Genomic DNA, 140,119 nt, shown 5'->3' with positions numbered 1-140,119 from the left:
ATCTGTTAAAAGTCAGGTAAGACATTTTCAAAAACTACATTGTTGTGGCAGATGTGAATGTACCACAAATAGTGAAAGGGAGGTGGTATTAAATTGTCAAAGTACAAAGCGTGGAGCTAATTCTTAAAATAGCAAGAAGGCTATAACGTTTATTTGAACAAAAAGCTTTCTGATTGTTTAAGACAGGCAGTGACGCCATTTGTGGCCTTGCTGTTTGTATAGCACAAAATGCTTTCTCTGATTGCTGTCACAGATCAATAATTATAGGTCATGAATTCACTTAAAAATAAAAAAAAACTTCAGCTGATGAGGAGGTCAGGACTAAATTATCTGCAAGCTTTTTTTGTTTAATGGCATTTTATTTCAACAGCTTATTTCTGAATAGTAATCTTTTTCTGGTCTATTTGGCTTTCCGCTGCCAAAATTGTGAAGGATTACAGAGATCAGGAATAAAATGATGAAAACATGTCGTGTTTCTTAAACTACTCTTGAAGAAGAAAAAAGGTTCAAGAATTCATACCCAAAGCTATTCTTGTCTTAATTTTAAATAACAAAGGAGCTCTTGGGCACCACAAATGCACATTTGACAAAGGAGCTCATCTGGGCTAGACTGTATTTCATTTATGCTGATTTAGTGGAGTTACTTCTGAATTTACATCAATTGAGATCAGAAACAGGCTCTTGAAATTTACTTGACTGTCAAGAGGGAAGATCTAGTGGTACTATTTTAGTTCCCTATACAATGTAGAAGGGATATTACCAAGAGCTACATCCCTACATTGGGACATTCCTCTTAGCCCACAGTAAGGCCTTGTCTACACTACAGAGTTTTGTGGACAAAAGTTATGTCGACACTCAAAAAGCGCTGTAATAAAAATCGGTATTGCATGTTCACACTCGCTCTGTCGGCAGAGCGCATCCACGGTTGGGCCACTATCATTGACTGTGAGCAATGCACTGCGGGTACCTATCCCACAGTGCAGCTTGACACCTTCTGCCGCTAGGTGTTGTGGGAAGGTGGAGCGGATCGCAGCGCATCTTGGGACCAGGCTCAGTGACCCACGATGCATTGTTTTCCGTCCCAGCATTCCATGGGCTTCTGTTTTTCTTTCACAGCATTTTTCAATGGCCCTTGTTTGCTGTGCATGCCGGTATCTGAAGGGATGGATCCCACAGTGTTCTCCTATGCTCTGAGAACTATCATTAACACATCGCGAATGGCAGTGCAGTTAATCACAAAGTTCCTAAATGAACAAGACTCCCAGCTGCCTGACATGGTGTGTGATATGGATAGGAGCAACTTTAGATTGCTTTTGGCATTCACGGAACAGCTGCACACGGTGGACCGTCGCGTTTGGGCTCAGGAAACAAGCACTGAATGGTGGGATTGCATTGTCATGCAGGTCTGGGATGACTAGGAGTGGCTACAGAACTTTCAGATGCAGAAAGCCGCCTTCCTGGAACAGTGTGCGGAGCTCACCCCAGCACTCTGGCTCAAGGACACCGGAATGAGAGCTGCTCTATCAGTAGAGAAGTGCGTGGCAATTGCAGTGTGGAAGCTTGCGACTCCAGACTGCTACTGGTCAATTGCAAATCATTTTCGAGTTGGGAAATTGACCATTGGGGCTGCATTAGTACAAGTGTGGACGGCAATTAATCACATCCTGCGACGAAGGACCGTGACTGGGAAATGTGCGTGAAATAGTGGATGGTTTTGCAGAATTGGGTTTCCCGAACTGTGAAGGGGTGATGGATGGCACACATATTCCGATTTTGGCACCAGAACACCTTGCAACTGAGTACACCAATAGGAAGGGGTACTTCTCCATTTATGTTGCAGGCGTTTATGGATCACTGTTGGTGTTTCACTGACATCAACGTGGAGTGGTCCGGGAAGGTGCATGATGCATGTATCTTCAGGAACACCGGCCTGTATAGAAAGCTGCAAGCTGGGACTTTTTTTCCAGACCAGAAGATTACAGTGGGGGGGGATGTTGAAATGCCCATAGTGATCCTGGGAGACCCGGCATGACCCTTACAACCATGGTTCATGAAACCTTACACGGGACACCTGGACAGCAATAAGGAGCGGTTCAACATCCATGGAATGTGCCTTTGGCAGATCAAAGGGGCACTGGTGATGCCTTTATGGCAGGTTAGATCTCAATGAGGGTAATATGCCCATGGCCATAGCCGCGTGTTGTACGTTGCATAGTCTTTGTGAAGCTAAGGGTGAAAGGTTTGCTCAGGGGTGGAGTGCTGAGGCAGAGCACCTGGCTGCTGATTTTAAGCAGCCAGATACCAGGACTATCAGAGGAGCCCAGAGGGGAGGCAATTTGAATCAGGGAGGCTTTGAGGCAACACTTTGCAAATGAGAACCAGGAATGTGATTGGTGCTGCAATGTTATATCACATGTAGTTTTCCTAGGAAGTAATGGTGACATTTGGGGCCTTAAATTCCAGTTAGTAAATGATCAAACTGCCTGCGTGTGTCTTGGTTGTGCCTGCTCTCTCAGCGTGTAGGACACAAAGCAAGGTTAGTTATCGTTCAAAAACTTGGCTTTTATTTCAGAAAAAACAACACACACACACACACACACACACACACACACACATGCTTGGTGGGAAAGGAGGTACCAGGGAAGAGCAGACTTTCTCAGCTGTGTGTCGGTCCAGCTATCATTTTGAACATTGTGTGAGGGGGGTGGAGTGAACGGGAAACCGAGAACTTCTGGAAAGCGGAAAGGACGGTGTATTTGGAGTTGGGGGGCCATGGAAAAGAGTTCTGAATGGGCTTCAGGGGAGGGCGAGCACCTATCCACTCCGTCTGCAGCATTATTAAGGACTTCAGCATCTGTGTTTGCTCCTCCATGACTTTAATTATCCAGAAAGTAGCATCCTTAATGAACTCCTGATTTTCTTTTCTGTCCTGCCTTTCAGCTTCTCTCCACTCCCTGCGTTCCCTTTTCTCTGTTTTGGAGAACTCCAGTACCTCCTGGAACATGTCTTCTTTGCTTGGGTGCTTTTTTATCTGGCAGAGACACTCTGCTGGAGTGTGGGGGGTGTCCCTCAAGATCACATCTGCAGAAGCACAAGAAACAATGCTCAGAAGCATGATTGTTAAGTTCACGCATAGCATTGAAACATTTCAGTAAAATACACCTCTGGTAACATAACATCACTTTCTCACTGACCCTTGGCAAGCGTACATCTTGGTGAACACCCAAAGCATAGTGAGTATTGGCTTGGGGTGGGAAGGCACTCTACATGGGGAAAAGAGCATGCTGCAAGGGTTGCAGTACAGCTGACTAGGGAAAAAATTCTAAAATTCTCCCACACTTTTCCACAGCTGTGGGTCATTGCAGCAGATAGCTCACTGCTGAGGGCAAGCAGGGAAGCAAGGGCACATCTACTACACACTTGTGCATTCTGCCCTGGTCCCTATGCTGCTCGCCTATCTGCTGCTTTGGTCCCTGCACAAATGATTGCCTAATGGCGTGGGAAAGTTTCCTACAATGGTGGGAGGAGCAAAGCAGCTCTGCCAAGGAACCTTTGGCGGAGAATTGCCGAGTACCTCCAGGAACATTTCCTAGAGATCTCTCTGGAGGATTCCTGGGCGAACTTAGCGTGCATCAACACCTTGTTCCGCCATACTGATTAGCTGCACAGAGAAATGTCTGGCACACAGAAACACAGCCAGCCCTATACATTTCTATACCCTGAACCCACCTCCACACTACACAAGCCACAGCCACTTACCAGGCATCCCCTCTACTGCTTCTTGCTCACTGGAGAGCAACTGCTGAGACTGGCTAGACATCGCTGTAGTAGTGAACAGTTCCTGGCTGCCTGTCCCACTGGGTGACCCAGCTGTGTGCTCCGCATCGTCGTCTAACTCCACCTCTTCATCAATTACTTCGTCCTCCGGGGTAGGTCCTCTTTCTGCTGCTTCCAGGACCGCCAAAGTATCCACGGGGCTCTTGGCAGTGGAAGTGGGGTCGCCGCTAAGGATAGTGTCCAGCTCCTTACAGAACCGGCAGGTCTTGGCTGCAGCACCAGAGTGACGGTTTGCCTCCCTTGCCTTATGGTACGTCTTCTTCAGCTCCTTTATCTTTGCACTGCAGTGTGTCCCGATCATAGCCCTTTCGCACAAGCCTCGAGAAATCTGCCTGTAGATATCAAAATTCCTATGGCTCAAGCGCAGCTGGACTGCACAGCTTCCTCTCCCCAGTACTAAGCAGATCCAGCAGCTCTGCACTGGTTCAAGTCGGAGAGCATTTGCTGAAAGCCGCCATGATCACCTGGTAAGATGCGATGAGACCTCTCCACGCTGAGCAAACAGGAAATGGAATTTCTAAAATTTCCAGGGCTTTAAAAGGGGAGGGGTTGATGGTTGTTTACCTGGTTACAGGGCAGTAGAATTCAAACTGCTGACAAGAGCGGTCAGGATGGGCATTGTGGGACAACTCTGGGAGGCCAATTAAAGCAATAAAATCAAGTGCGGTGTCTACACTGGTACTTTGTCAACCAAAGTTTTGCTCAAAATGCCTTATGTCTCTCGTGGGGGTGGTTTTATTTTGTCACCAAAAGTCACATCGTAGTCTGTACGCATCCATCCTTTTGTCGGCAAAAGCTGCCTTTTGTGACAAAACTCTGTATTATAGACAAGGCTTGAGAGGCAATGCATAGCTGTGGTGGAGCAATCCAGGAAAGGAATTTTGACTCTTTCAGCTGTCAGCTCTATCAACTACCTTTAGACTTTCTTACAACTTTGCCATGCTCTGCTATTCAACATAAACCTCTTAAATCACAGTGAACATGCCAGAGCTACCCTTTTTGAAATCTGTGCTCTTTGTGCAAACCAGCACCACCTGAAATAGGCCAATTTCAGGACTAAAAGTGTGTGCATTATAAGGTACAACTGTTGGTCCAATAAGAGTGTATGTCATACTGTGTTTTAGAATCAGATCCCCAGTAATTATAGAGTAAATCTAGATGGTGTATTTAGCTCCTAATGTTTGTACATTGCTTTGAAAACATTAACTAACTAATCCTAACAAATATTGTCCCCATTTTGCTGCTGAGGAAACTGAGGCATAAAGAGATTAAATGATTTGCCCCAGGACACAGAAAATTCATTTTCATAATTGGGTTAGAATTCAGGATTAGAGCTGAGCAAATAATTGAGTTTTTGGTTCAGAGGTTGAACTGAAAAAAAAAATTTTTTTGGGTCAAACCAAAACCGTCACTTTTCAGTTTCCACACACACACTATTTAAGAAAAATAATTTTGAACAAAACAATTTATTTGATTTGAAATATATTTGTTTCTTTTATGGTTTTGGGTGGGTTTTTTTTACCCCGTTAAATTTTTTTTGGTAAACATATCTAGCTACATTTCAAAATGAAATATTGCTTTGAAATGAAAAGTCAAATAGTCTTTTTGACATTTTCTAAAAAAAAACAGTTTTGACTGCATAAAAACTCTCCACTGGCCTCTCCTGAACCCTGAGCATCACCTGGGATGTGAGACTTTGATTTCTGTCATCATCATCTCCATGTGTCCCCTTATCTTTCCCCACTTATCACTTCTCTTTTTTCTCCTTTTGCCTTCTGTCTAATCATACTCTGGTCTTGCCAGCCAAGACTATATGTTTTGCAATGCTGCTGTAAGTCTGTGACCAGAAAGATAGCACAAAGCAATGCCCTAAACAGCCTGATGCTGGTACAAGTCTGACCGGCCTTGGCATGGCTGATAAGACTGTGTGCTGCGCCTGCATTTCTCCAGCGGGGAGGCTGCAAGTAAGGGCTTGTCTACACCACAAAATTGAGTCAACCTAAGTTAGGTCAACCTACAGCCACTGTTCATGTCCACACGACACTCTTTCTGCTGGTAGTGCGTGTCCACATCAGGAGTGCTTGCACCGACTTAAGTAGGGCGGGGATGGGGGCAGTGCTGACAGCACGAGCTGTCAGCCGCACACAGGGCTCACAGCTGAGACCCACCCCCACCCTGCGGCTGACAGCCGGAACTGTCAGCTGTGCGGGGGGGAGGCTCACATCTGGAGCCCCCCCACCCTGAGCTGTCAGCCCCACACAGGGCTCAAATCTGGAGCCCCTGTCCCAAGCTGTCAGCCACACACAGGGCTCACAGCGGAGCCCACCCCCACCCTGAGCAGTCAGCCACACACAGCTCACAGCTGGAGCCCCTTGCCCTGAGCTGTCAGCCCTGCCATGTGCGGGGGCTGATAGCCAACAGGCAGTGTGAGTAACACAGTGTCTACACAGACACTGCATCGCCCTAACTACATCGATTTAATTGCTACGCCTCTTGCGAAGGTGGAGTTATTACACTTACAGAGTAAGTAAGTACACTTACAGAGTTAGGCCAATGTAAGCTGCCTTATATCGACCAACTCTGCAGTTTAGACCAAGTCAACACCAGAGACAGAAGCTGCATTTTCTCTCTTTGCTGTTCTTTTTGTCTTCACTTTTGTGTGTGTGTTGTTCTGTCTTTAAGGAAAGCGGGCTCAGACTTTAACAACAGCTCCAGCACAGCTCAGCTAACTCTTTCTCTTCTGCCCCCACCGCAAAAGGAGAATTATTACCATCTTTAATACCATCTAAACGCCTGTCAAAGGGGCTTTTAGCTTCTAAAAACCCTGTACAGCTAAAGGCAAGAGATATTGTTAAAATGGAAGCCTTAGTCAATACTTTACATTTCAAATGTTTTAACTGGTTTTCCTTCTCTTTCTGTATCTTTAATAAAAGCTTAAAAGGATTTTTAAAGGTGTTTGCTATTGTACTAAGCAGGCTGAGTCTCTGCACTTGGAACCCCAAATCTTGTTTAAAACCGTTAGTGTTGTGCAGTGACAAGGTCATGTTAATGCCTTTGATTCTCTGGGCCCATTTAGTCCATTCAGATTAATACAACACAACTGTAAAGAAGACTGTGCTCAGCAGTTGTCATCAGCTGGGGTGCCTGAGCTGACTGTCCCTAGATTTGCATGTCTGGAACTGTGGGCAGGGTCTGTTCAATGGTGGGCCCTAGACTCCAGCACTCACTTTCTCCAGTAGGCTGAAAGGACCTGAGTTTCTTGGCCTTTCTAGCAGCATGACACACCATATGTAAAATACAACACATGAGCAAAACCCCTATCCTGGATTCCACTCACCTCATTTGCCCCATTATTGGAGTTGATGAGCCATGGTGAAACAGAGCAAAGGACTGAGCCACTCACACAATCTTGCCAGACAGCTTCTGCAATTTTAGCTTTGCCCAAGCTGTAAATACAGAATATTGCTCATTGACACAGACACTAGCTACTAAAGTCAATAAGAAATCCAGGTTCTTCTTGGAAATAAACAAAATTTAACACCTGCAGTCAGTGGTTCACACTTACTCAGGCAAACAGCCTTGTTGAGGCAAGTAGAACTACTTGTGTGAATAAGGATTACACATTGGAGTACGTGTTGCAGGAGTTGGGCCTTCTTTACACCATATCATTGAGGTTTCACAGTCAAAGATTTCTTCCAAAATGTCTCAAAAATAAAACAAAATAAAGGAATTATCAGTTTTTTTATTTTTTTGGCCTGTGCCACTTCGGTAAGTTTTCTAGACTGATAGATTATTTTCTGAGATCCCCCCCACCCCCTTTGGGCAGCTGTGAGGCCAGTGACATCCCATGTCACCTTCCAGAAGCCATAATATGATCCTAGTTGCTTAGAATGAACATCTTTCTAAAATAGGCTTTCAGGAGATGCACATTATTCTAATCAGATGCTGCTGTGGTCTTTCAGCACCAAGGACAGGGATCATTGGCAAGCTTTATTGAGTATGACTTAAATGCATTAGATTAGAAAGCACTCAATTTAGCAGGTTGCTTTTCCTGATTTGGTTGGCTACTCCACTCATCTCTCCCTTCCTCTCCTTGTATTATGATGGAGATGCCATTACATTGGAATGCAGAAAGACTACACGTCAGCTCATTCAGAGATCTAAAGGGGTGAGTTATCCATGATTATATATTACAGTAATGAGCAGAGTTCCATATCTATTTTATCATAAATCTGAAATTAAATGCAAGAGAAGCTGGGAGTAATTTAGGGCCTAATATTCAGAAGGTCAGCCTCTCATTTTGCACGTACACTTTGCATCTGGAATTGAATTGCAGGTACAAATCAGAGCAATGAAGCCTCTAACTAGTTGCAAGAGTAAATCACATAGTTCGAGGTGCAAATATTGACATATGTGCCCACATTTCATTTTGCAAATGCAAATTTTGCAGGCAAAAATTACACTTGCAAAAAGAGAGGCCAGAGGTCAGCCCTTTAGAAATTTTAACCCGTGATTTTTGCTATTGTAACATGTAGTAGACTTACTTTTCCATTTAAGGAAGAATTTTATATAGGAAAACCCTTGAAATATATCACACTTAAACATAAATCCTTTATATAACATAGAGTGCCTTTCATTCTGAATGTTAAGAATGCCATAACTCTGACGCTACACCTTTTGAGTTCTATACGAGATTACCTGTTGACCTCAAGGAAAGCAAGATTGGGAACCACTGGCCTGCAGCTATCTCTCAAGTGAAAAGCAACAACCAAGCCACAGGATGCTGCAGGGAGGAAAAGTGTTGGTCAAGGACATGGCGGGAGCCCCTATTGTTGAGATCACACATTGTGCAGACAGGCCCTTGTTAAGGTCACATACAGAAGGCTCATACACAATACCCACATTATCTATTTCTTCACAAGGAACTTCTGAGTTAATCCAATCACGATGAAAAGCTATGGTTACAAGGATGTGAATGACACCATTATAGGGCTAGCTGTCTCTTTGTCCCCTCTTAGGAACATAAGAATAGCCATAATGAACCTTCCGACAGTGGCCACTGCCAGATGGTTCAGAGGGAAATAAGAGAACAGGGCAATTGTCAAGTGATCCATCCCCTATTGTCCACTCCCAGATTCTTGCAGTCAGAGTTTTAGGACACCCAGAGTATGGGGTTGCGTCCATGACCATCTTGGTTAATAGCCAGTGATGGACCTATCCTCCATGAACTTATCTAACTCTTTTTTGAACCCTGTTATACTCTTGGCCTTCACAACATCCCCTGGCAATCAGTTCCACAGGTCAACTGCACTGTGTGAAGAAGTACTTCCTTATGTTTGCTTTTAACCCTGCTGCCTATTAATTTCATTGCGTGACCTCTGGTTCATGTGTTTTGTGAAAGGGTAAATGACACTTCCTCATTCACTTTCTGCACACCATTTATAATTGACTGCTATCATATTCTGCCTTATTTGTTTCTTTTCCAAGGTGAACCCAGTCTTTTTAATCTCTCCTCATACTGAAGCTGTTCCATACCCCTAATCATTTTTTTGCCTTTCTCTGTACTTTTTCCAATTCTAATATATCTTTTCTGAGAGCAGGCAACCAGAACTGCATGCAATGTTGATGGACCAGGGCCCCACTCTATGACAAGGGACAACAGATGCTTTTAGACAGACTGGCGGTGTCTGTCTCTCTGTCAGACTGTTCTCTGCAAACAGCTCCCTGGTGACGGCTTCTCCCCACTCTCTCTAGAGAGTAGCTTTTTCACTGATTAGTATCCTTTTGAGCATCTGGCTCACAGCCTTGGTAAAATAAGTCCTGTAACTTAGGCTGGAGCCTGGAAGTATCATCCTCCCAGTTAATAGCTCAGGATCTATGTGACCCTCTCCCCTTGCCATGTTTACCAGGAGGTTGCTTATCTGGAATTGTTGTGTTGCCTTCCTACTAGTTTCCTAACAGTCCTGCTAATAACTAAATCAACATGTGTATGCAGTAACGCATACACATTCCAATAACGCAATATAACCATACAGTAACTAGCCCAATAACCAGGTCACATACAGTATTGATACAATACAGATCAGCCACCTGAGGCTTAGGCCACTAACATATCCCTTCCAAGATCACCATATGATGACGATACACATATCTTTGATTAAAATCAGGGGTTGTCCCTTTCCTCCCTGCCCTGACAATGACCTTAATGCTAACTTTCTGACATCAAAATCACTTACATGGTAACAGATTGTAATTCCACAAACATGGGTTTATGACTTCACTGTTGGATCAGGGTGGAGAAATTGTACATGAAAATGTTTTTATTCAAGCACAGCTATCTGAAGTAATAGGAAGGGGAAGAGAGACAATTAATACTCAAGTTAATTGCTTTTGCTTAACTTTCCCCAAGTTTATTCCAGCGTGAAATTCCTTGTTTAAGGTCTCTTGGAGTGATCAATGTATGCCTTTCTAAAGAGCAATTTTCATGGAGGTTACACAGGACAGAAATATACCATGACTCATTTATGTGATTGCTTTTATCCAAAGTGCAGCCATTAGGCTTCTGATGAAGAACAGTCTTTTAAAAATTGTGCTTAATAATACTGACACCGAACTTTTCATCTGCACAGCATGTTACAAACAATAATGAATCCTGTGAAATAGCCAAGTTAATATTATTATCCTCTTTTTTCAGGTGAGTACAGAAGCAACGAGGTTGCATATACAGCTGGTCAGAAAATGATTTGTTTATTTTTTTAATTTGAAGAAAATTTTGACTTTTAATTATAAAAAATGAAAACATTTTGGGTTTTAGATGAAAATTTTCAGTTTTTCAAAAACTGAAAATGTTTGAGGGGAGCAGACCCTTCCTGGGCTTTTTTGTTCAGATGAAAACCCCAATCTTCTGTTACAAAATTGTCAGAAAATTTCCAGTCATCACTAGTTCTGTGCCTTGCAGAAGGCTGCAGAAAGAGTAATTGCCTTTACATCAGCGAAATGTGCCCTATCTTGAAAATATCTTAAAATAATGTTGAAAACTGTTACAGGTAACAGCTGATATAAATACATACATGTTCCTGGCTCCATGTTTTCTGCTCAGCCCTTTGTACTTTTCCAAATCTACAGATCCAATATTTGAGGGCTTTGCTGAATCAGGACCCAAAGCAAACCAGTCTAAGCACCACAGAGAACTCAGCTAGGGAAATGTAACATAATGTAATGAGGATTTAAATTAATCCATTTCATCTGTGTTACCTAAGAGAATGATATGATTTGGCTAAAATGAAATCCTATGAGATTTAGTAAAAACCAAAACTCTAACAGGAAAACAGCATGAACATCACTGTGTTTCAATGATATGTGTTTAATCAGCTTTTGATTCTGCATACATTGAAAAGTAGGGGCCTATCAGGACCCCACAATTTTAATCGACAGGCTACAGCTGACAAGGAAAATATTTTCTTTGTGATCCATGTCTGCAGTGTTATTTCCTAATATGCTAGAAATTCGCTGGTGAAATTCAGCTGCAAGCAACCAAGCCTGAAGCAATGCTGCAAATGGCACTAGAGGTTACTTACAATACTGTACACCTTTTGGAATAATATAGTCTAGCTTAAAGGGCAGATGCCAAACAATATCCTTGCTATGGGTTTCCCTGCTGCCCCAGCAGCTTGGCTACATTATAGCATCTCTCCCTTTCCCGTCAGAATGGAACTTTAATTTTAAATTTCACATTATGTTGGAAAACAAACAAAAACAAGTGACTAAAGTAATCAGGGGTGGGGAAAATAAAACGACAGACAGTCACTGTCTCGACTTTCACACATCGGAGGTGTCCACTTGTTTTCGTGTGTGTTACAGTCTCAGTGTGGCCAGACCTACCTTGGTGTATTATACTCATTGCAGTTGAGGCATGAAGGCTGGCTTCCAATTTTCACATTAACCCTTTGAAATCCCAAATGGAAAAACATAAAAAAGAAAAAGTCAAGTAATAACAGATGTAAAATGTAAGCATTATGTCTGGGCTCTGGCCTGCCAAGTACACAAACAAAATATACCTAAACCTGTATCATTTCTCTGAATAAACAGTAACAATGTGGGAGAATGCTGAGCATGAAATTAACACATTAAAGTTTGACAGCGCTTATGAATACTAGCAAGAATGACCTATGCCGAAAGCAGATCCCCATAGCAACACCACACCTGAGTACTTCATCACCTCGCCGGCAAAACTCTGAGTGATTGAATGTCTTTCTGAAAGATATGCTCCAGCTCAGCAACGAATTTGGGGCCTGATGCAAGAATTACTGGGTGAAATTGCATGGCCCTTCCCGCCTCCCTCCTCCCCCTGAAGCTCAGACTAGATGATTATTCGGTCCCTTCTGGCCTTAAACTCTACTAATCTATTAATCCAATACAGGGGTGTCGGGGTGGCTGGTGCAGGAGGCTTTATGTCAACAGAGAGTTCTCCTGTCCAGGGGGAATTCTCCACGGGCCTTCTCCAGTGGTGCAAAGTACCATTAGCAGACCAGAGAACCTGGCCCTTATTGACTTCAGTAGAAATTACATTGGTATAAGGGCTGCAGGACTGGGGCCGTGTGGGAAGATCTTCTGGGCATTGTGCTCAAGGAATATCTAGAAATCTGTCTCTTTTCAAGCTGACTCTTATAAGATTTCCATTGTTTTCATTACTGTAAACTATTGTAATGCAGTTTTTTGACCAATGCATTATCAATTAAAAAAGTAGTATAGTGAGCTAGAGGGAGGTCTGGTCTGACAGAGGACTAGCAGACTAGAACTTTGGAACTGAAATTCCACACAGTGACACTGGCTCCCTCTTTGGCCTTGGGTCAGTGAAACCTCTCTGCCTCAGTTTCCCCCAGTATAACATGGGGGTAATAATATGATAGCAAATCATTCAGCTTTTCATTACACTGTATGGCCTGGACACTGAGACCTTCACAGCAGCTGTAGGGATAGAACTCAGATCGTTCTATTCTAAAACCATACCCCTTTATCAGTCGAGTTAAAGGAGAGCTTGACAGCATAGGACCTCTGTCCAATAGAGAGAAGTGATATGTACACACAGAGAGCTGGTTCATTACAATACTTGCCTACCTCACAGGGATGTTGCGAGAATTCATTAGTTAATGTCTGTAAAGCACTTTGAAAAACTCCAGGTAAGTTTTATCATTATAGTTCAACTCCTTACTTTTTAAAAGCTATGAAAATCTCCCTTGCTTGTGTCAGCATGCCAGAGATTTAATAGAAAAGGCATAGATCATTTAATAGCAAGCTAGAAACCTTCTGAATGCGTGTACGGGTATTTGTGTGCCCATGCATGCATGCGTGTGTAATATCTTAGTCAAAGCAGTCAGTTACTAGCCCACAATTTTTGTTTCTCTTTCAGAAAAATCACCCTCCAGCCTCTAGTGCATTGTTCTAAGTGCCTCTAGTGCATCCTATTAATAAACACCTGGCAAACACAAGACACTAGTGACAAAGTTATTCAGACTGAATATGGAATGAGAATAATCATTACTTTGCAAGCTGACTTTCTCATTAAAATTTCATTAATGCCTTTTTCTGACTCTGTGAAATCTGGTATTTTTAAAAGCATCTCACTCTATTATATTTCCATTAACGTTACCCATCATATTAATAGCTTTGAAATATGCACTAGTGTGTCTGTGCTCTTAATGAGAAAAAAAATCCAGAAACACAGCTATGCTGTGCAAAATAAATAATCATTATTATGCTTTGTATTCTTCCCAGGAACGTACTGTAAAGACATCAGCAGGGTTCCGGCCTGTTTTCAAAGTTCTCACTTGTTTAGAAACAAAATGGCACTAAGATATTATTACTGAGCACAATCAGTATCTGGCTGACAAAAAAATGTGTTAAGTGGATGCAGTCAAGTGGCCACTTCTTTCTCTATTCTTTGTTTTCTTTTCTCTTCTTCTCTCAGTTCCACTGGGAGCTGCCCCATTGCAGTACCCTTTCATCAGCTGGTAGGACAGGCATTCATGCAAATGACTCTCTTTGGAACTTGCTTGGTAGACCTGTCGGAAGAGGTTTCTACAAGGGCAATGCAGCAAAGACCCTCTGCCCCTAGACATTGAGTACATCAACTCTGTGACATGCAATCCTCTGCTTGATGAGCAGGCTCCCTCCCAAATCCCAGTTTACTCCTCTGAAACTCAGTCTCTCTCTTCATAATAACGGCCCCTTCCTCTGGCACCGCAGAGCGAATGAAACAGTTTGAAATGTTAAACAGGGGGAATGTACCCTCAGTACACGTCTGAAAGGGTATGATCCAACTCCTGTTAAAGTCAATGGGAAAACTCTTTTTTTTGTTTGTTTTTTGTTAATTTAATTATTTAATTACATTGTTGGTTGCCTAAAGAAACCTAACAGACAGGCCTGATTCTGATCTCAGTCCAGTGCAAACCAGGAGTAATTTCATTAGGGGTTAATGGAGTTACCACTAGTGGAAAACCACTGTAAGACTCCACTCAAGCAAAGAATTTAAGCATGTACTGAACTTTAAGCATGGCAGTACTCACTCTGAAATCAATGGGGCTTCTCGCATGCTTAAGTGTCTTGCTACATCAGGGCTGGAACAGCATCAGAATCAGGCCCAACGCATTTAGCTCATGAAAGAAGCAATTCCACTTTAAAGATGCTCCCAGTTATCAAAGATTGGTGGGAGGGTGGAGAAATGTTGCAAAATGCAGGGAGTTATTGTGCCAAAGTCCATTTGCACCAACACAGATGTAAATCTGGAGCTAATCTAGTGTGGTCAGTGGAATTACATGGAGACTTACATTGGTATAAATGAAAGCAGGATTTCACCCACTGCCTTAACATAATGAAAAATATAGTGACCCTGAGGACTTGAAATAGCCTCATTCATCCATCCTTTCAGGATGTGTATGTGCATCCAGTAAACTAATACAGTAATCCAGGAACACAAAGGAAGCCTGCTCTATTATTCAAATTATTATGCGATCAGTAATGTTTACTTTCCTATACCTTTCTAAATAGTGTGAGGGAAAAAGCAATATCCATGCGTTCTGTCTCCTGGGAGGAGACGGAAATTTAACATGTAACCTAAGAGGAAGACAGAGTTATCTATGCTGAGACCCCATCTAATCTTCACTTTGCACAGAGGGATTAGGGTTAGAGTTATGGATTTGCAGTTTTAATCAGAGGAGCCAAAGGAAATTTCATCATCTATTTTGGATTATTCTGGCCACTCCATGTACCCCTATCCCTCAGAATAATGATGAGCATTTGATTGAATCCCATCTCACTGATACCTCCAGGCTTTTATGACTTTATGAAAATTTGCAGTAATTTCAGCTGCTGTCTCTCAGCTCAGAACATAATAAAGTTTCCCCTCACAATTTTCCAGAAGATTTGGGGATTTAATTAAGGAACATTTTCTGTGGACCATTGGGATGACTGTTCCAGTCTAATCTGCCTCAAATAATAAAGATTGAACTCCTGGTTCAATTCCTGTTCTGAGTGACCAGCAAACGGCATGGAATGGTCTTGTCCTAGACACTACAGTATCAAAGAAATTTCAGTCCATCTGGTCCAAGGATGAAAGTCTTGTTGGGATTTCCTCTGAGACCTCTTTTCATTCAGCTTTCCAAGAACTCAGTTCGACTCCAGCCTTTGTCACTTAGGTATCTTTATTTGGCATATGGCAGTGTTACGCCGAGTTGATCAGACTCAAATGCAGTGGAGATGGCTGCAGGGTACATCATGGCTCCAAAGTTACACAGAAGCCCTCTCCCTTTATATACATTAAACATCTCATTGCTTTTACTGTACATTTGTAACCCCTTGGGGTTTAGAGAGCATGGCCCCTTTAAATCTTTTTCCTAAGCGGGAAGGGGGAGAGTGAGAGAAAGGAGGGAAACTCCAGGTGGGGTGCTGGAGCTGGAGTGAGAGAGGAGGGCTGCAGCAAGCAGGCCCTCCCAAAGTGAAGCAGCAGAGAACTGCCTGAAGCCTGGGAAGGACAGGGTGGCCAATTGGGGACACGCCAGGACCGGAGCCAGGAGGAGCACTGTGCCGGGGGAATTGCCCGAGAAGGACAGGCCGGAGCTGGACCCAATATCACTGCTGCCCAGAGCTGCATGGGGTTGTGAGTACTGGGGCTTGTGACTCTGCACTGGGAATAAGGAGGGAGGCTGCTAGCTAGTTAAGTGGGGAGGTGGTCGCTCTCTGTGGTTTTGCAGAGAGCGGCGGAAGAGGGCACCGGATGGGTTTATTGGAGAAAGTTTACTGGTGGTGAAGATGACGAGGAGCACCCAAGACTCAGCACTAGACTGGAACTTTGCTCAGGCCTTCTGAACTCTGTGTGCAGACACATTGCTCAGTGTCTGCCCTTTCAGAGTGTGCTACCACTGGGCCTGCAGGGCCTTGGTTTGGATGCAGCCCTGTTCTACTGCTCCCCCTATATTTCCCCTTGTTGTTTTTCTTCTCTCATCCCTTTGTAAATAAACATTTCCCTTTCTTATATCCATTGTACTTTTCCGGTGTGTGTGTGTGTGTGTGTGTTCACTCTGGGTATTTGGAACAGGTGGAAGGGATTTTTCCTGCTGTATTCCTGCACGCCCCTTCTCTTGGCCAGAGCTGCCTGCAGGAGCAGACTCCATCTTGGCCACAAGGGCGCTAAAGTTACGCATTGCATCACACATTTTTGGATTGGTTTGGTTACTTTGCAGGAACCAGTCCCTGTGCAGCGTGCCCTGTCCATTGTTCGACTTCCTCTTTACCTCAGCTCTACATTCCTAACATATTTTGTTCCTTGTTATCTAGTTCATAGTAAATAGTTCCCTGCGTGTTCTGCCTCTTGTCTTAGTTGGCTCAGACATTCTGTCTTCTTAGCCTACTGACCTATTTACTTATCTTATTTAGCACAAACATTCTGTTCTCAACCCTGATGATTCATTTACATCCCTAATTCTATCTTCCCAAAAATGAGGCCTCCCTCCATGCGTTAATTACTCATGTCGGGACAAGCCTCAGCTCCAAGCCTGAACAAGTTTCCGCTGAAACCAGATGTCCTCATGTAACAGCAGAAGCCAATTTCTAGCTATAAAACCCCCATAAGACTGGAGCATCATAAAATATGTGCTGCTTCAATCCTGCCTCACTCTGATTAAAGAGGAAAAGGGGGTAGATCAGAAGGTAGAAATGTATTTCTAGTAATTTCTCTTGCCCCTTTATTTTGCTTCATAACAGAGTACTCCCAGTCACCTCAGTGAGAATTGTGCATGCTCACCACTTGGCAGGATTAAACCCCAAAAGGTGGACTTGCCATTCATTTCTTAGGTCCTAATCCTGCAATTTACAATGTGTGGTCAGCCCCCATGTCGATGAGGCTCTGTGCACGTGCAGGCTGTACCCAAATGTTGTACCTTTGAGAATCAGGGACTCTGATTATAAGCTGTTTGGAACATCATCATCATCAACCATGCATGGTCTACTGGGGACTGTTGCACCAGCAAGAGTGACCATGGTTAATGGTGTTGCCACAGGCATTGTGCAGTTAAGGTCCCAGATCTGGCTCAATCCCCCAACTCCACAAATCTCTGGGGTGACCTTGTGGGAGGTAGGGGTCAAGGCTTGCACCCCTTCACGCATTGATGGAGGGTTTGAGAGCACAATGTGCTGGCGTGTCTTGTCCATCCTGGCAACATGGCTGAAGAGCCTGCAATGCTGATTTTGAATACAGTGAGCAACTGAAAGAAAGCCACATCTCTGTAAGACTGTGACATATCTTACAAAGTCAAACCACTTTGTGCTCAGGATTTGGTGCTGACAGCACATATGGAATGACTCTAGCTGCTCCAAGCCTGCCTATCAGAGAGTCCAGGTTTCTGATCCTTATCGCAATGCAGGTGGTATGGAGGTTTGATAGAGCCTGAACTTTGTCTCAGCACAAAGACATTTTTGCATCCCTTAGCAAGACATGGACTTCATGCAGGAGGTGGTGAGACCTGTTCATTGAAGAGTGTCCGGTTTGCTGTGGCCACTTGAACTGTGTTTGCAGCCTAGGTAGATGAACTTGTCACTGCTCTTCACGGTACATGACCCCACCTGCAGTGAGAGTTCTGGTGGCCCAGCTCTGAGGTTCTGGACCTTGGACTTCTGCCATGAGACATTCAACCCCAGTGTCTTGGAGACCTTGGAGAGGGGGGCTGGATTTCTCTGACTTCTCCGCAAACAGGGCATCATCATCAGTGTAGTCTTGTTTGGTAAACACTTGTTCACCAACCTTGATTCCAATGTGTGGAGCGACAAATCCTAACATCCAGTTAATAGCTTGACAGAATAGTGCCAGGGCAAGAACGCATCCCTGATACACACCTGAGGTTATGTAGAAATGCATTGAAAGCTGTGACCTAACCTGAAGGGACTGTGTTTTCCTATGTGTTTGTACTGCACCTAACGCTGTGGGGCATTTAGCCCGAGGATAGCCCCTGGGAGCTACTGTAGTATATGCATTGTTGCCCCTTTGCCGAGCAGTAGCAGATTTTGGAACCAGGCAGGTTCCTATTAGGATGGATTGACATGATTTGTTCTTGACAAATCCATGTTGACTGTTACTTATCACCTTATTATCTTCTAGGTTAATGCCAACTGATTGCTTGATTATTTGCTCCATTATTTTTCCAGGGACTGAAGTTAAGCTGTCTGGTCTGCAATTCCCCGGGTTGTCCTTATTTCCCTTTTTCTAGATTAGCCCTACATTTGCCATTTTCCAGTCCTCTGGAATCTCTCCTATCTTCCATGACTTTTCAAAGATAATCGCTAATGGCTCAGATATCTCCTCAGTCAGTTCCTTGAGTGTTCTAGGATGCATTTCATCAGGCGACTTGATGTGCAATCCATTAGCACCTTTTGCCTAAACAATAATAAGTAATGAGATTGCAAAATGAAAAAGGGCTAAAGCCATACAGAGAAGCAAACTCTCAGCCCCTTGGATCCTGACCAGCAGCCCAGATTTCAGTCCCTCCACACTCCATACACAGAATGGACATAGGAGACTAAATTAGTCTTTCACCCCTGGTGGGCCTGCTAGTCTGTCAGTGCAATCCCTAGTTTCCATGGAAAAAATTATTGTGCCAGATCTCTGGAAGGCGAAGGTAGGGGTGGGCACAGCATCCACATTTAGGGATTTCAAGTGAAGAGGGAATAAAGACCTCCGGATTTGGTTGTTTATATTGATTGTACACATTGAATACTGCATAACCCCAGCCAGTGGATGTTAGGGACCAGATTCATTGGCTGCTTTGCAGCACTAGAGCAATTCACAGCAGCCTGAGAGCAGTGGGTGTCTGTGGGCCCTAAAATGTTAGCATTATACTTTCTCAAAGAAAACAGAATTCACTAGACAGCCTTGCAACTGTGCAATCGCTTTTGCTTAATCTCACTCATGTTTGTGATGTGGATGAAAGGCGATAACTCACCTTTTTCCAATTTCTCTGCCATTGTTTGGTATAGGACTGAATCACATTCAGTTAAAGCTGTTTTTATAATAAATCTTGAATCAAATTCAGTTTAAATTCAGTCTCTTTGCCTGTAATTTAGTTTTCATTGATGCAGTAAGTTGGTAGAATGGATGTATTCTGAAGGCCTTTACAGTATTTGTTAATGAGAACAAGGAAATGCCACTGGAGGAGCATTTCCACCATTGTATTTTAAAGCCAGAGACATTTTAATTTCTTACTACTTTTCATTAGCCTGACAGCTTCAGAAGTCAGAGACCAAACGGACAGACACAGGGATTTATCATTCCTTTTAAAAGAAACCCACTCATTTCCTTCTGAATACATTTTATTTTTGTCTGTAGCTACGGAAAAAACCACTTCTTCCCTCTTTTACAGATGTCTGAAGCCTCCCCTATTACCTTGTCACTACCAGAAAATAGGATTTCTCACCTACAGATGGCGAGGAGGGTGGAGGGTGGCCGTGAACATTAGGTTGAAATTACTTGTCAAGTTTGATCAATTTGTAGAAAGACAAAATCCCTTTTGAAAAGGCACGGTTGATTTTTGAAGATTAGCAGTGTTGTCCTTCCAGCTCCATTGTTTGGCTAAATTATACAAGGATGCAGTTTATTACATAAATGAAAAATGCATTTGCATGTAGATGGTACATAAATTATTTCATTCTGCTCAGGACAGCTCAATAAACACTTTCCCCCTCCACACATCCACTCCAATCTGGACTTATGAGATATTTGGGTTTTTTTTTCTCTTTTCCCTTTTATTGCTTTGTATGTATTATTATTTGACAAGGCACTAGGGAAGGACTACATGAATCTATTAAAGATAACAAAGCTCCATTATGACCTGAAACTCAGGAAAGGAGGCAAATCAATCTTTCGTAATATGGAATAGTTGGTCTCCAGTTCTTAGGGCAACAAAAAACAAAACAAAAAAAGTTGATCTCAAAGTGAACACAAATCTGATTCCTGCTACTGTTTTAGTGCTTTCTTTTTACAAGTTAGTCATGGCATGATCTGATGAATTAATTACCATTTTTGTGGCTCTGTTTATGGGAGCATTAGGAGACAATACCTGATTCATTACATCCTTGAGCAGTATTTCCAGGACACAAGTATGTGTGTGAGAACTGATTTGTTGTATACTTTAAGGTCCATAGCTAGAGGCTGCTAATAGGTAGGTTAGCTGGCTTAAAGGAGAAACGCTATTTTTTCATATATGCCAAAATGTAGCCTTTTTGTTTAGAGCGGAGAGAAAAATCTTGATTGCAGACACTGACATCTATAATTTATAGCTAAGGTTGAGCCAGTCCTATTCCAGTAGAACCCACCCATTTCATCATTGTCACTGGAAAGGCCCCATCCTGTACCACTGAAGCCAATGGGAGTTTTGCCACTGACTTCTATGTAAATGGGATCCGGAGCAAACTTCTCTCCTGGCTGAAATATGCCTTACAAGACCTCAGCCAAGAAGACCATTTTTATTTTAATTTATTTTTTACATAGCTGTTAAAACAGTGGGCCAGAACCTGATCCCAGTTGCACAAGCCCCTAATTTTAGTAATCGTAGCTTGCAAATATCAGCCCGTAACATCTCAGGGCTTGTCTACACTGAAAACTTACATCGGCCTACCTACATCTCTCACAGTTGTGAAAAAACCCACATCCTTGACACACATAGCTATACTGACCTAACCCCCAGTATAGACAGTGCTAGGTCAAAGGGTGGATTACCCTAAAGAAACGGGAGACCCCCCATAATGTACACATAGCCTCAGTATCCACAACTGTAAAACAGAGATAACAAAACCTACCTCACAGGTTTGTGGGGATAAGTTGGGTGGGAAAACTCATCCCATTCATTCTGAATGAGAAATGGCTGTCCAGAGCTCTAGTCTTTGGCAGTGTCGAAATCTCACCCTTAGTATTTATAATGTGCTATCCCAGTATCATTAGCAAACAAACTAGGCCCAGATTCTACTAATCTCATTAAAGTAGTAATAATAAAAAACCTTCCTGTTTGTAGATACTTTCCTCCCTCCATTAACTTTTTTTTTTCCTAAAAAACCCTATCAAGTTGCTGGACACGTTAAACAGTAGAAAAAATAAAATGAAACAACCTTTTAAACCATCACATTTTTTTAAAAAAGATGGTTCTAAAAGTGGTCCACACAGCGCCTTTGTAGCTACTTTCATTAGCTTCCCTGGTTATTTTTAGCCCATGGTCTCACCGTGCATGCGGAGAGACTGTATTATAGTAAGTGCATGCTGCCTTTTAGTCCCCTGGCAGCGTTTCAATCCACAAAGTACATTTTTAGTACTGCCTCAGCGTTCTATGGCACTACATTTTCATTTGCAAACTGACAATTGCTCCACAGCCATCTGTGTATTAATTAGAGGGGGAAGTGGGGGAAAACCAGCCAACCAACCAACAAAAATCAATTCATTCCTCCCACTTGCCATTACTTGATCAATCCTGCAAGGTGCAACCTTGCTGGACTGGGCCTAAGGTTATGCTAGAAAACCTAAAGCAAGGGCCTTCATGTGAAATCCTCCACCCAATGTTTCATGGGAGGGTTACACTAACTCCCACCAATGCTGCACAGGGAGTTCACATGGTAACTCCTCCATCAATGTCAGCTGTTACAGGCATGAATCCCCTTGTTCACTGAGAGGTTAGTCCCCTTAGCATGAAACTCACGTGTAGACACAAGGAGATAGCAACTTCATGGTTGATATGTTGGGGTTCAAGTTTTATGCTCTGTTTTTCCTAGAGATTTGCATCCCTATCAGAGAAGTGAGGTTCATCACATTTCTTTACACACCCTACTTTAGCCTCCATTCCAGTTATGATGCTCCCATTCATCTACCAGGACAGCTCATGAGTTTAACTCTTAACTCCCTGCTTTATGGAACAGCGACCAAAAGGTTCATGGCATCCACTAATGCAACCGACAACCACCCTCTATCATGCTGTATCTTAGATAGTATGGGCAGAAACTGCCTAGTGTGTATGTACACCACTGCCCTCTGTTGGACAGAAGCAGACCTGCTCAACTGTGCATCATATACCTTGTACTATTAATCATAGAAATCACAGAAATGTAGGGCTGGAAGGTACCTCAAGAGGTCACCAACTCCAGCCCCCTGCACTGGGGCAGGGCCAAATAAACCTAGACCATCCCTAACAGGTGTTTGTCTGACCTGTTCTTAAAAACTTCCAGTGATGGGGGTTCCATAACTAACAGAGCATCTGAAGTGATAGAAGACTGTGCTATATAAGTGGGAGGTTCTCAGTTCCCTCCCTGTTATCACTCTGAAGTCTGGGTAGCCATGCTGTGTAGCATAGTGACACCTATGAAGTTCTTGGCAGCCACTAATTAGTTACAATATAGAGAGGGTTTTTGTCTTTCAGGGTTTATTAATGTTATGGGGGGGAGGTGTTTTTAGCAATTTTTGACTTTTATGTAGATGTCGAAAAATCATTTTTTTCCCAGGGCTGTCACTTTGTATATACTGTAATGAATTATATCTATAATATATATATATATATATATATATATATTACTCATTACAGTATATACTACATTACAGTACATTACATACTCATTACAGTATATACTTATGTACTGTAATGTAGTATATACTGTAATGAGTAATCTCTTTTTAACATTCCCTAGTGCCTATTAATGTGGTACTGCTTGAACCAGCACTCTGTTAAAGCGCACTAGGGAACCTTTAGTGCATGCCAGCAGGAGCTACATGGACCAATTATTTTACAACACGTTAGTGAGCTTCAGAAATCTCACTCACATAGTCTGCATTACTGCTCCATGTGGACAAGCCCTGAGATATAAGTAACCTTTTCTGGTGTTTTGCTGATGTTTATTGGGTAAACAACCAAAATGTTTATTGGTTACAACAAAAATCGGAAGCCCTGCATATAGAGGTCTGGCCTATGAAGTCTAAGGATTCTAACCGGCCACAGCCCAAGTCAGCTAATACTCTGTAATAGCTTTGTGTCATTTGGTTTTGTTTAATTATGGAATAATTGAACCAACAGACAATTGCTATTTGTCTACCAAAGAAGATATAAGTGCAAAGCAAACATTATGGTTGTGCATGTGTTTATTTTTGATTAAAACCTGTATGTAAATATATATATGTACAAATTAGATCTGGCCATCAAATGCTCAGCATGTTGCCTCAGTAACCCTCAGTATCTTAAAGATTGGCACCTGTTTTATTGTGTTCTATGGCAATCAATAAATTCCATCCTCAGTTACTCACATGAGTGTGTGCACTTCATGTACATGTTCAAGGAGAGAATTTGGCCCTTCATGCTCTTTTAGTGCCATTTTCATGAGTATGTGTATGAGTGAATTAAAGGTGTCTCGAGTCCAGAACAAATACATTTTCTTTCTTTGTTGTATGTAAAACAGAGCATCTCCAAGATAGGTTCTATTAGGATTAAGTAGTGATGACCTGGTAATTCATGTGGTGGATGGGACTATAGCATGGATCCTGCATTAAAGAGTGAGCCGATGCTGTGCCACTAAATCATGAATATTCACTCTGCACATCCGGTCAGTTTTGATCATTCAGGGCTACTCAAGGCAATTTTCTATCAGGCATCATGAAAGCAGGAAACAGGTTCTGGGAATAAGAAAGTAAAGAAAAAGATTGAGGTTAAAGTGAATTGACAGGCAATAGGATTAGAACTCCTGATCTTGCAAATAACTAACAGTAGCCTGGAATTAAAGAATTAAACCAAGAAGGTTTTCTTGACGACTGGTCTGATTGCTCCAGAAGGTCTGTTCCGGGGGCACTCTCCTGTCAGTCCCGGGGAGACAGAACGAACACCAAGGAAGCCGTGGTGACCAGCCCCCTTTTCTTTCCTCATAATCAAATGTAGAAAAGCTCCGTAATATTACAAAATTGTATTGCCTTGCTCTTGGTTTCCACACACGGAGCCATAATTAGCCTCTGGCTACCAAAGGGCCCAAGCTGCAAAACTGAGGTCCCTATCTGGAATTTGAAATCCCCTCCACCAAAAGTGGGGAATGTAGCGTTGGATCAGAAGCTTTGGTTCAGCCTGAGAGAGAGCGCGACAGGGATCAGGCAAAGTTCGGGGGTGTGTGGACCTGGGGTTTGGTTGTATCTATTGTGGTGGTGATGGTGACCTTTTTCTCTTAGATCCAATTGTGATCGTAAATGAGGGGAAGGTTAAAGGTGGGGGACAATGAACCATAAGTCAAGCTCTGCAGCCAGTGAGTGCACTGTTGCAATTGTTCTTTCTGTCATAGTATTTCATTCCCACCATCTCATGATGCAATGCCCTGGTCATAAAAATAACCCTCCAATGCAAGCTGGTGTTACAAGGAAAGAGTACCAAATAGGGTTTAATGCCATTTTTCATGGCAGATATTATGAAATGTTTTACAGATACAGATAGAAAGGCTTATTACTGCTCTTACATGTAATACATCAGCATAAGGATTTCTAGAAAATTATATACACCAGTTCAGATTAAGCAATTCTCTCTCTGAAATATCATAGCATCCTAAAAAAAAGTGTGTTTCACAATACAATACATTAGGATAATACAAAATATTTTAAGATGATTGTAGAAAATTGAACAAATAAAAGCATATTCCAGACATTGCTTGAGAGAAAACAGTACGTAAGAACATAAGAACGGCCATACTGGGTCAGACCAAAGGTCCATCTAGCCCAGTATCCTGTCTTCCGACAGTGGCCAATGCCAGGTGTCCCAGAGGGAATGAACAGAACAGGCAATCATCAAGTGATCCATCCCCTGTCGCCCATTCCCAGCTTCTGGCAAACAGAGGCTAGGGACACCATCCCTGCCCATCCTAGCTAATAGCCATTGATGGACCTATCCTCCATGAATTTATTGAGTTCTATTTTGAACCCTGTTATAGTTTTGGCCTTCACAACATCCTCTAGCAAGTAGTTCCACAGGTTGACTGTGTGTTGTGTGAAAAAAGACTTCCTTTTGTTTGTTTTAAACCTGCTACCTATTAGGACTCATGTAGATACAATAAAAAGAAAAGGAGGACTTGTGGCACCTTAGAGACTAACAAATTTATTTGAGCATAAGCTTTTGTGAGCTACAGCTCACTTCATCGGATGCATGCAGTGGAAAATACAGTGGGGTGGTTTTATATACACAGAGAACATGAAACAATGGGTGTTACCGTACACACTGTAAAAAGAGTGATCAGGTAAGGTGAGCTATTACCAGCAGGAGAGGGAAAAAAAAAACCTTTTGTAGTGATAATCTAGGTGGGCCATTTCCAACAGTTGACAAGAACATGTGAGGAACAGTAGGGCCGGGGGGAAATAAACATGGGAAAATAGTTTCACTTTGTGTAATGACACATCCACTCCCAGTCTTTATTCAAGCTTAATGTAATGGTGTCCAGTTTGCAAATTAATTCCAGTTCAGCAGTCTCTCGTTGGAGTCTGTTTCTGAAGTTTTTTTGTTGAAGAATTGCCACTTTTAGGTCTGTAGTCGAGTGACCAGAGAGATTGAAGTGTTCTCCGACTGGTTTTTGAATGTTATAATTCTTGACGTCTGATTTGTGTCCATTTATTCTTTTATGTAGAGACTGTCTGGTTTGGCCAATGTACATGGCAGAGGGGCATTGCTGGCACATGCTGGCATATATCACATTGGTATATGTGCAGGTGAACGAGCCTCTGATAGTGTGGCTGATGTGATTAGGCCCTATGATGGTGTCCCCTGAATAGATATGTGGACGCAGTTGGCAACGGGCTTTGTTGCAAGGATAGGTTCCTCGGTTAGTGTTTTTGTTGTGTGGTGTGTGGTTGCTGGTGAGTATTTGCTTCAGGTTGGGGGGCTGTCTGTAAGCAAGGACTGGCCTGTTTCCCAAGATCTGTGAGAGTGATGGGTTGTCCTTCAGGATAGGTTGTAGATCCTTGATAAGCATGTGCGTAAGTCTGTATCTATTCAGCAAAGTGCTTAAGCACCTGCTTAAATCCCATTAAAATGCCACTGAAATCAATAGTTATTAAGCATATCTTAAGGTGCTTAAGTGCTTTGCTGTATAAGGGCTTTTGTCAACATGCCCGTTGATAGGCAGCGTAAAGGATTAAGGTCCTTAACTGATTATTTTCCTATGCCATAGCAATAAAGGCATCACTTGAGTTAAGTTTAGAAGCAAGAGCTACAAGGCTAATGTCATGGTGGGCATCTGCTATAGATCACCAGACCAGGAGGATGTGGTAGATGAGGCTTTCTTTGGATAACTAACAAAAGTTTCCAGATCACAGTCCCTGGTTCTCATAGGGGACTTCAATCATGCTGACATCTGCTGGGAGAGCAATACAACAGTGCACAGACAATCCAGGAAGTTTTTGGACAGTATTGGGGACAACTTCCTGGTGCAAGTGGTGGAGGAACCAACTAGGGGCCATGTTCTTCTTGACCTGCTGCTCACAACCAGGGAAGAATTGGTAGGGGAAGTAATTTCATAATTTCAGTAGAAGTGGGTGGCAACCTGGGCAGCAGTGACCATGAGATGGTCGAGTTCAGGATCCTGACAAAAGGAAGAAAGAAGAACAGCATAATACGTACCCTGGACTTTAGAAAAGCAGACTTTGACTCCCTCAGGGAACTGATGGGCAGGATCCCCTCAGAGGCTAATAAGAGGGGTAAAGGAGTCCAGGAAAGCTGGCTGTATTTTAAAGAAGCCTTATTGAGGGCGCAGGAACAAACCATCCTGATGTGCAGAAAGAATAACAAATATGGCAAGCAACCAGCTTGGCTTAACAGAGAAATCTTCGGTGAGCTTAAAGACAAAAAGGAAACTTACAGGAAATGGAAACTTGGACAGATGACTAGGGAGGCATATAAAAATATTGCTCAAGCATGCAGGGGTGTAATCAGGAAGGCCAAAGCACAATTGGAGTTGCGGCTAGCAAAGGGTGTGAAGGGTAACAAGAAGGGTTTCTACTGGTATGTTAGCAACAAAAAGAAGGTCAGGGAAAGTGTGGGACCCTTACTGAATGGGGGAGGCAGCCTAGTGACCAATGATGTGCAAAAAGCTGAAACACTCAATGCTTTTTTTGTCTCGGTCTTCACAGCAAGGTCAGCTCCCAGACTGCTGCACTGGGCAGAACAGTATGGGGAGGAGCTGAGCAGCCCTCAGTGGTGAAAGAACAGGTTAAGGACTATTTAAAAAGCTGGACATGCACATGGGTCCAGATCTAATGCATCCGAGGGTGCTGAGGGAATTGGCTGATGTGACTGCAGAGCCATTGGCCATTATCTTTGAAAACTCGTGGCGATCGGGGGAAGTCCAAGATGATTGGAAAAAGGCAAATATAATGCCCATCTTTAAAAAAGGGAAGAAGAAGAATATGGGGAACTACAGTCTGGTCAGCCTCACCTCAGTCCCCGGAAAAATCATGGAGCAGGTCCTCAAGGAATCCATTTTGAAGCACTTGAAGGAGAGGAAGATGATCAGGAACAGTTAACATGGGTTCACCAAGGACAAGTCATTCCTGACCAACCTGATTTCCTTCTATGATGAGATAACTGACTCTGTGGATATGGGGAAAGCGGTGGATGTGATATACATTGACTTTAGCAAAGCTTTTGATATGGTCGCCCACAGTATTCTTGCCAAAAAGTTAAAAAAGTATGGATTGGATGAATGGACCACAAGGTGGATGGAAAGTAGGCTACATCGTCTGGCTCAATGGGTAGTGATCAACAGTTCTATGTCTAGCTGGCAGCTGGTATTAAGCGGAATACCCGGGGTCAATCCTGGAGCTGGTTTTGTTCAACATCTTCATTAATGATCTGGATGATGGGACGGATTGCACCCTCAGCAAGTTCACGGATGACATTAAGCTGGAGGGAGAGGCAGATATGCTGGAGGGTAGGTATAGGGTCCACAGTGACCTAGACAAATTGGAGGATTGGGCCAAAAGATATCTGATGAGTTTCAACAAGGACAAGTGCAGAATCCTGCACTTAGGAAGGAAGAATCCCATGCACTGCTACATGCTGGGGACCGACTGGCTAAGTGGAAGTTCTTCAGAAAAGGACCTGGGGATTACAGTGGACGAGAAGCTGGATATGAGTCGACAGTGTGCCCTTGTTGCCAAGAAGGCTAACGGCATATTGGGCTGCATTAGTAGGAGTATTACCAGCAGATCGAGGGAAGTGATTATTCCCCTCTATTTGACACTGGTGAGGCCACATCTGGAGTATTGCATCCAGTTTTGGGCCCCCCACTACAGAAAGGATATGGACACATTGGAGAGAGTCCAGCAGAAGACAACAAAAATGATTAGGGGGCTGGGGCACATGACTTATGAGGAGAGGCTGAAGGAACTGGGCTTATTTAGTCTGCAGAAGAGAAGAGTGAGGGCGGATTTGATACCAGCCTTCAACTACCTGAAGGAGGTTCCAAAGAGGATGGCGTTAGGCTGTTGTCAGTGGTGGCAGATGACAGAACAAGGAGCAATGGTCTCAAGTTGCAGTGGGGGAGGTCTAGGTTGGATATTAGGAAAAAGTATTTCACCAGAAGGGTGGTGAAGCACTGGAATAGGTTACCTAGGAAGGTGGTGGAACCTCCATCCTTAGAGGTTTTTAAGGCCTGGCTTGACAAATCCCTGGCTGGGATGATTTAGTTGGGGTTGGTCCAGCTTTGAGCAGGGGGTTGGACTAGATGACCTCCTGAGATCTCTTCCAACCCTAATCGTCTATGATTTTATGATTCTTGGAAAGGAAAAAAAATGTGGAGTGCAGAACATATCTTCATTATGTTTAGCAATGGATAAATTCAAAAGATCTGGAGGTCAAATGAAGCATTTGAATTATTATCTGAACCATAAGCAAATTGCAGAATCCTTTGTTCCTGTTCTACAAACTATTCCCTTTCGATCCATTACTGCCAATGCCCTTTGGAGATCCAGGCCCAAACACCCTTTGTTACTGTTATTAATACTCTTTTCTTTCTACTTTGAAGAATTAGGAGAAGATCCTAGCATACCTCACGGCCACTTTGCAGATTTTCAGATTGCCACATGCTTTCAAATTCCCTGCACTAGTGTTTCCAGTGGGAAATGAGATTATGTTAAATATATATTAGCACTCAATGTAGACAAGGGTTGTTTCTAAAGCGGAGCCTAGGGTTAACCATGACCAGCTGATTATAAATTCATCAGTCCTTGTCTACAGCAGGTGGTAACATGTGTTTAATATCATGTTAGTTACCATGTGTTACAACACAATGTCATTTCCCATGGTAGACAAAAGCCCTTTGAGGCTTCCTCATTACTGGAGACTCATTGCGCACTCACCTTGACATGAAAAGGGCTTTGGCAGCTGAGAGGACACCAGACTGTCCATTTTTTAGAGCAATTGAATCAAGTGGGTTTCAGCCACTGGGAGAAGAAAGGAGGCTGGGAGTGCTTGTCAGGGAGGACCAGTCGGGTGCTTTTCATAGAGAAATTAGAAAAGTTTGGGTTGGCAACTGGGAGAGACTTGGGCTGGGGGCCAGAGTTGCTTGTCATGAAACAATGAGGAGATTGTTGACACCTGGTAAGGGGTTGTACTAGGGCATCCTGGTATTTTAAGGATGAGATCCAAAGAGGGTCTTGACAGCTGGGGAGTGGGCCAGGGATTGGATGCTAAGGAGTGGACATAGGAGTCAAGGAGTGGTCACAGAGAGGCGCTAAAGAGGGAACACCTATGCTCAGATTTGAACATGAGCCAGATGTTGAGGGAATGGGGAACATTTGGTGCTGGTTCTTCAATAGACTTAATCCATCTGTGATTATAATATAGAAAAGGAAACCTGTTCTGAGCTAGGATTGGGGACCTAATAATCAGAAGGTACTTAAAATAAAACTGCTCTGGGATAGGTTAGAACGGCTGAAGCACCAGGACACTTTTCAGATCCCAACCTGCCACAATAAAAATAGAAACAAAATTGATGCCTCAGTGAAGGACTAATAACACAGTCCTAACTATATCAACACACAGTAGGGCAACAAGTAATAGACATGTTAGCGGCAATGAAAATGATCACATGCTTCGTTCACCACTATGAATTCTGTGTTTTCTGAGAGGAGTTTTGGACAAATGTTTGTGCAGTTGAGTAGTTATCTACAGGCCAACTGTGATGTAAATGGAAGCATACAAGATGTTTTTAGGAAGCATTCCTGCTTCAGAACAATTAAATATCAGAGCTGGCTCAGGCTGTGACTCTCTCATCAGACACTATCATGCTGTATCATTTAAAGTGAAAGGTGACATTGTAAAAATGACTCCGTGGGGTTCCATGTTTATTGACGTTCTTCATTAGTCAATTTGCTCAGTTGACGAGTAGTAAAAAGATGATTTGCCAACTGCCAGCCCTGCAAACTCAAACTGGGATCTGAAAGTCAGGCTGTGTCTGTTCCTGTTTGTGCATTATCACCAGTAATGAAGAATTTGCTTGAAGATGTTGCCTTTCCTGATCCCCACTATAGGAGTCTATCGTCCTTCTGTGTGACCATAGAACACATTGAAAGTTGTAAATAGATAATGGTGTGTGTGCACGCATCTCCTTGGGATACCACATTCTGGAAATGAGGGCGTAAGGAGCCTCTTGCATCTCAATATCTTCATTTCCTCTCTTTCTGCTAGCCTGTGCAGCCACACAACCAAATCTCTCCCTGCATCAGTTAATGTTAGGTGAGTTGGTTTTTTAGCCTTTTCTGCTAAAATATGTTGCCTTTTGCAATGTGTTGTATAGTCCTTAATGTCATTATTAAGGTGTACAGTGTTTGTGTTTTTAGAGTTTATTATTTTATTTATTTTGGAGGATGTGGAGAAGAAAACAGGGTTTATGTAGTTTTAGTTTCATAGATTTCAAGGCAAGACGGGACCATTATGTTTATCTCATCTGACTTTGTGCATAACATAGGCCACAGAATTTCACCAAGCGATTCAAGCACCAAGCCCATAACATGGTTGAGAAAGAGCATAAATTTAAGAGGTTTAATAAGTGTTCCTCTTATCCCACTCTAATGTGCATTTCAGACTAACATCCCCAGTGCTTAAAGTGCTTGGTTAAAGGGCACTTACTCATCAATGGTTGTGCTTTTATATCCAGGACCAAAGAAAGGAGCCTGAGACTCACACCCATTAATAAAGAAGAGGTTTGGAGAATCCAAGATGCAAATGGAGCATTCCCCTGGCATATATCCAGGATTCAAGTTACTTAGAACCAGTGCTTAAATTTTTCTATGAATATGTCTTCACTGCATCAAGTTATACATGCTCAAGTTAATTCTTTCGAGTTAGCCTAGTTCAATCGAGATTGGCACACCCGAGCTGCTATGTTCACACTGGCGCTGCACTCACTTGTGAGTTGCACTATGACATTTGGGGGCACATTCCAGGATTTTTTGCACTGCAGTAAGATGAGCCACTCAATGAATTCTTCCTCAGTGAATTGTGAGATAATTTGTCTGTCCCTTCTGGACATACAGCGGGAATGGTGAGAAGGCACTGGCTGACTAGTGGCACTAGTCTGCATCCACACTCCAGAGTGGTCACATTAGTTGACGAATTGTGCTAACTAAATTGAGTTAAAAGGACCATCACACACAATTTAAGGATTTTTATGTATGAACAGGACTCAAGATAGGGGTAACACAAAAGTTATAACTCAAGTTAACTTGGAAGTGAAGAGAAGCCCTTTGTCTGTAAACAAGTAATTTGATCTGTCAGGGAAGGAAGGAAGGATCATGGAGGCATGGGTTCAATGGCTCCTAAGTCTGAGGTTCTGAGTTTTTCAGATCATTCTCCTTTGAGGTAAGCTCTAGAGTAGAGGTCCCCAAACTGTTCTCTATGGAGTCTGGATCACTCATGGTGAGCTGGGTGCTTACTGGTGATGCTTGCAGAACTGGTCACATGGTGCTGGCTCCCTCGAGTATGTCTACTCCACAATTAGACACCTGCGGTGGCCCCGAGCCCACTGACTTGTGCTTACTGGGCTCAGGCTAGGTGCTGTTCAATAGTGGTGTAGACTTAGATCCCAGCCCAAGCTCAAATGTCTATAACGCAGTTAAACAGCCCCTTAGCTGGAGCCCTACCAGCTCAAGTCCACTGGCATGGGCCACCATGGGTGTCTAATTACAGTGTAGACATACCTCTCCTTGCCTCCATCTGAGAGACACAGAACAAGAAGGAGGGGAAGATGACATGCAATACAAAAGTGAGCACTGAGATCAACTGTTTGTACTTACTACACTAAAGACAGTTAATGCATAAATGGTCAGTGTGTGTTATGCATCTTCCTCTGCATCCAACTAACAGAGGAAATGAGTCTGCCTGATACAATCCCTTTATTAAGACATGGTTCCCAGTATTGTGAATGAATTGGAGAAGACCTGCTCTAGAGGGTTAGAATGTTCCTCACATCTATTTAAATGTTCCATTGAAAAGAAAAAGAATTGGCAATATGGGAATGATGATGGCTCCGCTAAGTGTCTTGCTCAAGGAAGAATTTTTCATCTGCCCCTGCCCCAAAAGGACCAGATTCACAAATACACTCCAGCCCTTTTGTGCCCCATGAGCCAGATTGCAGCTGTACATGGCCTGCTGAAAATTTCCTCTGTGGAAAGGGAGCTAAGAATTCCCCCTGTGGAGGGCAAAGTTGGCAGAAACAGCTCATGTGCCAGCCATCCTGCATGCATAGGGAGTGAGTTGGGAAGAGCATGTGAGGGATGCCTCAGCTGGCATAAGTTAGAGCAGCTATGGCTGCTCTAATTTACTCCATAGCTTCCCATTCTGTGTGGAGTGGAGCTTGGATGTAGGGTATAATCTGTCCAAATATGTCCAGAAAACTTTGGCATATTTGGGAGGAAGACATATTGCTCAGTGGCTTTTACTACGAGTATGGAAAACTAACAACTTGTTCTGAGACACAATAGTTCTTTATGGACCGAGGATTCTTCTTGGCTTAGGTATAAAAAGTCAGGAAAAAAAGAGGTCAGCGTTCCCGAGGCGGAACATAGCAAGATCCTTCTTAAGGGCTTCCCATGATATACTGGACCTGGCTCCTTGGCTACAGCTGTCACCAGTTACATGTACTTTTGGCTATGAAATTCTGGTCTTCTGGACAAGGTGTACGTGAAAAACATTGAGGAGACTGAGCATTTCCACTCAAACACTAAGTGACCCATAGAAGAGTTACAGGCAGCCAGATGAACAGTTTGGTCTCTGGGGCAGAGTCAGACTTCACTTAGGAAAGGACAGTCTTCTTTCTGGTATCAAAGGAGCCAGTCCCATCATCCTTTTTCATCTTTAGAAGGATCAGTCTGGGAATTCAGATCTGTCAATTACTATCTAATTGTACAGCAGCACAATGGGGCCCCAATGGGGTTGACTTCTAGATGACAAACCAATATTCCTGTTGTTAAATAATAATAATTTAAAGATGGTCAGAAATCTACATAATCTTCCTCAGCCCTGAGGACATCATCCTGTACTCTAGATCCAGGAGAGAAGCAACTTTGAGGATTTGCCAAACTATGTTGGATCAGGCTCGTCAGCAGCCTCAATTCTTGTTATCCCTTTTGGAGACTATTTAGCCTAATTTTTATTGGCCTGACTAAATATCTCTGGGGACAAATAGGTTCTAGTGATGACTGAATAGTTGGTACATCCTCAAGTTTGAGGACATTCCAAAGCTTAACCCCCATTCCATGTTTTTAAGGACATTTGTCTGAAGATACTATGGTAGAAAGCATTTATTTCGAGGTATGATCTATAGAATTTATGCCAGAGCCATAATTAGGCCATTTTAAAAAGTCCATGAAGTCTTAGTCCAATGAAAAAAGGAGGTCTGTGTCCAATTTTAAGTTTTCATAAGATGAACAAGTATTTTAGAAAAAATACAGTGTGTCTGGCTTGTCAGGGGAACATCAGTGCTTCCCTATATATTCAGAATAGGTCTGAGACCCTCAATCTTCAGGATTTCTCTTCCACATCTCAAAAAGGCAAAGTCATGGGCAATAATTTGGGTTCAGAGCTGAGCAATGATCACTACCAGTGCAAGGTAGTGCACTACCTTTTGGGATGGCTGCAGCATTCAAAGTATACTTTATTATTATTAATTATTATTAATTATTGTTGTTATTTTATTTACTTGTATTGCACTAGTATCCAGAGACCTCATTCGTGGCTCAGGGCCCCATTAAGTTAAGTGCTGTACAAATAATTGGCAAGGGTGGCAGCCCACCTTCATCATCAGAGCCCACAAGCACAACCATATCTAGGCAACTGGCTCACATGAAGGGTGGCTAATGCTCTAGAACTCTTGAGTCTGTGGGGAATGGTGAATAACGATGGTAGTTTTGAGACCCTGCTGGAGACCTCATGGTCCTACCATGCCAGAAAAGAGCAGTAAAGAAGTCCTTCAGGCTGCCTGGAGTGGCTGCGGGGGGAAGCAGCCAATCAGAGAGGCTGAAGGGAGATATATACAAGGAGCTGCAGAGCTAGAGACAGTCAGTTTCTGCCTGGAGCTGAAGGAGCATGAATGGTGTTCCTGGCTGGCTGAGGGAGCTACAGGACCACGGACAGAGCAGGTGCTGGCAGGGACCACGGGAGCAAGAAGGAGCTCTTGGCTGGCTGCTGGGACTGAATACAAGACTTCAGCCCTACGGTAAGGATGAAGCATTTGTGAAGGTGCTAGAGCTACGGGGAAGTGACAAAGGGAACTGAAGCAGCGTAGTGAAGAGTTAAAGGGGACACAGCAGCATGCGGCTGCTATTCACAGAGTCCCTGGGCTGGGACCCAGAGTAGTGGATGGACCTGAGTCGTCCCGCCCCATTAGCCACAGGGGCAGTGGCCTGAATGTTGAAATGTTATGCACCCTGGAAGGGGAACTGAACTGCTTAGTGGCTGAGCTGGGATGAGACAGGCTCAGAGAGAGAGGAAGGGAGGGAGCCCTGGGGGGCACAACCCCTCACCAGGGTTGGGACTGTATAAAGACTGCAGACTGAGACTTTACCTTTGAACTATTTATCCTGGAAGGGGTTTTGTTTTGTTAAAAGCACACAGCCTGTGTGTGTGACTTGGCCGGAGGGCTGAGTCACTGAAACTGCCTGAGAAACCACCGACAGGGGTCACCACAGACTGAGAGAGGTGCAGATGCACACCTGGGCAGCGGGTGATTGCGAGAGGTGGATTTTACCCCTTTACAGTCAGCCGTTCCAGACACCTCATTCTGAAGGGAATGACCCTTTGACCCCATCTCCCCCCCATTCCATGCATGGTGAAAGCCACAGTTGCTTTACATTTCAGGTGGATCTCTTTTGGATTAGCTGGGGGTTCTTGAGAAGACCAGGGTACTTAGACTTCACATAAAGCTCTTAGGGTACTTTGAGCTGGAGGTGTAAATTCCAGCTAGCTAATCGAGCTAGCATGCTAAAAATAGAGTATAGCCACAGCAGCATGAATGGCAGGAGACTCTAGCCTCTCCAAGTACGTACCCATCTCAGACTCTAGAGTTTGCATGGGTAGGTATCCTCGAGCTGGAATTTACACCTCCATCTTGAAATGTAGTCATACCCCTAGTAGTAAGAGCAATAGGGATTGGTCAGCCAGTGCAGTGCAAGTGTATTATTTGAACAGAAATCAGTGTCTCCTGCCATACCAAGAAGCATGGGAATGGTGCATAACGATGGTGGTTTTGAGACCACAGGCAAAATTCTTGACTGGGTTAGTCTTGCATTTTCATTTGAATCAATTTCTTTGTCAGTATATTTTTCCCCTGAAAGCCTTTGTATTTACCAAGCTGCATTACATGGATGTTAAAGGAGCTGTTCATTATTCCCTTGATAGGAAAAAGCAGTTTTGGAAGTCCACAAGGTTTTTTTGATAAAATAAATAAATATCTAAAAGCCAGGATATCCGAGTTCTGGGGCTATCTAAATGGATTAAATTATGTATTCAGATAAGCTATATTTTAGGAGGAATTCAGTACCTGAAGGACTTAAAGCTCATTCTTGGAGAGGGATAGCAGCTACTGCAACTTGTATTTCATATGTGTCTATTGCTAAGATTTGTAAGGCTGCTGTCTGGAGCCTTAAAACTTTCACATAGCACTATTCTCTCAGTATTGAGTCCTTGTTGGATGCCCAGTTGGAGAGAACAGTGAGTGGCAGGACTCAGCCCTCTTCCTGAAGATTGTCACTGTTTGTGCTAGTCTCTTAGGCCTGGTCTACACTACCATGGTAAATCGATCTAATTTTCGCAACTTCAGTTACATGAATAACATAATTGAAGTTGACGTAGTTAGATCCACTTACCGCAGTGGCTACACTGTGCTGTGTCGATGGGAGAGCGTCTCCTGTTGACTTCCCTTATGCTTCTCAGGGACATGGAGTACACAAATTGATGGGAGAGTGCTCTCCCATCGATTTAGTGTGTCTTCACCAGACCCACTAAATCAACACTCGCTTCATCGATTGCAGCAGTGTCGATCTACCAGTAAGTGTAGACATGCCCTTACACTGAGGTTCTGGAGAGACAATGCCATAAAGGAGAAAGAAAAGTACTTATCAGTAACTTTGTACTCTTAATGTATAACCTTTGCAAAGACCGAAAGGGTGGACTAATGGTTAGCATGCTAACCTGGGACTTGGGAGACATGAGTTTAATTTCCTGCTCTGCCACAGACTTCCTGTGTGACCTTAGGCAAATACTTCCCTACCTCACAGGGGTATTGTGAGGCTACATATATTAAAGATAGTGAGGCATTTCATATGGTAATGGACACCACATAAAAACCTTAGATAGGAATCCACTGACCATTCCTGTGCCTCAGAGAGTTAAAAGAAATGTTTGGAGTAGAGAGGAAGGGCGAGACAGGGGCAGGGCTTTCATACCCTCAGTGCAATAATATTGAATCCAAAGGATATCCATGCAGAATCTCAGTATTTGTGCCAAGACTACTCCTCTTAATACTCATATCATTAAAGGGACCCTGATAGCACATATTAAAATGCAGTCTTACTCCGAAAAGTATTTATATAAAAATTACATGTCCTTACACCAAAGATCTGCTCCCTAAAGTTTCACTACATTCAAAGCGTTCAATGACTTGCATTGCAAGGTGCTGTTGTAGTAACTGAACCTAAAAATTTACCCTACTTGTAAGCTCTCAAGCAGGACAAGTCAGTGAAAGTTATAAAATGATACAATAATCTCTAACAATAAAAGTTGATGGGAAAATCTGCAAAAGGGAGACAGACTGAATTAGTTCATATTCTCTCCTGGTTTTGTTGGTTTGTTTATTGCTCTGTGTGTGTTTATATTGGAGGGAATGTAATGTTATGAAGTAATGTTCCAACACGAAGAAAACTACCCTCCATCTTGCCACTCAGAGCAGGCTTCCCCATTATTCTGAAAGCAAGATGAGTGGCTGATGAGATCTAATTGACTTATAAAGAGTCATACATATATATATATATGGTGTGGGTTTAATTCTGGATGGGGGGGGGCTAAAAGGACTAGTGTTCTCTTACTGAAGACCCTAAGGTAGAATTCTGTTGGTTAGAGCAGGGAAAGGAAGTCAGATTTTCTAATCTGACTGTGGGCAATTCACATGGCCCAGCCTTACAGGAGTGTTATGAAAATTTACTAGCCTAGGTCCAAAATCTACTCATGTACCCTTCGAATCATAGAATATCAGGGTTGGAAGGGACCTCAGGAGATCATCTAGTCCAACCCCCTGCTCAAAGCAGGACCAATCCCCAATTTTTGCCCCCGATCCCTAAATGGCCCCCTCACTATGAAGGCTGATGATAATGGGGAAAAAACTAATGTTGTTTTTCTCATTTGTCAGAAAAATATTCTCACCCTAGGCAACTGGGGAAATATAATTTTATAAGGCTGATTTAGCTCAGCCTCAATAGTTATCTACCTTGCAGATATGTAAGGCTTAATTCATCAGTGCTTCCAAAGGGCTTTGAGATCCTTGGCTGGAATGTATGCTAGGAGCACTGAGTGTTCTAGTAGAACATTAGTTCCAGGAGCGAAAAATCCAGGTTCTCATTTGTTAAACCAAGGCCTGCTTGCCTTTCGGCCATGACAGGAGAGGTATAAAAACCTACAGTAAGGCCATTTCAAGGATGCATGCAAACCAAATTTCACTGATTCTATTTGCCAACATTTTCTGAATTCTGTAGCATTGTTTCCCCACTGAAATAGTCCACTTCACCTTCATTTTATGGCAGCAAAGAGTTGGCCATGCATTTTGAACAATGAATCAATTATAATGCCTTCTATATCAGGAGATACTATACAAATCTGAAAACGTTTGCGTTTCACATTGGGGTGCTTAGAGGGGTTGCTGAGCTATCCCTGCAAGAGCAGCAGAATATTTTCTATTTCGCAGGATACTCCAAAAGAAGCCACATGAAGGGAGCCACTTAGCTTGACCATGATTCATTTGGGGAGCAGCTATACCTCTAGTGTCCTGCGTTCTGTCATCTCCAGAGTAGAAAATTATTTCACTATCAGTTTCATATGCTTTTACCTTAGCATACAAAGGCCTGGGCTGGTTTAAGCTAGTGGAGCTGTATTTTTTTTTAAGTTCAGTAAAAGAACATTTGCCTGAGGAGCTAAGAGACTCCGGTTTAAGTCCACAATATGCCAGTGATTTATTTATTACTGCTATGTAAGAAAATGTGCAGCAGTTTCCAGTTCTGAATATTTAACTGTGCATAGGAAAAATTAGCTGCTCTGAAATCCCTTTCATTTTAGTGCATTAATATAACCAGCACATTCCAACCTGAATTAGAGCACTTAGAGCAAAGAACTACGCTACAGCTTACACTGTAGCACTGTGATCCCATTATTGAGACTGACACTTCCTTTTTAGAAGTCATACTTCACTTCTGTCCACTTATGAATGGCAGGCCCGAGCCTGTTGAGGAAATCTTGGCTTCTCTTTGATTTTCAGTGCCACCAGCTGGGATGAAATGCTAGGTAAAGAGTCAGTGAATGTCTGGAGCTCAGTATTATCTTCCTGGTATTCACCTCAGAATCAGGAAAATATTAAAGGCAGGGTTCCACCACCGATTTTTACTGATGAGTAGAGTGGAGCCTGAGCCACAGTGTTCAGATCCAGACTTTTCCATTGGTAGAGGGGCACTTGGACCTGGAGATTGTTTTTACTAGGAAACAAGGTGTGTTCTTAACTTGAGTTAGCTGACACAGGGTAACTAACATGAGTAAACAGCTAGTGATGACAAGGCAGTTTGTAGTTTTCATGTGACAGTAGGTCAAAGTAAGGTTCTCCCACTCAACCTGCTAATACATGTGAAAATTACAAACTACCATATATACTCGATCATAAGCCAGTTCGTCTATAAGCCGATCCCCCCCCCAAGATTGATAAGTAAAAATGGAAAATTGCTATGACCCATTCATAAGCCAACCCTATAATTCAGGGGTCGACAAACTTTGGCTCCCGGGCCATCAGGATAAGCCGCTGGTGGGCTGAGACTGTTTGTTTACCTTGAGGGTCCGCAGGCACGGAGGTAAACCTAAGTAAACAAAGTGTCCCAGCGTGCCAGCTGCTTACCCTGATGGGCCGGGACAGCAACTGGTGGGGAAATTTTGGCGGGGGAGAAGCTGGGGGTCAGGGGAATAACCTAGGTGCCCATCCCCCCATGTGACCCCACCCATAGCCCAGGACCCCCACACTCTCCCCATCCCATCCCTTCCCACCTTAGCTGGGGAGAGCCAGGGGAGGATGTCTCTGGCTAGGCGGTGCAGCTGCAGCCTGCTCCAGTGGGCCAGACAGAGCAGCATGGCCGCAGCGTGGTCCAGCGGGCCGGGCGGCGCGGCCACAGCCTGCCAGCCCTGGAGCTGCAGCTGCTTCGGAGGCTGGGGGGAGAGGAGCGTGGCTAGAAGTGGAGAGACTCTGGCCCCACCTCTTCCCTTCAGGCTCTGCTGGCTGTGCTGCCTCTCTTTGCCCCCTCTGTTGGGGGGAGAGGCTGTGTCCCACCTCTCCCTCTATACCCGTTCATAAGCCGACCCCCTTCTCTGGTGCTTCCCTTTTTTACTAAAAAAATTCAGCTTATGAACGAGTATATACGGTACCTTGTCTTAACTAACATGAGGTAAAATCTTAGTGAACTCAGGCTAAGAACACACCTTTTTTCCAAGTGAAGATGCACCTTTAGTTTATCCTTCTATAAACAGTGGTCAGACACAAAGTTCAACTCCACATCTGGATCTGAACTTGCCTTAAATTTGGGGATATTCTGATCCAGGGTATTGGAGCTGATTCAATACCAGAAATCGGTCAGAATCAAAAGCTATCACAGAACAATAGCTCGTATGAAAAACCGACAAATTTTCATGACACTACTCTCACTAGGTGTCCTGTGAACACTTTTGAGCAGGGGGATGAATAGAAAAAGAGGGGGAAATGTAAAGTTGGAGGAAAAAAGAGTCATATTGCAGGTAGATATTCCAGCTGTCACTTTAAAATCTGTATTAATGAGTGAAAGCTAAGAGGCTGAGGGCCAGGAATACAACAGCACAATCAAGCTGCAACACTTATCCTGGAAACCTTTGCGGGCTTTAGATTTCTTTTCTGAAAAATGCCCTTTGAATATTTGAGAAAATAAATGTTAAACAATGAAAACCCTCATGATAGATTATGGATACCTTGATTTTAGAGACAGATTGGTTTTCCTCTAGCAAGCCAGTCCCTCTCAAGAGCGATACGAGAATGTAACTTAATTTGGTTCAAAATGATGTCAGCTGGGTGGTGGTATCTGTTTTAAAGCGTTAGGATTTCCAGGTCCTAGATCAGTGAGGAGTGAATACTCTTTAGAGGTAGCGGGTTTTTCTTCAGTGGACGGAGTAATCTAAGGGATGAATGGATCATCTGTGCCTGTTCTATATAATGAGAGGCCAAAGCGTGTCCTCTAGGGTATGTCTAGAAATAGCAGTGTGGAGCTGCCCTAGTACAAGCCCACCCAACCCACTGGGTCTGTACTCAGGTGGCTAACACACATCACCACCTTTGCCACAATGTCCACACTACTATTTTTAGTGTGCTAGCTTGAGCGATCATAGCGTGTGTCTGTTTATCCAGGCTGGGGGGCAAGCTCCCAACTGCAGTGTCGACATGCCTTAGACTATGGGCTTTTGGGGGAAAGGACTACCATTTATTATATGTTTGTATACTGCCTAGCACAATGTGGCCCAACTTGTTTGTGGGCTTTAGTCTCCACCTCATTATCCGTGTTAAATGATAATGGCTGTTATTGTTGTTAATAAACAGTAACTGTGGGATAAATATGATCTGCCATTTGATATTGGGTCTGTGATTTCCCCTTGCCTTTAAATAGTGATAGTGGCTCCCAGAGGTGGTGGGTCATATGATGCAATGTTCTATGCAGACCGTCTGCTGAGGTCTGATGGAGTATTGCCATCTTCTTGCATAGTGCCTTAAAGCTTTGGACAGCTGCAACTTGCTCCATTTTATGCAAACTAATTGCAGTCCCCCCAGTTCCTACGGAGTTGCTAATGAGTGACACCCACAAATGGGCCAAGCAGGAGCCTCTGTCCCATAGGAAATATTTCACCTTACTACCAGGAACAGAGAGCTTCATTCGTACTTGGTTTTTAGGCAGACACTGAAGGAAAAGTATCTGTATAGTGTATCCAAACCAAGGATTCTACAAGTCACCCTGCTGGTTCTTTCCATGCTGGCAGTCTCTGCTCAAGAGATTCAGTGGCTATTTTGATGGAGACAACAACTTGATGATCACCGTTGAAATGTGTCGTAAAATTGTATTAACAAAACAGCGAATACATTACACAAAGGCCTTAATCACTGGATGTTTACATAATGCCCACTGTGGACAAGTACGAAAGACCACAAAAGACCTGAGACCCCCCAAAAAGTCCATGAGTTCTGGCTTTTTCAAGCTGCTGAAGCACAGTGTCTTCTTCTTTACATTTCTGCTTCAGCAGCGTGAACTTTGCTCGCAGTTATTGCAATTCCTATAGCCAGGCTTCCATTATCACAGAAGAGCTGGGCCAGTGAGGTGTTAAGGACAAGGCAATCGCCGTCTGATATGACAGAGTCCACGCACTCCAGTACCGATCTCGGGGTAGCTTCCCACTTCAGGCGCCTCTGATTCCTGTTGAGCTCAAGCCTGTAGGTGAAGTTATCGGCTTGTGTGGGGGTGCCAATCAGCATCATGGTAGCAAAGAACTGGGGGTGGCCTTCGTATTTCTCCTGCTTCCTGAGCACAAGCAAAAAATGGTGGCCCAGGCAAGAATGCATTATTATCCAATCTGTTGGTGCAGGGAGGTGCATGTCTGTGGCCAGGAAAACAATCTCTGCCCCATGAAGGATGTTGATCCGGTGCGTCTGTCTCAGATGTGATACCACCACTTCTACATGGCCTTCCCATTGACAAGAAAACAGAGGGCACATGCAAGGAATCAGTTGCGGGTCGTGCACTGTCTCGAGGGGATGGTGGGAATGAAGGCTACCTTGCTCCGTGGAGGTCTGACCGACTGCATGCCTGTTTGATACATACTGCAAGAAGAAGAGAAAAAAACAAGATGAAAGCTGAGGATACCATACCGGGCACTGACTTGGAACATACTTACAGGTCCTGGTCCTGAGAGGTGCTGAGCACCTGCAAATCCTATTGAGATCAATGGAAGCTGAAGAAACTCAGCACCTTTGAGATCAGACAGACCCACTATGAGCAAGATGTGGACTTGTACAGACAGCAAAAAGTGCCAATAGCTGTCTCGTTCTGCAGGGGAAAAGATAAACCAGCAGGACTGCAATAAATCGTCTTAAATGAAAGTGATGTATGTGTTTTAAAAAGCAATTGCATTAGTTCAAGGGAAACAAATCTGTATTTTGTAAAAAACAAGGAGAGCATGGGGCATTTTATGCACTTATGGCTCTTAGAGCTCCTAACAGGGAAATGCAATATTTATAGCTTTATTACCCTTTAAGGAGACACTCTGGCAAACTTGTTTTTATCTGAAATAACATGTTGTATAGCACATCATTTGTGAACCAAAATCAATTTTTATTATGTAGGATGGCTTCAGTATTTTTCTTTATGAATAAAAATACTTTGTGCCTAAATCTTGCTTTTTTAATCCATGTATATTAAAAGGTGGACACATGACAAATTAAGGCAGTGGCACAATAGCCCATGCACAGAGACACCAGCTCTTGGAGTCCTGTAATTGTGTCAACATTTCAGCTTGCATTACAATAAAATACAAATTTCTATCCTCATGGTTGTGAAGAAACACTCAGTTTATGTTTTTGAGTTTAATTGATGCAGTGACCTCTGCCTCAGTCTGTGGGCATCCTGAAACAATAGCTCTGAGTGATGGGAACTGTCTCATACATCTCAATGGGGAGCTAACTCCAAGATCCACTGCTCTGAGGGGCCCTGCCAACACCTCCTCAGCACAGGATTTTGTGAGTGACAGAGGGAGAAGAATGCAGGGGATATTCAACCCTTCAAAGGTCACTCGACACTAGTGGCAGTTTACTACTAGAAACCCAAGTCTCTTTCCCCCATTTTCAGCCATGGGAGGTGCTCATGCACCAGCAAAAGCAATGAGAGACAATGAGCATGCTGCTGCAGAACAAGCCATGTGCTGAAATGAATGTGTTGATATAATGTTTTGACACTTTGTCCAGCAATCCTGTTCATTTTAACACATTTCACCTGAAGTAGGAAACAACAGTGTGTATCAGAACATCTATAACCTGTCCCTCTCCTGATTATGTCTCTAGTAGAACTGGGAATTTATCAGGCCATTTGGCGTTCGCTTGTGAATGTCAAGTTGCTGAGGCCTAACTATCCCACCCTGTCCCACGTTCTGGACTGAAGTCTCCTTCCATTATTATTTCCACAGCACTTGGACTTTGTCACCCCAGACATCCTGGGGGGTATCCACTCGTAAATTGCCCCACTATGTAAATGGTCAATATTCACTCGAAAGGCATGATTGTAGAGTCCAGGCTTTTCAGGCAGTTGAATTTTGATATGTAACCTCTAAAGCTACAGTGGCTAGAGGGCAATGTTAAATGTGCTGCTGCATAATAGGTGGTTCTCACTGAGACCCTGTACATCTACTTTCTTCGATATTTGATGCAAAGAGTAATGGATCATTTAAACATGTACTGAACCATCTAGTACTTGCTTTGGAGAATTATTACTCCAAATTATTATGCTGTGTTCTTTTTTCATTCTTTTTTTATGTACTTTGTTGTGTTAAAATCCAAGAATTTAAAATTTCCAACAAGATTCTGGACCAAAGACTGATAAATAACCAGCATTGCCTGGAAAATAAAGTAGGTCATTATAAACTAATCGAGGTGTCTGCCTTTAGTGGCTTGCTTATCATAGAGGGACCGTCAGAGATGACAGGTTCACACTTTATCCTGCATTTCTTCCTTCTTCCTGTTTGGATGAAAGTTATAGTTAATTTAAATCATCTCTTGGTGAAGGAGGTTATTGCGACAGCAGATCATAAAAGGCCCTTTTTAAAATCCCTGAAATGCTAATTGCTTCATAAAATGAATTCTGATCTCCCCATCTAATACAATGGGTGTGAGCAATTACTTTCACTCAGCAAACTGTTAATGCAACATTAGTGATTATACTAATTAAAACTAATGAACTCTTACTCACATGCTGATAAACCTCTCAACCACTCAACAAACTCCAACCGTCTATCAGTTTTATTTAACTTCCCTTTTGGAAGAGGGATCTTAAATTAACCTCTGGAATAACATTCAAAATTAGGTTTTGAAATGTAAAGCTTTATTAACTGTGTATAATTCCTCTCCAAAGATTACCAGAGTCAGAGAAACCATTTCCATTGAGGGTGTAATTGAATTTAAAAATGTATTCTCTAATTTGATAAGTTACACTAGCATGGTGTATAATGGTAGCTCAGCCATCTGAATCGTAGTGAAAAAAAGACATGTCTCTGCAAATATCATGCTATGACAATCATTCTTTAGTAGCTCAGGAGCTGGGTAAATAATTTGTAATGAATAATTTTATTCACTGAATTTTACCTCTTCCTAGCTTTGTGAAGTTTCCACAAACAAATTGTGAATTTCTCAAATGTATTCAGTATTGGAAAGGATTTGTTGAATCATTTCAGTGAAGAATGCCAGGTTGGTATCTTGTTTCAGGTCAGATTAGTATGAAATACTGGAACTTCAAGATAGGTTGATTACATGAAGGTCACGTGGTATGCTTCTATTGTCTATATGCTTCTATTGTCTATAACAGCAACCTTTGGCTTTGAGTTTCTAGTATGAATACTTACACGTATGAATTCAAAATTCACTTCATATTTTGCAAGATTTGTTTAAAATCCGTATGAACTCAATGAACATTCCTGCCAGAAAACTCATTTGCTAGAATATCTCCTAAAACCCTTGAGATTTAAGTGGTATATAGGCCTGTTGCTGGTTTTCTGCACAGGCATGAGTTGCACCCATAAACACACACAAAAAGGGGCATGAATATAACAATAGTGAATTAGTTTAAGTGTTCAAATGAATACTTATGAACTTTTTTCCATGTTTGACCCACTCAAACAGCTTCCTTCTGTCATGGTTTTTTGAAGGTATGGCTTATTGGACTGTGGTTCTCTTTAAAAACAAACAATCAAGTGTAATGCCTAACTGATCCATTTGCCAAAAGGCATATTTATAAATACATGGCAAACTCAGCTGAATCACAAAACAAGAGAGAGAGGAAGTTTGGGCTTGTTGTTAGGATGAAGAAGATCCAGGTTCAGTTACTGGCTCTTCCACACGTTTTCTGTTTGAACCTTAATCTCTCTATGACTCCGTTCTCCAGCTGTAAAACAGGGATAATAATCTTTCCTTTCTTCCACCATTTGTCTGTCTGGACTATATAGACTGTAAGTTCTTTGAAGCAGAGAGTGTCACCACAAGCGCACATACAGCACCTAGAACAATGGGGCGGCCATCTTCATTAGGGCCTGTTAGCACTACTGAGATATAAATAATCGGTCTATTTTAGATTTACACTACTGTATGTGAGAGAAGAATTTGGCCTCTGGTTTAGTAATGACTGAGAACTGTAGGGTTATTCGTTTCTGTTAGCTGACAGGAAAATGAGAACATCACGCTCAGTGAACAGGGATGACTCTCTCTGAACCTGGCCAATAAGGATTTGCTGACTGACAAGCAACTGTTGTTAGTAGTCAGCTCTCTCTGGATACTTGTATAACTGGGTTTTATCCAGTGATCACAGAGTGTTTTAGAAACATTAATTAATTCTCTCAAAATCCTTGCTTATTTGCTCAGACCGGTCATGGGCCTGATCCAAAGTCAAAGTCAATGGGAGTCTTTGCACAGGGTCACTCAGCAAATCAGTGGCAGAGCGGAAGATAAAACACAGGAGTCCCAACACCCTGCTCTTCCCAGAAGACTGCACTCTCTCTATACTGCCATTTTGGCAGTAGATGTGATTTTTCTTAAGTTTTAGTAATGCTTTTGACATAGTCCCATATGTCATTCTAGAGAAATGTGGTCTAGATTAAATTACTATAAGGTGGGTGCTCAACTGGTTGAAGGACTCTACTCAAAGAATAGTTATCATGGTACACTACCAGACTGGGAGGATGTATCTAGTGGGGTCCCACAGGGGTCTTTCCTAGCTCTGGTACTATTCAATATTTTCATTAATAACTTGTATAATGAAGTGGAAAAAATATGCAAATGACACCAAGCTGGGAGAGGTTGCAAGCACTTGGGAGGACAGGACTAGAATTCAAAATGACTTTGACAAATTGGAGAATTTGTCCGAAACTAACAAGATGAAATTCATTAAAGACAAGTGCAATATACACAAATATAAAATGGGAAATAACTGGCCAGGCAGAAGTACCACTGAAAAGGATCTGGAGTCATAGTTGATCACAAACTGAACAAGAGCCAAAATGTGATGCGGTTGCCAAAAAGGCTAATATCAATCTGGGGCCCATTAACAAGAGTGATGTATGTAAGACATGGGAAGTAATTGTCCCACTCTCCTCAGCATTGGTGAGGTCTCAGCTGGAATATTGTGTCCAGTTTGGGACACTGCACTTTAGGAAAGATGTGGACAAATTGGAGAGTGTCTAGAGGAGAGCAACAAAAATGATAAATTGTTTAGAAAACCTGACCTATGAGGAAACGTTAAACAAAACCTGAGCATGTTTAGTTTTGAGAAGAGTAGACTGAGGGGGGACCTTATATGTTTAAATATGGGCTGGGCTGTTATAAAGAGGACGGTGATCAATTGCTCTCCATGTCACTAACGATAGGACAAGAAATAATAGGCTTAATCTGCAGCAAGGCAGATTTAGGTTAGATATTAGGAAGATCTTGCTAACTACAAGGATAGTTAAGTACTGGAATAGGTTACCAAGGAAGTTTGTGGAATCACTGTCACTAGAGGCTTTTAAGAACAGGTTAGGCAAACACCTGCCAGGGACATGTAAGTTTATTTGCTCCAACCCCAGTGCAGGAAGCTGGACTTGATGACTTCTCGAAGTCACTTGCAGCCCTACATTTCTTATTTTTTGTGAAAATTTGGATTGAGTGACATCCCAGTGCACCTTGATAAGATGGAATTTTACAAATAGTGCAGGTGAGAAACAGACACTGTTCCTTTTATGGACACAAATGACTTGCTTCCTCTGGTGCTTGAACTTTTGTGCTGAATTACAACAGGCTTGGTAGACCCTCACTCCCATATTTTCTACCTGTCAGTTAAGGCAGACAGAGTTCTCTTTGAATTAGACTTCCATGCCCTCCCCAGCTCTTGCACACCTCATCTATGACACAAATCACATATTACTGATATATTTCTTCACACTGAATGAATGATTTCTAGTTCTAAAGTCCACAATGTCTGAATTGTCTCCCTCATGGAGTTTTGATGTTCATTCATATAATCTGAGAGCCACACTTTAAATGAAGTATCTCAAATAAGGAATTGATTAAATGTAACCAATTTGCTGCTTGTCCTCCTCTGTATTCGCTGTGCTGCGGAATCCTATTGATGTTCCATTTAAAATCAATGAAACATCAGGTGGTTCTTGGTACATCCCAGCAGAGCTCAGAATGTGCATTCTGCATCAAATATGGAACTTGGGACATTCAGCAGCAGTCAAAGAGTTAAAAAAATCACTTATAGTGTTTAATTAAATGCCATTTAATTATTAAAACCATATTTATTGAGGTTCAATAGTTACAATATAAAAAGGACAGACCTCTAACAGTTCTTAAATTTCAACAAATATTTGTCACAAAGTTATTAAACTTCCATAATAAATATACTTTCCACAAATGTTTTTAAGTGAATGTAGCTCTGGTAAAAGGTATAAGCCTATTTAAATCTTGAGATGGTGGGTGGAGCCCACCAGAACAACATAATGTCCACCCTTCTCCTTGTTTTGGAGCAGGGACTTGAAATTTGGTAGGGGAGCAGCCTTTGCATTGGAGATGTGCCTTTTGCTGTTCCTGTGACATTCCGACCAAGTTTTACTAAGTTATAAGCATCTGAAAATCAAATTTGCATATCCTCAGAAGAGACTTGAACAGATAAATTTCCCCAAAAATTCCATCACACTGAGCATGCACCAGCCCAAGGCATAATAGGACTTTCTCTGTGCTGCTGTGGGCTGGATTGAGACTAGGCACCAGTACTAAGAACAGGGAGCCTGTCCCTTGTATGCTCCCTTCCCCTCCACCACCAGTTGAGACCAGGCAGTTTAAGGAGCAAGCTGCCTGATTTGAGTGCAGAGTGGACAAGATCCTGACTTGAGGGGGGAGGCGGGGAGTGTAGAATGGAACAAGGAGCCATGGGAGAGGATTGGACTGGAATTTGGGGGAAACTGGAACTGAATAGGTGTCATGACTGGGATGAGAACAATCTGACTTAGTGGTCAGAGTGAGTGTTGAGCGCCAGGTTGGGTCCAGTACCAGAAGGTCAGAGTCTGAAAGAGGCCAGAGGGCATACGAGGAGTCAGGTGTCATGAGGCAGGCAGGATCAGGTTACCAGGAGATCAGAGTCAAGCAGCAGGAGCAGGTAGTGTAAAGAAAGCAGTTCTAAACAGGGAAAATCCAGTGCATGGACAAATTCCTGTTCCTCCACTCAGTTTAAATACAAGCAGGGAGCCAATCGGGACCCCCTAGAGTTCTGCCAGTCAGATCCCAGAGTCCTCGGACAGAGTTCAGCTTCTAGTTCTAGCAACCAAGGGGGTCACTAGGTGACCAGTCAGAAGTTACTAGCTCCTAAGAGCTCTGTGGGCCAGTATTCAAGGCCCCCCAGCCCCTAATGCTAAGAGGAATACTGGGAGTGGAACCTTAGAAAACTGGAGATCCCTGGCATAGGGGTATGGGACAAGAGGGGAAGGAAACAGAGTGAGCTCTGGCTTGGTGTATGGTATGGCACCAGTGTGTTCTGCACTGAGTCCTCCCAGTTTGTTGGGCTGATGCCTCCCTTTTTAAGGTTTCAGAGGGGTAGCCGTGTTAGCCTGTAGCAGCAAAAACAATGAGGAGTCCTTGTGGCACCTTAGAGACTAACACATTTATTTGGGCATAAGCTTTTGTGGGCTAAAACCCACTTCATCAGATGCATGGAGTGAAAAATACAGTAGGCAGGTGTAAATACACAGCACATGAAAAGATTGGAGTTGCCTTACCAAGTGTGGTAAGGGGGAAAAGGGGGTCAGTGCTAATGAGGCCAATTCAATTAGGGTGGATGTGGCCCATTCCCAACAGTTGACAAGAAGGGGTGAATATCAACAGAGGCAAAATTACTTTTTGTAGTGACCCAGCCACTCCCAGTCTTTATTCAGACCTAATTTGATGGTGTCAAGTTTGAAAATTAATTCCAGTTCTGCAGTTTCTCGTTGAAGTCTGTTTTTGAAGGTTTTTTTGTTGAAGAATGGCGACTTTTAAGTCTGTTATTGAGTGTCCAGGGAGATTGAAGTGTTCTACTGGTTTGAATGTTACAATTCTTGATGTCTGATTTGTGTCTACTTATTCTTTTGCGTAGAGACTGTCTGGTTTGGCCAATGTACATGGGTCCAGATGATGAAGATGTCATCAATGTAGTGCAAGTAGAGTTGGGGCACTAGGGGACGAGAGTTGAGGAAGCGTTGTTCTAAATCAGCCATAAAAATGTTGGCATATTGTGGGGCCATGTGGGTACCCATAGCAGTGCCACTGACTTGAAGGTATAAATTGTCCCCTCACCCACAACTGTTTCAGATTTGGGGATTATTTATACCTTCAAGTCAGCGGCACTGTTATGGGTACCCGCATGGCCCCACAGTATGCCAACATTCTTCCCTGACTTAACTGAGAATAGAGTACTTGCTTCAGGAGGCAAGTGTCAGGCCTACATACAGGCCTACATACACAGTGGCCAGCCCAGCGGAGTTGGTGTTTCATGACCTGCCCTTCTATACTGCTGGTGTTGACTGCAGAGAGAATGCTAATGTTAGTGCACCGGTCTTCCCAGCTGATCCTAAGAATCCTCCTGAAGCAGCGCTGTTGGAACCATTCCATCCACATGAGATGCCGTCTATAGTTTACCCAGGTCTCACCCATAGAGAAAGGTGGGGATGACAACTGCATTGTAAACCAAGATTTTGGTGCCTGTTTGCAGATCCCTATCTTTGAAGACTCGTTTGAGTAGTCTTTCAAAGGATGTGCTGGCACAGTGGATCCTGTCTTCAATTTCTGTGTCAATGCTCGCTGTTTGGGAGAGGTGGCTATCAAGGTATGGAAAATGTCCCACATTTTGCAGGGGTTCTCCACTGATGGTGATTTGTGGAGTACGAAGAATAGTTTATGCAGGTGAGGGCTGGTAGAGTACCTTGATTTTCACGATGTTGAGAGAGAGACCCAGGCTATGATAGGTATCTGCAAAAAGGTTTAGGGTACTTTGCAGGTCAGCCTCTGTGTGTGTGAGAATGACGCAGTCATCTGCATACTGAATCAGTGATGCCAGTTCTCGTGATCTTAGATTTTGTTTGGAGACGTCGGAGATTGAGGAGTTGACCATTCATACTATACTCAATCCTGATTCCATCAAGAAGGCAGTCATGAATGAGAATCAGGGTCATGGCAAGGTAAATGGAGAAGGTTGGCACAATGACACAGCCCTGCTTGACAACAGTGCAAATGATGAATGGTTCGGTCTCTGAGCCATTGCACAGAATGGTGGCAGTCAACCCATCATGGAGTAGTCTGATGATGGAAATGAATTTCTGTGGACAGCCAAAACTACACAGCACTTTCCATAGGGCATCACGATTGATAGAGACCTGGGTTAGGTCAATGAATGCCATGAACAGTTCCTGGTGTTGCTCTCTGAACTTCTCCTGAATCTGTTGTGCCACAAAGATCATTTCAGTTGTGCCTTGGGATGGCCTGAAGCCACACTGTGATTCGGGGAGGAGTTCCTCAGCCGAGCATTCCCCATGCAACCTTTATTTGAACTCCCTGTGCATATGCAATATGAGATAACAGCCTTCACTTACAGGATCACATTTTTCCAGAGGACTCCCACATCATTCAGTGCACAGATTGGTTGGTGCTCACTTAATTCTGTTTTCTTCTTGTTTTTTGTGTGGCTTTATGCCTTATTTGCTGTATTCTATTCAAACCCTGCTCTGAAGACAGAATTATTAATTTCCTCATGGACTTTTCTGTGGTGCTCATCACTATAGTAGCTGAAAGCTTCACAAATATTCATGAATTTACCTTCACCCCTGTGAGATGAGTGTATATTTTCCCCATTTTACAGATATGGAACTGAGACAGTAATCAGTTAAGATCAAAGTATCCTGATTTTTCATATGTTCAACATACAGCTCCCATTGACTTCAGTTGCAGCTGTAAGCACTCGGCACTTCTGCAAATCTGACTCCAAGGTCTCCAGTCAGGCACTCAGAAAATAAATTAAACTTTTCCCACTTGTGCATTCAAGTAACTTGCCCAGCATCACATAGACTCTGTGGCAGAGGCAAGGACAGAATCCAGTCCTCCAGGTCAATATTCAACTGACTTAACCATGAGATTACTCATTCTCTTTCTGCAGTCCCCTGCCTCATTCACCACCTTCTACAACAAATGAAGCAGCGATCCTACAGAAAACAGCCTTCTTCAGTACACACACATGATTCTTCCCCCCAAGGCATGTCCCTCCTGTGCACTGAATGAGTTAGGGGTCCTGCACAAAAAATATTATAACACGTAATTCTAGGCCAGGGGTAGGCAACCTATGCCAAAGGCGGCACACGAGTTGATTTTCAGTGGTGCTCACACTGCCCGGGTCCTGGACACCAGTTCGGGGGGGCTCTGCATTTTCATTTAATTTTAAATGAAGCTTCTTAAACATTTTAAAAACCTTATTTACTTTACATCCAACAATAGTTTAGTTATATATTAAAGACTTATAGAAAGAGACCTTCTAAAAACATTAAAATGTATTACTGGCACGCCAAACCTTAAATTAGAGTGAATAAATGAAGACTCGGCACACCACTTCTGAAAGGTTGCCGACCCCTGATCTAGGCTGTATATATGATGCATACGATGGGGTTTACGCTCATCAACTGTTAGACAAGAGGATTAAGAGACAATTAGTGCACCTGTGATTGATTGATTGTCTCCTAGCCAGAGGGGGCAGAGCTAGGTAAGGATCTTTAAGTACCTGGGCCTTATATGGAACCAAAGGGAACTCAGTGAGGAGGAGACAGGGTTTCTTTCTACAAGAGAAATCCTACAGGAAACAGGATAGGCCCTGGGATGGGGTGAAGCCCTGAGATAGACTTTAAATAGGGAAGTAGTCAGGTAGGGTCCACAGGGAGCAGGTTAGGATCTTGTGGGGGAGGCCCAGAGTTAGGGTCAGTAAAAGCACTTCAGTGGCAGCCCAGAGGGGTGGAACACTTATTAGTTCAGCGCAGAAGATAGAGGCTGAGAACCAAAGGGAGACTGTGTTAAGCACAGGCTGTGAAGAAGCAGCACAAGGGGGCTTAGAGGTAGGAAGTGGCCCAGGGAAAAGCAGGATGTTTGAAGAAGCAGACCTACCTGCTTCACAAAGTGTCCTTGGGTTAGGACCCAGAGTGCAGGGTGGGCCTGCATTCCCCTACAAGCCCTGGAGGAAGAGGCTTGCAAGTCCAACAAAAGGAATACTGAGCCCAGGATGGGGCTGAAGACTGAGTCCAAAGGACAGGCTGAGGAATAGCCCAATAGGAGGGGCCAAAGGGTCTTTCATGTTGAGACATGTTATAAACCTTTGTTTGGACCTTCTTGATAGCCCAGAAGGGGGCTGAACTTCTTGTGACTAGGCTGGAGGGCTGAGCCATGGAATACGTGGTGAGAGGCAGATGGCCTGCAAGAGGTGTCAGAGATGAGAAGCCTTGCAGCATCACACCTTGACACAAAGGGGCATTGCAGGTGGAGTGTACACTACCTTACACGTCCGCACCAGAGGGCCAAATTAAGGTTGCATGGGCAACTCTGAGTCCAACACAGGGCAAGGAGGCTTTGACTTACTCTATGCATTCTTGACCATATCTGTTGCTGTCTGCTTTGGAGAAAGAAAAGAGTCCCAAGGGTCTCCAGATTTCTATAGTCCAGACTCTACCCTGCTTCTGCTCCACTACATGGAGAGTAAAGGTAGGGTTGTCAGGCATCCAGGTTTTGATCGGAACAGATGGTCAAAAACAGATCCTGGTGGCTCCGGTCAGCACCACTGACCAGGCCGTTAAAAGTCCGGTCGGCTGTGCAGCAGGGCTAAGGCAGGCTCCCTGTGTGCCCTGGCTCCACATGGCTCCTGGAAGTGGCTGGCATTTCCCTCCGGCTCCTAGGCGGAGGTGCGGCCACAGGGTCTCTGCACACTGCCCCCACCCTGAACACCAGCTCCGCAGCTCCCATTGGCCATGGTTCCTGGTCATGGTTCCTGGCCAATGGGAGCTGCGGGGCTGGTGTTCAGGGTGGGGGCAGTGTGCAGAGACCCTGTGACCGCACCTCCGCCTAGGAGCCAGAGGGAAATGCTGGCTGCTTCTGTGACCTGCCTGAGGTAAACGCTGGCTGGAGTTTGCACCCTGAACCCCCTCCTGCACCCCATTCCCCCTCCCACACCCAAACTCACTCTCAGAGCCCGAACCTCATTCCCCCTCCAGCCCTGAGCCCCCTCCTGCACCCCAGACCCCTCATCCCCAGAGCCACACCAGAGTCTGCACCCCCTGCAAGAGCCCTCACCTCCTCTTACATCTCAACCCCCTGCTGCAGCCTGGAGCCCCCCCATACCCTGAACCCCTCATTTCTGGCCCCAGCCCAGAGCCTGTACCCCCTTCCACACCCTATCACCCTGCCCCAGCCCAGAGCCCCCTCTCATACTCTGAACCCCTCATTTATTGACCCACACAAGAGCCCTCACCCCCTCCCACACTCAACTCCCTGCCCAGCCTGGTGAAAATGAGCAAGGGTGGGGGAGAGTGAGCAGTGGAGGGTGGGGGGATGGAGTGAGTTGGGGTGGGGCCTTGGAGAAGGGTCAGGGTGGGGCCTCAGGAAAGGGGCGGGGCAGGGGAGCGGAGCAGGGATATTCGGTTTTCTGCAATCAGAAAGTTGGCAACCCTAAACGAAAGGGTGGAACAAGGCCTGGTGCCCAGGAAGCCCCTGGGTGCAGTGGGGAGAAGGGTAGGGTTGGAATGTCCCAAATAAGCCCTTCTTTCCTTAGCTGATGCAGGCTGCTTAAGGGACAGAGCTTCGCATCTTCTATAGAGAGGTTATGATTTTCTATCAAAAATTGTATAAACGTTCCTTAAAGGGACCGGATCTATTAACTTGTGCCATAGTCTGTGAAATGTGCTACTTATCCTAAGTTCTTCCTGACATCCTCGTTTTCTCTGCTTATATGAGCCCCACCCTATCTCTCCAGCTATATAGAAACTATCTCCACTAGTTCTCTAATTCTTAGCTCCCATTTGACCCATTTGCCACCTGCTGTTACACACCCACATGTTATTTACACCTACCACGTAGGGAGTAAAGTTCTACAGTTAACATGAAGAAACTAGTGAGCCTTTTCATTCTGGGCTTCATTTAATTTCTTTTCTGCTCTTTCTAGTATGCTAATGAGATTTTATAAACCTGTTGGATGAAAGAAAAGGGGTGGAGGGGAACCCATGATGTCAAAAGCCAAATTTCCATAGCTGAAATTAAAAAATCCAAAACCAGAGCCCATGTTAGAGATGTATTTAAAATTTTAATTACATGAAATCCTATTAATTTATGAATGCATCAGCAGACTATCTTAAGTACTGTATATTAGTCAGGGGTTTGGTAGTGGAAGGCGTTATTTTCACCACTATCAAATGGTGCTGAGAGAACAATTTCAAGCTCATTTTACTCATCTCAGTTCGCAATGTAATCAGGCATGAGATGGTGACACTGTGCTGCTGGAATGTGTTAACGTTTCTAATGAGGCACCACTGTATAAGAAGAGAAATTGCTGTTTTAAGCCTTGTCGACACTAGTGTTTTGCACCATTAATAACTGAACCAGTAGGATCACACAGCGGTATTCCCCAACTGTGCTGTATGTCCTCACTACTCATGCTGGTTTTGATGCAGGTTGGCAGTAGTTTTGTTCTGTGTCCATGCTAGCACTGTACCATATTGCCTTCCAGGTACCTATCCCTCAGTTCCTAGCCCACTTTGCTGAAGTGGGGGCTTCTGGGAAATTTCAGCATGTCTTCTGGGAGCTATGGGGAGCTGTGGTGGAAGAGGTTAAACTCTCATTGTTCCTCAGTGACAATCATGTAAGTCCCCTGATGACTTTTACCATTTCCTCATCCTTTTCTCAAAATGGACGCCAGAGTGAATGTTCAGCTCTGTCCTTCCCCAGCAAGAAGGATGTTTGCTGGAGCTTTTGAAAAGCATTAGTGAGGCAGCTGAAGAGGCAGGGGGAATGCAGATGAAGGATTTTCTGTCGGCACCCGTCTGACTCATGATAGAGTAATGTTCATGCACCTACCGCTGCCTGAGTAGACAGCTCCGTGCTGTACCGGCAGTTGCTCTTCAGTGGGCAAAGTGTGGCTTTTGGGTGTGCACTACAACCAAAGGCAGGTGCGACTGAGTCGTTCTCAAGACCTGGGATGAGCTGCAGTGACTGTGTGACATCAGGATATGGAAAGAGACTATTCTGTGCCTCTGTGGTGAGCTAGCCCTGACACTACAGTGCCAGACCGTGAGGAGGAGCTCCCCTAAGTGTAGACAACTAATGAAAATTAAGAGAGATGACCACCCCTGTAGAATCTGGTTGCCCCAGATAGCAATAGATCAGCAGGGTACCAGTTTGTGGCTGTGGCCAAAACAGTACCTGCTGTGGAAAATTTGCATTTTGTTTTGCAGAAGTTATGTGATCAATGTGGCCATTGTGTCAGAGATCAAAGGGATGTAAATAGCGGAGGTTCCTGACCTGAAGGAGGCACTGATGCATCCACATGAACAGAAAAGGGTACCATTCAGTGATTAGGCATGCCTTCACGGATCACTGTGGAAGGTTCATGGGCATGTACATAGGGCTGCAGTATTGCCAACTCCAAAAAATCATGAAGGTGGGGTTTTTTATATAAAAATGATGATCAGCAGAGGACTTAAGTAATGGTGCTATAAGGAGGATTTGGGATGTTTCCCGTGAATGTCTCCCAGTGGTCAGAGGACAGTTCTCATGAGATGCACTCCATCTGAGAGGGGTGGGGAAGAGATTTCTGGGATACAGATTGACACAACTGATTAAAAGAGCTTTAAACTAGGAATTAGGGGGAAGACTGTTAGGAGATGCTCATGTAATCTCCACGCCTGTTTCCAATATTGAGCTGGAGGAAAATCCAGTGAAAGAGGATACAGCAGTGGAGACAGGAACAACATAGAGTAGGAGAACAGACAACAAAAGGAAAGATAGTGCCAAGACCAATAACAATAACAGTCAGCGAGATGATACTGGCAGAAAATGACTATCCCTAGAGGCCAACTGGAAACAACTAAGATGTCTGTACACCAGTGCAAGGAGCCTGTGTAACAAAATGGAGGAACTAGAACTACTGATCCTGAAAATGAAACCAGATATTACAGGGATAATAGAAACATGGTGGAATAGTAGTCATGGTTGGAGTTGAAGGGTATGTGCTGGTCAGGAAAGACAAAGTAAAGGTGGTGGAGTAGCATTGTATTTTAATGACTAGACTGTAAAGAAATGAAAAGAGATGGAACAGATAAACCAGAATCTGTTTTGGGTCTATTTCACTTTGGGGAAGAATGGTAACAGAGGCTCCACTGGTATAGTGCTTGGGGTCTGCTACAGACCCCCAAGATCCAGTTTGGATGTGAATAGAATCCTCTTCATTAACATTTCTAATGAAATAAATCCTACTGAAAATTGTGTGATTATGGGAGATTTTAATTCCCACATATCGATTAGAGGAAAATGCTACTAATAATGGTACAGCCCAAATAGTGCTCAAAGTGATAGCTGACAGGGAAGCACGTGGGGAAGCAGTGGGGGCAAAAGGAAAGCAGTGGGGGCAGAAAACCTAACTAAGTTCAAGACTGAACTTAATAAATGTATGGAGTAAATGGTATGATGGCCCATCTGGATATGGCACAACAGTGTATGGCCCCTCTGCATCTGCTATTAGCAAATATCTCCAACAGCTGAAGATGGAACACTAGCAGTGGAGGACTCTGAGTTACTACACAGAATTATTTCCCAGATGTGGGATTGATGGGGTTCGACCACATGTTTGGTGTCTAAATGATCACCATGTTTGGGGTAGGGAAGGAATTGCCCCAAAGTCAGAGTGGTATAGACCCTGGGTTTTTTTTGCCTTCCTCTGCAGCATGGGACACGGGTCACTTGCTAGTTTAAACTGGAATAAATGGTGGATTCTCCTTAACTGGAAGTCTTTTTAAATCAAGATTTGAGGCCAGAGGTTATGGGCCTATTGCAGGAGTGGATTAGCAAGGTTCTATGGCCTATGATGTGCAGGAGGTCAGACTAGATTATCACAATGGCCTTCCGGCCTTATCGTCTTTGAGTCTCTGAATCTACCGACCATATATACTGCTTTATTTCCACGAGTCAGTTATATTGTGGGGCTTGGGCCAGTCTTTTGATTTTTGAATTCTCCCTTGCCCATCCCTAATGTGTGTGTGTGTGTGTGACAGTGTGTTGCCAATGATCCCAAATTTATTACGGTGACTTTTTTTGGCCCCCCACTGCAGCTGGTCTCATCCCCACATGTGCCCATCCCCTTCACGGCAATTAATTCTGCTCCCCAAACCTTAGCTCAATCTTGTCCCCCAGCTCTCCATCCATTCTTCCCCCACATTACTCTTCCAGCCCCACCTCTGCCCCTCCTGCAGTTCCTGGAGCTCTTCACTTACCCCCTCCCAGGCCCAAGATGGGGGAGTGGAGTTGCAGAGGGTTCCCCTTCTTTCCCTTCTAGGCTGGAGGGGGCACTGGTGTTGTTTTCATCCCCATGGTAATTCTGGGTGACTGTGCATACCTTCCTTTCCCCCGGCCAATGACATCTTTTCATAACTGACTACACAAATGTGCAGAGATGCAGGTTCAGCTATGCACTCAGTAGGTGCAGGATGGTGTTGGGATGTGCTTTCAGGAGCTTGAAAGCAAGATAGTGAAGGCAACAGGCATCACTGACTGCATAACATGTATGAAAGCAAAGTAGAAATGTTCCATGGAGTGCCAAGGCATCCTGGCTGACATCAACCTAGGCACCGCTGGACAGTGGTTTCACCTGAAATGATTAGTGCAGTCTGCAGTCAATGTACTGCACAAATTAGAAGTATTCTGTGCACGTTTTCATAATGATGATGGATTGGGCATAGGATAGTGGAGTGAATATAACCTTTAGTATGGTTTATTTTATGCATTAAGATATCCTTTATTTATCCTCTACCCTTTGGACTCGATTGAGATTTTATGTCTCATCCCGGGCAAGAGGTGACGTATAGCTAACCTGTCCCAGCAGCAGTGCAAGGAAAGAATTGTGACTCAGAGTCACAATTCCTGCTCTGATTTCCCTTCTTGCTCCAGAAGGGAAATAATTTGCTGGTGCCCTTAACCAGCAGCCGATAACTTCTGAGTCACAATATGGCCTTTGCTCTGCTTCTTGGTGGTGCAGCCACGTGCTACCTCTGACTTGGGCTACACTGCGAAGACGGCCAGTACAAAAATTAGGATGTAGCAGACAATTTGTTTCACCCTTTATTCGGTCTGCATTTCATACAAACCTTGTTACAAAGTGCAGAGCTATTAGGGCTTTAATTGAAAGCAAAGAGATAAAGTAGTTCTGGGCTGCATATGCTCGGTTTGAAAGGGACGTGAACGGCTCAGGGGGGCCCTGGATCTGATCTGATGGCTTTCTGGGTTACAGTCACACAGGGAAAACATTAATATGGAAAGGAAAAGAAAAGGAGAAACTGGTTTCCTGCTGTGCTTTTAAACTTACCAGTTCAGACTGGCTCTAATAACTCATCATCCAATGTTCATTTACAAGTTACTACAGTAACAGCATGTCTGAGAGGAGAGCAGATTTATTGGTGTCAGCTGAGCTTATTAGACCAAATCCACTCAGAGACAATAGAAATTCTTTCCTTAAATGAGACAATTTCCAGCTTTCCCAATAAGGCAATTTAAGTGTAATATAAAACTCTTTCAATAACATGTCCTGAAAGTGCAGGGCTGTGACATAAAACATTCATTTTTACTAGGAGAAAAGAAACCCCAAACCGCGGGTTTCCAAACCCCCTCACTGGTAGAGATTTTATCAAATGTCAGGCTTCTTTAACTGGTGTCCTAGGTTCCCCTTCTGAATCACAGAAACATGCTGGATTTGAATGTGCCACAGCGCAGCATGGGCTGCTCCAGACTCCAGTTTTGCAACTGTCCTGCAGTCATGAGCAGCTGGGCCCCTGCCATGAAGTGCACATCTGAACTGGGATTTAATTCCTAATCCACTAAAGTCTAGATTCGGTATTCCAGTTCAGCACATTAAATTCAGGCTGGTAAATCTAAGCTGTTGTGTTCGGATCCAGATCTGGGCCCAAACTTTCTCAGTGTTTGGGAGGAGAAGCTTGGTGGGGGGGGTTAGTATTGTTTCAATCCATTATAATGACAGGCCTGAGCTGTGAATTCCATATTGAAATCTGCACTTCTCCAACATTCAGGGAGGAGGGGGGGTGTTTGTTTGGTTTTTTAAAATGAGGTTCAGGTCCATCTCCAGTCACAATTTGAAGTCATAAGGCCAAAACCTGGTCCCTGCTCCAGCCCCTTTGTCCTGTTCTACCAGTGCAAAGGGGGCAGAAATCTACCCTAATGGGGCAGCTGAGGATGCCTCCATCAAGAGGGAATCCCTGAGGGAGTAGAGTTGGTGCCACTAGCTCCCTACCTAGTCACCCACAGTGAAGGGAACTTGGCTAGCTGTCAGTGTCCCCTAGTTGGAGCATACTGCTCTCTGGTGAGCCTAATGTAACCAGCTTTGAGGTTGCTCCGTCTATGCCAGGGGCTGTAGCCTGGGGATTTGAGAGTGAAGAGTGGCTTCAAACCATCTCTGCTCACTATCTTCTCAACTGCAGCAAGCAAAGCTCTAGCACAGCTGTGAATCTGGCCCATGGTTTGGCGAAACATAGGTTAGAGTGTGCACAACCAGTTGGTAAAGCTGAGGTATTAGTCTGCTGATCTGGTCCAGCTGTCCCACATGGGCAGAAACCACGGTGTTAAAGATCATTAGAAAAAGAACAGAGGAAAAACCTTCAGGGTCCTAAATAATTGCACAGAATCTTACGTCTACTCCCTGAACTGCCTGTACTCCACTAATGACACCAGCCTGAACTTCCTGTTTGTACAACTAGTCCAACAAGGAGCTGTTTTTTTTTTTTTCCTGTCCAACCTCTTGTACATGGAAAGAACCTCTCAATTCTGGTCTCTTGATTCAAATCCCATGTGAAGACTCACCTTTTTCAGGATGTCCATAAGAAGTGAATCAAACATAATTATCTTTAAAAAAAATCTTGATTGAGTTATCAAGATGTACATATACCTGAACTGAATAAGTGTGTGTGTGAAATCTTATTGCTGGAAGTCTTTCTTTGCTCGAACCAATGCCCTCCTTCTTTGCTGCCCTCACTAGTTGTATCATGCGTAAAGTGTAAAATGTAAGCTCTTAGGGGAATAAAATTTTCTATTTGTTCTATTAGATCCTGATCAAAATCCCATTGATGACATTAGAAAAACTTCCATGATGTCCATGGGAACTGGAGCAAGCCCTAAGCCCCAGATCCTCAAAGGTATTTAGGCACCCAACTCCGATTCGGGATCTGGGCCTAAGTTCCTAGTATGCTAACATGATTTTGAGCACTATAAAAATAAATAACAATTGTGAAAGAAAGGGTGGTCTTATGGTTAAAACCATCGTCTGGGACTCAGGAGAGCTGATGTCAATTCCTAGATTTGCCACAAACCTTGTGTGAGTTAGTCTTTCTCAATTCCCTGTCTGTAAATTGAGGGATAATATTTCTTCCCCTCACCCTTTGTCTAGGGTATCTATTTAGATGTTTTTCAGGGGACAGACTGTCCCTTGTTATGTGTATGTATAACACCTCACACAATATGGCCTCATGCTCAGTTGAGGTCTGTAGAAGCACAAATAATAATGAAATCGCCTCCTATTCAGCTATTTGGGTGTTTTTTTCTTTACGTGATATTTACATTTTTTAGCGAGGGGTCAGTTTTGAGTCTCTATAGTACTAGATTGACCATAGTCAGTCTCTATAATACAAGAATGACCATAATTTATCGTTACTTCGTTGTCTTCTGAAAGTGTGACTTGAGTTTAAATATTCAAGGTTTTAAGAGAAAAAAACGCTCCTCCCTATAAATATCTTTAGGTTCTAGAATCAAAAAACAAGAGTTCATGGAAATTTCACTCACTCCATGTAAATTATGTTGCTGCATCATTAGCAAATCCTTTGTAGTGGGGAAGAGGGAATTTCCATGGGAACAGTAGTGACTTAAACCACTAATATTTTTGTTAGATTCAAAATATTAATCTGCTCCTCTTTCCACCTCCCCCTTGAATTCTGTGTATTTATCTTCCAGAAGTCAGCTTGTTCCCAGGCAGAGAAGTGCAAGTAGAGGGGAAAAAAGGAGGCTGAATTTAGTCAGAGAAGACAATGTTCCACCTACACCAAGCAAATTATGTCTATGAATAGAGGGAAGGTTTAAGAGCTTTTATTAAAAAAAAACAAACTTTTTACATTAAGCAATACAATTGTGAAAGGTACCAGATTGACAGATCTGCAGACTGAGGAGCTCTGTCTGCAGAAGTACAGCACAAGCAGCCTTGATGTTTGTTTTTTCCACACTGCCCAGCCAAGTTGCCTCAAGCCTAAACTGGGGGAACCCGGGCCAGGTTGTCAGCAAATGTGCCAGCTGACAAGGGCATTTTTGTGATGAGGATTTTCCACCAGGAACTGGAATTTGGCATTTCATATTGGAATACGGGGTGTGTCCTCTGGGCTCAGCTTACTGCTCTCCCATGTCTAATGATTTACATCTGGCAGTGGGCAATCTGTCCTCAAATGGTGGCAATGTTTGATCATTGCCAGCCCAGGCTGGATTTCAACTGGTAACCCAAAGGTGAAAGACTCCATCCATATCCCATTACCCTTATCCTGAGAGCCTTTCACATCAGTAGGTTTCTATGGTGTTAGTTTTTTATATTCAGATATATAAACTTCTCTTGCTGAAAGCAAAGTGCAAGTAATCAGTGTACAGGATCTGCTGCTTCAGTCTTATGAGAATAATGGAGTCTTGGAACCTCTCTGTTTGAATGAAATTTTCCTACTACTGTGCTTAATTTCTTGTGAAGATCCGACAGTATGTCAGACACACAAAGGAAGCACAGCTTCTACCCAGAGGAGTTTACTACCTAAATAGATGGACAACATAGGATGCACTGGGAGACGCAGAGGAAAGTTCTATAAAGGAGCATTTATGTTTGAAGGGTGAGATTTTCAAAAGAGCCTAAGAGAATTGAACTCCTAATTCCCACTGCCTTTCACTGGGAGTTAGGCACTCAGCCCCCTGAGCTATTTTTGAAAATCTGACACACGTTATCCAACTCTGTCTCTAATGGGTGGGTGACCACATTTTGCCGGGGATTAGCATTTGTGGAAAAAGGGAGAACTCTTCCTGTTTCCTGTTAAGCAGCTTCTGTCTCTTCTAAAAGCCTTCCAAGGCTCTCCTGTTTCTCATGTGCAAGAGTGGCTTAGCCTGCAGCTTCTGAAGTCACAGGAATGGCACGTGGCCACATCCAGACACACTGAGCTTCAGCCGCCGGAGTCCTGATGTCCCAGAGACAGCTCTGCTAACCAAGCAGAAGAACTGGCCAACAAACAATGAGGTACATTATAGAAATAGTTTTGATACCCCTACCCAGGCTGAGTAGTACCTTACTCCTTGAATAGTCCCACTGAATACAGTGGAGCTGCTTGTGGAGTAAGGCACAACTCAGTATTACTATAGGAAGCAGAATCGAGCCCTTAATAACTGTTTCGTGTGAGACTATGGGTTGGAAAAGGCAGCTATTGCCAATATGCCTATGGCACAAAATTTCATGAGCTGGCACTGGGGTAGGACACTGTGTAACCAGCTTAGGCATTGGGCCGGTCATACCAATTCTCAAACCTCCAGATTTAATTGTGGAATAAAACTAATTTGCCGCTCTTGCCATTATCAGGACAAATTCTCCTCTCAGTCCTTCATGTGAAAAGCGCTAGAACAAATGAATGATTACTGACCCATGATACCTATTAGAGATTACACTTGGGTCATCTCATTTGTTGGTTTAACACAAGAAATTGAGGGCCCTAGCATGGCTGTCACAAGACTTGAATTGATAATGAGAGAACATTGTTTTTATGAGAGACTTATTCTAGCACAACACACAGGAAAACGAACTAAGAACAAGACCTTGAACCTTAGGCCTTAGTCACATGAACCTGGCAGGACTTACCTCTCACTCTGGTGTCCTTGCATTACTACCTGGAAGTGTAATATAGCAGTGATGCATTTCAGTACTAAAATTAGTCTTCATATATACAGATAAGTGCTCTTGTCTTTTGCTTCAGCCTTCGCCTACATCACTGCACACAGCTAAATTGCACATTGAGGTGTTTTTGAATCAAAAGAAGTTAAACTGATAGGCCAATTCATTTCCAACAACAGCAGTCTAGTTGGACTCCTGTGCACATTGCCTGAGTCTGATTGCAAACCAGGTCTCTGCTGCCAAGTGACAAAATTGCTCTTTAAAAAGCATCCTTGGTGCTAAAAAGAAACATTTCTTACAACTTTAAAATGATTGAAGCACTCTATGGCTAATCCACCCATGGACCACAAATCACTAGGAGCTAGATTCTGCTGCTCTTTACTTGGGTTGAGTAGTACTTTACTCTGCCAGCAGCTCTGCCAGACCACTCACAAACTGAGGTACAACACACATCTAAGGTGGCAGAATCTGGCCCTTATATTTTAAGACAGAATTGACTGCAAAAAGTTAGTTTCTTTCTTTCAAGTGACGGGGAGGGGTCCAGAAGCCCACCACACCACCAGCAGTTCCTTGAGACATTCAGCCTGCCTGCATGTGCCGCACATATGTGGGCAGAATGCCCTGGCTACACTCAGTTGGCTTCTACACCGCCTTCTTGGAGCTGTATTGTATCCCCTGATGGTGTGGAAGGATGGTAGAGCCATGGCTTTGTCTCTTCTGCAGTGTGTTCCACCACTAGCAGCATTACCTCTCCTTTGTGCTCAGAGAAGCCCAAAGACCAGCGTGATGGCCCCTGCCCAAGTACGGTGATGCAAGGTGGGAATGTACATCCATACAAGGCTAGCTACAGTGCGGGCACCAGTATGTAATCTGCTTTGGATTTAGAGCCTTCAGGCCAAGAGGTATCTATGAACACAGGGACCTACGTTTGCCTTGCCCCTTGTGTGGCCATTTACACCTATGCAAAGGGAGTGCAACGGGGGTATAAAATGGTACCAAATCAGAACGGTAGGGCCAGATCCTTAGCCAGTGTAAATTGGTGTATCTCCATTGACACTGATTTACTCCAGTTTAGGATCTGACCTGCTTTGCACCCCTTTTGCAAGAGGGAAGGGAAGGGCACAGGAGGTCTTGGTGCTTTTGTAGCTGTTGTTAATGCAGTTGTGGAGATGACACCTCTCCCCTCCCCCCATTTCCCATCTTATCCCTTCATCACACAGGCTGTCTTTCAGTTCTTTAAAGGTTTCCTCTCTTTGTTTCTTTTATGGGATTTGACCTTTCCTGACCCGAGGCTGTGAAAGCAGCTTTGCAAAGCTGGACATGCAGGTCACAAAAGACTTGTATTTCCATTTTGCATCTTTTGTGAGCCTACTTGTTTCAGGTTCCTAGTTACATGGAGGCCTGCAAAGGGGAGCCACCCTGAAGCCTTTGGTCTTACTCCAATTTGCTGAGATTTTTCCCAGTATTGATCAGTAACAGATATTACATAGGCACTGATACTGAGAATACATTAAGTAATTGGAAAAACCAGGCCCGCATCTCCCCCTTCCTTTCACTTCAGGGCCATTTATCATAACAACATCTGTCAGCAGCAGAAAAAGATGTGCAGGAGCTGAATCAGCCATGGTTTAAAGTGGCCAGAGATAATTCAAAGTAATAGCTTTCAGTGGAGCTCTGGTGTTACGTTAAATACTTACGGGTGTGATAACGACCTCAGTTACACTGGGGCAAGTCAGGAATAACAGGCATCAGTAAAATTTTGGGTCTCTGCATTTTGAAGATGCAGGTCATATCACACTGCATCTTTCTCCAGGTATTGCTTTCTTCTATGCTCACAGGGATGCAATGTCAAACACCAAGCAGGAGAAATATGTTTCTATCTCTAATATAAACACCCATTACTGTGATAGCTGGGTGCCAGGCAAAATCATCATCATCATCATCATCATAATTAATAAATATAATGTAACTAGGACGATAAAATAGAAAGGCCAGTAAAGGGGTTGGGGGAGGGGGAAATCAGTATTTTAGAATCCTCCCATTCCTGGATACTGAAATGGCATTGGCAGAAGACTAAGGGAGAGTGAATGCTTCAGGCTGAAAAATCAAAGCCCAAAAGGCATGATAGGACTTTCAAGAAACAATGTTACAGTAATATATAAGACGGAGTATTGGGTAGGGTGAGTACAAGGACCACAACCTCCCCCTAATATTAGGACATGAAAAAGTATCCGTACACACCAATATCTCTTAAAGTAGTGTTATTTGCTATACACGTCTTGACTTACAGAGACCTTTCTGCTTGAGATCATGGGTGTTGGCATTAGACAGGTGAGGTTAGTTACAGGAATATGGGATGCAAAGATTTGGGGCTGAACATCAGAATATTATGGCAGAACAACATCCGGGGCAACTTAAATGATCTAGAGCTAAAGATAAAGCCATAGCAACTTCCTTCGTAAATCATTCTGTCATTCTCATGCTTCTGGCATTATTGTAGTGGTCTCTCAGCAACAGATGGTTGTTACATATTACACATTAGGGTACTGAAACACCATGGGGTGAATTACAAATAAGCCTTGCGTGGGGGACCTGGAGGTATCAGAGGTTGGTAACAGCAGACATGCAGCATTTCACCTCTAGGTTACCAGTGCAAATCCACCCGGGGCCAGTAGTGGCCACAGGTTGTTCCCATCTGACTGGCCTATGTGTCATGAATCTGGTAATCCCACATCCATTGCCAGTGCATGACAAAAACAACCATCCCAATTCATACTCTTGCTGATAGTCTCGAGAGGACCAAGTCTGCATGGACACTACACTACCTTCTCACATTTTGTGTGGTTCCATGCAGGTCAGGACTGAGACACATAGGTGAAACAGTGTAGCTTGACTTTTGCTGTCCATATCATACATGTTCAGTGGGTAAATTCCTTCAGACTCTAGGGCTGCCATTCTGGCACTTTTCCTAAACATTAAGTTAATGTGGGAGGGAAAATAATAAGCCTTACCTATGAAAGCCTTTTCTTCTGGTGGGTTATGTTCAGATACATTGTTTTATTTGTCTTCTTTATTAAAAAACCCCTTTCTTCTGTCGATTGTGCATTGTGTTGGCAGCTTTTCTGGAACCATTTCAATTCACAAATTGTGTTGTAGCCCTTCTGTTGACATAAAAGGCCATTGGGGATTTGACTTCACTATCAATGGAACAGTTATAATACTGTGCAAAGCACCCTTGAAATCAATGTGATTCTCCTATTAGAAATACTATGCACATAAATTGTAGAAAGAAGAGTCAATGTGTCTCATAAAGCATGTTAAGTGGATGCTAAACCTGCAGTGCAACCACATTTCAAACCTCAACACGAAGCTCTCCCTCGCTCTCATAGATAGTTCAGAATTTTTAGCAATTGTAGTATTTGTGAGAGCTCTCAGTTGACAATTCTAGGGACTGAAATCCAAACCAGGGCCTAGTGCTGCACTGCGTTATATAGTTTTATGCTGATGTACTTCCAGTTGAGATCCAGTGGCAGAGTAAGCTTCCCTTCCCAACCTAGGTGCCCCAACTCCAGCTGTAAGAGCCCACGACTGTAGGCAGTGGTTAAAGATCAAAACAGGAGTGGAGGAGCTCACCAGTCACAAGTCTTGATCTTAAGTGGTGATCATCTTGTGGGGACGCACCACAGCAAGGAATAGAGAATTGTAATTATGTGCAGTTTTATATTGCTTTCATCTCCATGTTGTCTGAGGGCCAAGAGGGCCATAAGAGGGATGGATCTGAAAGGAGTTCATGTCCAAAAGCAAGCTCACAGCCCATCTCACAAAACTATGTGATGTTGGCCCCACATATGGGCACCTTCCTGCTGCTCTCCAGCCTCTTTCCGTACATGCCTCCATTTGAAATTGGTGAGGAGAATCTGCATCAATGTCACACAGAAACTGGGGGGAGTCCTAGCACTGCATACTTTGAAATAGTGATGCAATTTCTTGCGTTTGGGGAGCAAGTGAACTCAGCTTAGCCTGGCACCTGTCTGCAAGAGAGAATTCCTAAAACATTACAGATACTGGCACCGAAACTTTAAAAAAAAAAAAAAAAAAAAGGACAGAGAGATATGATTGGCCAGGTCAAGAGTTAAAAAAAAAAAAAAGCTCATGTACTAAAACAAAAAAATTCCATTGTGAAAAACCTAGAAGGTCTTTATATGTGCCAAATTGATTTCTTTGTCTTTACTTCAAGCACGAAATATCAATTACTTTGAGGTTATGTCCTATCTTAAAAGCAGGGTGAGATTTATGTGAACAATCAGTTTTAGTTACAGGGAATTAATCTGGTGTTGGACTGAATTACTTTTCTTTTATGTCATTTGTCCCCCGATACCAAGTGGCACTATTGAGCAGGGGTATCTCTAGTAAATGTGGCTTCTAGTTATATGTCCAAATCTGAACAGCACAAATACAGATGCATGAAGGTTCAGATTCAGCAGAAGTAAATATACCCAGCTGGGCTTATGTGACATAATATTTTAATAGAGTCTTATCTCCAATTTCTTATACAAACAAACAAACAAACAAACAAAAAACCACTGGTTCTATGAAAAAGATCTGAGCTAGAAGGCAAGAACCACAATGATTTGCGGGAGCTGTATATTCCCTCTGTGACCATGTCATTGTAAAAAAAAAGATAAAAAAATCCAATTATAGACATAGCAGATAGCTTGAAAATGGACTGAAATATGAACGAATGCAGAGCCAGAGTCTCAGCTGATGAAAGTTAGCATAACTCCACTGAAGTGAATACAACCAGTTTAGAGCAGGAAAGGGTCTAGCCTGTAACCTTTTTGTTTCATATGATTGTAACTGAATCCTACCACCTTCAAAGTTCTCAGCCTGACCACAGTCAGCACCGTCACAGCATTTCTTAGGGAGGAGACCCTTTTGCACCTCACTTTTGACATGGTGCGATAGAGTGTTCACTCCATACTTGCCCTGATAGGGTTAATGCAGACTAAGAAGAGGGCTAATTAACCCAACAGGCCACAGCTGAGAGGAATCAGGTGGCTAAGCAACCCCCTAATTGAATGAGGAAGCCCAGCTGCAGCGGAAGGAGCTGGGCAGGGACTATAAAGGCAGGAAATTGGCAATAGATGGGGGCTCTAGGAAAAGTCTGTAGTCATTCCATAGGAGAAGGGTGGTGTGTTTTGACTGGCAAACTCACAGGTGGGGGAAGCCAGGGAGGTAGGACAGGGCTCAGGGAAAAGCAGTAAGGTCTAGAAGGGAACAGACCTTGACTGCTGGTTAGAGGGTCCCTGAGCTGGAACCTGGAGTAGAGGATGGTCCTGGGTTCCCTTGCCAGCCACTGAAGGAGTGGCACTGCAAGGCAGTGAATGGGAAGACTGCCTAGGACTGCTGAAGGAAAACTTGGGTACCCTAGAAGGGGAAAACATGTATTGTGACCTGGCTGGAGGTCCAAGTCACAAGGAAGTGGTGGCAGCAGCAGCTTGTGGTGCCAGAGAGGTGCTGCAGACCCACTGAGAGACATGGAGAGAGAGTGTGCTATCATAGGAAGGGGTGTTGACCTTGTGAGCTGTTCCCTCAGAATGACCAGAAGGAGGTACCATACCTGTGGTGAATAGAGCCCCATCACACACTTTGTTTAAGATTTTACCTCCTAGCCTCTTCTATGGTGCCCGCGAGTGAAAAGCCAGAAACACGACAGTCAATAATTCCAAATTTGGGGCACCTTAAATAAAAGCAAACTTGTTAAGGAAAACAATAGAAAAATCATTAAACATGACTCAGATTAAATGTCACTGGGTGGGCCACAGCCTCATGCTGCAAAGTTCTGCACTCTGAGTCCTTTGTTCACCTCCGTGTGAGGAGTGGATGTCCCCTACATCCTGTCTATTACACTGTATTTGCATATAACCCAATACTAGTATCTGTATATCCAGCAAGATGTGGGGTGTTAGTCCTCCCACCCTTACCGGCTTGAAATAGGGTAATTTTATTAAGGGGACATTCAGAGGTGCCCGTTCCTGCTAGGCTGTGTGCCTGTGGCTGAACAGAAATCTTCCCCGCTGTTAGCCACGTGGTGGGGGGAGGGGTGAAGCCATCAGCCCAGAGAATTGGATATGTGTGGGGGGGTTTAGTTGGGTTTGTGCTGCACGTTAACCCAAAAACCGCAGCCCCTCCTTTTAAATTGCCAACCCATTTTTAATGGCCAACCCAATGGCTGCTTGGTATGGGAAATGAGGGCGCTGTTGTTTGAAACCAATCCCACATGTTATGAAGGTTAAAGAAGCCAAAAGACTGTGGCTTACCATGGCTGCCTGCAAGCCGAATTCTGTTGCTCTGCCCTGCATGTGTGATCTCTCACACCAAACTGGCAGACCCTCCATATAAGAGACAAAATGCAACCTTGTACCGAAAGCACATGTGCTATGTAATGTTAACAGCAAGATTCACCTTGAAAGAGTCTACCCATTGTTCTCTAAAATGTGTCTTTTTAACTACCACTCTCCCTTTTTTCCCCCTCCCGCAGAAGCAAATGTTTCAACACTCCCCCTATCATCTCCGTCCCAGAGGCTAGCGAAGATTAGAAGGTGAAAAAAACTCACTCCCGATGAAATGTTCTCTGAGCTCATGCAGTCCTCCCACACTGAAAGATCCCAGCAGAATGCATGGAGGCAAGCAATGTCAGAGTCCAGGAAAGCACAATATGAACATGAGGACAGGTGGCGGGTTGAAGATGATAGGTGGCGTCAGCTTGCTGACAGAAGGCAGGAGGCAATGCTGAGGCTACTGGAGGATCAAACTGATATGCTCCAGTGTATGGTTGAGCTGCAGGAAAGGCAGGAGCATAGACCGCCGCTACAGCCCCTGTGTAACCAACCGCTCTCCTCCCCAAGTTCCATAGCCTCCTCACCCAGATGCCCAACAACGCGGTGGGGGGGCCTCCAGGCACGCAAGCACTCCACCCCAGAGGACTGCCCAAGCAACAGAAAGCTGGCGTTCAATAAGTTTTAAAGTGCAGTGTGGCCTTGTCCTTCCCTCCTCTCCCACCCCTCCCGGTCTACCTTGGCAGTTATCCCCCTATCTGTGTGATGAATTAATAAAGAATGCATGAATTTGAAACAACAATGACTTTATTACCTCTGCAAGTGGTGATCGAAGGGGGGAGGGGAGGGCGGTTGGCTTACAGGGAAGTAGAGTGCACCAACGGGGTGGGTTTTCATCAAGGAGAAACAAACAGAACTTTCAAACCATAGCCTGGCCAGTCATGCAACTGGTTTTCAAAGCTTCTCTGAATCGCACTGTGCCCTTCTATACTTTTCTAACCGCCCTGGTGTCCGGCTGCGCGTAATCAGTGGCCAGGCGATTTGCTTCAACCTCCCACCCCGCCATAAACGTCTCCCCCTTACTCTCACAGATATTGTAGAGCGCACAGCAAGCAGTAATAACAGTGGGAATATTGGTTTCGCTGAGGTCTAAGCGAGTAAGTAAACTGCGCCAGCGTGCCTTTAAACATCCAAATGCACATTCTACCACGATTCTGCACTTTCTCAGCCTGTAGTTGAACAGCTCCTGACTACTGTCCAGGCTGCCTGTGTATGGCTTCATGAGCCATGGCATTAAGGGGTAGGCTGGGTCCCCAAGGATAACTATAGGCATTTCAACATCCCCAAGGGTTATTTTCTAGTCTGGGAAGAAAGTCCCTTGCTGCAGCTGTTGAAACAGACCAGAGCTCCTGAAGACGTGAGCCTCATGTACCTTTCCCGGCCATGCCACCTTGTTGTTGGTGAAACGTCTCTTGTGATCCACCAGTGCGTGCAGCACCACTGAAAAGTACCCCTTGCTGTTTATGTACTGGCTGCCGTGGTGCTCCAGTGCCAAGATAGGGATATGGGTTCCGTCTATCACCCCACCACAGTCAGGGAATCCCATTGCAGCAAAGCCATCCACTATGACCTGCACATTTCCCAGAGTCACTACCCTTGATAGCAGCAGCTCTGTGATTGCATTGGCTACTGCATCACAGCAGCCCCCACAGTAGATTTGCTCACTCCAAATTGATTACCGACTGACTGGTAGCTGTCTGGCATTGCAAGCTTCCACAGGGCTATTGCCACTCGCTTGTGAACTGTGAAGGCTGCTCTCATCTTGGTATTCTTGCGCTTCAGGGCAGGGGAAAGCAAGTCACAAAGTTCCATGAAAGTGCCCTTATGCATGACAACATGTACTCAGAACCATCCGCGACAATGTTTTTGCCCCATGAGGCTTTGGGATCTCAACCCAGAATTCCAGTGGGCAGCAGAGACTGCGGGAACTGTGGGATAGCTACCCACAGTGCAACGTTCCGGAAGTCAACGCTAGCCTCGGTACTGTGGATGCACTCTGCCGACTTAATGGTCTTAAGTGGGGACACACACAATCAACTGTATAAAATCGATTGAAACACTGGAATGCGTTACCTAGGGAGGTGCTGAAATCTCCTTCCTTAGAAGTTTTTAAGGTCAGGCTTGACAGAGCCCTGGCTGGGATGATTTAGTTGGGGATTGGTCCTGCTTTGAGCAGGGGATTGGACTAGATGACCTCCTGAGGTCCCTTGCAACCCTGATATTCTATGATTTCTAAAAAATCGACTTCTATAAATTCGACCTAATTTCGTAGTGTACAGAGGCTTAGACAATAGTGATTGTGTTGCCAGAGGCTGGTGGTTTCAGGGAACTGATCCACAGCAGAGGCACAAGATTTCCCCAAGCTCAGGCAGGTGGAGTGGTGCCTCATAACACTGTGTGCCCTTGGCAAGTGTCAGACACCACGAGAATGGGTAGTGTTGTAAGAAGATAAACAGATAGAAAGCCAGGGTTTTTTTGTGACCAATCTTTCTGCTGCATTCTCCACTAACCAATCCCTTGGTGAATGTCCCTTCTGATCTCACATAACCCTTCCAGTCTAGTTTTAAGGGATGTACTGACTTTAGAGTAATAACAAAAGCTTCATTTTTGAAGTATCTGATTTTGGAAGTCCTCTTCCACACCAGGGCAAATGGAAACTGTGGATTTGATAGACACACTGGACCAAATTTTAAAAGGACCTCAGGCATCTAAAGATACAGATAGGTGCTTTTGATAATCCCACTTAGGCATCTAAGTGCCTGATTCACATTGAAATCAATGGAAGCTAGGTACCCAGGCACTTCTGAAAAATCCTACTAGGCGGCTATCAGCATCTTCAGATGCCCATATACCTTTAAAAATCTGTCCCTCACTCTCCACTAGGTCAGATACCTAGAAATGTAAAGGAGTTCACACCATCACCCCATAAACTGAGCACAGCACCATCTGTCACATTTTGGGATGCAGCTATCTGTCTCCTACGAAGTCTGAGACCACTCAGAACATTCTTATACAATCCTCTCCCTCTATAAATCATAGAACAGGTACTGTCCTCTTGACACTGAACTGAAGTGTGAAATGATTAACGTTCGGAGGGATAAATGGGAAATCATCCACAGGTCAAGTAAAGAGACTAGAAACATTGATTCAAAAGGTGGGATGGAATCCACAGCTTGCGGTAATTAGTGTGCAGCCAGGCTATGGCTGCTCTTACAGATCATGAGCGGTGTGGGAGTGGAGAATTAGACATGGCCTCTATCTTCTCCTGTCTTTTAGTCTAAGGCATCATACCCACTCCGACTGCTCCCTGCATTATGGAAGGCCAGCATAGCCCTCAAGTGTGTGGTCCCCTTGTTCCAGTTCTCCATTGCCTGTCCCTGTTCCAGGCAGTGAAGATGAGACACTACCACTGTGTTTTGGCCATGCAGGGTCACAGAACATTTGCCACGAAATAAAAAGTACAACAAATATGGCTTTGGAAACACAGGACTGAACTGGTACACACTTTTCATCCTATTAATACAGAGCTAGTTTCTGCTACCCTTACTCAGGCTGTGCAGCACCTTACTCCGTGATAGTCCCACTGAAATCAACTGAGTTCATTGGGATTACTCACTGAGAAAGGTACTACTCCATGTGAGTTGCAGAATCGGGCCCACTGTTAGGTTGTTACTCAAATATTGCTGTAATATCTTACTTCTAAAATATGTATTAGAAGTAAAACTCTAAGTGATCCTTGGGACTTTCTGTAGTGTTCCAGCTGTTCTGGCTGGGAAACAAAGTTAATAACCCAATTAAGTGTTGAGAGGGAAATGCCTCTAGCGTGTACTCTACCAAACTCCAAGTATCTTAGCCCAGAGTCTAATCTCAGTCATGCAGGTGCAAAAATACAGAGAGTGCATTAGTCAATGGGCTCCAATTCATCAGACTTTTGCATCCATTTTGCACAGAGGTGAGTGGCTGCACAGCAGGTGTAACAAGCTGCTAGACCAAAACAGCTGTGTTTTATACCCATTTTTCACAGGTGCAAATGCCCGCAACAGACGGAGGCCAATGGGTTTCCATCAGAGCAAGCTTGTTGTGAGTTCAGATTCAGATGAGCTGATTTTTTTTCTTTACACTTAGAGAACACCCTTTAGCTAGGGGTCTCAAAGCTCTTTACAACCATTAGGTGGGCTCAGCTTTTGCTGCCCTTACTCATGCTGAGTGTACCCTCACCATGCAAGTAGTGCCCTGAAATCAACAAATACTTCTGGAGTAAGGTATTACTCAGTGTAGCGTGGCAGAATCTAGCCCTTAAGCATTATTCCTTTTTCCTCCCCTCCGCTCCCTCTTCTTCTCCTACCACTCATTTTTCACATTTGTCTCCCCATGTCCCTGTCCAGTGTGGGTTCCAGCCACCCTGAATCCACCTCAGGCATGACCACACCAAATGCATCTTTAATTACACAAGCATTCTGCCAATGTCATCTCTCCTCTGGCTCCAGAACACAAGGCAGCTTCATGTTTCTCCCTCCTGATTTTTCCTCCTCCTTCAATAAGAGATAGCTTAGAAGAACAATCTTTCCAGGCATGGCATACTGTGATCAGTTCAATCTGCCACTCACCACAGTTGCAGTTTCCTGTTGGTGGTGTCAGTAATTAAATCACAGCCTTTTTGCTAAACCTTCTTTGAGGATTCTTTTTTTCTAAATCATTATTTTACAGCAGCTCCCTGGAACTCTGCAAAGTCTTAGAGCTTGTTAGTTTCAAGACTGTGAAGCTGAAGTGTCAGGCTCTTTGTTAATCACCTTAAGCACTTAGCTATTGTGGGGGGAGGGGGAGCTGTGATCATGGGGCACTTCAATTTGAGTGACATGCTGGAGATCTCATGTGGCCAGTACTAAAACACCAGAATTTCCTATTATAGATGACAATTTCCTAACTCAGAGTATTGCTTCCAACGTGGGGGAATTCTATATTAGAGCTCATCTTGACAGGGAAAGAGGAATTGATCGCTACTGTCAAAACTGTGCCTACAAATCTAGCTTATGAATTTACAATTAGGGTATCACAATAACCTAAAATCACAAACATGGATGAGAAAAGGTAAAAAAGGAAGACAGACTGAATTAGTCCAAACAAAAAAGCCTCTTGATATAACTACAGGACTGTTAAAATCATGGTTGGTAAGCATGGAACCAGAAATCAGTGAACCAAAATTGGTGTGTTGGAAACCAGGCCTAGTTGGTGAACAAAATGATGAGAGATAGGCTATTCTACTGTGAGAGTCTGTATCCCTATGTTCACTCTTTTTAGAAAACTATAACTGATTTTGTACAAAATCCATGCCTTGTGAGGGATCATTTGAAAACTCATAATGTGCTGATCTTTATTGTCCTGGTAAAACGTGTGGCAACATTGTATGTAAAGTTGTCATACTGTAGACTTTTACATTGGTGAGACAGATTCCAAATTTAAAAAAGCAAGCACAAACCAGTTCCTAGACAAAAGGCAAACTGATGCCTCAGGCAAGTGTCAACAAAAATCAAATGGACTAGCATCTAGTTAAGCTGCCATTCTTTGGCAGGAAAAAGGGTGTGAGAGATGTACATGTTGGCAAAAACAGCTGGAAGTTCCCATCCCATAGACTTTCCAGCCTGAACCCCAGCTGGAGATGATTCTCAAAGAAGAGAATTGCTATAAGAAACTGAGCAAACTCCCCAGATTCTCTCTCCTTTCATCTCTATTCATGGCATCAACAACACTTGAAAGAGAAAGGAAGCATCATTGGACTGGGGAAGGAAGCATCATTGTGACTAGAACATGAGGTGATAGAGATCCTTTTGTTTTGAGTTCACTAAGCTTGTTAAGTTAGGTATTTTGGTTTTACCTTTTATTTCTTTGTTACAAATTCTGACTTTTATGCCTCATTACTTGTAATTGCTTACAATCTTTCTGTAGTTAATAAACTTGTTTTATTGCTTGAGCTGGGCAGTACAGTGTGTTAGGATACAAGTGCTTGGGAAACTCCATTTGAGATAACAGGGTTTGTGCATATCATTTTCTGTTAGTGAAATGACAGACTAACGCCAGCTTCTGGAAGGTTTTGGATGGAACATCCGACCTCAAGAGGGCCATGGCAATGAATTTATATATGTGATAATGGGATGAAATATAAATATACTAACCTATAGAAGGACACCTTAACGTTGGTAAGGGGAGGGAATACAAATAAGGAAGAGGGAGAAACCCCTACTGAATATGCATTAGACATGGCAACATCAGTGTAACACTTTAGAAAGGTGGCATCCCAGGGCAGTAGGAGAGAGATGTAGTCCTTGGGAGGGGCCAGAATGATGGCCACTGGTGAAGATGAGGAAGGGGATTTTCAGGTGGTTCTGCAAGCAATGGTGTGAGTATGGATGTTCAGATGTACTTTCTGTATTATCTCTATCTACCTTACTGAGTTAGTGTGTGTGACTGTGCTAAATGTATTAATACATTATTTGTAAATATAAGAGTTCCTAATGTTAATTTTGCACCTGTGCACATCGGGGTTCTCAGCACCGTAATTTTAATAATAGAGGGCCTGCTCTTGGCATAAGAACCTGTCTACCCTTAAAGTGATAAATGGGAATTCTTATTCATAATCTCTAGATCAGGTTACAGAATTTGTTGGTGTTACTCTTAACTGAATTATATAGCAGAGCAATTTATATGCTAGAGGCTGTGTGTGAGCAGGCCAGGAGTGGCAGCTCTCACAGCAAAGCACTGTAAAAGACACCCCAGGTTAGAGAACTGAGGGGGTACAGCTGGTCAACAGTCCAGATTGTACCTTGGGTAATGTCACATCTGCCCATCCCTCCTTTTTCAGGTCCTTAAAGACTTGGGGAGAAAAACTGGCTACTGGAGTGATCTTCACAATCATGGCTGCCACCGCCAACGTCTACTGGGACCCTGGGCCTTTGTCATCCTTATCCTGAGAGATGTCCTGAGTGGGCCAGAGAGAGGGACCCAACTAGCATCCCCACCTGTACTGGCTTCACCTGAACCTCAAACACCACCTGGGATGAAACAGGATCAGATTTTAACAGCTCCAGATTATTTCAACATTTTCTCTTTTCCCCCTAATATCTTTTTTTTACCATGTAAGACTGTCAAGCAAGGGCGTCCTTCTAAAACCTCTCTCAAGCAAAAGGGAGCAAGGGCTGATAAATTGAAGCCTTATTTAATACTTCACATTTCAAATGCTTTAATTGTGTTTCCCTTTCTGTATCTTTAATAAAAGGTCAACAGGATTTTTAATGGTGTATTTGCCATGGTACTAAGCAGACTGAGGTCTCTGTATACCAAACACCAAATCTTGTTTAGCAGTGTTTAATATTGGACAGTGACTGGGTTATGTCCATACCTTTAGCCCATTTATTCTATCTAAATTAATACAACCTCACAGAACTAAAAATTAATGGTAGATTAGGCAGTTGTGATCATGAGTTGATCACATTTATAATGTGCACCCAGAACGAAGTCAAAACTACTAATGTTTATATATACGTACATAGTACCTTAAAAGGACCAAAATTCACAAACCTGTAAACAATTACAAGCCAAATCAGCTGGAAAGAAAAATGTGAACTAGTTGCCCCAAAAGCCACACTCGAGAGGGTTGTTGTACTGGTTAAACTGACCAGGTATACAGGGGAAGTGTAAGCAGCTATAAAAAAAGGTAAGAAAGGAAGTTGCTAGTAATTAATATTAATCAAAGCTAGGAAGTATAGAAAATTAATAAGAATCAAAGGGACACAAAGGGAAACCTATGGCCATCAGAGTGAAGGACAATAAGGAGTTCAAGTACATTAAGAATAAAAGAATCCCAATAACACGATTGGTCTATTACTAGATTGAAATGTTAGAATTATCAGTAATATTTCTGTTCTGTGTTTAAGAAAAATGATGTGATCCTATCACATGATGATAGCAACACTCTTTCCATTCCATTAATATGTCAGGAGGATGTTAAACAGCAGCAACTAAAGATAGACATTTTCTAAATCAGCAGGTCCAGATAACTTTACTCCAAGAGTTTTGAAAGCTGGCTGAGGAGCTTGCTGGACCACTAAGATTGATTCCCCCCCGCCCCCCCCCCCACAATGTATTGAAACACTAGGGCAGCTCCAGAAGCCTGGAAGAAAGCTAATCTTGTACCAGTATTTTAAAAAGAGCAAACAGGATGACCCAGGTAATTATAGACCTGTCAATCTGACATCAATCCCAGGCGAGATAATGGAATGGCTGATAAAGGACTTGATAGAGAATTACAGGAGGGTAATAAGTAATACCAATCAGCATAGGTTTGTGGAAAATAGATCCTGTCTAACTTGATATATTTTTGAGATTACAAGTTTGAGAAAGGTAATAGTGTTGATGAAATACTTAGATTTCTGTAAGTCATTTGACTTGGTACCGCACAACATTTTGATTTAAAAAAAAATTAGAATGAGATAAAGCCAACATGGTACACTTTAAATGGATTAAAAGTTGGCTAACTGATAAAATTCCAAATATGACTGTAAATGGGGAAATCATAATTGAGCAGGTATGTTTCTAAGAGGGTCCTGCAGGGATTTGTTTGCTGCCCTATGCTAGTGAACATTGTATTCTTCCAGGTTATTGATCAAAATAATCACTGAAAGTTTACAGATGACCCAAAAATTGGGGGACTGGCGAATAATGAAGAGGATTGCTCTGTATTGTGACCAATCTGGATCACTTGCTAACATGAGCACTAGCAAACAATAAGCATTTTAATATAGCTAAATGTATATATATATGGCCTACAAACAGTGAATCTCAAGTAGGAATAGAGTTTATTTTACATTTGCCTTTGGCATGGTGCAATCACTGCTGGAATAAACAATTCAAGAAGGATGTTGACAAACTGAAAAGGGTTCAGAGAAGAGCCACAAGAATGATTAACTAATCAGGATACATGCTTTATAGTGCTAGACTCAAGGAGTTCCATCTATAACTTAACAGAGCGGGTTAAAGGGTGATTACATGGGGAACAAATATTTAATAATGGGATCTTCAATTTAGCAGAGGAAAGTAAATACAATCCAATGGCTGGAAGTTGAAGCAAAATATATTCCAATTGGAAATGTGTAATTTTTTTAACAGTGAAATAATTGACTATTGGAACAATTCAGGGTGAATTCTCCATTGCAGGCAACTTTTAAATCAAGACTGGATGTTTTCTAAAATATATTTTCTAGGAAGTATTTTGTGGAAGTTTACTCCTGGGGGACTTCTGCACCACGGCACAATGCAGAATTTGTGCACAATTAATGTTCTGTGCAGAAATTCCTTTCCCCCCTAGGAGAAATGGGCTGCAGAGCTGCTGGCGTCCACTGGGAGCCACTGGACCCAGCAGAGCCCAGTTCCCTAGCTTGCAAATAGACACTGCTGCTGGGAGGGAGAGGAGCTGGAGGGTTCCAGGCAGCTACAGTTCCTAGAATGCCATGAAGGAAGGAGGCAGCGTGCTGGAAACTCCATGCAAGCCCAGGACCCAGCATCAGGCTGTTTCTACCTCTGGATCTCTGGGGGGAGAGGAGCTGTGACTATCTGGGCTGGGGGGCGGTGGGGCATGCTGCAGCTGGGCTCCAAGGGAGAGGGGGCAGAGAAACCGGAACTGGACTGTCGTAGAGGTTTCTTTAACTCTCCATTCCTGGGGGAATTTTTTTGTCAGTATTGTTACAGACATAGTTGCTGACAGATATTTTTGAAATAAATTACCAAAATTTGAAACTAGGGTATGTTTATATAGTGTTGTGTTGACAAAATATGCAGAGTTTTAAAATATTGTGCATGGGATTTTTAATTTTTGGTGCCAAATTCCCCCAGGAGTAGAAGTGCTGTGGCCTGTGTTGCACAGGATGTCCGACTAGATCACAATGGTCCTTTCTGGCCTTGGAATCTATGAAACAACATAAGCATCTAATCACTCGGTTGTATCGGGACACGGTGTTGTGTGGTTCTGCTATCAAAGAAGTGTGCCATGTTACCATGTAACTTGCCTAATGCTCCCCACAGCACCAACATTAGGGTGCCTTTTCTTCCCCATAACCCTATCCAGTCTCAGTTTCAACCTCCAGCCATGGGAGTGCCCTCTTATATAAGGCACATTGCAAAGGATCTTAGCAGTCCCACTCATGATAAATATAAAGAAGGCAGGAATAAATAAGATAGGTAGTTGTAAAACAGATTTTTGACATGGTGAGGAGCATTGCATTAACAGGTCTCTACTCTAAGTGCTAAACATCAAGGCCAATGCTTCCTACCACTCCCTCTCCCCAAGATAAATTGACCCTGTGTAAGTAAGAAAGTCTTTCCCAAATCACATTACAATCAGCTTAGATCACAGAGAGGCTTCAGGCCATAACAAAATTAGAGCTTTTAAATCATTATCCCTTCTCCACAAACATCTGCATGATACAAGGGAAACTAGACTGCAAAGGAGAGAGAAGGGTTTCTCCTGATCTCGTTACAGCTTTAAGTAACAAAATAAATAAAGGAAAGCTGACCCGTGGCTGAGGGAAAGCCATCGGGGTTACACAGACACAAAGAATTACTCCAGGATGATTATCTTGTGATTCATTTTTTGTCCATGAAAATTATTTTCAATCCCTTGTATCTTTTCCTGGACTCATAAACCACGTAACACACGTACATATAGTGAGTCAGGTAGACATGTCTGTAATTTCACATTGTGTATGTGTGTAATGGCAGTGTTTTTAAATTCAGATGTCGGCATCTTATTTGTTGCAAGAATTTATTTTAATATTTTACATCACTACAGCTGATAAGTTGTATACAGGAGCCAGGGAGCGTGTCTGATCCCCTTACTATGCCAAGCAATAACCAAACTGATATGGTCATTGTACTCCAAGAGACATGTGAACACTATAAAAACTGGAATGAATCCATCAGAACACAGGAATATATTCAGGCTACTGCAAAACAGGCTTATACATAGCATTATGCTGGGAATTGGGCGAAACCTCACTGAAGCTGGTGGGCATAACAGCCACCCTTCATTCAGGAGAAATCTAAAAAACAAGTCAAATATGGAATAGATAGCTGAATCAATAGAAGCCACCATCCAAAACACAGGTCACATATAAGGCTGGTCAGAAATCTGAGCTATGTAGGTGGAGGGTTTGACTGGGGGCTGAATGCAATTACATGAGGGGGGATATTGGTTGATGGAACTCTGTGTTTGTGTGTGTATGTGTATATACTCATCGGGGGCTTGTCTATACTTGAAACGCTGCTGTTAGCTCTTGAAGTGTCCCGATTTTATAGGGACAGTCCTGATATTTGGGGCTTTTTCTTATATAGGCGCCTATTAGCCCCTACACCAGTCCCGATTTTTCACACTTTCTGTCTGGTCACCCTAAATGTAGATGCTAACTACACCAACAGGAGGGGTTCTCCTGTTGACATAGTTAATCCACCTCTCCCTGAGGCAGTAGCTAGGCTGACGGGAAAAGTCTTCCATTGACTTCTCATTGTCTACATGAACACTTAGGTTGGCTTAACTATGCTGCTTGGGGGTGTGGGTTTTTCACATCCCTGAGTAACATCATTGGGCTGATCTAATTTTCTAATGTAGACCAGCTCTGTGTGTGTGTGTGTGTGTGTGTGTGTGTAAGTGAGAGAAGCAGCAGCAGAAGCAGACAGAGAAAGCAGCAGGGAAGTACCAGAGAAAAGCACTTGTAGCATGTTCCTGAGAAAAAACTGAGAGCACTTTGGGGCAGAGTGTTGGCTGGAAAGAGGCTTAGAACTGAGAGCAAAGAAACTGTTTCCTGCTGTTTGATTCATACTGTGTTCAGGGAAACAGGACTTTGTGTACATTCTTTGTAAATAAACAGGATTGCATCTAAGAAATACCGGACTCATATAATTAATTCCTCCTCCTAATGGAAAGAGCCAGGCAAGACCCCAAATATTGGCTAAACATTTGGGACAAAAGGAGTAACAGTAGCAAGGTCCATGACTATGATAGTTTTCCTCAAATGAAATCTCCTGAAATCTGCCTATATCAAATCAGGATTTTCTTCAACAACCTATTTTTACTCTGTGTTCCAAACACTTTGTTTAGGTTTGGATCTAAAAAGTATTTTTATTTTCCTTCTCTTCACAGTTGAGAACAAAGAAGTGAAGAAGAATGAAACGGGGGGGGGGGGGGGGAAGAGAAGAGGAGGATTAGGTAAGAGCAAAACAAACATGTCTTAGCACAATGAGTATTAATCGTGATTTGCCATTTGCCTAGCCCTTTCCAGATGATGACCCAAATGTTTGGGTGGTTATTGTGCACACATTAAAACCACCTGAGTCTGTAAAACCCAGCTAGAAATTTTGCATTTCCAACAGGCTCTTTCAAGAAATTTCCTGCCTTAGTTGCTTCCAGGCATACAACGCATCTAATATGGGCCCCCAACATCACGGTGTCTGAGCACCCCACCAGTATTGATGGAGGTATCCTCACAGCACCCCTGTGAGGTAGGGAAATCTTATCCCCTGTTAGATATGCATCAAATCTCACACAAATTCTGTGGCCGAGCCAGGAACTGATCTCATATGTCCCAAATCCCCTTGCAGTGGCTTCATCACAAGCTCTTCTTTATTCTTTCAATGCAGAAAATGGTCTTCCTCATGGTTTTTGGCACTTTTGCTTCTGGCTGGATTTCACAAGTGCTGTGGCAGGCCGAGGTGAAAAAATTATGGAGGTTGGAGGGGGAGGAGTTGAATTGAACATTTCAGAATCTTCACAAAGGTTTGGTCAGCTGTGGTAATGGGCAATAGGTCTTGAGGAATAGCAGGCAAGTGGGATTGGGCAGGAAGAGAAGATTTCTATTTTTCCAAACCAATTTGCCCACCTTGGGTTTTAAGTAGAGGTGGTCCCAAAAAATAGGTTAAGATCCAGATGTAGATGTTTTCTAGCATCCAGGAATGTTTGAGTCTGAAGTTTCTTTTCTGGTCCATGTCTGTTTTAAGCTGTATCACAGTTATACAAACATCCCTTTCTCGCACAATGATGGATTTCCTGAAGAGAAAAAAGAAGTAACCTCTACTCCTTACTTTTACACACACACACACACAGAGCTTGTAGTGTGCTCATTAGCAATCAGAACATAAACATTTTGCCATAGCATGAGAACAAAATGGAAGATTATAGACAATGGATGCAGACAGAAGTGTACCCCCTGAGCAGTCATTGGCTTCACTGTAGGTTTAGGCTGCCCAAGAAATGCAGATTTGACCCCTTGTTGTGGCAAAGTTATTGCATAATTTTTCAGAATGAACAGTTTACAAAGTAACTGAGGGACACTAATGATCTTTGGACCTGTGGCCATCACGTTGGTATCAAATATACTTCTCTGAGGATGTATCCTGCCATGCAGGGAAGGACCAGAGGGGCCAAATTCATCCCAGGTATAATCTCATTCACTTCAGTGGAATTACATCAGGCCCAAAATTATATGTTTTTTCTGTCCATGATCCTATCATCCCAATTTACTATTGTAATGCCAGCAGCTGCCGGTCCGATACCTGGGATCAAACCTGGGACCTCTGAATCTTAGTGTAGAAGCCTCTACTATGTGAGCAAAAAGCCATATGGCTCTTAGCTAAGGCTGTAACAGACCCATCGATCTCTAACTGGGCTAGGTGCCACTAGACGGGGGACAAAGCACCATACCAAGCAGGCCTGGATTATACTACCTAGTATGTCAGTGCCACTCACGGTCACTACATACGCAAAGTCATTACTTCTGGAAGGATTTTAGCTGGACCCCTATGTGTAATGAGCTGGTGGTCTCATTTTTGTGGAGTGGGGAGAGAATCTTGCTCTCTCTCTAACCATTTTGTGCATGTTCAGTTGACAGAGGAATTCATTTGTAAACCAACTTTGAAGGTTAGGAGGAAAATGTATTTAAAAAGGGCATAATTTGCTCTGTGAAAACCCAGGAAGTTCTCCTATAATCAAAAGAGGTGGGCCACAAACAAGTCTTCGAACCAACCCTTTGAAGCCAGATCCCAGATCCCCCCTTTGTCTTTGATTTTTGGTTTGGATCCAAAACCAGAAAGAGCCTGGTTCTCCAGTTTTGTTTCAGCTGTGGCTGAAATCTCATGAAAACAAACTCATGAGTATATCCCCACTATCAAATCTAAACTCAAACTGCTTTGGCCTCAAGCCAAACTCCAGATTAATATTTAACCTAATCTAGAACTGAACAAAACTTCTCTAGTCCACCTCAAATAATCACCAGAGCTCTTTCTTCTTAATTCTTCCCCCGGTGATGGTCATCAGTGGAGGCATAATTGAAAAGTAGCCTTCCACAGGCAAATACTCGGGTGGCTATAGGGAAATATAATATTCCTATTGCAGGAGATGTGCACACTGCCTCTGGAGAGTCAATAAAATCTCAGGCTCTTGCTTCATTTGGACAGTAAATCAAATGTAATCTTGAGGCCATACAATATACAGTTCAAACTAGCCTTCTAATCATATTCTGGACTCTGGGATTAAAGCTGCAGAGAGTTAAGGCCCCATCTGAAACAAACACCTTCTCAAAGGGGATTGCTATTTTACTCTGGGGGGTGGGGAGGGGGATGTTGCCAGTGTTGTATAAACTCTGTTTGTCCTACACTCCTATGTGTAGCTTTTGAGTCATTGTCTATCATCACAATTCACATTGACTTGTCATTTCCTCTGGTCCTGATTTCATTACCCATAACAGGAGCATAGACTGATTAAAAAAAAACCCCCAAACCAGCATACTTAGTGTATTTCCCTGCTTCAGTATCAAAGGTAGTTTCAACAGTACACTTTGTCATTTTAACTTTCCCTTGTAAAAAGCACAGCCAGCAGCAACAGTAACTAGGCTCACTTGGGGCTCCATCCTGCAAGGTGCTGAACACTCTCAACTTCTACTTAGCTCAAAAGGGGTTTAATCTAATCTTCTACGATACTGTTTAGGCTTCCTCAATAATAGATAGATCGTTTTAAGAGTAGAGCATAGTACTAGGAGTCAGGAGATTGGGATTCTATTACTGTTTGCATCACAGATTTAGGGCATGTCTTCACTAGCAACGTTAAAGCGCTGCCCTGGCAGCCCCAGTGCTGGGAGACAGCTCTTCCAGCGCTATAAAAAAAAAACCCACCTCCACAAGGGGAGAAGCTCCCAGGACTGGTGCACTCTCTATACTGCCACTTTACGGTGCTGAAACTTGTAGCGCTCAGTGGGGTGTTTTTTCACACCCCTGAGCGAGAAAGTGGCAGCGCTGTAAAGTGGCAATGTAGACAAGGCCTTACTGTGTGAACTTCAACAAGCCATTTGATCTCTCTGGGCTCAGCTTCTCGATCTCTAAAATGGAGACAAGAGTATGTGCAAGTAACCTGGGGGATTTCCTTTCTAGGAACCTTCTTCTAAAAACCTGGCTATTTGGCAAAGGCAAAAATTTAAGTTCTTCAGAGCAATTCTTCTGAGTCATGGATACAATATCAAAGGGAAGGGTAAAATCATCATCAAAGAAAGGTAAGAGTTTACTTGATTACAGTCTTTTAGGCCCAGACCTTCAAAGGTATTTATGCTGTTAACTCCCTATGATTTCAAAGGACATTAGGTATCTAAATACCTTTGAGGATCTGGGCCTAAATACCTAAACTGATCATACAAGATGCTGAAATCTAGCAGAATAAAGCATAACAGATCCCGTCATTGGACATTGAAACTAGATATTAAATTAAGTATTTGTGCCTTTATTTCCAGTTTTAACAGTGAGGATAATAAATCATTGAAAAAATACCAAAGACTGCTGTGGATTTGCCGTCTCTTGAAGTCTTTAAATCGAGGTCATCTGTCTTTTTAAAAGAGATGCTATAGCTGAAGCAGAAGTTATGGGCTTGGTGCAGGAGTTACTAGGTGAGAGTCTCCGACCAATGTGATGCAGGAGGTCAGACAAGATGATCCGAAGGTTGCCTTCTGGCCTTAAAATCCATGTAGCCATTTTTGCATTCATGGCTGGGATTGTTTAACCATACTCAGGGAGGCAAGTAAATCATCCCACATTCCTGCCCAAACTCCACACTGCTGTTACCTCTTCTAGCCTGAGCAAGGAAGCAGGACCCACTACCAACCCCGCACCGCCACCAGCAGCTTTGTTCATTCTTTAAGATGTATATTTTCAGCAACGGACATGATGAATTGACGGGACAAAGTCAATGGAAAACAATAGAGTGTGGGTCTCCTCACCCCTTGGCTGTTTTCCCTTGACTGTTATAGACATTATAGAAGTCTTTGGATCTGTACGGTATCTAACAATAGATTGATTTATGCTTCATTTAGTGCACCTTGGTCTATTATATATTCATATGGTTAATAGTCGAACTTAAAATATGCGAAGGCAGTAGCCCGTGTGAACTGTAAAAACAGACAGTAATAAAGCAAGAGATTGTGGCTGATCTGCAGCTGATTTGTCTTTATTTGAGGATCTACTTCAGTGTCATACTTCTGAACCGCTTTTTTCAGCAGCAAACCCATAAGCAAGCTAATTAAATGTCAATTGGTTTTTGTAGACATATTTACTGAGCACAAAGAAGAGATCCATCTCTGTGGCTTTTCCTCTGTAAATATTTTTAGATAAGCAACTGGTATTTAATTACTGCACTGTAAAATAATGGCAAATAGATCTGTTTCTAGGTACAACAGGACCATTGTTTTACAGTAATTAAATAACATCAATTGATTATATTTAGACTCAAACCTTGGAAGATCAGGAGCCTCACTTCTCAGGATGGAATTTATTGGCTCTACAGACCTTGCTTCTGGGCTGGCTCAAGCTCATACAGTTATTAAGACTTCTCAGGGTTGACAGTATTGAGAAATAGCAGGCAAGGGAAGGTGGAAGCAAGGTCTCTACTACTGTCTTGTAGGGTTTTCTTTTCACGGGAGAGAGGTGTCTCTTCAAATTTCTATTCTTGCTTGCAATCTTGAAAGGGCAGAGACTGATTACACCATAAATCCCATGTTTAATAAAATGTTGTTTTGAATCATAGTCTGTGTTTTGCAAATGCAAAAATAAAATTGTGCCTTTCACTTTTCACTGGCATCGAGAGGAAATGCACCATGTTATTAAGAACAGGATCAGGCCGATAATGGTTTTTTTAATTAAAGCATTTTTATTAATTTTTGCTTTTCAGTGCAAACATCACCATACAAAAAGATAATTATAAGTTTATAGTGTTTTTTATTTATCGGTAATATACTGCAAAGTGTGACGATTCATATGCAAAAACCATTTCATTAAACTCTAAAATCAACTCAGTCAGTACTTTACAACCAATAGGGGGACAATGCTGACAAGGTAAGGAGGGAAAGTATGCCGGCAGGGAAACAGAAGGAGGGGAGAGGTGAAGGAGTTTATGGACCAGTCAATGGGCCCTTGGGCATTCCCTAGTTGAATGTTTCTAAAAGTGGAGCCCTGATCTCTTCAAAATTATTGAACATATATGGAGCCAATATGGATGAGCCTGAGACATTTAACACAGTCTCTGCTGAGTTGCACAAAGATACACACATCCCCACCATAACTGATAATAGATAGATCCTCCCCTACTAATTGTAAGCCAACCTGGTCCAGACGAGCACTGAAATCCATGATTAAAGATATAAGATTATGTGGAGGATCATGCACCCAACATAAAAAGACTACATATTTTTCTCCCCTGTCCATTATACATATTCAGGAAAGAATTTTTTCTTAATTTCAAGGCACCTAGCCCAAGCCATATCCAATCCCTCAATTGGTACAATGGTGATCTTTGACTGTGCACCATTATCCTACAATTTACTCCTGACACAGTTGGCAAGAAACAAAAATAGACAGAGGTTTAATACCTCGCTGCTTTTAGGCCCCGATTTTGAAATGTTTATAAAGAAAGAAATTGACCTCTTCCTGGGTACCTTTGAGCCATCAACTCCCTCTGGCAAGATTCTTTGAGAAACTTGAAAAGCCTGTCTTAGAGACAAAATTATTAGCTTTGCTGAAGCTAAAAGAAAAACGGGGCGGGGGGGGGGGGGGGAGAAAAAGGAAAGCATAGTGCTCCTTGAACGGAAAGTCAGAGCTGGACCAAGAATACACTAAAAATCCTTCTCCAGGATACCTATGCACTCTGCCAAAAACAGGTACAAACTCAATAATCGTATGTAGTTCAAGCTGAGTTTGTACATTTTCTGTTAAGACAAAACTTCTGCCCCTTCACACGAGATCCTGGAAATTTTCCTTGCTAAAATACAAATACTCCAACTCCCTGTGGGCTAGCAGCGGAACTACTATCAACATGAACGTTTATCAAGGCCCTGAAATCCATGAAATTGGGTAAGGCTCCTGGCCCAAACAGCTGCCAGTTTTTATAAACATCTTTCCAGATCCTTTGAAGGGAAAGTGACTACCTTGTTCAACACATCACTGTAAGAAGGTAGTTCCCTCCTCCCCCACAATCTGGCCAGAGGCCTTGATTTCAGTTATTCCCAAAGTAGGGCGGGAGCTCATGTTATGCTCAGAGTATAGACCAATTTTTTTCATTAATGGTGATGTGACTATACTGGCCAAAATTTTGGCAGCCAGTCTGGAGGGAGTTGTGCCCAGCATCATATATTGAAACCAGGTGGGATTTATTAAAGGTCGGCATGACTTAGATAATTTAAGACAGTTAGTAGATGTAATAGTGGCATAGCATGATGACCCTGACACTCAAGCACTTCTGACCTTGGATGCAAAAAAGGCTTTGATCAAGTGAACTGCGAATATACGCTACATGCCCCCCAAAGATTTGGTTTTGGACTTGTTCTTACAACATGGGTTAACCTTCTACATTAATGGCCCCGCATTTTATGTATTAACCAATGCGATAATATCAGAGGCACCAGATAGGGTTGTTCTTTGTCATGCCTCTTGTTTGATCTGGTCCCAGAGCCTGTGGCAATCACCCTACGCTTTCACCCAAACATTCAGGGTCTAAGATTGGCTCATGGGAGTATATATTGATGCTATATGCCAACGATAACTTTTTGTTTATACTAATCCTGATACCACAACCCACACCCTTCAAGTATTAATCCAGGATTTTGGCTAACTTTCAGGGCTATAGAATTAATTGGGAAAAAAGTCAGAACTGCTTGAGATTGCTCAGCTGCCTTCTAGCAGGGTTTTCTCCCAGTAGCCATTTCATAGGCAATCAGAGGTGCTTAAATACTTGGGGATAAAAATACCAAGGGATCTAGAAAATCTGGTAAAAATGAATTTAGAACCCACCCTTTTACAGCTAGTGGAGAATACCAGTTGGTGGGAGGCACTGTCTCTCTGAGACTCTGGGGGGAAATTAATGCAGTTAAGATGTATATCTTACCTAGATTTTTGTACATTGATAAGAGTGGTTTCAGACTCACAGATCTGCAGAACTATTATGTTGCCTCTGTCATGTCTCAGGCTTCTCATTGGTTCCAACCCATGAGTAACAACATCTGCATATAGGTGGGGATTGAAACAGAACTAATGAAACCAATCCCCTATTGGTAGTCTTTGAATCCTCATTGTACCATACAGAGAAAACAGGGTACCCTCCTTAGTGGCCACCCAGAGAGCAAGGGCCATTTGGGTAAGTAGGTCAGCCCTGAGACCGTACAAAAGTCACTGTCTGGGTTAATTCTGACTTACAGATTGGCAACCAACCAAACATACAGTGAGAATGGACTTGGTTGACAGCAAGAAGATAGTCCCTTTGCAGGTCCAGCAACATCAGTATAACCTCACTACCACAGTGATATAGCAATATATACAGCAGAAACATTTTTTGACTTATCACTTTGGTCCAGGAGCCAGAGGGCTGCCTGACACCTGTGAAGTACCAGTGAATAAGGCTAAGATTTTGTCATGGTTATTTTTAGTAAAAGTCAGAGACAGGTCATGGGCAACAAACAAAAATCCACGGAAGCCGTGACCTGTCCCTGGCTTTTACAAAAAATAACTGTGACAAAATAGGGAGGTGGAGGGGATCTGGCACCCACTGATGCTGCAGCTCTGGGGTCTCCCCAAATTGCCCACAGTGGCTGGGATCTGGAGGGTCCCTCCTCCACCTGTGGCCGCTGGGAGCTGCAAGGGCTCCCCATGAGCTGGGAGCTGCTGGGGGCCCCTGGCATCCACAGTGGCTGAAGTGGAAAATGTCATGGAGGTCTCTGGAAGTCACAGATTCCATGACCTCCGTGATATAATCTTAGCCTTGCTCATGAACATTAGGTGCCACCCTCGGGCAGACTGTTATAAACCAAGGCACAAACCCCAAATTGGTTGTTTTCTATAATTAGCTTCACCAATCATGTATCAAGTGTGAACTCCTCTAGCACTATAACAGCCATAACAGGGCATCACAGACAGTCCCCGTGGGCACTCCGGTCTATCCTGTCACCCAGGCAAGTCTGCCTTTGTGATGGATGGTCCCTTACACCACAAGTTACAAGAACATTCAGATTACTCCACCACAGGACCAGTCTCACTTACCCCAGGCCAATTGCACCTCAGATCACACACCAAAGACAACACTTCTTGTCAGTCCAATAATAAACTAACTAAAGATTTATTAACCAAGGAAAGGAAACAAGAGTTATTTACAAGGGTAAAGCAGGTAAACATACACACACACACGAGTGACAGTCTTAGCTTCCAAAAAGTAATAGAAGGTGCTGTAATAGGCAAACTCTATATGTCCTTTGGGCCTATCCCAATCCAAGCAGCTTGGGGATCCCATGTTCAAACTTAGAAATATTCCCCTCATCAAACTCCAAGCAGCATAGTAATAACTATTTCTTCTTGACAGGGATTTTTATTCCCTTGCCCAAGAGCTCGAGCTCATGGGAGGAGCTTATGTGCATGTCCCCTCTTCATGGGCATGGGGGAAGCAATGAACAAAGTCTTATGTCCTCTGATGTTCCACAATGGCTTGTCTGGTGTCTCTAGCCTTTCTTTTGTTGGAGAGGAGATAACACCTCTTGTGGTGAACTGGTATTTCACAGTTGGTAATGCTTCTCTCCTGGCGGTGGGAGTTTACAGTTTCAGAGCAAACACTTTAATAGTTACAGAGCAAACACTTAACTATTATCTTATAGCATGGGATACAGACATTATAAGTAAGATTAATACATGCAGCATCCTACAAGCATTTCATAAAGAGTGAACACATTCATATACCTCTAAAACCCATTTTAACAATGCTAACACACAGGTGAGCCAGACTGGTTTCCAGCTATGCCTTAGTTGGTGTTCAGGGAGGCCTGGGCCTTGGCATGAGCTGGCACAGGTCTGCCAGCGTCACAACAGGGTGTAGTAAAGATTCTCCACAAACTCTTCAGACCCATACCATCCATATATGATGAAAAAGGACCCTTTGCATCTCAAAGTTATTACTAAATACGGGGATAAAGAGCTGGAGCATCCCTCACAGTGATCACTTGTATTATACAATGCAAAACATGCTTCCATAGGGTTAGGCCCATAATGTCTGACGTTTTTCTTGGTGTTTGGAAGAAAGATGGATCTAGCAGTTCTGAGGCCTCCAGATGCAGTGGAATAGTTCCAATGTGCAGTGCAGCCTTTGATGACCCTATGCAAGGGGTGCATACCCCTGATTGCTGTGGAGCTATGTAGGAGCTATCAGAGGCAGTATAAGATATGACTGGAGGAGAGACAAGGCAAGGACAAGAGATCCGCTGCTAAATGAATCCGCCAGCCGTTGCTCTCAGTGGAGCAGGAGCGCCTCTTCCGTGGCTCAGCAACTGGGGGAGATTTCCTTCTGTCTCACCCCTATGGAATTCTCTAATCCACAGCCCAGTGGTTCAGGCCACTGCCTGGGGAAGGATTTATCCCATTATGCACACACATTTCTTTCTCTTAGCAATTTTGAGTTTAAGAAATACGTCTCACATTTCTGGGGTGTACTAACTGGAATGTTGTACGTAGGACATGGGAGGTAACTGTTCTGCTCTGCTTGGAACTGGGGCCGCCTCAGCTGGAGTATTGTGTCCACTGTTGGGTTCTGCATTTTAAGAAAGATGTGGACAAATTGGAGAGAGTCTGGAGGAGAGCAAAAGAAAAGAAAAAATTATGAAGTCTAGAAAAAGTGACCAATGAGGAAAGGGCGAAGGATTTGGGCATGTTTAGTCTAGAGGAGATAAGGCTGAGGAGACAACATGATAATCATCTTCAGATATCTAGGAGGTTGTTATAAAAAGGATGGTGGCCGATTGTTCTCTATATCCACTGAGGATGGGGTGACCCTAAGAGCCCCTTAATGCCCACTGACAAAGGGTTAATTGCCATGTAACAACTACCCATATCAAGCTTGATAAACTCACGACAGTATTTATCTGCAAAGATTGTTGTGTGAAGCGTCAAATGAAAGCTGGTGACACTAATATCATTGTGTGATGTATGTACAGATGGTGGGTAAAGAATTATGCATGTGTGCTGGAAATATGTTCCTAAAATACGTCTTGGTGGTAGAGCTGTTAAACAAGTTTTCCTAGACAAAGGAATATGGATTTACTTGTCAGCCTTGGAATCTATTGTGAATCAAGTATTCTGAAACCAGCACAAAGGATGCTTCATTTGCATTGTAAGTCAACAGAAGAGCAGGTTATTAGGAGCATGAGGAAATAACATGGTGTAAGCTTCCTGAAGCATCAACAGCAGGGGAGAAAAACTTTATCTGAGTATACACTTCAAAAGTACACATTTCAAAGGTTGACTGGACTATAAATAGAAGGGGAGTGAACCCCTTAGTTATCCATTACTTAGGGAAAAAGAGGAAGCACTCTTTGTGTGAACTGTGGATCTCCTGCCATGTGTGTGGGTGATGCTGGAAGGTTGCTTTAGGTAAGAAAAGTATTTTAGACAGGGAATGCAATCCACTACGTTTTAGTCACTGGAAAGGATGATCATACTTCTGTTACCATTTTCTGTCTCTATTATCTCTTCTTAGTATCACTTAAATCTCTGTTCTTTGTTAATAAGCTTGCTGTTTTATTATAAATCCATCTCAGTGCTGTTATATTAAAGTGAAGCGTGCATCCTCTACTGAACCAGCAGACGGGTGTGTACTCTATCTCTTTGGAGACAGCGCACCTGGTAATTTCTGCGAGTGTCCAGTGATAGGGGCTGGATGCTGCAGAGGAACTGGGGGCAACCAGAGTTCCCTGCCAGGAAAGGAAAGGACTGGCAGAATCCTGAGGAGTTTGCTGGGCTAGTTAACAAGCTGGAGTGTCAGGAAGCTGACGTACAGTTTAGCAACAGCAAATCTCACTTTCACTGAGGCAGAGGGTAACAAGGTGACTTAGAGTTCTGGATACCCCAAGAGAGCATCACAGTAGGACAGGAGGTGATTGGCTTAATCTGTAGCAGGGTAGCTTTAGGTGAGATATTAGAGAAACTTCCTAATGACAAGGGTAGTTAAATACTGGAATAGGTTACCTAGGGAGGTTGTGGAATCCCCACCAGTGGAGGTTTTAAGAACAGACTGAACAAACATCTGTCAGGGATGACCTACGTTTACTTAATCCTGCCTCAGGGTGGAGGGAAGGATTAGATTACCTCCAGAGGTCCCTTCCAGCCCTGCGTTTCTAGGATTCTCACAAGACAGTGGAAAGGCTCAATTTCCACTTGAATTTCTGCTCCCAGTAATGTTTTTGTTTTACAGCAAAGCAAGGCAGTGGTTTGGATGGAATTTGCTGTATGATCTGTACCTCTCTCACTAATGGAGATGTATGTCTCTTTGGGTAATTGAGACCTTTATCTTTTTTCAAAATCTCCCCGTTTTTATTTTAATTTTTTTTAAAGGCACAATGAGAAAACAGTTGATTGTAGTGAAATAACATGAATACAAATTTCATACATCATTTCAAACACTTTGGAAGATGTTTGCAGACAAAACTGAAAAACAAGACACATTGACAGGACAAAATAAGAGCTCTCCTTGAACCATGTTGCACCTGTATAGAGACCATTCCCTGACATAAGCACTAAGAATGGCCACACTGGATCAGACCCATGGTCCATCTAGCCCAGTATCCTGTCTTCTGACAGTGGCCGATGCCAGGTGCTTCAGAAGGAATGATCAGAACAGGCAATCGTCAAGTAATCCATCCTCTGTTGTCCCCTCCCAGCTTCTGGCAGTCTGAGGCTGGGGACACCCAGAGCATGGAGTTGCATCCCTAACCATCTTGGCTAATAGCCATTGATGGACCTATCCTCCTCCATGAATTTATCTAATTCTTATTTGAACCCCATCATAGTTTTGGCTGTCACAGCATCCTCTGGCAATGAGTTCCCCAGGCTGACTGCGTGAAGGTTGTGTTTCAAACTTGCTGCCTATTCATTTCATTGGGTGATGCCTGGCTCTTCTGATATGCATTTCTGTTCCTGTTCTACCCCAACCCGTAAGGGTTTGGGGTTATCCCCTTGTGTTATCTACCAGTCAAGACCCCCAAAGGGCATTGAATTGATAGGTTTTGAGTTTACCATGTAACATTAGGATATTGGGTGGGTGTAAGTGAGATTTATGTGTCCCTTGCCTTAAAGGTCAGAAGCTAAATTGCTTGTGTTGAGAATAACTCACTTTATTCAGAATTCTGCCTGCAGCTATACCCCCTCAGGCTGCGAGCTTGTCATGTTCCAAACTCAGCAAGGCCTGGTCAGTATGTGGATGAGAGACCGCCAAGGAAAACTAAGGTTGGTACAGCAGAGTTCTGATTCAGTAGGCTCCACTCTGTCCATTTAAGTTAGTACAATGCTGACAAATGCCCCAGAATGCTTTGCTGTGGTGGGTCTTTCTTATAGAGGAGACATGACTAATCATTAAAGGGGTTGTCTTCACTTGGAAAATACATTGAGGTTGGCAACTTGCATGACCCCTTGACCTTTTTTCTAGTGAGGACGCGAGTTAGCACATTCTACCTCAATGTAGCATGTTGAAGTCTACCCCACGTGGAAGTCTACATCAAGGTAGAAGGTGTTAAATTGTGTCTTCACTAGGGAAAAAATAAAGGTGTAATTCAAGGTGAGCTACACTGAATGTGAACGCTCCCAAAGAGACAAGGGCACTTTTCACAAGCAGAAGGTTGTTAGCACCCTCATCCTGGCCAGCCATAGTATCCCAGCTAACTTCTTCTACCTCGAATTATAATTTTCTGTTACCTAAGCAACCTCACAACCCCATATAGTTTCAGGTGGGGAAAACTTTCTTCACTTTCCCTCCTAAAAGCAAACAGATAAACTGTGCTGAGTAATGCTGGTGCAGAACGATTGCTTCATTCCTTTCCATTGGTGGCTACATATGAACAGTGGAAGAATGATGCCTACACACATTATTTAACACTTTTTAAATGTTTTATATTTTCAACGTACAGGTTAATCATCATGAAGTAATTAGGGCCACAAATATGAAATGTGGGTACCTACAATTAACTTCCAAATTCCATATTCCAACTCCAAAGTACATGTAGCCAGACTGTGAACTGAGCTGAGCACCCACCAACCTCACTGAAGTCAATGTGATCAGCAGGTTTCTCAGCACTTCTGAAAAATCATATGGACCTTATCTACAGGTCCTTCATTTAGATTTAGGAGCTTAACTTTAGGAGATTTCTCAGCACTTTAGGAGGTTTAGGAGGTTTCTCAGCACTTTAGGAGGTTTCTCAGCACTTTAGGAGGTTTCTCAGCACTTTAGGAGGTTAGGAGGTAACTTTAGGAGGTTTCTCAGCACTTCTGAAAAATCATATGGACCTTATCTACAGGTCCTTCATTTAGATTTAGGAGCTTAACTTAGGCACCCACATCTGAAAATTTTGGCTCAAGTCTCAAAACACCCACACGAGGTCAGAAATGATTATTAACCAAATTTTACAGAGGGCAGGCAAGACACAGAGAGGTTATGGGACTTCCCCAAGACCAGGCAGTGAGTTATTTGCAAAACTGGGATTAGTTTTAGGATCTCCTGGCTCCCAGCATCATACTCAAGCCACTATATCGTGTTGCTTCTTCTATTTTCTGCTCTCAGTTATATGCAAGCATCAAAGTGCTCAGAAATGATACAGTGATACATGAATTATAAATAAGTAAATCAGTTAGGCTTTAGGTGAGCTGTAGCTGAGGGCAGAATTTGGCTCACGGTATAGGAAGTGTATTGGCATCCTTCTAAAGGAAAAGAGCTACGTGCATTATGTTATTTCATCTGCAACTTTCATGTAAGCTGTAAAAGTCAAGAACAAAAAGAGTTGTTTTTATAAAGAGCTGAGAGGCAGGTTTCAGCATCAATTATTCTTCCCTGCTAGTGAGTCAAGAAAAGGTCTTTCCTTCCTTACTAACATCTGCTTCTTTAGTCAGAGTTCTCTTGCTAAAGGAGGTCGGTTGGCTTCTGGCAAATCAAAGTGACTTTAGCTTAAGCACTAATCAGGCATAGTGCCTTGACACCGCCATTGGTAATATACTGTTGCTGCTGGATTTATCTGTGAATCAAGGAAGACTCTTTCTAATCATTGGCTCACTATTAAAAATACATTAAAGGGTGGAAAAATTATTGAGGGATACCTTGCAAGTTAAACTAACGTTTCCAGTATGACTGAAATGTTAAATTATCCACAATTGCCCTGCCAGGCCACTGGAGAGATTCAGCTAGTTTCAGATCTGTTTTCTGATAGTGCCGTCATCTTGTCCCAACAGCCTGAAAGAAAAATTCAGGCTTGGTAATCAGGACTTTCCGTTATTTACAAGCCTGTGGCTGTGTTTATACAACCTCGCATAACCTTAGCTTTGAGTCTCCTTCTGAAATATTTTCTGTTACACTAAGAAATCCAGTAAAAGTTTCATTTGTTTTAAAGCTATATTATTTCCTGGCTGATTTACACTCTTCTGAGATTCCAGGCACAAGTTACAATTGGAAGGAAGATTCCAATAAGGCTGCAAGGGGGAATTGGGTGAAATGATTTAGAACTACCACAAGTGCTTATATCTGTTTTCACAAGATACCTTAAATCTTGAGCTGATTGAAGCCTATAAAAAAACTGCCTGCAAGTAGTCGTTCCAGTTTAAAATGAATTTGATTCAGCCACCTGGCTGCCTTATTTGTGTTCACAGTCTACAAACATTGAAAAGTGTGTGTGAACAGTTCACTGTCAAGAGTTCACTGCCAAGCCTTCATGCACAAGTGGTGTATTTTACAGGGGATAGGACCCTGACATCAGTTCCTCAAAGCCCTCACTAGAGCCCTGGCACAGAGGAAATTAAAGTCAAACATGGATCTGACCACCCCATTTGCAAGTAGGACCGTGACCCACCAATTATACACAATTACTCTGTGGGAATGAGAGGACATTTAAACGCTGCATCCCAGCCAATAAGTATTATAAACAGCATAATTATTTTTAGGAATGACACCTCAGACAAGTCTGTGTGGCCTTTAACGTGATTGCTAGAGAACTGCTTGTGAGCAAGCCATAGAGTTAAAAAAATAATTATAACATTAATTTAATAAAAGCTAGGAATCCTTGATCCACTTGCAGACATTCCACAAGGAGAAAGAGGCTAAATTCATTGAGCAAATTATTCACTCAGCTCTACTTAAAACAGGGCTTGCTGTAGGCAGCTGGATATAGAGCATTCTGTCTTCTCCATTTAGTAATGTATTTCACATTGCCTGTACGTATCAATGAGTGACTGACATACCGCTAAGCATATTTTGGAATAATTCTCCTCATCTCTGGTCTCCCCTACACCCACAAAGCCCCCCTTTACAATACATATTAAACATAGTTGTTAAAATGATATTCCTGGCCTGTTGATCTGCTCACATCACACCTACTGCCTTCAAATTACTCCACTGGCTCCCCTTCTCCACTGCAGTTTAAACTTCCTGTACTTGGACTAAAGGCCCTGCACAGCTCTGCCCCTGCCTGCTTATCCATCCTAGCCACCCACTGTGTCCGTCTCCTAATCAGCTTCAATGCCCTGTTTATCTGCTTCAACTCCCTTCCCTACATATTTCCTGAGCTAGTCTGAAAAAGCCATTCTCCACTTCTCCTGAAGAGCGCCATCTTCCATGACTCCTACAAGAAAGGAGTCAATGACATGTATTTATTTTTGTATAGGCCCATTTTTTAAATTAAATATCTGTTTCACATTGCCAGGTATCTTCCACTTCTTCTCTGAGTATCCACACGATCTTAAGTCCATACCTTTCTCCTCTGCCTTCACCCTTTTGTTTTGTGGCACCCCTCTTTTTGAAATAATCTGAAATTAGATTGTATGCCCTTTGGGACAGGAAGCATGTTGCCTTATCTGTACCTTGAGCTAACTTGCACACACTTGTAAAATAATATTGCAAATGATGTTTGGATGCGGTGCTCATATCCATATCACCTGTGTTTATCTTAAAGAGGCATGACAATCTTGGCTGGATTTTCTTTTGGACAAACCAAAGGAATCATTTTCTGTTAGCTGTGGTCTCAGACCTGGAAGTGGCCTGGCCAGATTTATTACTTGTTACATGATAGCTACCTGTAATCAGAGACATCTTCTCTCGAGCTCTTAGTACCTCTCAGAAGAAGAAACTTACATGCAGCCCACAAGCCAAACCTGGCTCACACGGCTCTAAAATGTAGTTTACAATTGTCCTTATTGTTATCAGAGGGATGCAGCTAGTAGAGACAACAGGACACAATATGCAACCCTGCATCTTGATTGGAGAGGATGATGCATTGCAGTACGGGAACCAGTAGTTTTTCTAGCATGTACCTCCCTATTAAAAGGAGAGGAAGGCTGAATTCTACTCTGTTCTATGCAAATTAAGTGTGGCTCTCAGGCTCCTGGCAAGTTCCTACTACAGTCTCCAGCTGAATGAAATTTGGATACCTCTAGCATGAAGACAGATGACTAAGGCCCCAACCCCACAAAAAAATCTACACACACACTAAATTCTAAGCATGTGAGTAATCCCTTTAAGTTCATGGTATTACTCCTGTGCTTAAAGTCCAGTACAAATCTGTTTGCAGGATGTGGGTCTGCAATGCTAAATATTCTGACACTGTCAATAATGTCATCCTGCAGTTACTGTCTCAAACTCTCATTTCAGCAAAGCCTGAAGGTGACCGTAACCTTTCGCCTACCCCAGCCAGGACACAGAACCCCCTTTGTGTTTATTTACTGGGTTTTCACACTTATTACTTTGCTTATTTTCCACATGGCAGTCTCTAACATTGTAAGCAAGTTTTCATTTTCTGGTGGAGTGGTGCTCTTTTCTGATCTGTTGAAGCCCACCTCATTGTTTATCTGTAGCCTTTATTTGTTTTCTACACAATAAGAGGAAAAAAATCTGATCATATCAGTAACCTATCTCGTCTGTGCGCCATTTTTCTGTGCTTTGCTTTTCATTTCAATGGACAGATGGTGCCAGAGAAAGGACAATCTTGGTAAGCTCCAGGCTTGGGAGTCAAGGGGATTTGGATTCTATTCCAATCTGTGGGATTTTGGCAAGTCACCTAACTTCTCTGGAGCTTGGTTTCACCATCAGTAAAATAAGGATAACAACACACTCCTCCTTCACAGGAATGATGTGCGGATAAATCCATTGTTTGCCAGACACTCAGAAATGCCTCTAAACATTGATCAGCTGCCAGAATCTTACCAACAGGTTCCCTCCTCACCCCACGAGGGGGTTGTTGTCCACCCCCGCCCCCCGGGACTCCTGCCCCATCCCACCCCCACCACATTCCTTGACTCCCCCTCCAGGACGCCTGCCCCATCCACCCCCTCCCCTGTTCCCTGACTGCCCCCAGAACCGGGCAGGAGGATCTCATGGGCCACCATAGTCGGTGCCTACCCCACCCCTAAGAGCCAGAGGCACCTGCCGGGGGGCGAGGTGGGGAGTCCCAGTGGTGCTTACCTGGGGCAGCTCCCACAAAACATCCGGCAGGTCCCTCTGGCTCCTAGAGGTGGGGTAGCGTAGCTAGCGGGGGAGCAGGGGAAGCTGCCGGTCCCTCACTGATCACATCAAAAGTGGCGCCTTAGGCGCCAACTCCCTGGGTGCTCTGCGGCTGGAGCACCCATGGGGAAAATTTGGTGGGTGCAGAGCACCCACCAGCAGCTCCCCGCCCCGCGCCCGGCCCCAGCTCACCTCCGCTCCACCTCCGCCTCCTCCCCTGAATGCACCGCCCCGCTCTGCTTCTCCGCACCCCCGCCCCGGCTTCCCATGAATCAGCTGTTCGGCGGGAAGCCGGGGAGGGCAGAGAAGCAGGCCGTGGCTTCCTGCTCAGGCAGAGGGTGGCGGAGGTGAACTGGGGCGGGGAGCGGTTCCCCTGTGCACCCCCTCCCCGGGTTACCTGCTGCGGCGCGGGCGGCCCTCCTCACACCCCTGCCCCAGCTCAATTCCGCCTCCCTGGGCCTGAGCGGGAAGCCGCGGCCTGCTTCTCAGCCTGTCCTGGCTTTCTGCGCAAACAGCTGATTCGCGGGAAGCCGGGGGGGGGGACGGAGAAGCAGAGCGGGGCGGCACGTTCAAGGGAGGAGGCGGAGGCAGAGCGGAGGTGAGCTGGGGCCAGGGATGGGGTGGTGTGGGGTGGGGAGCTGCCGGTGGCACCAAATTTTCCCCTTGGGTGCTTCAGGGCTGGAGCACCCGTGGAGTCGGCACCTAAGGCGCCACTTTTGGCTGGTTAAATTTAGAAGCCCTTTTAGAACTGGTTGTCCCTCGCGGAACAACTGGTTCTAAAAGGGCTTCTAAATTTAACAACTGGTTCTAGCGAACCGGAGTGAACCGGCTCCAGCTCACCACTGCCTCTAAATAAGTTATCTGCTTCTTGATTCAGGTGGTACACTGAGTATATGTAAGGCAGCTCATCTGAAATGCCAGGATATTTCCCCCTCCCCTCCTCTTAAAATAGAACACTTGGGTAGAACATGTTTCATGCATCAAGTGGAAATCTTGTATGTGGTGTTGGACTCTCAGGCCATCAAGCCTTGGTGGTTGCGCAGGAACAGACCAAATGGCGAACGATCACTACGGCCGACTGTCTGGCTAAGCGCTGAAGAAGAAGAAGCAGCTCACACTGAGGTTACTAGAAAACCTCCATGAACCACTGAAATTTTACCCATGGTGCTCCTATTCTCATTCCTGCCACTGAGCCCATATATCTCTATTACCAACAGGAGAGTGAGTTTGTGGGGGGCGGGGGTGGGGAGAAAACCTGGATTTGTGCTGGAAATGGCCCAACTTGATTATCATACACATTGTAAGGAGAGTGATCACTTTAGATAAGCTATTGCCAGCAGGAGAGTGGGGTGGGGGGAGAGAAAACCTTTTGTAGTGGTAAACACCCATTTTTTTCATGGTTTGTATGTATAAAAAGATCTTCTGTACTTTCCACAGTATGCATCCGATGAAGTGAGCTGTAGCTCACGAAAGCTTATGCTCAAATAAATTGGTTAGTCTCTAAGGTGCCACAAGTACTCCTTTTCTTTTTGCAAATACAGACTAACACGGTTGTTACTCTGAAACCTGTCATATATCTCTAGAAACTAATTCCAATAAACAGAGATATTGACAAACGTCTGAAAGTACATGATGCATTCAGATTTAGCCACACGTTTCCATTCAGATCAATGAGGGGAAAGGGGCTAAATCTCTCTGCTTTTACAGTTCCTGAATATCTTCTGACTTGACTGGTGATTGTTTTGCTGGTGTAGTCTAGCAATAGCTGAATTCGCAAAAAGAAAAGGAGTACTTGTGGCACAAGCTGTTACTCTGAATAGCTGAATTGATTGCATGGAACAATTAGTTGATTGAATGATTGCAATTTTGTTTCAATTACTTAAATTGCAAATAAGGAACCCAATCCTGCACTGAAGTCTGTGGAGTGGGGACAGGAGCAGGCCAAAATCAGATTATTAAAAAGAAGCAGGAAAACCTTTTGCTTCAGATTGTCTAACAGCAGGCAAGTAGTAGTGTGAGGACCAACAGAAAGGAGAGGAAGGTACTTAACAGAAAGAGACAGGCTATGAAAAGAAATAAAAATGAAGCAATCCGATAAGGTGCTTAATGCCTTGACAGTCAGGCTTTCAGTTTCCAAATAAAACACCTATCAGGACAAAAAGGCATGCTAGGAAATTGCTCACATTTACAGCTGTGTCCAGACAAAAACCTCAGCTCCGAACACTCTCAGACTGGCAAAGTTTGGATCTGGAGCAACTGAATTTGGCAGCTTATCTCTCCTCGCATTACAGCATCAATTATAAAAATTGAGCCTAATGGAGGCAAAATATTTCCTAGATCCCTTTTGATTTTCTAAAGAAAGCTTCATCCTATCAAACGGAAACTGCATTCCTTCCCTTCCCACCTCCCAGTCACAGGCCTGAGGGCAACATCTCTCAAGGCAAATGAAGGGGTCTTTTATTTTCCTTTGTGTGTGCAAATGTTGTGCACGTGAGAGGTGCCAGATTGACAGCTCTGGAATCCTCTGTGTAAACTGACTCCCCGGGTTATTGATCCCTCTCATATGGCAGGAGTATTAACCTTTGTCACCCTGACCCAGGTCAGATGAGTAGAACCAGGAAATAAAGTCCAGTCTCTTATCAGTATGCCTGTGTGTCATACATTTATCACAGCTTCTGTTTCGTCCCAGAACAGGTTCAGAATAGGCAGTGTCAATGTAAAGCTTCCCCACCCTCTACCTGGAACATGTCTTAACCCTGACTTGTAAGGAGGGTGAGAAGGTAATTCAGTCTCCATGAACATTACAGTGTTGCCAGCTTGGAGAATTTTATTGCGAGTCTAGCCATTTTGAAGGTGTGTTATGAGCCCCCACCCCACAGGCCGGAACCGAAGCATCTCAGCTTTCATTTAAGAAAGAAAAGTACGTTTTTAGCCCTCGTGGGTGCAGAGAAAAGCTTGAAAACATAGACCCTAAAGTCTCCAACACCAAAAGACAAATGATTTTTGAGCCAAACTCATGATTTAGGGGTGTCTAAACCCATGATTTTGAATGCATGGGGTTGGCAATACTGCATTTAATCTGTGGCTTCTCTGCTGAGTAACCTACAAAGCATGCCAATTAGTGCCAGTTGCGATTATTTTTTGTGTGACACATGTCCACTGGGAACCGGATCGAGACCTATCAACTCATTGCACATTGTCAGGCCTTTCATTCACACATCTCTTTCGTTTGCACCCAGTGTGTTTGCAATAGTCACCCTATGGGGCTACATTCCTCCTGAGACGTATTAGCCCATTATGTGCAACAGAATTTAAGGACTACATTGAAAGATGATGGGTATTGTGTGTTGTGGGTGGGGCTGATGGATCAGCATGTGGGACCCTATTAGATAGCTAGTTATAAACACCTGCTGTCAAATCCCCTGCTGAGAAGATGGGTATTTCTCTAATATAATAAAAACTGCACTGTCTTCTGTTGAAAATGCCTGACTTGAAACTTCCTGTGAGGAAATTTTTCTCTTTAATAAATACTTTTTTTAAATCACATTCCTCTCAACACCAAACAAAATTTATCTGTCCTGCTCCCAGTGCTGTATCATGACGGACAATAGCAATAGTTAATCTCCCTCAAGAGGGGGTGGGGGGCACTTTAAGACGATTAAGTCAGAAACTATTTTTCCCTCCATTTCTTTTGCTTTATTTTCTCTTAGGAGAGATCACAACTGCTGTTCTATGTGATTACATTTAAACTCTGAGCTGTCCTAATTTTAAACTGTAATGTCTGTGTTAGACATTTAAAATGGAGCCCTTGTTGCCCTGTGCTAAGCCTCTGTGGGGTGTGTGTTTGTGCATGTGTCTATAAACTCAGGGTTAATGGGTTACAATCGAGAAGAACTCCAGGGATTAGCTAGATAGAGGCATTAATAGATGGTCTCCCCCAAGGGAGAGTCAGTGAAGCATGCTCCCACATGCCTTTGATGCAGGAAAAGGGTCGTGCATGAATCACGATGTTTGCGTTTGCACAGAGATGTAGCAAACTGCGGAGGTTTCTTGGCTATTTGTCGTTACGCTGATTTCCAGGTTTACATTTTGACGCCTGCTCAGCTGAGGCAGTGGTTAAGAGATGCAGCAAGTCAGCTACGGTTGGCGCCTTCTCTAGGGACACTATGCTCACACCGAAGGCTTTAGCTAAAGCTTTTACCTCTGCTTCAAATTACACTGTGTCAAATACTAATTGAGGAATAACCTGAAGCTAATAAGGACTCATTTGCACTATCACACTAACCATGTTTATAATGTAGTATGTGTGTACATATTGTATTCCGAATGCCCTCTAGTGGTTATTGTTACTATAGTACTACTTAAATATGGGAAATTGCCTGATGAACTAAACTAGTCAGAATCCTGAACCAGAAAGGAAGGGCTTCTGGGTGGGGAGAGTGGGAAAGTATAGCAGAGTGGGTTGTTAGCAGCACATCTCAAGCTGTCTCTCTCTTTCCTTACACTAAATAAATAATTAAATCCCACGTGTGTGTACAATACACCACGGCACTTAATCCTGGTTCAAAGTCTGTTGGGGATAAAGTGGATTACAACGCAGCCTGGCTGACCAGTGTGCGTGGAGACAAAGTATTATAACAGGATTAAAAACCCTTCTCTCCTTCAGTTAAAGCAGATTTGTTTGGGTTTTTTAAAGATCTGGTTATAACAGTTTGGCCCTGTGAGCCATGCAATACTCTGAGCGGCTACAAGATTAAACGGTGCTTAGGCACCTCTTTAAATATCGTCCCTTATGATAATGTCATGAGAGCCTAAAGGTCCTATAGAAAGGAGGAAAGATGGTCTTATAAGAACAACACATTCGAGAAAAGAATGACCGTATGTAATAAACAAAGGAAGGTGGCATTAATCACAACAAGATAGATTTCAGAGTAACAGCCGTGTTAGTCTGTATTCGCAAAAAGAAAAGGAGTACTTGTGGATAGAGTTACATAAAGTCACCCGGGCATAAATTGTAAACTTTTGGGGGCTTTTTATTATGTGTGTGTACAGTGTCTAGCGCAAAACAGCCTCAATCTTGATTAGGGCCCGTAGGCACAACATTAATAAAATATTATATTATTGTTACTGTTATTGTTATTATTATTAATAATAATATTAACTAATAGTAATAATTAAGGAGGACATACTCCATTGTAAGGCTGAACTGCTGCAGCAAAAGGAAAGAAGCAGAGACTTTTGAGTTCACTGGTCTTCTGCCATCCCTGTAATCTCCTGCCTTCCTATGTTCTGTTTGGGAACTGAAATATAAGACATGAAAGAGCTGATAGCTTCACCACCTCTCCTGTGGTCAGATTAGCAGGATCTGGAAGGAAGAGGAACCTGTACAGTGGAGTTATCATTAATGGGAAAAAGAAAAGAAAAGAAACACACTGACCCTTCTTTACACATGAACCAGTGTACATTCCTGTTTTTTCCACGCAGAGAAAGTACTTAAAACTTTCACAGTAAGCTAAATGGCCTTTATCCAGGCGAAATGAGCACTGCTTCTTTAAGCAACCTCCTTTAATTATCTTGGTCTTAAAGAGCGTAATCATTTAGCTAGTGTCTAGCTACATAATAATGCTTTTGCCTTTTATTTCAAAAGGGAGGCATCACATTGTCTGTATGCTTGAAGGAATCCCAGGTTGCTAAGTAATGGATATAATATGATTGAGAATGAAGGTGACCTATAGAAGCATGGTAAATACATGATTTTCTCTGCTCAGCAAGTGAATTTTGATTACAGCTCAGCACATGCCTCTGGTTTTAAGATGCTTGTGGCATTCTTGTGAAAGCTCATGAAAGGAGAAAGTACAAAAAGCTGCAAGAAAGAGAAATAGGCTTCAAAAAACCTATTTATACCCACATCAAATAAAGAAAATTGAGGGCAATGGTTGTAATCTTGTCTGTCCTTGTTTACAGCTGCCTGTGTTAGTCTGTCATACGAAGAGAAAATAACAGCAGATCAATACAGCTATCTGCATTGATATTTTAACTTTTTTTTAAATACCACTAAATGGAGCATAAGCCTCCCTAGTTAAGTCTTTTCTGCCTGAGGAAGAATACATGTTTGTAAGTGTGTATTTTACTGCCAACATAGAGTCCAGCACTAAAGGAATTGGTAAAGTGGCATTCTCTTTACAGTCACGGGGCTGAATTCTGATCGCAGTTACAGTACACTGGAATGAATCTGGAGCACTGGAATTCCTCTGGATTTACCACAGTGTTAGGAAGACTGGAACTTCGCACAATCTTGCGCTGCAGAATATTAGCATTTCCCTGCATTGCACTGGTCAGTAAACATCTTGGTAAATACAGGATCACGGAATCATGTAAAATGTACATGATGTGTAACCACAGAGCCTCAGATTGGGCTTGATCCTACATGCATTGAAAGCCCCCATTGACTTTAATGGTGCAGGATGAGGGCCCTGGTGCAAACTGACTTCAGTGGAGCTATGCCAGTGTACACCAATTGAGGATCTGCCCATAAGGGGTGTGTCAAGATAATTGATCATATAAAGAAATGCGAAAAGCCTTTCATTTATTATTCGTATTACAGTAGCAATCACATCAGTGCTCCATTGTGCTAGGCGCGGCACAGATCTGGTTGCTACTGTAAGAGCAATCCCTGCCCAAAGAGATGATAATTTTAGTGTGAGCACAAATGCTCATCATTTTGGGTGAGGAAAGTGCTTGTGCTCATGGCCCTTGTTCTCGGTCAGATTTGTTACATCTTGCAGAGTTAATCGCTGTTTTTACTTGTTTTACATTTTAGGATTGTCCAAAAATAAATAAATAAATAAAAAATTATGGTTAAAATGACCAAATCATGGATAGTAAAATATGGGCATCAAAGTTTGTCATAATACTATAAGTCACCTAAGGAGTATATTTGCCTTTTTATTTTAAAGTAATACATCACTTGTATTTTATTTCTAAAGTTCATAATGTATGTAATTTATTACATATTTGTACAGTGCCTAGCACTATGAGGCCCAATCTGCTTGTAGTCTTTAGATGCTAGCCCTATGACAGTTAAATAACAGTTATCATTTTTCTAATGACCAAATATAGAAATCTTTGAAACTATTTCACTATTATAGTGTTCTGTGACAAGTTTCAAGTAATAGATCATTTATACATTAATAACTTTGCAGTACACTTCACTTTAGAAGTCATTGGTTTTTTTCATATTGAAATGGTTTCTTCACCACACTCATGTCCCCCTAGTGTTATAACGTATGCAGTGAAACATGCTCGCTGGACCTGATCCTGCAAACTCACCACATGAGCCACTCCCATTGAAGGAAAGGGGCGTTTTTGTTATGGGTTCAATCCTGCTGTTCCACCGCATCTGAAACTCCCATTTGCTTCAGTGGAACTTCTGCATGTAATGCCTGAGGCAAAGCCCAGTGAAGTCAATGGAAAGACTCCTGACGGCAGTGGACTCTGGATCAGGCCCCTGAAGGGCTCAGCCATTATGAACTCAGATAGTGAGACACTATTTATTTCTGGGGATAAAGAAGAGAAGCACCAAATTGTTTCAAAGCATTGGAATGTACAGACTGCAGCTCCAACTTGAGAGAAATTAAGAATGCTCTGATTAACTGCAAGCCCAATCTGCCAAAGTGCTGAGCACCCTAAACTTCCACTGCCTTCCATGGGCACTCTACATCCGGCTGGACTGGCACCTGTCTCGGCTCCACTGTATCTCAACTGGCAATAACCTAGGACACTCGTTTCCTGCTTGTTGTTGTTGTTTTAAGCAGAATGATTTGATGGTCTCCTGCTACCGTGATATATCAAAGGGGTTAAAATAGAATTATCCATTTTGTTAAAATATCTTCCCTCCACATACAGAGTCTGTATATTTCTTTCTACATAGTTCCTACCTATTCTGAACAGACACATCATACCTTAAGATAATAGGTTTTTTAAATAGGTTGTACTGGTGGGGGAGGGAGGGAACCACTTTGCAAGAGATGAGATGAGAAGTGAGCTAGTCTCTAAATGTTCCCTTTGCAGCCCTGCAATGCCTGCCCTACCTCATCCACACTGCTGGGGGCTCCCAACGTGCTCTTAGCATGCTTAGAAACATACCCTCCAGGAGTGGCTGTATTTCTGACCTCATCTCATCAGTGTGACTCCCCAAGTTAGTGTTGTCTGATACTGTAAATAGCATTCCTAGCAGCCTGCATTTTGTGAGTGCTACTTTCTGGAATAATGAAAAACAAGATTGTGGTGGCAATAACCAATGGCATTGTAAAGGCATTTAGGTGCCTACCTGCCATTGGCCCCAAGTTCTGAGGCGAGACCCGTTCTCTCAAAGGATCCCCTAACACCCTATGCTGGGAAGAGGTTCCCTTTGAGGTCCTGACAAGGACTTTGGGACAGCCAAAGAAGAGTCTGCCTAAAGAATCCATCTGTGGTTTTAGATGAGGCTAGTGCATGGCAGGACAGGACATTCTGTTCAAGAGAGGTCGGTGAGGACCTCCAGCAAGCCAAGATGTGCATTGATAAAACTGCTAATTTATTACCATAATAAACCCATTAAAAACTCCCAATAGTCTGCCTCACTAGTTGCTTGGTTCCTCTCTAGATGAGATCACAATCATTGGGTTTGGGCATAGGCTCAGCTATGTCAATGGAAATCTAGAAACTTACTAAGAGCATATAGCAAGAGGGTTATTGTATGGTGACTATAAATGGTTTTGCTTTATTAAGGCTAATTTAAACTCATGACTAAAACATGTTCACCTTGCAAACGACTAGGGTCACTTTATATGCCAGATGAAATTGATCAAATTCCCTTTAGAAGAAATAGACAAACACTCAAAGAAAACCTTTCTCTCCCCCTCTCCAGCTTGCTAGTCAGCAGCACTTTACCCTTTGGTATCAGACAGTTCGGAAGGATTTCCAGGATCTGTGTTCGCAATGTTTCACAAAAGGAAACAGATTTTCATTAAACTAACTTTTCCAATAATTTTTTCCAAACATTTGCCTCTTGAATATTTGATACACAGACGAAGGGGGAGGAGGGACGGGCTACTAGCGGGAGAAGCAACAACTTCACAGTATTCCCTGTAGCCACTGATTGCTTGCCTTTAGCTCTAAAGTAAACCAAACAGAGAGACCATATGAAACAGTCTCTTTGCTAGTAATGTGTTCACAACAATCTGCCTATTGTGCTAGAACATCATTTCACTCCCTATGGAGAAACAAATGAGTAGCAAAAAACACTGGAATAGAAACATATTTTTAACTCACCTTTAGGCTGTGTGTTGGGTTTACAACACAGACAAGTTGCCCAGCCGCTGAAAAAACCCTCTTAGCCTTGTAATGTTGAAACCTAAGGTGAATAAGATCTAATACAGCCCCAAAGCACTGGGTGAAGAAAAGCATCACAACTTTTGTTGTTGTTGTTTGGTGAGGAAAGCAGTGAAGGAGACTGTCAGTCCTTGAGACTGGGGAAGGAGTACAGCCTGTGAGAACTACACTCCTGCATAGCTTAGTGTGCCTTCATATTCATCGTCAAAATAAGACGGTTAGAATCTTGCAGCAGTGGGTCAGCCAATCAAAAGGACCGGAATGTTATCCTTGAGGTCCAGAGACAGCCAATAACAAATGCTGCACCCCCCTACAAAAACTCCCTGATGAATTGAGCCTGGTGGAGAATGCATTATTGAACATTACCATACATCAGCACATTGCATTTATCTTGTGATTACAGCCAGCCATACATAATGCTGTGGAGATATGCAGACAAAATTGATTGTTTAATGTCTCCATTTATTAATTGACTTAATTTAACACAAGAGCTCTCTAATACGAACGCTAAATATAAAACAGTAAAAAAAAACCACCAGTAAAACTGTGAGAAAGTAGCCAAATGGATTAAGTATACTCTATGTTTTACTTACAAAAGCAGCTCGGGAGAAAAGTCAAATACTAGGAGAGTATTACAATTTCTTCTAGGGATTAAGCAGAAGCAGATCTGTATATATAAATAAATCTATATGTGTGTGTATGTGTGTTTGCAAGCTGCAATTAGGATTTATAGCACTCTGATGTTTTCTGAATCTTATTCTCGACTATTTTTCAGCAAAGAAATTCCAAGTGCCCTAATACAGCTTTCTTAACAAGATAAGACCAGCTCTTCAGCTGGCGTAAATTGGCAGTGTTCCATTAAAGTCAGTGGAGCTATTCTGATTTACACTAGCTGAGGATCAGGTCCATGGTATCCAAAAAGTAGTAATTGCTGGATGCTGGAACTAGGAGAGCACAAAAAGGCACAGAGCATGCTTCTAAAAATAATGAAATACATGATGCATGAATGCACCCACACAGAGAAACTAACACTGAAGGAAAAGTGGCTTGTAAATCAATGGAATAATGACAGATGCAGAAGGCTTTTACTTGTCATTCATTTGCATAGAGGTGGGCAGCAAATTGCTAATTAACCACTAGATTGTCCTAGACATTAAAAATGGGATTAAGATCATGCATGCAAAATAATATGCTTTGCTATATTATTACTAATATAGCTCTGCTTTGGTGAGTAAGGGACATTGCCCTAAACCATCAAGACTTGTTAAACTTGAGTCCCATGACAGGGCTTTACTGGGGTGGAAGTTCCATAGCAAACGTGTGGCTCAAAATGCTTATTCATTTTGTGGGAGAATTCTGTGTGATCTGTTGCTCTGCTTGTTAATAAATCAAAGAGGGCTAATTTAATTAGCTCTCTGCCTGTACTTCCTATCAGGGTGCTATTTAGGATTGCTGGCTAAGTACTCTGATGGCTTATTTAGCCTCTGTAATCCTTTTCCCTTCAGAGCATAACAGATAAAAGTAGCTCTTTGTTGTTGTTTTTTTAAACATGAGACCAGCTTGGATCAGAATTCTGCTCATGACAGACAAGCCCACATACCGAGCCAGCTCCAATCTGTGACTGAATTGTCACAACTGCTAGTTCCTAAATCAATACTGTCTCTGCCAGGCTGCCGAGGATCTTTGCAAAAACCTTGAATAGATAAATGTGGGGGATATTGTGAAATTCTGGTACAGTAGGTGATGCAAAGAGAAAAAATGGGGAACAGAAAATTTGCTTCAAAATTAGAACATAAGATATTCCTTGCAGTTCTGGGAGTTCTGGGAGTATGTATTGAGAATATTTGAAGAAGAACTGAGCAAACATTATAATGAATTTATTTGATTAAATTTAGCCTTTTTCTCTTCATGAATTATCTACAGACTATCAGTTTTTAAAATTTATTTGTTATTTGAAATTGTTCACACACTTTATGTGAACATATTTCAAACTAGAAGTTGTCGAAGCAGATATTTTGCAAATAATATCTTGCACTAATGAATGTTGTTCATTACTTATGATGTGTGATTTATCACTTAAGTGACATGGAATTATTTCTGTTTCCGTGATTGGATGGCTGAAGTGTTTATAAACAGAAAGGACCAGATTTTTAAATGTATTTAGGTGCCTAAAGTTGCAGATAGGTGTACAGTGGGATTTTCAAAAGTGCCTTGGTGACTAACTTTGGCTCTAAATGGGCTATCAAAGATACTGTATTTCAAAAGGGCAATATACTGACATTTTCATGCGTCTTTCACATTCCACAAGTAATCTTCCAAATAGCTATTCACTGCTATGGTATGTTTGCAGAAAATGACTTGCAAGAGTGTGAATACAACTGAATGTATCTTGTGGTCATTATTTGTATTCATGTTCATCAATAGTCTTTTTCAGAATTGGACCTAGATACTCTTTATTTCTATTTTAAGAATATAGGGCCTAATTCTCCTCTCACTGACATGAGTTTTACACTGGTGTAACTCCATTCATTCAATTCACACCAGTGTGAGTGAGAGGAGAATCCAGCCCAGACACTGGATTTACTTGATCAATACAATTTAATTACGAATCCCTCATTTCTATAGCTCACTACTACTAAATCCAAAGGTAATTTAATTCCACATAATCTGACAGTGGGCTAGATCCTCAGTAGAATCTGGATCTGATAAACGAGCACAGCTCCAGTGACGTCAGACATTATAATTGCATAATACTTCACATGATGCTGTTACTGCTTGGTCCTAATGTGATTATAGGGTCAACCGTACAAAAAGAGCACAGCGGATCTGTAATGTAAGGGTTAAAATGTTTCTGGTGTGTTCATAGGACCTTTATTTCCCCCTCCCCCCGTGATTTGCTCCTTCTAAAATTCACATGCAAGCTGAAAACACTTGTTAATTTGTCAACATTCCCTACCCATTGTCTGAAGAAGAAAACAAGTGGCTACACTGTAGAACTTGACCGGGATGGTTCAGATGCTGCAGCTGCAGGGGTCCCCCAAGTCTCAAAGTCTGATGCCGTCGAAGACAGATGGAAACGCTACTGTGAGGTTTTGCTGCTCGTGTTCCGGTGTTGAGTAGTGTGGGGTACATGCTGACTGAGAGCTCTGTGGAGAGATTGAGTCTCCTGGGGAGTTAGGAGACCTGTTTCTCCACTGCTGTAGTCCACTCTGTAGTCACTTACACCTGTGCACAGTGAATGCGGGTGGTGCCAAATGCTATCACTGTGCACGTTTAACTGTGCAAGGTGCAAGGCAGAGGTGAGTCAAGCCCAAGACTTGTTTCCCCGGGGAATTCCACACCATCCCCAATTCGTATGGCATAGAAGTTTCAGGATATTTGTGAGGTCACACTCTGAACGTTGGACCTTCCAGCAGGGAGCCACAGTCATATAACTTCCTAGACTTGCTTGTACCAGCATGAGACCTAAGTTCCTAGAGAGACTATTGCTGCATTAATATTTTTAAACTCTCCCCCAGGTACCACATTTTCGCGGAGGCAAAGTGTCCGTATAAATTATGTATAAACAAGGCAAAGAACAAAGTGGGTGAGAAGTCAGAGCTTTTGCCAGCCATGAGGTGAGGCTGCAAGGAGACTAGGACCCTGGAACTATCTAGTTACTACTGACACACTCCTCACTGTGGTGGCTGAGCTCCTGAGGCTAGATATCCATTTTGCCTGCTTTGTTTTTAGTGGGAGTTGTTGAGGTGAAATTGAGACTCTAGTTAGGAACTGCAGGTGTCCAGGCATGAGGAAAAAAGATTGCAAAATGCTAAATTGAAAGGTTTCAGTCTGATTTTTTTTTACTAGACACCTTTTGGGGTGACCTTTTAAAATTCTGCCTTCTCTTCCTCCTTTCAGCATCCTTACTCTCTGGGTCACTTCTGACAAGTGACAGGCTGTCAGTATATTGGACCAAATTCTGTTCTCACTTACACCTGTGTAAATCTGCATTAACTCCATTGAAATCAAATCAACTACTCTAGATTTACTCCTGTATAACTGATATTGGAATCTGTCCCATTATGCTCCAGCAGAAGGAAATGTAATGTTTTTCAGACAGCATTTGTGAGGGCCTGGATCCTGAGGAAGGATGAGGCAGACACTGCCTGCAGGATGCAGTGCTTTATGAGTATCTACTCAGGCAGGTTATTAGCTTGTTTGCATGACCCCATTACTGACTCCCTGTAAGACTTCAGGCAAGGCTGCTTGACATAGGACATCCCCATATCCATATGGCCCAGGTATTATAGATTTATAGTGCCTTGGAACACACAGGTCAAGCAGCTATACTGATGCCCTCTTGCAAGTACAGCCTAGATTAGAGTATACTGCCTTCTGCTTCGGGGAATGACCCCTTGGACATATTCTATACCAGGGGTTGGCAACCTTTCAGAAGTGGTGTGCCAAGTCTTCATTTATCCACTCTAATTTAAGGATTTGTGTGCCAGTAATACATTTTCACGTTTTTAGAAGGTCTCTTTCTATAAGTCCATAATATACAACTAAACTATTGTTGGATGTAAAGTAAATAAGGTTTTTAAAATGTTTAAGAAGCTTCATTTAAAATTAAATTAAAATGCAGAGCCCCCCGGACCGGTGTCCAGGACCCGGGCAGTGTGAGTGCCACTGAAAATCAGCTTGCCTGCCACCTTTGGCATGCATGCCATAGGTTGCCTACCCCTGTTCTATACTGATCTTTAGAGCTACTAACTTGTTCTCTAACCTGACACTAGTTCTAATGCATTGCAACATCACGACCTGAGCAACCTGCACATCCATTTTGTACCTGGCAAGAGACTTCATGTGTCCATTCACCAGGTCATTTGGAAGATACCTGCTACAGGAATGGTCACTTTTCAAGCAGTACAGCCTGCAAAAAGTAACAATAAACTAGAAAGGGAGGAGAAGGCAGGTTTCAAATGCCTAAACCTGGCAGGTTTTACTCAGCCCTAGCTCTTCCTAAGGATGGATTTCATTCCTGTGCCTTTGGAATGCAACCTTAAAAACTGTAGCCCTGTCTGCTGTCTCTGGAGTTTAAAGATTTCCTGGCAGTTTTTATGAATAGGCGGGTTTGTACCTATGTCCTTAGCCAAAAAAATGTCCCTCTCCCCATTTATGGTGCATCAGACTGTACACCTGGAACCTGTTTCTGTTCTCATTGATGTCGGAGCAAAGCATCCACAAGGCCGGATCTTTCGGCTCACTTTCAGCAGTAAATCAGAAGTAATGCCACTGAAGTCAATGAAGTGTAAAAGTAGAGTAAGGGAGAGGAGAATCAGGCCCATAGATATAACATCCAGATGGACTATTATGGCCATATATTCTGATCTCCTGCATAACATAGTAATTTATTAGCACTCAGTAATTAGTGCCTCAGTCCCAATAATTTATGGCCCAATTAGAGCAGTGGCTCTCAACCTTTCCAGATGACTATACCCCTTGCAGGAGTCTGATTTCTTTTGTGTACCCCCAAGTTTCACCTCACTTAAAAACTACTTGCTTATAAAATCAGACATAAAAATAAAAAGTGTCACAGCCCACTATTACTGAAAATTGCTGACTTTCATTTTTACCACATCATTATAAAATACATCAATTGGAATAGGAATATTGTACTTACATTTCAGTGTCTAGTATACAGAGCAAAATAAACAAGTCATTGTCTTATGAAATTTAGTTTATACTGACTTCGCTAGTGCTTTTTATGTAGCCTATTGTAAAACTAGGCAAATACCTAGGTAAATTGATGTACCCCCTGAAAGACCTCTGTGTACCTCTAGGGGTACACATACCTCTGGTTGAGAACCACTGAATTAGAGTGTATATTTTTAGAAAATCTTGGCTTAAAGACTTGAAATGATAGACCACCTACCACATCTCTTGCTAAATTGTCCCAATGGTTATTTACTCTCACTGGTAAAAATGTGCACCTTATTTCTAGTTTCCAGCTACTTGCCTAGCTTCAGCTTCCAGCCAGTAGATCTCATTATCAGATAGTTTCAGATAGTTTCTTCTTATGTAGGTAGTTATAGACCATCGTTGAGTCATATACTAACATTCTCTTCAATGAACTAAATACACTGATCTCCTCTAGAAACTCAGTGTGAAGCATATTTTCAGACCTTGAAAATATACTAGTAGCTTTTCTGTGTACCCTCTTCAGTTCTCCGTCTTTTTTAAAATATGGACACCAGAACGGGATACAAGACTGCAGTAGTGGTCTCACCAGTGCTGCATGCAGAGATAATATCATCTGCCTACTAGCTGATATTTCCTCGATTATGTATGTACACACAGCATGTTACCTGTTTTGGCCATAGCATCACACTGGGAGATCATATTCATTTGACTGTCTATCATGACAAGAGCTAGTCAACATTTTTCCACACAGAACCTATTTTTCTCCAAAAATGGAGTTTTCAAAAAATTATACTTATTGTGAAAAATTAATGTTTTCAAAATGTTCCATTATTTCATTAAATTCTCCACATTTTAACCCATATTTTATTGAACATTTACTGAAATGTTTATCCAAATTTTGTTAAATAACTCAGGATTTTTCATTTCCAAAATACCCAGTTTTCAGCAAACAAAAAAAATGTCAATAAAAATTTGGAAAATGATTTAGCTAAAAAGGTCAGTAAAAATATCAAGTGAAAATGTCATGGAAAATTTTAGAAACATGGGAAAAATTTTAACTCTGAAATTTTCCATGCAGTTGTTTATCTATTTTTCAGCTGGGTGCAGCCTTGACCCCAAGCTCTTTTCAGAGTCACTGCTTTCCACGATATAGTCCCCCAGCCTTTAAATATGGTCTAAATGCTTTGTTCCCATCTGTTTGCGCTTGTCTTTGCTTGTATTCAAATATGTGTTGTTTGATTCACACAGTTTACCAAGTAATTCAGATCGCTCTGTATCAGTGACCTGTCCGCACCATTATTTACCATTCCAATATTTATCTCTTCAAACTTTACCAGCAGTGGTTTCATATTTTCTTTCGGTGCATTGATGATGATACTGAAAAGCATTGTGCTGAGAGCCAGTTGCTGAGAACCATCTCCACTTGATTATTCCCCATTAATAATTACATTTTGAGAGCTATCAGTTAGCCAGAGTACATCCATTCCGTATGTGCCCTATTAAATTTCTGTCATGCTAATGTTGCAATTAGAATATTGTGCAGTTGCTAAGTCAAACACCTGACAGTTTAAGTATGTACCTGTGAAAGAGAGAGAAGAATGAATCCCCTGACTTCCTGGAAACAGAAGTAAACCCCTGGGGTCTGCCCGAGTGCCCGAGGTGGCTGCATTTCAGTGATGCTGCATTGGAGAGTTTGAAGAGCGCTTTGAAAGGAACAATATTGTATCAGAGTACGATCTGCTGTTAAAATCAGCTTTCGCTGTCGATCTCTGAAAACATGGGGCCTGGTTCCCCACTCTCTTACTCCAGTTTTATGCCGAAGTAACTCCGCTGATGTCACTGTTTCTACTGTATGAAGTGGGTTCTTAGAGAGCTGGAGTCGTGGGCTGCCAATGGGAGACTGCAATGTTGCCGGCTGACAGGCTTGGAACTAGCTGTGCTTGTGTCAATGGGAATTCAAAACTGCTGTGGCTGTGTGATAGTCCATATTCTTTGTCCGTCTCTGTGCGCCTGTCTTCTTGTCATTCATCTTGTGGGGTAACAGCTTAGCTGGGCCTCTGGACATCTCCTTCCTGGCTTTCTATGGTATGGTATGGCCATACCAGACTCAGCAAATATTTTCTTGGTCCCTGGCTCCTGTTTCTCAGGGATTGTGTAATCCAATGAGCATTCATAGAGGACCATCCCTGAGCCCCCCCCCACAACAAACATGAATTAAGCTACCATGGCGATGTCATTTTAATGAAATATTCTATTCTCTTCTTGGATCTATCTATTGTCTTTGCCAACTGCGCTCTGTTTGCTCCTGTCTTGATGAGGCTTCTGGTTGCAACCTAGAGCAGTCTAGTGGCCAATTCCTGTAACAGCACCTACACAGGACTGGACCAGTCTACCTGCCACTAGATGTCATATTCTACTCAGTTGTTTCTCCTCACGTCAAGGCTATGTCTAAGTCTTGCTAATTCTTTCTGCATAACAACTCTAAGATACAACCTTTCCTATCCCTCCACACAGCTAAAACTCTCATCCACGTTCTCATCTTGCATCTCAATTATTGTATCATCCTCTTCTCTGGCCTTGACAAATGCAGTCTTGTCCCACTCACATCCGTTCAGAATGCTGCCACAAAGATCTTTTTCCTAGCCTGTGACTTTAACCATGTCACCCCTCTCTTTGCATCCCTCCACTGGGTCCCTCTTTAGCATATCAAATATAAGATACTTGTTTTCATTTTCAAGGCCCTTCACAGCCTATCACCACCATAACTATAATCTCTCATTCGCTATCAAAAGGTTGACTCCCACCTCCAGTCAACCCATCATGCCAGCCTCCATCACCCACTTATTAAATTTTCAAACAAGCACCTTCATGCTTTCTCTCATGCTGCCTCTTGTGTCGGTAGAAAGCTCCCTGTAAACATCTGCAAAACTAGCTCATTCTCCTCTGTGATGGGGTGTACAAACCCCACACTGGACAACCAGGGGTTAAGCTGGGCTCAGCCAGCCTTGCCTTGCCACCACCTGCAGGAAATGCACCAACTGGAGGAGGAGTTAAAAGGCAGGGGAGCAGCTGACTTGCTGGCAGACCAGGGAAGAGAGCAGACCTGAATCCTGCAGCTCCAGCGAAGAAGAACTGAAAGAAAGGCAGAATCTTTCCCTAAAACATTGCCCAAAGATCCCTGCCTGGGGGAAGGGAGGACCTGCCACAGAGATAGCCTGAGAGGGAAGCATTCCTCTCTCCCTCTCATATGAACTTTGGGTTTTGTTAATCCCCTTTGTTTTGTTTCAACTACCCCAGCAGGGAAAAGTCTTAGTATCATAGGTGCTGACTTCATGGGTGCTCCAGCCCTGGAGCACCCATGGAAAAAATAGTGGATGCTCAGCACCCACCAGCTAGCCACCAATCAGCTCGGTGGGCCCTGCCAATCAGCTTTTTAGCAGCCTGCAGGAGGTGCTGAGAGTTAGGAGTGGAGCAGGGTTGGGAAGAGGTGGAGCGAGGGTGGGGCCTTGGAGAAAGGGGTGGAGTGAGGGTATAGCCTCAGGGCAGAGCCGGGGTGGAGCACCCACTTGGAAAGAAGAAAGTTGGCACCTGTGCTTAGCACTGACCTGGTCCTGGGGCAGGGCCATGCCACAGCAGGGGGCAGTTGCTGCCCCAAGAGAAAGGGAGCAACCACACTATCCGCCACCACCAGGAGGTGCCTCATGGTGAATGGACACCCTTCACGCTGACTTAACCCAGATGGTAACTTTGGGACAATTGCAGGGAGGTGGCAGGAAGTGGCCAAGGGAGGACAGCCTTAAGCGCCCCTGGTGGTCAGATCACTGATATCCCTCAACAGGATTGGAGCCCAGTAGAGTGGGAGGGCCCAGGCTCCTGTACCAACAATCTGCCTGCCATTCACAGGGCCAAAGCCCTTGACCACTAGGCGATGCTCCCCAACCACCCCCAATGTCATCTACTCCTTCAAAACCCTCTTTAGAACTTTCCTTTGCTCAGACACCGAAACAAACATTGACAATGGCCAGGCTGCCAGTGTGCCAAGACCACAGTCTACCGTGCTGACCATATTGTACAGTTGTTTCCTTGTACTCCTCAATCGGTCTATCTGTATCCGTTGTGTCTTGTCTTGTACTTAGATTGTGAGCTCTTTGGGGTGAGGGTGATGGTTTGGGTCTGTATTTGGACAGCACTTAGCACAATGGGGTCCTGGTGCAGGCGTGGGTTCCTAGGCACTATGATCAGACAAATAATAAAGAATGCCTCCTCCCCTGATTGGCTATGTAAGTCTGCTTAGTTACCTTCATTGTAGGAAGTTTGTACCAGTGCAGGCTTTCATCACTGTCCTCTAAACCATTCAGGAATAAGGGCCCTCTTATCAATGTGTGACTAACCGCTCCTTACATACCATCTATTAACTTGGCCCATGGCTCTCTCTTCAGCCACATGGGGAAAGTCAAAGGGGCTGCCTGCACAACTGACTCAGTACAGACCTGCTGAGCAGGACTTTTCTTGTTAACCTTCATTCAGCCTTACATCTCCCCCTGGCACAGAAGGACATTAATGCTATGAGGGATTAAAAAAGACACCTCTCCAATGTGATTATTATTAGTAAGAAGTATTCTAGCCACTGGGTCAAGAGGGGAATTCTGCATTTCTCCTTGAGGGATGTCTGGTGCCCAGGGAAAGAGGTTGCCTCCATCTTCTTAATTTGTTCCCATCAAACTGCTACATTTTAATGACCCTCTGCTGGTTTATTAACAGGACAGTTTATGGCAATATCTCATGCCACTTCTATCTATGAATGTTACACCAGAGAGAGTGAGTCTCCTTTAATGCACAGGAGCAACACGACAGCTTGATAAAGACATATCACACTTTCGTGCTGTTATTAGGTAAAGTAACTGCCATGATTTCCTCTTTGTGGTAACTGCCTGGTTAAATTGTCAGTGTAATATAGTGCCCACATGCGAGTCATGCTGCATTGGGCTACATCAGCTCAGAAAGCTAATGTAACCTAATAGCACATATCACCTGGTGTCAGAGGAAAAGAAAGTGCCCAGAAACAGGTAGTTTCTGCATGAGCTGTAGCTCGTGCAACGAGGCATCCCTCTAATTTTTAACAGGTTTTAGGGGCTGAGTTATTTCAATTGACAGCATGCCTCATTTTGAAAGGCTGCCTCTCCTTTTGTTCATGCTCTGGCATTTGGTACTGAGTGATATACTTAACGTGAGTAAACAGCAGTCAGCATTGCAGATTGGAGACAGCACTGGTGTCACCATATAATTTTGTTACTGTGCTCTTATCCCCAGAGCTGACTTGTAGTCAGAATTTTGGTTCTCTCACTGAGCATTAAGACCATCCCAAACTGACTGTAGGGTTTTTGTTACCAAGTTTATGCAGGGGTGGGGGAACCATAACCCCTTGAAAGTCAATGCATGACGTTGAGAAGAAAGAGAGTCCTAGAAAGGGAAAATGTTCACTATGATAGCAAAGCATAAGCAGCTTCAGAAAACCAACACTATTCCCAGTGCTTAATTTGTGCCAGGGCTGAGCCCCGGCACCTCTGGGCTTGGCAGTTCATAGCCCCGGCACCTCTGGGCTTGCTGCATCAGTTATGAATGTAAAAAAATTGCTTGAGCCCCAGCACCTCTTTCATGACAAATTAAGCACGGATTATACCCGACCATGTCATTCCTTTCTCCAGCACAAAGACAAGACACCCAGTTAGGGCTTGTCTACAGGGAGCCGCAATGCACATTCCGGGGATGTGATTTCTAAAGCACACTGATGTGCTGAGCATTAATTGGTCTGTGTCTATCGCACTGGTGCGAACTATAAATTCCCTAGTGTGCGAGGGGCCTGAACCTCTCTGAGAAAAATTAAAGCAAACATGAGGACAGTAGTTAGAAGGTCATTATATGTCCCCAGTCGCTGTAGGAAGGGAGTACCCATCGGACAGGAATACCTCCCAGAAGCTTTATGCTGTATAGGGTGCACGCAATGACATTGCTGAGCAAAGACAGCATGGTTCTGCAGCTGCATTCCTCCTTGTTCTTAGCTTACTTGGGTCAAAACCCCTGACCCACCCTAACCCCTGAGTTACACCTGTTTCTGTGGGTGAATCCCAGCGCATGGCAGAAATTCCAGGTGGTTGGGGGATTCCAGCACTGCGAGGTGCCTGCAACCCCTGTTCTGCCAATGAGCCCACAACCAGCTAGCACAGCTGCCGAATGCACTGCTGTGGCCATGGATAGCTAGAGTGGCCCTTGCACTGATTCAACACAAACCCCAGGGAACCTCTGCCAGAAAGGCTTCTTGGGAGCTATTCTCCCCTGGCTGAATCCCCGGGAAAGGGCACTGATGCAAACACTGCCTGACCTGTCCTGGTGGTGAATTCCCCATGTGACTCCAGCTGCCCCACCAGTGCTGGAGGGTGAAATTTGCACCCCTCTGCATTTATTCTGCATATGAAGAACTCTCCAGGTTATATTACAATCAGGACTCCTAGGTTCTAATCTCTGCCACTGACCTCGACTTAGTCATTTAACCTTGCTGTGTCTCAGTTTACCCATTGGCAAAATGGACATAATAATACCTACTTCATGGGGGTGTTGTTGAAGCTTAATTAATAAATGTCCGCTAAGCTCTCAGACTCTTGGATGGGAGGCATTATTGATGTGCCAAGTGTTGCTATCATAATTACTATGTCTTATTGAATTACCGCAGGCCTCCAGCCTGCCAGAGCTGCACCAGGTGACTGCTTGCTAGCATTGTGCTCCTTCCCATCCACGTGCTCCAAATGCAGCCTGGCTGCCAATGGTATTTTTCAGATAATGAATCCTCCAGCAAGTTCAGGTTAAACACAGCTATGCCGGAGACAACACAAAAGTGGTTCTTGTCCAGAAGGAAAGATCACTTGTAATCAAACCACACTTTACTATCTAATCCCCTTCCTCCTCCAAGAAATTCATGCTCCTCTGTCTCAGCTTATGTTCCCACAGCACTTTGAACACACAGAGCCTGATTCTGATCTCAGTTATACAGTAAGAATCAGGACTAAATCCACTGAAGTCAATGGAGTTACACTGGCATAAACATGGTGTAGATTAAATCAGACTGGGGCTAATTAAGCACAAGATGGTATTATTATTACCCCAAATTTCTCAATTACTTGTTCCTCATCTCTTCTCATTTGTAATGATGCTAGCTGCATTTCTGCCTTACCCATGTGGCATGGCCCTTTTTTCACACAGAAAATGGAATAGACCCCATTGCTCGAAGGGCCAGATTGTTCTCTCAGACACACGTGTGCAGTGTCCCTTTAAGTCAGCAGAATTTGAACGCAGGTTTCTGGTGCCAGAGTTTGACACTAATGCACTTATTTCACCTGTTCAGGGTCATGAAAGGAGACGAGAGATGACTAGTACATTGTGAAATGAATTCATGAGCTATGCTTTAGTCTAATCTACTTTTTCAATTATGACAGGTTTCAGAGTAGCAGCCGTGTTAGTCTGTATTCGCAAAAAGAAAAAGAGGACTTGTGGCACCTTAGACTAACACATTTATTTGAGCATTTACTAATAAATAAATTGGTTAGTCTCTAGGTGTTAGCCGATGGCCAGGGATGTTTGGTGAGGTGCCAGCTATGCCCGTTTATACCATCCGTGACTTTAACCGCTAGGACGCACTGTCCCTTCGCGGCGGGCAGCCCGGGCTAGGCTGACGGATGCCCCAAGGTCCTAACCACCCGTGACTTTAACTGCTAGAGCTCAGAGCTCCTTCGCAGCGGGCAGTCAACACTGACTGACAGGTGCCCCAATGGCAGCACTAAGAGCCTCTCCACACCCGTGACTTTAACTGCTAGAGCTCAGAGCTCCTTCGCAGCGGGCAGTCAGGATTGACATTGGGGCACCTGTCAGTCAGTGTTGACTGCCCGCTGCGAAGGAGCTCTGAGCTCTAGCAGTTAAAGTCACGGGTGGTTAGGACCTTGGGGCATCCGTCAGCCTAGCCCGGGCTGCCCGCCGCGAAGGGACAGTGCGTCCTAGCGGTTAAAGTCACGGATGGTATAAACGGGCATAGCTGGCACCTCACCAAACATCCCTGGCCATCGGCTAACACCTAGAGACTAACCAATTTATTTATTAGTAAATGCTCAAATAAATGTGTTAGTCTAAGGTGCCACAAGTCCTCTTTTTCTTTTTGCGAATACAGACTAACACGGCTGCTACTCTGAAACCTGTCATAATTGAAAAAGTAGATTAGACTAAAGCATAGCTCATGAATTCATTTCACAATGTACTAGTCATCTCTCGTCTCCTTTCATGACCCTGAACAGGTGAAATAAGTGCATTAGTGTCAAACAGGTGCCCCAAGAGTTTGCCCTGTGGAGGCGGCACAACTCAACGCTAGGCTCTTAGTACTCTCACCTAATGGCCAGGCTTTATAGCCAAAACGGCTGAGGTTCTTTAATTGTGTTGGCTGCTTCACAGTAAACCAGAGAAACAAGTCAGGCTTATGCACAAATGGTTACCAAAATTTATTAAACTAGATTCTAATCATGTGGTTACAAAATTGCTAGTGCCTACTTATTTAAATGTAGAGATGTTACACACACAAACAAGTTACAAAACTGAAGCTACAATCCCAAAGAAAGAAAACAAAGTATAGAGCTCTATTTCAAAATATGTGTACACTAAAGATAGGAGATCAGGTGTGGGTGCTTCTTACCCTCCTTGCATCTCTCGATTCCAGCGGTGCCAAGCCAGGATCGGTCACTCAATTCCGCGGAAAGACGAATAAGGGACAAGGCTTAGGGACCCTCTTAGCTGCAGAAGCCTTGGGAGGCTGTCACTTATCTGACCAGCAGATAGATAGTGAAAAGCACTCAAAAATCATGGTGCCGTAGGTCCCCTACTTATACCTCTGTACTCCTTTATTCTCTTTCTCCTTTCTTATGCCAAATTGGGGCTGGTCTATCTGGGTGACGCCAGCTCTCGCAAGAGTAGTTTACACTTGCAAGGGAGAGAAACAATAAGTGTCAACTACTGGACATTCCTTTTATCAGGGTAAATATTTTCCCACCTAGGATGTTGGTGTGTGTGCATCATGCTGTTTAGTAGGGGCTAAGAGCCATGTCTGTCACAGCGCCTCTGCCTGCTGTGAGCCCAATCGTTGTATATGTTCCCAGAGGCACATTGTAGCAGCACACCTGTGCTTCTCACAGCTTCAAAGGCTGTGCTGGAATTCATGTTAAGTGCCCTGTGGGTTTTTTTTGTGGCTCCCGTGTGTTTCCAGCAATGCTGGTCTGAGGGGGGGGGGGGGGGGCTGGCTGTCTGGCTACACTAGGGTGCCACAAGTCCTCCTTTTCTTTTTTCAATTATGTTGATGTTAGTGGAGGAAACTGATTGATACTGCACTCATAGGCCAGCCAATTTTAGTGAAGGATATCTAGCTTATGCAGGGTTATGCCCTGCAGCTACCCTGCTTTCTTAACTACGCATGAAAACTAGTCTCTCAACAGCAGGTTCCTCATGTCCTAGAAATAGGTCATGATGTTTAGGATGCACTTTTAGATATTTTGCCACAACCAACTTACTGCACAAATGTCAAGGTCGGACAATCTACAGAAAGTTATCTTAGTAGCATTGCTGTTCCAATCTGTTTATGGTGTCTTTGCATTTTAAGTGGAAAAATAATGCTGAAGATATGATCAGAGCAGCAGCTGATCTTAACAGCTGAGTGTTGTATGGACTTGAATGGTGGGAATGATGTAGGTATTAGGGACGCCAGAGAGGAGAAGGAGGATGTAGTAATCAACAGAGGAGATGAGGAGGGTCTGACTGAGAGTATTAGCTGTGTGGGCAGAAGGAAAAGACTGGCTTTCAGATATGCTATAGAGGAGAAAGTGTGAGGCTATGGTCTGGATGTATGAAGTAAGGGAGAGAGTGAAATCAAAGATTTCCTCAAAGGTTGTCTCATCAGTTCTCTGTGGCATCCATAAGATCTGTTGTAAAAACTGGGCCTACAAATGTACCCTCACTGTGAGCTCAACTGTAAAATGCATATAAAAATTCATAAAATGTCACAGTAATCTATAATAACAAATATTGATGGGAAAAGGTAGGAAAGAGAGACAGAAAAACTGAAGTATCTAAACAAAAAAGCCTCCTGGTGTAACTCAAGGACTATGTTAAAATCATGGTAATTAAAAACAGAAGCAGTGGAACTGGAAATTAATGAACCAAAATTGATGAGTTGGATGTTTGGCCTAATTGGTGCACAAAATAACGAGGGGATGGGCTATGCCACTCACCAGTCCCTTTGTGGGTCCTTAAAGAAAGAAACTTTGGGGGGGAAAATACAGAAGAGCAGATGGAGGCTACTTAAGTGAGCTTCACCGTCATGGTTGCCACCCCGACCATCTCCTGGGACAATAGGTCTTTGTCCTAATACTGGCAGATGTCCTGACCAGATCAAGCCGAAAGAGGGACCCAGATGATGACTCCATCCCACCAGCTCCAGCTGAATCCCAAACACCACCTGAGATGAAATGTGATTGGACCTTTAACATCAGCAGCAGCAGCAACAACAGGACGGTCAGCGTCATCTTTGATACCATCTAAGAGACTGTCAAACAAGAGGGTTTTTCCTTCTAAAACTCTTTCCAGCCACAGGGAAAGGGAACGATGGACGTTGTTAAAACGAAAGCCTTAATACTTCACATTTCAAACTCGTTAGCCAGTTTTGTTTTTTTCTTTTCTGACTCTTTAATAAAAGGTTAAAAGGATTTTTAACAGTGTGTTTGCAGCGGTAAGCAGGCTGAGGTCTCTGTATACCAACCCTAGACCTTGTGTAACTGTTTAATGTTGGACACTGACTGGGTTATGTTAGCACCTTCGATGTATTAATGCAGATGGGATAAATGCAACAGATCCCATCCTGCCCTGTCTGCAAATACTTTCAGTTCTTTGATTGGTAGCAAAGAGTATATTCAATGCTGCAAGCCTGGGTTACAAACCTGGGTTTACATTTTCACTCACGCATTACTTCCTAAAGGCTAGACTGTACAATCTTTACTCATCTTGTTGAGCACGTACCTCAGTGGAACTATTCATGCAGGTATCTGCTCACCAATATAAGGCTTGCTCAAGCTAGCCCTAATACATTAAAAATATAGCGTGTTCCAGGTGATATCACAAGAATAATCACCAAAGGCCATATTATGGCCTGGATTTCAATGAGGAGGTCAGTTTAATGTGGATGACATGATACAGCCTTTATTTGGAGCAGGGCTATTGGAAACACCCTATTGCTTTTCCTTCTCTCTTTTGACATACAACTCATTTATTTTGAGATACATCACCAGTAAGAAGGAGCTTCTGTCTCTAGCTCTCTACAATTTTTTAAATACAAAAATGAACCACTCCTTCAATCATCCCCTACTCCAACTATTGTTGGGTAATTTAAAATAGTCATTTAAAGGGAAGATAGTTCTAATTTGCTGTGAATCTCTTAATCAAAGGTCTGTGTCCCAGAAACTGACTGCCTGCTCTTGAAAGTGTAACCAATTTTGTCTCAGTGATATCATCATGTTGGTCCTGGAATATTCAGACCTTTATTCAATGCTGTGGCATTACATTGCTACAGGTGATATCTTCACTGCTAAAAGAGGTGTATTTTTACATCAAGATAGCTATCTTGAATTGAAATCCTAAAGGAGACAAGGTACCGTAGTTTTGGTCTTGATGTAGCTAGTCGAGGTCAATGCTATGCCCCCTGTGTGGGATTTATCTCCACTAGCTACTATGAGGTAAAAATTACCTTGTCTTCACTAGGATTTTAAATCAAGATAGTTAACTTGAGATAGCTATCTTGGTGTACAAATACCCTAATCTTCACTGCTAAAAGAGGTGTATGCCTATACCTCAGTCACAGGGTGTGACTGCATCTTCAGATGACAAACCCAAGCTAGCTTTAATCTCACTAGTTTGGGTCCCGTCCCGGAGCAGTGAAGCCACAGCAGTGCATGCTTCAATACAGACTTGTCCTGCGAGTAGTTACCCAGGGTTCAAGGTGGACCTGCAGTGAAGCTCACACTGCCATGGCTTCACTGTTCAGGGACACGAGTTAGCTAGATTAAAGCTAGCTTGAGTATGTCAGCTTGAACTGCTGTTCCACCCTCTAATTGCAATGTAGACCTGCCCTTAGCCACAGTCTACAATGTACTTTGTAAGAGATAGCACTAGGTTTAACACTGCATAGAAACTAACATTACCACATCACATAGTCATACAGTAATTCATATGGGATTGTTTGTTTTTTCCTGGTTATCTATCTAGGTTTTTATACCATACTTATCTCCAGAGTATTTGAGCGCCCTGTATCTAGTAAACCAGAATTTATAGACCGTTTTATAAAATACTTCAATAATTTATATCAAGCCCATCATGATAATATCTGGGCCCATGTTAAAAAAATTAAAGCCATCAGTATCTATTGGAAGCAACCGGCTACAGGACAAACAGCTCATCACTGTTACCCACTGCCATGGTGATATCCCCATTCAGCTATTGACCTCAATTCACAAAAACCGGATCAAACAGATGAGGTTTGACCTACATTTTGTAGGCCATCATACTTGGGCTCTGTGGATAGAAAGAAAGTCAATCTGAGAATTTATACTATTTTACATTTTAAATGGAAATTTATAAAATCATGATACAGGTAACACTGAAATACTGAGTTATTTGAAATCCAGTGCATGCCATGTAGTATAACAATGACATGCCTTGGTGGGGGTTACCATTTTTTTTTTAAATGCAAGGATGTTGGATCATCAGCTGAATAACCTGGTGTTATTTCACCCCCTCCGTGAAGCAAGGCCATTAGAGACACTTTTTTCTTAATTACTCAGCAATCCCACTGAGATTAATTTACCTCCAGGGTTGAAATATGCCAGGCTTTTAAAGTGCAAACCAAATGATTGTATTAAAAGTTTGCCAGAAGGACTATCAGCATTTTATGTGCATAACAGTTCAAGGGGTTTGAAAAGGTGGCTATGATGTATTTAGTTTAATTATTCCTTTCATTGCTTTTATAAATGTAGTATACATACTTGACACTGTACACCTAGGATATATATGGCACATTAGATTTTAAATAAAAACAAACCAATAACTAGACGCTGTTTTTCATTTGATGTATTCAATGCATTACTGTTGGTAATGAAAAAATACAAAGTAGATTATAGGAACAATAAAAAACTTAATGGGCTGGTTAGTAAAGCATAAAAATAAAGGCCCTCTTTGATTTAAAGAGAGGAACAAATTCAAACAATATGTGCAAATCTGAAATGTCAGGCAGCAGGCTTTAGAGGAAAAAGCACAAGGTCTGGAGTTAGGAGTTTTTCGGTTCTAATCCAAGTTTTGCCCCTGACTTGTTATGCAGCACCTCTCGGTGCTTTAGTGTAGCCAAATGTAAAACAAGGATAGTAATAGTTTAGTACCCAGCAGAGGTGAGATGAAGATTAATTAATATTGGTACAGGGAGTGAATGAGTAAAGCACTCAGTATTATTAGAGTCATGGTCACGTGGTGATATTATTTGGCAACACAGTTAGTACTGTGTGTAAATTAAAACATCCAGCTGGCGTTTCTTTGCTGAATAGTTACATAATGTATAGTCTTTTGGGAAGTAAATCCACACACAAACACCTACACAAAGGCACAAGTGCAAGAATGTTTTATTAGCAGAACTCCAGCAGCCTGTTTCAGACTCTGTAAAAGCCCTACTGATTGATTCTTCCAGCAGTGCTTGAGTTTGCAGTTTAAGAGCCTTAAACAGACACACACCACTGCATGGAACAAAAGCAAAATTAAATGAAAATAGTCTCTAGACTTACCCCTGAGGGTTTAATGGCTACTTCAGGGTAATCCTGTTCATGGGTCTTTAAACATAGCCAGGCCTTTTGATTTTGTGTGATTATAATATGGGCATAAATCCCAAGTCATACGACAGAAAGAGCCAAGTTTTTATAACCAGTTAGGAATTTGGCCAGTTTTACAGCCACAAGTTACAGGGTTCCATTTGTGTCAACACACCAGCTTCTATGCCATCATAAATGTGTTTTCGCATCCACACCTGGCTCTTTGGCTAATCACATTTTTAAGAATACATTCTGGGCAGATATCCCATTGTGGCCCAGCAGCAGCTGCCAATGCAAGTGAAACCCACATACCTCCTGGGTGTGGTGTTCTGTCTTCCCTAGTGTCACCGAGGCCACTTAGAGAGAGAGATTAATGAGCCTGCTACAGTCTTAGCTAAGGGCCATGTGGCTTTTAGCTCATGCAGTAGAGGCTCATGCATTTAGCTCCAGAGGTTCCCAGGTTCAATCGCGTCTACCAATGACCGGTGTTTGTTGGTGTTACAAAAGGACTATGGGTATTTTTGCATCTCCCTCCTCAAGTGGGATTTCTCTGGCAAAATTTATAATCTTCTGCCTGCAAAATCTGTCATTTACTGTGTACTTGTACAACCTCTCCCACCCTCTTCCTCCCCCCAGATGAAGTCTCTAGGTGTTACCACAATATGAATGTCAAATAAATAATAATAATGATTAAGGGCCATAGTGGCCATTTTGCATCACTGAGACGTTACTGGGCCTTCAAGTGGCTGCATCTTCCATTTTCTGGATGGTGATGTCTAAAAACAAAGCGGAGATTGTAGCAGCATCCAGAGATGTATTGGGTGTGGGCATAACATGAAGCAAATGCTCCTGACCCTTGTGAGCCATGTTCCTGAAATAATGGAGGGTTCTGAACAATGCTGGGATTTCCCAAATTGTGCAGGGGCTATTGGCAGAACACCCTTCCCAATTCTTTGCCCTCACAATTAGGCCATGGAGCTCTACAACCAAAATTCTTACTCTGCTCTGGTGGATCACAGATGATGCTCTACGGATGCAAAGGTTGGCTGACCTGGCAGGGTTCATAATGCCAGGACATTAAAAAATTCCATCCTGTGAAGGAAGAGACAACCAGGGATTCTGTTCCCCCAACACATCAGAGAAATATGTGGTGTATCTGCGCCAGCTGTGATTCTTGGCAAACCAGCCTACTCTGGCTAATGCAGCCATAGTCACATCAGGAGGATGTCAACAAAGGGTCATTAGTACCACTTTGGTGATGTGACACAGACAGCAAGTGTTTGGGAGACTGAAGGGGAAATGGCAATTCCTACTGAAGCGAAATGGCACAGACTTGGAGTACATCCCTACAGTCATGGCTGCTTGCCTTGTGCTCCCTGTTGTTTGGGAAAGCTGGGAGAACACATGGGATGCTGAGGCTGGGCTTTTTTCTCAACTCACTGTGAGCCCCAGCACTTGACGTCTGGCATTCATGGCTGTATGTCATAAAATGAAGCATGTATTGAACTCTGTTCCCGGGCTTTTTATGCAGGCACATGTGATCACAGAACAGGATTTTTATGAGGAAAACAATCATGCAAAACACTTTTGGGACTGTGCAAGCTGGAACAAAAGTGGCATTTAAATGTCAGCTCTGCTGCTTGCTTGCAGCTGATGGGTCACAGGGAGGTGACAGTTCTTGTCTCTTTCCATGCCGTACTGGTGGGAAGCAGTTCTGAGATTCCAGGATGGGGAGGAGGCATCAAGTTTGGAAGGTTGAATCATAGAATCGTAGAATCATAGAATATCAGTGAAATCTTAACAGTGAAATCCCTGCTGATCTTAAACACAAAAAAGAGGCTTACAAGAAGGGGAAGATTGGACAAATGACCAGGGATGAGTATATAAATATTGCTCGGGCATGTCGGAATGGAATCAGGAAGGCTAAATCACACCTGGAGTTGCAGCTAGCGAGGGATGTTAAGAGTAACAAGAAGGGTTTCTTCAGGTATGTTGGCAATAAGAAGAAAGCCAAGGAAAGTGTGGGCCCCTTACTAAATGAGGGAGGTCACCTAGTGACAGAGGATGTGGAAAAAGCTAATGTACTCAACGTTTTTTTGCCTCTGTCTTCACGAACAAGGTCAGCTCCCAGACTGCTGCGCTGGGCAGCACAGCATGGGGAGGAGGTGGCCAGCCCTCTGTGAAGGAAGAAGTGGTTCGGGACTATTTAGAAAAACTGGATGTGCACAAGTCCATGGGGCCGGATGCGTTGCATCCGAGAGTGCTAAAGGAATTGGCGGATGTGATTGCAGAGCCATTGGCCATTATCTTTGAAAACTCATGGCAATCGGGGGAAGTCCCGGAAGATTGGAAAAAGGCTAATGTAGTGCCCATCTTTAAAAAAGGGAAGAAGGATGATCCTGGGAACTACAGGCCAGTCAGCCTCACCACAGTCCCTGGAAAAATCAAGGAGCATGTCCTCAAGGAATCAATTCTGAAGCACTTAGAGGAGAGGAAAGTGATCAGGAACAGTCAGCATGGATTCACCAAGGGAAAGTCATGCCTGACTAATCTAATTGCCTTCTATGATGAGATAACTGGTTCTGTGGATGAAGGGAAAGCAGTGGACGTGTTATTCCTCGACTTTAGCAAAGCTTTTGACACGGTCTCCCCCAGTATTCTTGTCAGCAAGTTAAAGAAGTATGGGCTGGATGGATGCACTACAAGGTGGGTAGAAAGTTGGCTAGATTGTCGGGCTCAACGGGTAGTGATCAATGGCTCCATGTTTAGTTGGCAGCCGGTATCTAGCGGAGTGCCCCAAGGGTTGGTCCTGGGGCCGGTTTTGTTCAATATCTTCATTAATGATCTGGAGGATGGTGTGAATTGCACCCTCAGCAAGTTTGCGGATGACACTAAACTGGGAGGAGTGGTAGATACGCTGGAGGGTAGGGATAGGATACAGAGGGACCTAGACAAATCGGAGGATTGGGCCAAAAGAAATCTGATGAGGTTCAATAAGGACAAGTGCAGAGTCCTGCACTTAGGACGGAAGAATCCAATGCACCGCTACAGACTAGGGACCGAATGGCTAGGCAGCAGTTCTGCAGAGAAGGACCTAGGGGTGACAGTTGACGAGAAGCTGGATATGAGTCAACAGCGTGCCCTTGTTGCCAAGAAGGCCAATGGCATTTTGGGGTGTATAAGTAGGGGCATTACCAGCAGATCAAGGGACGTGATCATTCCCCTCTATTCGACATTGGTGAGGCCTCATTTGGAGTACTGTGTCCAGTTTTGGGCCCCACACTACAAGAAGGATGTGGATAAATTGGAGAGAGTCCAGCGAAGGGCAACAAAAATGATTAGGGGACTGGAACACATGAGTTATGAGGAGAGGCTGAGGGACTGGGATTGTTTAGTCTACGGAAGAGAAGAATGAGGGGGGATTTGATAGCTGCTTTCAACTACCTGAAAGGTGGATCCAAAGAGGATAGATCTAGACTATTCTCAGAGATAGCAGATGACAGGACAAGGAGTAATGGTCTCAAGTTGCAGTGGGGGAGGTTTAGGCTGGATATTAGGAAAAACTTTTTCACTAAGAGGGTGGTGAAACACTGGAATGCATTACCTAGGGAGGTGGTGGAATCCCCTTCCTTAGAAGTTTTTAAGGTCAGGCTTGACAAAGCCCTGGCTGGGATGATTTAGTTGGGATTGGTCCTGCTCTGGGCAGGGGGTTGGACTAGATGGCCTCCAGAGGTCCCTTCCAACTCTGTTATTCTATGATCAGGGTTGGAAGGGACCTCAGGAAGTCATCTAGTCCAACCCCCTGCTCAAAGCAGGACCAATTCTCAACTAAATCATCCCAGCCAGGGCTTTGTCAAGCCTGACCTTAAAAACTTGTAAGGAAGGAGATTCCACCACCTTCCTAGGTAACGCATTCCAGTGTTTCACCACCCTCCTAGTGAAAAAGTTTTTCCTAATATCCAACCTAGAGCTCCCCCACTGCAACTTGAGACCATTACTCCTTGCTCTGTCATCAGCTACCACTGAGAACAGTCTAGATCCATCCACTTTGGAACCCCCTTTCAGGTAGTTGAAAGCAGCTATCAAATCCCCCCTCATTCTTCTCTTCCGCATACTAAACAATCCCAGTTCTCTGTCACCATTTCCATCATGTGACTCTATGCTTCCAAAGACTTTCTTCTGCTGCCTCTCCACCATCCTCCGCCTTCCTTTGGTGGCTTCCCACTATCCCCAAAACACCAACATGCAGTCATGTCAAGAGGATCCAAGCACCTGCTCTCCTGTAGGAGACACTAGATACAACACAGGCACTATGTGTTTTGATAAAACCCTTTTTCCACTTCCAGCCCAGTTTCATTTTTTTCTGGGTCCTGCCATGACGTTGTAATGCTGTGCTTCATGATGGCTCCCGCTGGAAGCTATGCATGTCAGGAAAATCAGAATTTTGAATTTGCTGCAGGAAAGGAAGAGAGCTGGGATGGAGCAAACCTTCTTTCCACACAAATTGATTGCTAATTAGCAAATGAGAGTTTTATGGTTTTCATCTCCTGTACATGAAAGTTTCCCTCAGTCTGCAGGTCCCTCTTTAAAATACACTGTGGATCAGAAAGCATCCTTTATTCTTGCATTTCCACATCACTTCCCAGTGTTCTATCTTTAATGTAAGTGCAGCCCTGAGGGTATCTCTATTTGTGTTAGAGGGTGTCAGTCTCATTTACGGTTAATTTGGGAGAGATCAACTCCACTTTGCTTTGCAGGACTGTAGCACAGATCTGTTTATGAGACACACTTTATTACAAATAGTGGTGCCCTCAGGGCACCACATCAATTTATAAATACTTAGTCCCCCTTACTCTAGTAACCCATTAATTGCCAGCATTTTCCATTTTGTTAGCTAAATAATAAGATGATTTATGGCTATACTCTGTTTCCACCTGGAAAGTGACATCCTAACGAATGAAACTGGGGTAAGAGAGATTTATTTGCAATCTAATAATACTAATGGGATATTTACATAGCAGTTTTTTGTCCAAGGATCTCAATGAACTTTACACACACTGAGGCCTGGTCTACACTACGAGTGTATGTCAGATTTAGCAGCGTTAAATCTGAATTAACCCTGCACCTGTCCACACAAAGAAGCCATTTTTTCGACATAAAGGGCTCTTAAAACCGATTTCTGTACTCCTCCCCAACGAGGGGATTAGCGCTGAAATCGACATCGCCGTTTCGAATTAGGGTTAGCGTGGACGCAATTTGAAGGTATTGGCCTCCAAGAGCTATCCCACAGTGCACCTTTGTGACTGCTCTGGACAGCACTCTGAACTTGGATGCACTGGCCAGGTATACAGGAAAAGCCCCAGGAACTTTTGAATCTCATTTCCTGTTTGGCCAGGTGAGCTCATCAGCACAGGTAACCATGCAGTCCCAGAATCAAAAAAGAGCTCCAGCATGGACCGAATGGGAGGTACTGGATCTGATCGCTGTATGGGGAGAGGAATCTGTGCTATCAGAACTATGTTCCAAAAGAGGAAATGCCAAAACATTTCAAAAAATCTCAGAGGCCGTGAGGGACAGAGGCTACATCAGGGACGCAACACAGTGCCGTGTGAAACTTAAGGAGCTCAGACAAGCGTACCAGAAAACCAAAGAATCAAAAGGATGCTCTGGGACAGAGCCCCAGACATGCCGCTTCTACGCTGAGCTGCATGCAATTCCAGGGGGGCCGCCACCACTACCCCACTGTCTGTGGACTCCGATGATGGGGTACTCTCCACCATGCCTGAGGATTTTGCCAAAGATGGGAAAGATGAGGGGGAGGAGGACGAGCTTGGGGAGAGCACACAGCACACCGTTCTCCCCGACAGCCAGGATCTTTTTATCACCCTGACTGAAATACCCTCCCAACCCAACGAAGCCGGAGAAGGGACCTCTGGTGAGGGTACATTCTTAAATATAATACATGTTATAAAAGCAAGTGTTTCTTAATGATTAAGTAGCCCTGAGGACTTGGGATGGATTCATGGCCAGTACTGCTACTGGAAAAGTCTGTTAACGTGTCTGGGGATGGAGCGGAAATCCTCCAGTGACATCTCCATGAAGCTGTCCTGGAGGTACTCTAAAAGCCTTTGCTGAAGGTTTCTGGGGAGAGCAGCCTTATTCCGTCCTCCATGGTAGGACACTTTACCACGCCATGCTAGTAGCAAGTAATCTGGTATCGTTGCATGACAAAACCTGGCAGCATATGGTCCCGGTGTTTGCTGGCATTCAAGTAACATCTGTTCTTTATCTCTCTGTGTTATCCTCAGGAGAGTGATATCATTCATGGTAACCTGGTTTAAATAGGGGAATTTAATTAAGCGGACATTCAGAGGTGCCCGTTCCTAATGGGCTGTTTGCCTGTGGCTGAAAAGAAATCCTCCCCACAGTTAGCCACGTGGTGGTGGGGGCATTGGCGCTGAGCTGTTCGCATTTGGCTAGCAGGGATCTTCCCTGATACCAGCCAGACAGTGGGGGGATGGGAAAAGTGATCATCCCAAAGAATTGGATGGGGAGAGGGGGTTAGTTTGCTTTCTGCTGCTGCATGTTAACAGGAAAACCGCAGCACTAAATGGCCAACTCAATGGGCTTTGCTTGGTATGGGAAAGGAGGGCGCTGCTGTTATGCAGGTTGCAGAAGCCACAGGACTATGGCTTACCATGGCTGCCTGCAAGTCGAATTCTGTTGCCCGGCACTGCGTGTGTGATCTCTAACACCAAAGCCGCAGGCACTCAATATAAGATGTAAAATGCGACCTTGTACCAAATCACATGTGCTATGTAATGTGAATAGTGTTGTTCACCCTGAAAGAGTACAGCCACTGTTCTGTAAAATGTATCTTTTTAAATACTTCACTCCCTTTTTTTCCCTCCAGCAGCTGCAAATATTTCAAGCCTCCCTCCTCTGTCCCAAAGGCTATCTCAGAGAGGGCGGTAAAAAAAACACACGTGCGGTGAAATGTTCTCTGAGCTCATGCAGTCGTCCGGCACTGACAGAGGTGTGTGGAGGGACACAATAGCAGAGTACAGGACAGTGGCTGATGAAGGCTGTCATTCAACAAGTTTTAAAGTGGCCTTTTCCTTCCCTCCTACCCTCCTCCCACACCCCACCTGGGCTACCTTGTGAGTTATCTCCCTATTTTTATAATCAATTAATAAAGAATATATGTTTTTTAAATGATAGTGACTTTATTTCCTTTGCAAGCAAGCTGTGATCGAAGGGGGGGAGAGCAGGTGGCTTACAGGGAATTTACAGGCAACCAAGGGGGAGGGTTTTCATCAAGGAGAAACAAACGGAAGTGTCACACAGTACCCTGGCCAGTCATGAAACTGGTTTTCAAAGCTTCTCTGATGCGCTCTTCTAACTGCCCTGGTGTCTGGCTGTGCGTATTCAGTGGCCAGGTGATTTGCATCAACCTCCCACCCAGCCATAAACGTCTCCCCCTTACTCTCACAGAGATTGTGGAGCACACAGCAAGCAGCAATAACAATAGGAATATAGGTTTCGCTGAGGTCTGAGTGAGTCAGCAAACTGCACCAGCAACCCTTTAAATGTCCAAATGCACACTCTACCACCATTCTGCACTTGTTCAGCCTATAACTGAACAGCTCCTTACTAGTGTCCAGGGTGCCTATGTGCGGCTTCATAAGCCAGGGCATTTAAGGGGTAGGCTGGGTCCCCAAGGATAACTATAGGCATTTCAACATCCCCAACAGTTATTTTCTGGTCTGGGAAGTAAATCCCTTCCTGCAGCCTTTTAAACAGACCAGAGTTCCTGAAGACGCGAGCGTCATGAACCTTTCCCGGCCATCCCACGTTGATGTTGGTGAAACATCCCTTGTGATTCACCAGTGCTTGCAGCACCATTGAAAAGTACCCCTTGCGGTTTATGTACTGGCTGCCCTGGTGGTCCAGTCCCAAGATAGGGATATGTGTGCTATCTATAGCCCCACCACAGTTAGGGAATCCCATTGCAGCAAAGCCATCTAGGATTACCTGCATATTTCCCAGAGTCACTACCTTTGATAGAAGCAGCTCAATGATTGCGTTGGCTACTTGCATCACAGCAACCCCCACAATAGATTTGCCCACTCCAAATTGATTACTGACTGACCGGTAGCTGTCTGGCGTTGCAAGCTTCCACAGGGCTATTGCCACTCACTTGTGAACTGTGAGGGCTGCTCTCATCTTGGTATTCTTGCACTTCAGGGCAGGGGAAAGCAAGTCACAAAGTTCCATGAAAGTGCCCTTACACATGCGAAAATTTTGCAGCCACTGGGAATCATCCCAGACCTGCAACACTATGCGGACCCACCACTCTGTGCTTGTTTCCCAGGCCCAGAATCGGTGTTCCACGGCATGAGCCTGCCCCATTAACACTATAATCTCCAAATTGTGGGGGAATGCGGTTTTAGAGAAAAAAGTGTGTTCATGTCCTCATCACCGCACTTCCGTCACCTCCTCGCCTGGTTTTTCAGGTGCTGGTTCTGCATAAACTGCATGATAATGCGCGAGGTGTTTATAATGGTCATAACTGCTGCAGTGAGCTGAACGGGCTCCATGCTTGCTGTGCTATGGCGTCTGCTCCAGCTCGGGCAATCCAGGGAAAAGGGCACGAAACGATTGATTGCCATTGCTCTGACGGAGGGAGGGGCAACCAACAACATGGCTTACAGGGTTGGCTTACAGGGAATTAAAATCAACAAAGGGGGTGGCTTTGCAAGAAACAGAATGGCCCCCTCAAGGATAGAACTCAAAACTCAAGGATAGAACTCAAAACTGGGTTTAGCAGGCTGTTGATTTCACGGAGGGAGGGAGGGAGGAGAAAATGAATACAAAACAAATCTGGTCTATTTCTTGTTTTGATCCACTTCATCTATCTTTATACATCTTGCTGGCCGCAGACTGTGCAGTGTGGCCACTAGCCATCGTCATCTCCTGGGTGCTCGGCAGAAGAGGGTGCAGTAGGACTGCCAGTAGGACTGAATCGCCATGAGACGAAACTTAAAAGGGTAATGACCTGGCTGAGTCACTCCCATGTTTGCCCAGGCACCCCTGACCTCATCGAGGTCGGTTAAAAGAGCACTCTGGAATATGTTGACGATGGCTACCAGTCATACTGCACTGTCTGCTGCCAAAAGGCAATAAGCTGCTGCTGTGTAGCAATGCAGTACCGCGTCTGCCAGCACCCAGGAGACATACGGTGACAGCTGAGCGGGCTCCATGTTTGCCGTGGTATGGCGTCTGCACACGTAACCCAGGAAAAAAGGCACGAAACGATTGTCTGCCGTTGCTTTCACGGAGGGAGGGAGGGAGGGAAGGGGGGGGCCTGATGACATGTACCCAGAACCACCCGCGACAATGTTTTAGGCCCATCAGGCATTGGGATTTCTACCCAGAATTCAAATGGGCAGTGGAGACTGCGGGAACTGTGGGATAGCTACCCACAGTGCAACGCTCTGGAAGTTGACAGTTGCCTCGGTACTGTAGACGTGCTCCCCCGACTACATGCACTTAGAGCATTTGTGTGGGGACACACACAATCGACTGTATAAAAACACTTTCTACAAAACTGACTTCAATAAATTCGACCTAATTTTATAGTATAGACAAAGCCTTAGAGAGCAGTTATGAGGATGAAGAAGGGATTAAGGGCAAAATCCTCGTGTGACACCTTGTCAGGGTGTGGGAGTGCAATCCAGACCAGTGAGGGGTTGTGTCACCACCTGTCCTGTAACCTTTGGTGCCTCACAATGCTTTGCTGTTATAGCTCCCAACCTGGAATGCTCACAACCAGCCTGCCAGCATGCAGGTCACACCCTGAGTGTCTGTGTGCTATACAGCTCATAATCCAGCCCTTCTGTAGCCACACTCTGGCTTCCACCAACCTTAGTTATTACTTGCAGGGAGACCCCCCCCCCCAACACACTCCCAGATTTCCCCAAAACCATGTGCTTTGCATGTCCAGCCTTTCCCTGGACAGTTCAGAGAAAAATATGGTTTGATT

At 43.5% G+C, this 140,119-nt stretch overlaps 1 protein-coding gene across 1 annotated transcript; it reads right to left on the bottom strand.

Moving 5' to 3' along the window:
- Window positions 1-42,311: 42,311 nt before the first annotated feature.
- Window positions 42,312-110,664, bottom strand: SIAH3 (siah E3 ubiquitin protein ligase family member 3). Its single transcript, XM_074943780.1, has 2 exons — window positions 110,408-110,664; window positions 42,312-42,996 (listed from the first exon to the last, which is right to left on the bottom strand). Exons 1-2 carry the CDS (start codon window positions 110,540-110,542, stop codon window positions 42,403-42,405), a joined length of 729 nt encoding a protein of 242 aa, XP_074799881.1. The 5' UTR covers window positions 110,543-110,664; the 3' UTR covers window positions 42,312-42,402.
- Between the last annotated feature and the right edge of the window lie 29,455 nt (window positions 110,665-140,119).

The sequence above is a fragment of the Natator depressus genome, chromosome 1 (genome assembly GCF_965152275.1).
Source record: "Natator depressus isolate rNatDep1 chromosome 1, rNatDep2.hap1, whole genome shotgun sequence".
Lineage (NCBI taxonomy): Eukaryota > Metazoa > Chordata > Testudines > Cheloniidae > Natator > Natator depressus.
The sequence above is the reverse complement of the archived record's forward strand: the minus strand, read 5'-3'. Positions and strand labels throughout refer to the sequence as shown.

Excerpts from the sequence above, each read along its gene's own strand:
- SIAH3 (XM_074943780.1), bottom strand. The coding sequence starts at position 110,542 with ATGCTTTTCTTCACCCAGTGCTTTGGGGCTGTATTAGATCTTATTCAC. Across the intron at positions 42,997-110,407 it reads ACCCAACACACAGCCTAAAG|TATGTATCAAACAGGCATGC; the intron begins GTGAGTTAAAAA and ends TTCTTCTTGCAG.